The sequence below is a fragment of the Haematobia irritans genome, chromosome 3 (genome assembly GCF_050003625.1).
Source record: "Haematobia irritans isolate KBUSLIRL chromosome 3, ASM5000362v1, whole genome shotgun sequence".
Taxonomy (NCBI): Eukaryota; Metazoa; Arthropoda; class Insecta; order Diptera; family Muscidae; genus Haematobia; species Haematobia irritans.
The window spans coordinates 65,339,425-65,460,273 of record NC_134399.1 but is presented as its reverse complement, the minus strand read 5'-3'; the positions used below and the strand labels follow the sequence as shown (position 1 = coordinate 65,460,273).

Here is a 120,849-nt window from a genome sequence, read left to right as displayed (position 1 = left end):
CCACAGCATGATGATATTAAATATCTAGGAATCTATCTAGATAGGAAGCTGAAATGGAACAAGCATATTCAAACAAAACGGAAAGCTTTAAACATACAAACAAAATAAGCTGAGGTTCCTTATCCGCCGTCGTTCAAAACTCTCCCTTGAGAACAAACGTTTAATCTATAAATGTATCATAAGACCAGTATGGACATTAGAGGTGTGCATGTGACACGAAATTGTCGTGACTCACGAAAATTTTCGTGATTCGTGCGTGAGTCGTGAGTAACGCTCATGACAACAGCGTGAGTGTGCGTGAGCGTAATTAACAAATCAAAATGTCGTGCGTCAGCGTGAGTCACGAAAATAATATCTTCGTGAGTGTGCGTTAGTAACGAATTACACTCACGAAAATATTCCTCCTCACCAACATAAAACGCTTAAGAGTTAAATTCAATTACAATTTTAGTGACACCTGAGATGTTAAGAGTTTAATAACACTCTCGATTTTAATAATGCTCATGTTTTCAGACACTTCGATAAGGTAATCATAAAATTATTCGGAACGCCCCAACTTACATAACAAACAAACGTCTCCATGAGAAACTTAACATCAAGACGGTAAAGGAGGAGGTGATATTCCAAATAACAAGATATAAATCCAGAATTGATAGCCCTCCAAATCCATTAGCATCAAACCTTATGTCAAATCCCGAAACCTTCACAAGATTGAAGAGAAAAGCTCTACAAGATATGTTAATATAAGTTCAAAATTAACAAGTATATACGGCCGTAAGTTCGGCCAGGCCGAAGCTTATGTACCCTCCACCATGGATTGCGTAGAAACTTCTACTGAAGACTGTCATCCACAATCGAATTACTTGGGTTGCGGTAACACTTGCCGATGGCAAGGTATCTTAAAACTTCCTAACACCGTAATAAAGGGTGATTTGTTAAGAGCTTGATAACTTTTTTTTAAAAAAAAAAACGCATAAAATTTGCAAAATCTCATCGGTTCTTTATTTGAAACGTTAGATTGGTCCATGACATTTACTTTTTGAAGATAATTTCATTTAAATGTTGACCGCGGCTGCGTCTTAGGTGGTCCATTCGGAAAGTCCAATTTTGGGCAACTTTTTCGAGCATTTCGGCCGGAATAGCCCGAATTTCTTCGGAAATGTTGTCTTCCAAAGCTGGAATAGTTGCTGGCTTATTTCTGTAGACTTTAGACTTGACGTAGCCCCACAAAAAATAGTCTAAAGGCGTCAAATCGCATGATCTTGGTGGCCAACTTACCGGTCCATTTCTTGAGATGAATTGTTCTCCGAAGTTTTCCCTCAAAATGGCCATAGAATCGCGAGCTGTGTGGCATGTAGCGCCATCTTGTTGAAACCACATGTCAACCAAGTTCAGTTCTTCCATTTTTGGCAACAAAAAGTTTGTTAGCATCGAACGATAGCGATCGCCATTCACCGTAACGTTGCGTCCAACAGCATCTTTGAAAAAATACGGTCCAATGATTCCACCAGCGTACAAACCACACCAAACAGTGCATTTTTCGGGATGCATGGGCAGTTCTTGAACGGCTTCTGGTTGCTCTTCACTCCAAATGCGGCAATTTTGCTTATTTACGTAGCCATTCAACCAGAAATGAGCCTCATCGCTGAACAAAATTTGTCGATAAAAAAGCGGATTTTCTGCCACTGATTTTGGTAATAAAATTCAATGATTTGCAAGCGTTGCTCGTTAGTAGGTCTATTCATGATGAAATGTCAAAGCATACTGAGCATCTTTCTCTTTGACACCATGTCTGAAATCCCACGTGATCTGTCAAATACTAATGCATGAAAATCCTAACCTCAAAAGAATCACCCTTTATATACCACATAGTCCATACGTGGTATATATTAAACTGAAAAGGCCGATTAAATATATATATAATCAAGTTTCTATAGAAATAAAAAATAAAAAAAAATAAAAAAAAAGTTTCTATAGAAATAAAATTTTGACAAAACAAAATTTTGACAACATTTTCTATAGAAGTAAAATTTGGAAAAAATTTTCCATAGAAATAAAATTTGGAAAAAAAATTCTATAGAAATAAAATTCTGACAAAATTTTCTATAGAAATGAAATTTTGACAAAATTTTCTATAGAAATGAAATTTTGACAAAATTTTCTATAGAAATAAAATTCGTTTTGTTTGTTATTGTTGGCTTCTCTTCAATCGTTATTGTTGTTTTTTTGTTTTTTGATCTCAGCTTAAAGCCATGCATTGACTAAACTACAAGAGTAGCTTAACCAACAGAGGAAAAGTATGCTTGTCAAATTTATTTGGGCAAAGCCCTATAGACTGCAAGATGGTTGGATGTGGTTGGGCTTTGCCCAAATAAATTTGACAAGCATACTTTTCCTCTGTTGGTTAAGCTACTCTTGTAGTTTAGTCAATGCATGGCTTTAAGCTGAGATCAAAAAACAAAAAAACAACAATAACGATTGAAGAGAAGCCAACAATAACAAACAAAACGAATGAAGATAGAGGAAGCACGCTCAAAAACAAACCCAGCCAAATACATACAAATCGATGATTTGAGTTTGGCAAAGGAAAAGAGATATGCTGGCAAATTTGTTTAGGCAGTAGCCGACTATCAAACCCTTTTTCGGGAGGTTCAAGTGTAGTTCACGTTGGGTTGAGTGAATTACCCGAATTTATTCTGATAATTGGTTGATAGTTTTGCTGCAAGTAGAGGATGCTGATGAGGAATGTGGTAATTCCGAAACAGCTGTACATCCAACCATCTTGCAGTCTATAGGGCTTTGCCCAAATAAATTTGACAAGCATACTTTTCCTCTGTTGGTTAAGCTACTCTTGTAGTTTAGTCAATGCATGGCTTTAAGCTGAGATCAAAAAACAAAAAAACAACAATAACGAAATAAAATTTTGACAAAATTTTCTATAGAAATAAAATTTTGACAAAATTTTCTATAGAAATAAAATTTTGACAAAATTTCCTATAGAAATAATATATTGACAATGTTATCTATAAAAATAAAATTTTGACAAAATTTTCTATAGAAATAAAATTTTGACAATGTTTTCTATAAAAATAAACTTTTGGTAGATTATTTTTGGCTCGAGTGGCAACCATGATTATGAACCGATATGGACCAATTTTTGTGTGATTGGGGATCGCCTATATATAACTATAGACCGATATGGACCAATTTTGGCATGGTTATTAGCGGCCTTATACTAACACCACGTTGCAAATTTCAACCGGATCGGATGAATTTTGCTCCTCCAAGAGGATGAATTTTGCTCCTCCAAGAAGCTCCGGAGATCAAATCTGGGGAGCGGTTTATATGGGGGCTATATATAATTATGGACCGATATGGACCAATTCTTGCGTGTTTGTTGGAGACCACATTATAACACCACGCACCAAATTTCAACCGGATCGTATGAATTGTGCTCCTCTAAGAGGCTCCGGAGGTCAAATCTGAGGATCGGTTTATATGGGGGATATATATAGTTATGGACCAATTTTTGCACGGTTGTTAGAACCATATATTAACACCACATACCAAATTTCAACCAGATCGGATGAATTTTGCTCCTCTAAGAGACTCCGGAGGTCAAATCTGAGGATCGGTTTATATGGGGGCTATATGTAATTATGGACCAATATGGACCAATTTTTGCATGGTTATTAGAGACCATATACTTACACCATATACCAAATATCAGTCAGATCGGATGAAATATGCTACTCTTAGAGGCTGCCAAAACTGGGGGTCCGTTAATATGGGGGCTATACGTAAAAGTGAACCGACATGGCCCATTCGCAATACCATCCGACCATCAATAACAATTACTTGTTTCAACTCTATAGCTTGTTTCGTTCGGAAGTTAGCGTGATTTCAACAGAAGTAAAATCGGGAGATCGGTCTATAGCCCCCATATAGACCGATCTCCCAAAACCAAAAACATGGACCGATACAGACCATTTTCGACACACCTCTTTATGGTCCCAAAATACCTCCAGATTTCCAATTTCAGGCAAATCGAATTGTAAATAAAGTTTCTAGACGCCCAAGAAGCAAAATCGGGAGATCAATCTATATGGCGCTATACAAAAAAAAATGGACCGATACGGACCATTTTCGACACACCTCTTTATGGTCCTCTTTATGGTCGGAAGATCGGTCTATATGGGGGCTATACCAAAACATGGACCGATAGACACCATTTTAAGCACACCTTTTAATGGTCCTAAAATACCTCTAGATTTCCAATTTAAGGCAAATTGGATAAAAACTACGGTTTTTATAAGCTCAAGACGCCAAATTGGGAGGTCGGTTTATATGGGGACTATATCAAAGCTTGGACCGATATAGCCCATCTTCGAACTTGACCTGTCTGCAAACAAAAAACGAATCTGTGCCAAATTTCAGGGCGATAGCGCAATAATTGAAGGCTGTAGCGTGATTACAACAGACAGACGGACATGCTTATATCGTCTTAAAATTTCTCCCTGATCAAGAATATATATACTTTATATAGTCGATATTTCGATGTGTTACACACGGAATGACAAATGTATTATACCCCCATCACCATTCTATGGTGGTAGGTATAAAAAAGCGAATTGTAAAAAAATTGAATTAAAACGAACTTCCTGTGAAGTTAAAATGAAGAGCATCTTTGGGTGAACATTTTTCGAAGTGCTTTTAATGTTGTGCCTTTAGAAGAACTTCGACATTTTTTGCTGGGGCTCTACCAATATTTTCTAAAACCTGATGAAGTTGTGGAAAACCGAAACAGCTGTTTTGGCCAACATTTTTATCTTTCCGTAATACCTTAAATAAAATAAGTGATGATAGATTAGCCATTATATCATTATCAGGGTTAGCCTGTCGCAAACTGTGACTTTTGCGACATACGTTTACGACGGTATAAAACGTATGTCGCAAAAGTCGTAAACCTATTGTAGAAAACCTAATTTTGAATTAAAGATATTGTGAATATTTTTTAATTATTTTTTTAATTTAATTTAGTTAGGCTCCCCGATAAAAGGTATCCAAAAATGTTTTATATTGTATTTATTAAAAACTCTACAAGATATACATCTCTCATTCGCAACTTCAAACTATTCGTAGTTTTCGTGATCCATAATGTCCATCCAGCTTTAGTTGCACCAACGAATAACTAGCTATAATTTTGAAAAGAATTAGTATGGAAATTGACTCTACTAAGCCAAAAAGCGATTTTATAAAATTCTCTCTAAACAGCAATTCACTTATGCAAGACATAAGCAGTTTTCCTTCCTCCCAGTTTCTGCAGAAATTTGAGAAAGGTTAACTATGAGCAAGTACCGACCGTCACGTTCGAGTAGTTCATAATAATTTTGGCTTGGAGTTTCCAATTGAAATAACTCTATTCTCAAGTTTTTTAAACACGTTCATAATTTTATGAACATTCCTGAGAATTGAAACTTTTCGCATATACCATAATCTTGGATATCATTCGCTGACTAACTGAAGGGACTGAAGTATTTTGAGTTTGCGACGTTTGATACTTTTTCTACATTTACGACGTGTATGTGACGTTTACAACTTTGCGACAGTCGCAAACCTTAAAAAGTTTGATACAGATCATCTCTGATCATTATATGTTCCACACGTTAGGTAAGTTTTTTTCAGAGAACAGTAAATACTGTTGAGCTCCAACTTTAATTTTAATTAATGTTTCTAATAGTCACATACCAAGTTTCAAATATAAAAATGAGAAAATTCAGTCAGGCTGAATTTTATATACCCTTCATATGCATTGAAAAAAAGCACGCCTGGTTCCAAAGATTTTTTCCTTACACTAATAATTTTGGCATTGAAGAAGCGGAGAATTGAAGTATGAATACTTTTAACAACCCATTTTTGAGGTTTACTTGATTCTCGGAAACAAATTTTAATTTATTCGTTTTTCAACTTTTTCCTTCATGTGCTCCCATAGACCTTTAAAATCGTGTTAATGACAACTTAAAGTTGCAAATTCATGATCGACTTCAAATAGAATTTAAGCGGTGTGTCAAGTAAAAAACGATTTTGAAATAAAGTGTGTATATTTGAACGCTTCTTTTCTTTGTAGTGAAGATACAAACAGTCCAAACATTTAATGACGATTTCATAATTTTAAAGAATTTTTCTGAATTATTAAAACCATAATGACCTTAGTCAAACTAAATTTTCTTTCTTGTTAAGAAAGTCGAATCACTTAACTATACAGACAAAGAAAATTTCATTAAAATTGAGCCAACGAAAATTTTTCATTAATATGACGAAACATTTTCATTAATACAATGAAAATATTGGTAAATAGTACGAAACGTTACGTTGCTTAACAGAAAATTCGTCATAATAACGAAAAATTTCGTTTTATTAACCCTTTCACTACCGAAATAAATCTAATGTTAAAAATTTTTTATTTTTCTTCTGTTTTTACTTGTACTAACAACATGTACAACAAAAATTGTCATTTTGAAAACCTACCTCAATTACTTCAAGAGCTATATGAGCTTGTTCTGAAAACTTGATCATGAATTGTGACCAAATGGCCCTAGGAAAATAAGCGCTGTTTGGTCTATAATATCTTTCAAATGTGAGAAAAAATAGAAAAGAGGACCCGAAAAAGTATCAGCTATACACTGGTAGAAAAAGTTTCGTTATATTAATGAAATGTGTCATTAAAATTGAGCCAATGAAACAAATTCATTGATATAACGAAAATTTTCGTTATTATAACGAATCTTTTGTTAGTCAACGAAACGTTTCGTACTATTAACGAACATTTTCATTGTCTTAATGAAAATGTTTCGTTGTATCAATGAAAAATGTTCGTTGGCTCAATTTCAATGAAATTTTCTTTGTGTGTAGTTTTTGTATAAATGTCCATTTACTAGAAACATACAGTAGAAAAATTGTTTCAAATTTTCGTATTTTTCGTTTATTGTTAAAGACGTCTATAAAAATGTATTTTAGACCTCACCAATATGGACAATATTTATAGCTTATTTAGATTAAAGCCTCTACTTTAAAATAACATCGAGGAATAAATCGAAACTAAGTGGGAAAACAGAATTTGGTGTCTTTTTCGAATGTCCTTCTAAGTGGACATCGGTAGTGAAAGGGTTAACGAATTTGTTTCATTGGCTCACTTTTAATGACACATTTCGTTAATATGGCGAAACTTTTTCTATTAGTGTAAAATAAAATTTTGACAAAATTTTCTATAGAAATAAAATTTTGACAAAATTTTCTAAAGAAATAAGATTTTGACAAAATTTTCTCTAGAAATGAAATTTTAACAAAATTTTCTATAGAAATAAAATGTTGACAAAATTTTTATATAAATAAAATTTTGACAACATTTTCTATAGAAATATACTTTTGACAAAATTTTCTATAGAAATAAAATTTTGACAAAATTTTTATATAAATAAAATTTTGACATTTTCTATAGAAATATACTTTTGACAAAATTTTCTATAGAAATAAAATGTTGACAAAATTTTTATATAAATAAAATTTTGACAACATTTTCTATAGAAATATACTTTTGACAAAATTTTCTATAGAAATAAAATTTTGACAAAATTTTCTATAGAAATAAAATTTTATTGTTGTTTTTTTGATCTCAGCTTAAAGCCATGCATTGACTAAACTACAAGTGTAGCTTAACCAACAGAGGAAAAGTATGCTTGTCAAATTTATTTGGGCAAAGCCCTATCGACTGCAAGATGGTTGGATGTACAGCTGTTTCGGAATTACCACATTCCTCATCAGCATCCTCTACTTGCAGCAAAACTATCAACCAATTATCAGAATAAATTCGGGTAATTCACTCAACCCAAAGTGAACTACACTTGAAATTTTGACAAAAATTTCTATAGAAATAAAATTTTGACAAAATTTTCTATAGAAGTAAAATTTTGACAAAATTTTCTATAGTAATAAAATTTTGACAAAATTTCTATAGAAATAAAATTTTGACAAAATTTCAATAGAAATAAAATTTTGACAAAATTTTCTATAGAAATAAAATGTTTACAAAATTTTCTATAGAAATAAAATGTTGACAAACTTTTCTATAGAAATATACTTTTGACAAAAATTTCTATAGAAATATACTTTTGAAAAAATTTTCTATAGAAATAAAATTTTGACAAAATTTTCTATAAAAATAAAATTTTAACAAAATTTTCTATAGAAATAAAATTTAGACAAAATTTTCTATAGAAATAAAATTTCGACAAAAATTTCTATAGACATAAAATGTTGACAAAATTTTCTACAGAAACAAAATTTTGACAAAATTTTCTATAAAAATAAAATTTCGACAAAATTTTCTATAGAAATAAAATTTTGACAAAATTTTCTGTAGAAAAAAAATTTGACATTTTCTATAGAAATGAAATGTTAACAACATTTTCTGTAAAAATGAAATTTTAACAAAATTTTCTATAGAAAAAAAATTGACAAAATTTTCTATAGATATAAAATTTTGACAAAATTTTCTATAGAAATAAAATTTCGACAAAATTTTCTATAGAAATAAAATTTTGACAAAATTTTCTATAGAAATATACTTTTGACAAAATTTTCTATAGAAATATACTTTTGACAAAATTTTCTATAGAAATAAAATTTTGACAAAATTTTCTATAGAAATAAAATTTTGACAACATTTTCTATAGAAATAAAATTTTGACAAAATTTTCTATAGACATAAAATTTTGACAAAATTTTCTATAGAAATAAAATTTCGACAAAATTTTCTATAGAAATAAAATTTCGACAAAATTTTCTATAGAAATAAAAATTTGACAAAATTTTCTATAGAAATAAAATTTTGACAAAATTTTCTATAGAAATAAAATTTCGTAGTAGAGGATGCTGATGAGGAATGTGGTAATTCCGAAACGTGCGTCCATCCAACCATCTTGCAGTCTATAGGGCTTTGCCCAAATAAATTTGACAAACATTCTTTTCCTCTGTTGGTTAAGCTACACTTGTAGTTTAGTCAATGTATGGTTTTAAGCTGCAATAAAAAACAACAACAATGCTTAAAGAACAAAACCAACAATAACAAAACAAAACAAATGGAAAAAGAAGAGGAGGCACGCTCAAAATAAACCCAGCCATGTGAATTCAAATCGATGATTTGACAGTGGCATAGGAAAAGAGATATGTTTGTTTCAAATTTATTTCGGAATAATTTTCTATAGAAATGACAAAATTTTCTATAGAAATAAAATTTCGACAAAATTTTCTATAGAAATAAAATTTCGACAAAATTTTCTATAGAAATAAAATTGCGACAAAATTTTCTATAGATATAAAATTTCGACAAAATTTTCTATAGAAATAAAAATTTGACAAAATTTTCTATAGAAATAAAATTTTGACAAAATTTTCTATAGAAAAAAAATTTCGACAAAATTTTTTATAGAAATAAAATTTTGACAAAATTTTCTATAGAAATATACTTTTGACAAAATTTTCTATAGAAATATACTTTTGACAAAATTTTCTGTAGAAATAAAATTTTGTCAAAATTTTTATAGAAATAAAATTTTGACAAAATTTTCCATAGAAATATACTTTTGACAAAATTTTCTATAGAAATAAAATTTTGACAAAATTTTCTATAGAAATAAAAATTTGTCAAAATTTTGTATAGAAATAAAATGTTGCCAATATTTTCTATGGAAATAAAATTTTGTCAAAATTTTCTATAGAAAAAAAATTTACAAAATGTTCTATAGAAATAAAATTTTGGCAAAATCTTCTATAGAAATTAAATTTTGACAAAACTTTCTATAGAAATAAAATTTTGACAAGATTTTGCCAATATTTTCTATTGAAATAAAATTTTGCCAATATTTTCTATAGAAATAAAATTTTGACAAAATTTTCTATAGAAAAAAAATTTTGACAAAATTTTCTATAGAATAAAATTTTGACAAAATTTTCTAAAGAAAAAAAAGTTGACAAAATTTTCTATAGAAATAAAATTTTGACAAAATTTTCATTAGAAATAAAATTTCGACAAAATTTTCTATAGAAATAAAATTTTGACAAAATTTTCTATAGAAATATACTTTTGACAAAATTTTCATAGAAATAAAATGTTGACAAAATTGTCCATAGAAATAAAATTTTGAAAAAAATTTCTATAGAAATAAAATTTTGACAAAGTTTTCTATAGAAATAAAATTTTGACAAAATTTTCTATAGAAATAAAATTGCGACAAAATTTTCTATAGAAATAAAATTTTGAGAAAATTTTCTATAGAATTAACATTTTGACAAAATTTTCTATAGAAATAAAATTTTCATAAATTTTCTATAGAAATAAAATTTTGACAAAATTTTCTATAGAACTAAAATTTTGACAAAATTTTCTATAAAAATAAAATTTTGACAAAATTTCCTATAGAAATAAAATTTTGACAAAATTTCCTATAGAAATAAAATTTTGACAAAATTTTATATAGAAATAAAATTTTGACAAAATTTTCTATAGAATTAACATTTTGACAAAATTTTCTATAGAAATAAAATTTTGATAAAATTTTGAAAAATTCTCTAAAGATATATAATTTTGACAAAATTTTCTAGAGAAATAAAATTTTGACAAAATTTTCTATAGCAATAAAATTTTGACAAAATTTTTCTATAGAAATAAAATCTTGAATTTTTTTTTTAAACAAAATTTTGAGAAAATTTTCTATAGAAATAAAATTTTACCAAAATTTTCTATAGAAATAAAATTTTGACAAAATTTTCTATAGAAATAAAATTTTAACAAAATTTTGATAAAATTTCCTATAGAAAAAAAATTTGTGAAAATTTTCTATAGAAATAAATAAAATTTTGTTTCTATAGAAACAAAATTTTCTATAGAAATAAAATTTTGAAAAAATTTTCTATAGAAATAAAATCTTGAAAAAATTTTCTAAAAAACAAAATTTTGAGAAAATTTTCTATAGAAATAAAATTTTGAAAAAATTTTCTATAGAAATAAAATTTTAACAAAATTGTCTATAGAAATAAAATTTTCTACATAAATAAAATTTTGACAAAATTTTCTATAGAAATAAAATTTTGACAAAAATTTCTAGAGAAAATTTTATTTCTCTAGAAATTTGTGAACTTACCTACAAATTCTTTATGCAGCTTACTACAAATTTACAATACTATTTTCTCCACTGGAATTATACCTCAACAATGGAAAATCTCTACTATAATTCCAATTAATAAACCAAATAAAGATAAATCTGTTATTAATGGATATCGCCCTATTTCTTTAATTCCTTGTACGTCAAAACTTCTGGAGAAAATTGTCGCATCTCGTATCTCTTGGTTCCTCTTGAAGCATAAGTTTTTAAGTAGCCAGCAAGTGGCTTTCAAGCCAAAAAAAGGTACTCTTGACGCACTGACGTATATCGATCACCTAACTGCCTCTACGATCTCGCATAGGGGTCACCTATCGATCTTATCAATCGATTTTGAGAAAGCCTTCGACCGCATTGGAGTTCATACTATCATCGAACAACTACTCGAATGGAAACTGGGGAATAAAATTGTCAATTATGTCTTTGCCTTCTTAACCAACCGGAAAATTAGAGTAAGGGTAAACAACACATATTCCTCCATCATGCCACTTCACAACGGCATTCCACAAGGATCTCCGCTATCTGTCGTTCTTTTCCAAATTGCCACGGAAAGGTTAAATAGAATCATTTCTACACATAAGTATTTTAAGCACGTTATATACGCTGATGACCTTTATATTGTAATAAAACATAAAGTGAATGTGGACTTACAAGAAGAAATTGATGATTTGTTTACATCCATTGATGACTGGTGCCGCTCGACCGGAAGCAAAATATCTTTCTCGAAGACAAAATGCTTACACATATGCAGAAAACATATGTGTCTCCACACAAACTTCGTCATTCAAAATACAGAAATTGAGACAGTTAACTCACTAAAAATCCTTGGTGTTATATTCAACAAAAACTTCTCCTGGTCCTCCCACATTGATCATCTTAAACTATCTTTACAAACTAGAATAAATCTGATAAAATGTCTGGCATCCAGCAAAAGCAATGCTCATCAAAACGCTCTTCTAAATGCTGTACAAAGTTTAATTGTATCCAAGTTAGATTACGGTTTAACGATTTATGGCAAAGCTCCTAAATCGTTATTAAATAAAATTAATCCAATGTATCACTCAGCAGTTAGAATTGCTTTGGGAGCTTTAAGATCAACCCCAATAATAAACTTGCTTGCTGAATCTGGCATGTGCACTTTGAAAGAGCGTTTCAACAAACTTTTAGTTAACTTAATCACCCAAATCAAGTTTCCCTCAGAAGCACATCTTATTAAACGTATATCATCTATACAAACTTTAACTACCCTAAAACGACCATCCTCCTTATTTCTAGCCATGAAGCTAGCTACAAAATTGGGCATAGATCCTAAACCACATAAAGCTTATTTCCCCACTGAACCACCATGGAATTTAAACAAAAAGGTTTTCGTTGTAAACCTTATCGACTTGGGGAAAAAACACACACCTCTTGTGGAATTCTGCTCCTTATTCAAAGAAATTTCTTCTTCCTTTACAAATAAAAAATGGAACTTATTGTTCACAGATGGCTCAAAAACACAAACTACAACTGCTTGTGCAGTGATTAACCATAAACTTCAAACAGATTTTATGGCTATCCTGGATGAAAATACGTCAATCTTCACCGCCGAATCAGCCGCTATATATTGGACACTCAACAAATACAAAAACGTACGTGGAAAATTTATATTATGTTCAGATTCGCAATCAGCGATCAAGGCAATTCAAAACATTAACAATCGCAGTATCATAGTATCAAAAATAAGGGACATATTAATTAAATACCATACAAAATTTAAAATAATGTGGATCCCGGGCCACGCGGGTATCTTTGGAAATACATTAGCGGACGAAGCAGCAAAATTTGCCTCAAATGCACCTATCTTGCGATATATTGTACCCAACCGGAATGACTTGAAAAGACTTGCCTACGAATACCTAAAGCAACAAGAAAACTTAGAATGGGATGACTACGAACACTACTACAAACAATTTAACACACATAAAACTACACAAATTTTCCCTAATTCAGTATCTAGATTATGGATTAAAAAATTCATACGTCTTCGACTTGGCCACACCTCGCTAACCCACCAACATATCTTCAATAGTAAACCTGCGGAATTATGTCCTGCGTGCGGCTTGCAGCAAGTGGACATTAAACACATCGTTTTCAGTTGTACCAAGATAATCGAAGCTCAACTTACAATTTTTGGCTCACAATGCCTCCCTGATCTTCTAAAGACAACAACACCAGTTAATATCCAAAATGTTCACAAAATTTTAACACATTGTAATATATGGCATCTTATTTAATTACATATCAATATGTTAACATAAATTTAGGTCGAAAACCTTAGTTGTTAGTACCTTCATTTTTTTGTATTTATTTTCATAATTTATTATGATTTTAAATAAACTAATAATAATAATAATAATAATAAAATTTTCTATAGAAATAAAATTTCGACAAAATTTTCTATAGAAATAAAAATTTGACAAAATTTTCTATAGAAATAAAATTTTGACAAAATTTTCTATAGAAATAAAATTTCGACAAAATTTTCTATAGAAATAAAATTTTGACAAAATTTTCTATAGAAATATACTTTTGACAAAATTTTCTATAGAAATATACTTTTGACAAAATTTTCTGTAGAAATAAAATTTTGTCAAAATTTTTATAGAAATAAAATTTGGACAAGATTTTGCCAATATTTTCTATTGAAATAAAATTTTGCCAATATTTTCTATTGAAATAAAATTTTGCCAATATTTTCTATAGAAATAAAATTTTGACAAAATTTTCTATAGAAAAAAAAAAATTGACAACATTTTCTATAGAAAAAAAATTTTGACAAAATTTTCTATAGAATAAAATTTTGACAAAATTTTCTAAAGAAAAAAAAGTTGACAAAATTTTCTATAGAAATAAAATTTTGACAAAATTTTCTATAGAAATAAAATTTCGACAAAATTTTCTATAGAAATAAAATTTTGACAAAATTTTCTATAGAAATATACTTTTGACAAAATTTTCATAGAAATAAAATGTTGACAAAATTGTCCATAGAAATAAAATTTTTAAAAAAATTTCTATAGAAATAAAATTTTGACAAAATTTTCTATAGAAATAAAATTTTGACAAAATTTCTATAGAAATAAAATTTTCTATAGAAATAAAATTTTGACAAAATTTCTATAGAAATAAAATTTTCTATAGAAATAAAATTTTGACAAAATTTTCTATAGAAATAAAATGTTGACAAAATTTTCTATAGAAAAAAAAAATTGACAAAATTTTCTATAGGAATGAAATTTTAACAAAATTTTCTATAGAAATAAATTTTTGACAAAATTTTCTATAGAAATATACTTTTTCAAAATTTTCTGTAGAAATAAAATGTTGTCAAAATTTTTATAGAAATAAAATTATGACAAAATTTTCTATAGAAATATAGTTCTTCAAAATATTCTGTAGAAATAAAATGTTGACAAAATTTTTATAGAAATAAAATTTTGACAAAATTTTCTATAGAAATAAAATCAAAAATCATTTTCTTCTTGCAGTCTAATAGGGCTTTGCCCAAATAAATTTGACAAACATTCTTTTACTCTATTTTTGTTACACTTGTAGTTTATTCAATGCATGGTTTTAAGCTGAAATCAAAAACAACAATAATGATTGAAGAATAAACCAACAATAACAAAACAAAATGAAATAAAATAAAATTTTGACGAAACTTAAAAAATTTTCAAAATTATTAAAGTCCCTCACAAAAATTAATTCAAAAAGTAATAACCACCTATTAATTGGCATAGCTCGAAAGCGTCTTATTTTATCTCCAAAGTGAGACGCTTTCGACCCAAAAAATCCCCAATTTAAAATAAAATTCCTCACAATAATCCCCAATAAATGTTTTACAAGTTCTGCTGTAGAAAACCAGCACTAATTTAAAAATTGGAAAATAAAAATACAAAATGCTTGTTATACCAACTTGCAGGTTGCAATAAGATCAACATTTCGAAACACAAAACCATGAGGGTGGTGTCTTCTTCTTCCATATGCTCGAGAAATGAACATGAGATTCGGTCGTCACTCAAGTAATAAAATTTATGTTATTATATTGTCCAACTCAGTGATGAGTACTGATGAGGGTGCAACAATTAGGCCCGAGACCTCACGAAGTGATTTCATAATTTTAGAAAAATGTATTAACAGAGTAAAATTATAAATCAGCGCTTGGGCCCCCAAAATAAAATCCTGTGTCCGTTTTCAGTCCAAATGCTAATTTTGCACCCTATTGTATACCGTGGAATAAAGAGGAGCAATGTGTTCTTTTTTAATTTTGACGATTATCTGCGCTTCTTTTCTAATAATGCAGAAATAACATGTACCTATTTCGGGAAAATCCCCACAAAACTCCCCAAATTTAGGACGCTCCAAACCCCTAAGTCCCCAACTCTCCGTCTCCTCCGCGAAAAAATATCCCCAATTTGGGGGAAAATTCCCAATACTGGCAACTTTGCTCGACAATACCAACGTTTTGAACATGCGTGATATACATATCAAACCACAAGGGGACATTTAACGGCAAGCAACTGTTTGAACGACACAAAGACCCACATTGAATTCGTCATATGCCCTACATAGACAAATGCTCGTTGCCTTCAATGGGTCTCACAGATCACCATCTTACTCTCCTTCGGCAGTCCAAAGGTTTCGAGCTCGAAATCGTATATATTTTGTAGAAGTGTGCATTTTTCCCCAAGTCGTTTCGATCAAAATCTAGGTAAACAGGAATAGCCGGCCCGCAGGACTTTCCTTAGACTTTCCTTACTTGTTTATATATTTATCCACAAAGTAAAACAGAAGACCTAAGGCATATTCCTATTCGTAAAGATATTCATTATTACTGGCCTTCGGAACAAGTTATAGGTGATTTCATTCTATTATTTATACTCCAAAGGCAGCACTCTATCCTTCTTGTCTTTAATTTATTAGCCCATGCGTATCCATCCGGATATCCAACACAGTGCACCTCAATATTCTGATAATTGTTGGCGATTGTATCAAATAGTATCAAAAGGTGGAATTTTTTACTTTATCGAAATAATGAAAAAACGATTTTTGACGACTATATTGATGGTGCTACCCTGCACAAAAGGATCTATATGAAATGTCCATCCCATTTGAAAAGGTGGTCGATTTTGGCCATCAATTCTATTAGACCGTTTGACTAGATTCAACAACTCAGTTACTGACATTGTTACCAAACGTAGACTTCGATTCTTTTATCATTTATTTTTCATTTACTGTTTACAATTGCAATTATTAAAGAAAGCACTGCCAAAGTCATTTAACACTTTTGATACAATATCATGGAAGTGCGGCCTACCCAATTTTGACTTAATCGGAACTGGAAGCAGTGTGTGTTACATCTGCTTACCCCGTACACTCCGCTCGACTTACCGCTAAATTGCACTGGACATCTTCGAAACTAGTTGCAAAGTTCTAAAATGTGGAAACTAATAAAGAGATCCCTGGTCACCAACGGATAATAAACACGGTTGCAATAACTGTCCAAATATTCCAATCAGCTCCAACGAATTTTCGTTAAATAATGGTCAAAATGATTTCTACTAAATTGTAACAAATGTAGATGAGACCATTCCTACTCTAATTTAGATACAAAACAAATTTTAGTTGACTACTAATGGCCGACAAACACAATTTGGCGGTTCAGTTTTGTTAAGCAACAAATTCGAATGATGGACATGATATGCAATAAATCCTTTAATCTCTTACAATTTGATTTAATCATTGCTCTACTCTATCGCTTATACAGTGCCATCTGTTGGTTGCCCATATCATCGGCCGTTAAATAAAATAAAATCTAACTTCTCATAAATATGAAACGGACAATATTAAATACATGAAATTAGCAAATATGCAATACAATTTTTCCAAGTAGAATGATATAAACTTAAATTTGGAATAGATTAGTTCCAATTGGTTTATCGATACGTTAGCCAACACTAATTTTATACTATAGTTGTCTCGCTCTATTGTATAGAACCGTCTCTCTCAGCCTTAGTTGAATGTGCTCACACATTCATACACACTCTCACTGAGGTTGACAGCCAGCAAAAATACAAAAGAATAAAGGAAAAAATTTCGTGGTGCGTTCGTGAAAATAAAAACGTCCAGTTGTGAAGTGCAAGAAAAGTCCGAAATTATTTTAAGAAGTAGTTATTTATTTGCGGCAAAAGTTTATAACAAAAGCCACATTCATTAGTGGTAAGTGAAAGCATAAATTGAAGTTTTGACACAACTCAAAAATTCGAGAAAAACACGAACAATTTAAGTAACGATGGTTTGCACAGCCAAAAATGAAGAAACATGGTTTGTGAGTGAGTTGTTCGGTAAAATGTTTTGTGTGCCTTATTTTTGGCATAAAAATTTTGTAGAAACCCCAAAAAGTTTCTCTGGAAATGATTTCACAACCTAAATGTCTAATTTCATTATAGAATTAGCGGCAGGGCGGAAGAAATCAATAGAATATTGATTTTTTTATTTTATATTCATGTGCGAACACCACCCACCCCCTGCATGCCGCTACCGCTTTTTGGTTTTTTTTTTTTGTGTCGAATGTGGCCTTTTTTTACGACCGATGTGAGGTTTCAATGGACAATTTTCAGAATATTCTGTGTTATTGATTTTTTCACCAGAGTATAACAAAGGCGATTTAATTGTACCTTCTTATGAGCAATGACACAACAAAGGAGGCTTTACCATTTTCCCTTGTTATCAAAATTATTTTCATGGAGTTATTGACCGTTCGTTGTAGTCCATTGGATGAGGATATTAAACAATACAGCGCTAAAATCAGATGAACTACGTGATTCTATCGTGTGAGAAATGTGTGATGAAAAAAACTTATTGCAATTGCTATTCCAATTTATTTACATAATTTATCGATAGTTTTTAATTGCATTTACAGTTTTCTGGAATATTCGATGTTTGCTTGCAACCATCTTGTCAAACTGGATTTCTTGTTGTAAACTCTCGCACCCTCTGTCGTGTAAAATTGCTTATATGATCGATTAATATTTGTTAAAATTCTTGCAGACTTTTATTACATCTGAGCAAAGGGTTTCATATTTTTTGTAATTCCAAAATATTTTGTTTGGTGTTCATGACTTTTTAACAATTTCTGTTCTCTTCTTGTTCTTGTCTCGCTGTAGGGTTGCCAACTTAGTTGTATATATGGAACTTGCCAATTGTCAGGTAAACGATAGGGAATTTTGGAGAATTTGAGTTTTGCCGTGAATAAATGGCGATTTTAGCGGCTAAAGGTGGGTATTAAGTTCGAGTTTAGCCGCTAAAATCGTAATTTTTTCACGATTACTTTTCTTTAATAATCCATTTTATGGAATACAAACTTTGTGAAAATTTGCTTTGGGCTATTCCCCATCAAGTTATAATGAAATCTGCAACAAATATGTATAACTTTATGCCTTTTTATACTGATTTAGTTTTCACTTTAGTGAAAAAATGACGATTTTAGCGGCTAAACTTGAACTTAATACTAACCTTAATGCTTAGTACTAAGTTCGTTTCTGCCAAAAACGAATATCTTCATCTATCTCCGTAAATAGGGTCTCAACCCGATGGATGTTAACTTATTTATGCGAAATAATATACCTGCTTATTTTTTCGTGCGAAAAATCCAGGGTTGTCTAAAAATGTGTTTGAAAATGCTCAAACCAAAGATTTCATATTTATTCCGCGCTAAGGTTTTTTTATATATGGAGTATAACAGTTTTTCGTGCGAAAACGTGATCTTAGTACTACACACAAAAAAATTTCACGAAAATTTTTCCAATTAAAATTTTAATTGAGTTTTAAAAAATATTCAATTAAAAATTTAATTGATTCAACAAATTTTTTAAGTGAAACAAAACTCGAATCACAAAAATAATAGTATCAATTAATTTTTTAATTGGATCAATTAACTTTTTAATTGATACTATCATTTCTGTGATTGAAGACATTTCAATTAAAAATTAATTGGATCAATTAATTTCGTGATTGAATCAGAAAAAACATTTTTGTGTGTAGGCTTAAACTCGAACTTAAGCCTGATATTAAGATCACGTTTTCGCATGAAAACTGTTGCGAAATTTTAGTTTTGAGCATTTTCAAACATATATTTATACAACACTGGATTTCGCCCGAAAAAATAGGCAGGTGTATTATTTCGCATAAATACGTTAACATCCCTGGATTTGAGATCCTAATTACAAAGGTAGATGAAGATATTCGTTTTTCGTAGAAACGAACTTAGTACTAAGCATTAGTCGCTAAAATCGTCATTTTTTCACGATTACTTTTCTTTAATAATCCATTTTAAGGAATACAAACTGTGTGAAAATTTGCTTTGGGCTACTCCCCATCAAGTTATAGTAGAATTTGCAACAAAGATGTATAATTTGATGCCTTTCCTTACTGATTTAGTTTTCACTTTAAGGTGGGCATTAAGTTCGAGTTTAGCCGCTAAAATCGTCATTTTTTCACGATTACTTTTCTTTAATAATCCATTTTAAGGAATACAAACTTTTTGAAAATTTGCTTTGGGCTATCCCTCATCAAGTTATAATGAAATCTGCAACAAATATGTATAATTTTATGTCTTTTTATACCCTAAAACACATAGTAGTCAGGGTATAATAAGTTTGATCGGCCAAAAAATGTGCCTACCAGAAATATTGATTTTAGACACCATAAAATATATACCGATCGACTCAGAATCACCTCCTGAGTAGAGGTGTGCACGTGACACGAAATTTTCGTGACTCACGAAAATTTTCGTGACTCACGCGTGAGCCGTGAGTCACGATGGAGTCAATCTCGTGAGCGTGCGTGAGCGTGATCAAGCTGAAAATTTTCGTGCGTGAGCGTGAGTCACGAAAAAAAATTCTTCGTGAATGTGCGTGAGTAAAAATGTTTGATAATTACACTCACGAAAACAAAATCACGCTCACGATTTGAATCACGATAACTACTTTAATCACGCTCACGATTTTAATCACGCTCACGATTTGAATCACGCTCACGACTTGTATCACGCTCACGATTTGAATCACGCTCACGAGTTGAATCACGATCTCGATTTGAATCACGATCACGATGTCAATCGCACTCACGATATCAGTCACGACCACGATTTGAATGACGCTCACGACATTGGTCACACTCACGACTTTGGTCACACTAAACCTTCCAATGTATGGATTGTGTAATAGTTTTTTTTCATTTAAAATTAATTGATTAAAAAAGTAATGTTGAAGCGCACTCACGATATCAGTCACGACCACGATTTGAATGACGCTCACGACATTGGTCACACTCACGACTTTGGTCACACTAAACCTTCCAATGTATGGATTGTGTAATAGTTTTTTTTCATTTAAAATTAATTGATTAAAAAAGTAATGTTGAAGCGCTGGTTTTCGGTGCAAAAACCGAGTATAGTGCCGTTCCTTAAACAATAAAACCTTTTATAAAATATTGCTGTGTTTTTTTTTCTAACGAAAATGAGAAATATTTTCGAAAAAGTGTACCATAAAAAATTGGTAGATTAAATAAAATTCGAATTAACGAGTAAAGTAGAAAGTCGGGCCGGGCCGACTACATCATACCCCAAATCACCCCTACTGAATTAGTGAACATTGTAGGGTATCAATGATATAGGTTTGGGGAAAACCACATTTCCAGATTTAATAACATTACTGGGTACATGGGAGTTTTATCATAATCTGAACAGAAATGTCTGATATTAACATAGGAGTATAGTTGATTCTGAACCTACAGAGTTATTTAGTATGCTACTAATGTTGAGTCCTTTATTAAAAAAACTGGAAATCGCTCAATTAGTGTGGGTAATAAATTCAAATTTCTGAAAATAGGGTAATATATTTATGTAATAGCTACATACAAGTCTCAATACGATCGCCTAATACATGTTTATTTGAAATTTGAGCAACATAGGTTAATAAATAAGAATATTATGGTCAAATTTGGGAAAATCGATCGACGCATTTATATGGGAGCTATATCCATATATTGGTTGATACCACAGAGGGTTGCCTTGTGCTAAATTAGAGTAAGATCGGGTATTAGATAAGGCTACTATGGTTAGAAATAAATAGAAATAAAAATATATATAAGAGCTATATCTAAATATGACCCGATTTGGATTATATTTTGCAGGTTTTGTTGATATTACAGGACATTACCTTGTGCTAACTTTGAGTAAGATCGGTTAATAAATGAGGCCACAATGGTCAACAATAAGGTTATAAGGGGCAAATTTTGAAAATTGGGCGCTACATATATATGGCAGCTATATCCAAATCTGCACCGATTTGGATGATATTTTGCACATAGAGTCAGTGGATCACATTGTGACAAATTTGACGCCGATCGGTTAGTAAATGAGCGCAATCTGACCCCATTTATCGAAATCGGGCGATACATATACACAGTCTTACACAAGTTTACATACGGTTTAAGAAATTGTATTTTCTTTAATTATTAAAATATAATAAAATATGCATATATATATATGCTTTAGATTTTGTAAATTAATTTGAAAAACAAAGTATTTGTCCATTTTCAAGAAGATGTTTTTAGTCTGGATTATAAACAACAACAAGAAACATGTTTAGTTATAAGGTAAAAACCTCAAGGGTATGTAAACTTATGTGAGACTGTGTATATGGGAGCTATATCTAAATTCAAAAGCGTTCGTCCTTGTAATTCAACCTTAAGAAGTATTCAACCTTTCAATTAAGCCAACTGCCTAAACATTTGAGAATAACAATTCGAAAATTACCAAGAAGTATTTATTTTTGTCATTACAAATAAGTCATTATAACTCACCGCAATGTAATGCAACGTGTAATGACAGCTTTACTCCTGGTAATGCCAATTCTAATGAGATGTGGTTGCCTAGTTTTTGCTGGGTATATATATTATTTATCGTCAAATTAGCATTTCTACAGTCGTGAATGTGCATAAATTCTTCACAAAATTTTTCGTGCATTTGTAACAATTCTTTGTCGCGAGTGTGAGCTTCAAGAACAATTTTCGTGCGTGAGTTTTGGAAAATAAATTCCTTCGTGAGTGTGCGTGAGCGTCTTGAAATATTTTCGTGCGTGAGCAAAAAATTTCTTTCGTGAGTGTGCGTGAGCGTGATTTTTTAAAATAAATCCATTCGTGAGTGTGAGCGGCTCGAATATTTTTCGTGCGTGAGCGTGCGTGAGCAAAAATTTTCTTTCGTGAGTGTGCGTGAGCGTGAATGCCTCGAATTTTTTTCGTGCGTGAGTAGAATTTTTCTATCGTGAGAGTGCGTGAGCGTGATTTTTTAAAATAAATTCATTCGTGAGTGTTCGTGAGCGGTTCGAAAATTTTTCGTGCGTGAGTGTGCGTGAGTAAGATTTTTCCGTCGTGAGTGTGCGTGAGCGTGAGTAAAATATTACTCACGTGCACACCTCTACTCCTGAGTCGATCTAGTGCTTGGTGTCCGTCCGTCCGTCCGTCTGTCCATGTATTTGTTGTTCACAGGATTCCGGTCGCAATTATTAACCGATTTTGATGAAATTTGGTACAGGGAGTTTTTCGGGCACAAGGACGAACGCTATTGAATTTGGAAGAAATCAAATTTAGATATAGCTCCCATATATATGTATCGCCCGATTTCGACAAATGGGGTCACGTTGCGCGTTTTTTCAAACGGATCGTCACCAAATTTGGCAAAAGGTAATCTTTTCCATCGCCCTTCAAGTCTGCAAAATTTCATCCAAATCGGTTCAGATTTAGATATAGCTCTCATATATATGTATCGCCCGATTTTCCCAAATTTGGCCACAAAACCTTTATTTATCAACCGATCTTACTCAAAGATGGCTAAATATAATCCTCTATAGCACTAACTATATGTGCAAAAAATCGTCGAAATCGGTTCAGATTTAGCTATAGCTCCCATATATATGTACCGGCCAATTTTTCTAAATTTGGCCATAAAACCCTTATTTATCAACCGATCTTACCCAAATTTGGCTAAATGTAGTCTTCTATAGCACTAACTATATGTGCAAAAAATCATCTAAATCGGTTCAGATTTAGATATATCTCCCATATATATGTATAGCCAGATTTTCCCAAATTTGGCCATAGAACCCTTATTTATTAACCGATCTTCCTAAAAATTGGCTAGATCCAGTCCTCTATAGTAGTAACTATATGTGCAAAATTTCATCGAAATCGGTTCAGATGTAGATATAGCTCCCATATATGTATCACCCGATTTTGAAAAATTCGCCCCTAATAACCTTATGTTTGACCATACAGGCCTCATTTCTTAACTGATCTTACTCAAATCTTGCACAAGGTAACATTTTGTGGTATTAATCAAACCCGCAAAATATTATGCAAATTGGTTCAGATTTAGATATAGCTTCCATATATATGCATCGCTCGATTTTCCCAAATTTGGCCATAGTACTCTTATTTATTAACCAATGTTACTCAAATTTCAAATTTTGATGTACTAGCCGATCGTACTTATACGTACTTGTAGCTCTTACATAAGAATATTGCTCGATTTTTACAAATTTGTATTTATTACTCACACTAATTTAACGATTTTCTCTTTTTTAATAATGGACTCAATATTAGTGGCATACTAACTCCGTAGGCGCAATATCAACACAGCCAGTGTTGCTAGAAGTAGGGGAAATTCCCTATATGTAAACTTTATTCCTGTAGAGAATTTTGTCAACATTTTATTTCTATAGAACATTTTGTCAAAATTGTATTTCTATAGAAATTTTTTTCAAAATATTATTTCTATAAAAAATGTTCTCAAAATTTTATTTCTGTGGAATTTTTTCTCAAAAATTTATTTCTATAGAATCTATTGTCAAAATTTTATTTCTATGAAAAATTTCTCACAAAATATTGTTTATAGAAACTTTTTCCAAAATTTTATTTTTATAGAGATTTTACAAAAAAGATTTCTAATTTGGGTAGAATTCTGCCAATTGTGGCAACCGTGGTGGTAATACAAATTTATATTCTAAGTTATATACGTTGCATATTCATGTTTTAAGATAATAAAATACTTAGAACCATTTTTGTTTTGTAAAAATTTTTTTAAATTTAACGAAAAATATAGTAGGGAAAATTGTTTGGGAATGTATGTGAAAGTAGGGAACTTTTTTTGTCCTTGTAGGGTAAACCGAACATTTTCCCTGGCAACATTGACTATGAGCTATAGTCAGATTGACACAAAACACCCGTAGACATGTACCCCTTAATTTTCTTAAATATGCAACTGCGGTTTATCTCCCAGACCTATATGTTACCCCACAAATGCTTATGATTACTAATTCTGTAATGGTGGTTTAGGGTATGATACAGTCGGCCCCGCCCGACTTTTTACTTTACTTACTTGTTTTTTACTGATTTAGTTTTCACTCTAGTGAAAAAATGACGATTTTAGCGGCTAAACTCAAACTTAATACCCACCTTAAATGTGTGTATTAAGTTCGCGTTTTGCCTAAACGTTCGAATTTAGCTATTAAAATCGCCATTTTTATACCCTCCATCATAGGATGGGGGTATATTAACTTCGTCATTCCGTTTGTAACACATCGAAATATTGTTCTAAGACCCCATAAAGTATATATATTCTGGGTCGTGGTGAAATTCTGAGTCTATCTAAGCATGTCCGTCCGTCTGTTGAAATCACGCTAACTTCCGAACGAAACAAGCTATCGACTTGAAACTTGGCACAAGTAGTTGTTATCGATGTAGGTCGGATGGTATTGAAAATGGGCCATATCGGTCCACTTTTACGTATAGCCCCCATATAAAGGGACCCTCAGATTTGGCTTGTGGAGCCTCTAACGGAGGCATATTTCATCCGATCCGGCTGAAATTTGGTATATGGTCTCAAACAACCATGCAAAAATTGGTCCACATCGGTCCATAATTATATATAGCCCCCATATAAACCGATCCCCAGATTTGGCTTGCGGAGCCTAAAAGAGTAGCAAATTTCATCCGATCCGGCTGAAATTTGGTACATGATGTTGGTATATGGTCTCTAACAACCGTGCAAAAATTGGTTCACATCGGTCCATAATTATATATAGCCACCATATAAACCGATCCCCAGATTTGGCTTGCGGAGCCTCAAAGAGAAGAAAATTTCATCCGATCCGGCTGAAATTTGGTACATGATGTTGGTATATGGTCTCTAACAACCATGCAAAAATTGGTCCATATCGATCCTTAATTATATATAGCCTACATATAAACCGATCCCCAGATTTGGCTTGTGGAGCCTCTAAGAGAAGCATATTTCATCCGATCCGGCTGAAATTTGGTACATGGTGTTGGTATATGGTCTCTAACAATCATGCAAAAATTGGTCCACATCGGTCCATAATTATATATAGCCCCCATATAAACCGATCCCCAGATTTGACTTGCGGAGCCTCAAAGAGAAGCAAATTTCATCCGATTCGGCTGAAATTTGGTACATGATGTTGGTATATGGTCTCTAACAACCATGCAAAAATTGGTCCACATCGGTCCATAATTATATATAGCGCCCATATAAACCGATCCCCAGATTTGAGTTGCGGAGCCTCAAAGAGAAGCAAATTTCATCATTGTCAATATTTTATTTCTATAGAAAATTTTGTCAAAATTTTATTTCTATAGAAAATTTTGTTCAAAATTTATTCGGTTCATAACAATGGTTGCCACTCGAGCCAAAAATAATCTACCAAGATTTTATTTCTATAGAAAATTTTGTCAAAAGTTTATTTCTATTGAAAATTCTGTAGAAATTTTTGTCAAAATGTTCTTTCTATAGAAAATTTTGTCAACATTTGTATTTCTATAGCAAATTTTGTGAAAATTTTATTTCTATAGAAAATTTTGTTAAAATTTTATTTCTGTAGAAAATGTTGTCAAAATTTTATGTCTACTTTGTCAAACTGAATTATATACGTATTGGATCGATCTTTTTTGATTTAATATATACCACGTATGGACTTACATACAATTTAGAAGATGGTGTTAGGAGGTTTTAAGATACCTTGCCATCGGCAAGCGTTACCGCAACTTAAGTAATTCGATTGTGGATGGCAGTGTTTAGATGAAGTTTCTACGCAATCCATGATGGAGGGTACATAAGCTTCGGCCTGGCCGAACTTACGGCCGTATATACTTGTTTCACGATTACTTTTCTTTAATAATCCATTTTATGGAATACAAACTTTATGAAAATTTGCTTTGGGCTATTCCCCATCAAGTTGTAATAAAATTTGCATCAAAGATGTATAATTTGATGCCTTTCTTTACTGATTTAGTTTTCACTTTAGCGGCCAAACTCGACCTTGGTATTCACCATAAATTTGCCATTTTTCACGGTTACTTTTTTGTAATAATTCATTTTTAAGAAAATAAACTTTTTAAATTGTTGTTTTGGATGATTCCCCAGCAAGGTATAAAAAAAAATTTGGAAAAAAGGTATAATTTTATTCTTCTTTTACAGATTTTCGATTTTAGCGAAAATAAATCTTAGGTAGTAAGGTAGTTTTAGTATTACAAAAACAAAAATGTCAGTCGCAATATTGGAACTTTCATTGTCAGTCAAATTTAATCAAATTTCACACTTGTTGAACTATATGTTTAATTTAAAATAGGGGAAAGTTTCAGCACTGCCGATAAATGAGAATTGACTCATTAAATTTAATATAATATAATAATAAGAGAGTATAAACTCGTATAAATTTACAAGAAAGTTGCTTTATCTAGTGGTGAAATAATTATAAATAAATAAAATATTTATTGCATCAAATTAAAAATTGAGTTTTGCGACCAAAATAAATTAAAATTATAATTGGATAAATTAAAAATAATTAAAAAAAATAATAATTAAATAATAAAATAAATTCTGTGGTTGATGGTTGTTCAATTAATTGATATATCTCATCTAAATTGTACCTAGCACTAATAATAAGATTAAGTTCTTCTTGTGTTAGGTTCCCAAAAAGAAATAAATTAATAAATAAATACTATAAATTTCTTTATTGAAGCAATTTCGACTAAAAATTGATAGGATGAATAACATAATTTCGTGATTGAAATTCTTGAAATTCTGTTCTCTGTGTAGCATTCAAAATACGAGTACCGTTGGAAGATGCAGTTTACCAAAGTTTGAAATTTTCGAAATTCGAATTTTGGATTCCTGTTAAAATCCATGTCTTTTTATTTTTTGTTATATTTTAAACTTTTTTTTTCGTATGAAAATTAGTAAACATTTTCTATGACTTAAGGCAACGAATCCATCCCTATATAGCATGCCAGCAACCATTTTCACTTGTAAACCAAACCAAACCAACAGCAAGATATTTTTATTTATCATCGGTATCTACATAAAATCGTTTTGTATTTTCTTATCTCATTACAGCGTTTTTTACATAATTTTTAAGCAGTCACTGCTACAGTGCATCGGTTCAGGAGTGAAGAAAAGGCACGCAAAGGCTTAAAACTAACTTAGTAATTGCTTTAAATTATTCGTTAAGAAAAAAGAGGAGAAGAGAAAGCAAAACCAAACAGTAAACATGTCCAGCCTACCCCGTCGCATTATAAAGGAAACACAGCGTTTAATGCAAGAACCTGTACCAGGTATCAATGCCATTCCCGATGAAAATAATGCACGATATTTTCATGTCATTGTGACTGGTCCTACCGATTCGCCTTTTGAGGGCGGCATCTTCAAACTAGAACTATTTTTGCCCGAAGATTATCCTATGTCAGCACCAAAAGTTAGATTCATTACAAAAATCTATCATCCAAATATCGATCGCCTAGGTCGCATCTGTTTGGATGTGTTAAAGGATAAGTGGAGTCCTGCCTTACAAATTCGTACTATTTTGTTATCAATTCAGGCATTACTTAGTGCTCCCAATCCCGATGATCCTTTGGCCAATGATGTCGCTGAATTATGGAAAGTCAATGAGGCTGAGGCCATAAGAAATGCCCGTGAATGGACTCAGAAGTATGCCGTCGAAGACTGAAGAATTAATGCCGAAGATGTGTAGAAAAGTAAGAGAGATAAAGAGAGAAGATAATTTGCTGATCTGCTGGTCGGGGGTTAAGACTATGTTTACATGGGAGTAGATGAAGGCGGCGGCATTTGGTAATTGAAGCTTATTTAGTAATGAAATATGGGGGGTATTTTTGTAGATTCTTAATTTTTTTTTTTTTGGTTTATAACAGAAAGAGGGAGTCGCGGGGTGTTTGATATATGAAAAATAAATGCAAAACAGAAGATTTAAAGTAGAGAAACTTGATAACATGATTTTTGTTTTTGAAGAACTGTACTATGAGGAAGAAAAACAAAACACAATAACAAACCAACTTAAAAAAAAAACACACGAAAGAAATAAAACAAAAAATGACATAATTTATTTATTTCTTCCCTCACACCTGAAGATATTTTTCCAAATATATATTTTTTGCTTGCAACACAACAGCAGTCCTGTGAAACCAATTATTTATAACCACCAAACTCCTCTCCTGCTCTACTCTCCTAAAACAAACATTTCTCATTTTCTTTTATTTTTTCCATTAAAACAAACGAAATATAAAATCCATGAAATTTAGTATTTAGATTGTGTATCCAATTATATAATTTTTTGATTTTCATTACACATAAAAACATCAACAACAAAAACAATCTTAAAATTATAAATTAAAACAAAATATTTAAATAAAAACAATTAAACAAAACACACACACATTTATTAATGTTGTTATTTATTCACCGTGTTAATCGGTAACGATGGTAAGTATGGTGCCTTCAATTGCAGAATAGTGGATTTGAAAATCCAAAAGTCAATAAAAAGATAAAAAAAGAATATACGTCAGTAAGTTAGGCCAGGCCGAATGTTAAATACCCACCATCATCAATCAAATATTATGGTTTCGTTTGAAATTTCAGGGGGTTTGAGGACAAATCAAGCAGAGCAGTTCAACCAATACACTTCCCGGAGATAAATTTAAAGATTTTACCTATGAAGACAATATCAGATTCTGGATTTGTAAGAACCATTTTTGTTTTAGAGGAATCATTAACATCTCTTGTAAGTGTACAAGAAAATTATAAAATAACGTCTTGATTTGAAATCTTAAATCTGTAGATTTTCACCCGAGAAGTAAAATCTGGAAATTTTACATTGAGTTTCAAGCAATTTTCATGATCGGTGCGCCTTCTATACCCTCAAGAAGTGAAATTTCAGGCAAATCGGATAAAAACTACGGTTTCTAGAAACCCAAGGAGTTAAATCGGGAAATCGTTCTTATGGGGGCTGTACTAAAACACTGACCGATACTCACCATTTTCGGCGTATCTCTTTATGATCCAAAAATAATTCTAGATTTCGAATTTCATACAAATTTGATAAAAACTACGGTTTTTATAATCCCAAGAAATAAAATCCGGAAATCGGTCATTATTGGGGATATACCAAAACATGAACCAATACACGCCATTTTCGGCACACCCCTTTATTGTCATAAAATACTTCTAGATTTCCAATTTCAGGCAAATTGGAAAAAGAGTACAGTTTCTATAAGTCCAAGAAGTAAAATCGGGAGATTGGTCTATATGGGGGATATACCAAAACATGGACCGATACTCACCATTTTTGGCACACCTCTTTATGGCCATAAAATACCTCTAGATTTCAAATTTCAGGCAAATTGGATAAAAACTACTATTTCTATAAGCCCAAGACCCCAAATCGGGAGGTCAGTTTATATGGGGAACATACCAAAACATTGGCCGATGCTCACCATTTTTGGCACACCTCTTTATGGTTCTAAAATACCTCTAGATTTCCAATTTCTGGTAAATTGAATAAAAACTGTGGATTCTAGAAGTGCAAGAAATAAAATCGGGAATATCGGTCTATATGTGGCCTATACCAAAACATGGACCTATACTAACTATTTTCGGCACGCCTTTTTATGGTCCTAAAATACCTTTAGATTTCCAATTTCTGATAAATTGAATAAAAACTACGGTTTCTATAAGTCCAAGAAATAAAATCGGGAGATCGGTCTATATGGGGGCTATACCAAAACATGGACCGATACTCACCATTTTTGGCAAACCTCTTTATGGTCATAAAATACCTCTAGATTTCAAATTTCAGGCAAATTGGATAAAAACTACGATTTCTATAAGCCCAAGACCCCAAATCGGGAGGTCGGTTTATATGGGGACCATACCAAAACATTGACCGATGCTCACAATTTTTGGCACACCTCTTTATGGTTCTAAAATACCTCTAGATTTCCAATTTCTGGTAAATTGAATAAAAACTGTGGATTCTAGAAGTCCAAGAAATAAAATCGGGAGATCGGTCTATATGGGGGCTATACCAAAACATGGACCGATACTCACTATTTTCGGCACGCCTATTTATGGTCCTAAAATCCCTCTAGATTTCTAATTTCAGGTAAATTGGATGAAAACTACGATTTCTATAAGGCCAAGACCCCAAATCGGGAGGTCGGTTTATATGGGGACTACATCAAAACCTGGACCGATATAGCCCATGTTCGAAATTGACCTGCCTGCAGACAAAAGGCGAGCTTGTACAAAATTTCAGCACGATTGCTTCATTATTGAAGAAGCGCGATAATTATTTTTATACCCTCCACCATAGGATGGGGGTATATTAACTTTGTCATTCCGTTTGTAACACATCGAAATATTGCTCTAAGACCCCATAAAGTATATATATTCTGGGTCGTGGTGGAATTCTGAGTCGATCTGAGCATGTCCGTCCGTCCGTCCATCTGTTGAAATCACGCTAACTTCCGAACGAAACAAGCTATCGACTTGAAACTTGGCACAAGTAAAGGGTGATTTGTTAAGAGCTTGATAACTTTTTTTTACAAAAAAACGCATAAAATTTGCAAAATCTCATCGGTTCTTTATTTGAAACGTTAGATTGGTCCATGACATTTACTTTTTGAAGATAATTTCATTTAAATGTTGACCGCGGCTGCGTCTTAGGTGGTCCATTCGGAAAGTCCAATTTTGGGCAACTTTTTCGAGCATTTCGGCCGGAATAGCCCGAATTTCTTCGGAAATGTTGTCTTCCAAAGCTGGAATAGTTGCTGGCTTATTTCTGTAGACTTTAGACTTGACGTAGCCCCACAAAAAATAGTCTAAAGGCGTCAAATCGCATGATCTTGGTGGCCAACTTACCGGTCCATTTCTTGAGATGAATTGTTCTCCGAAGTTTTCCCTCAAAATGGCCATAGAATCGCGAGCTGTGTGGCATGTAGCGCCATCTTGTTGAAACCACATGTCAACCAAGTTCAGTTCTTCCATTTTTGGCAACAAAAAGTTTGTTAGCATCGAACGATAGCGATCGCCATTCACCGTAACGTTGCGTCCAACAGCATCTTTGAAAAAATACGGTCCAATGATTCCACCAGCGTACAAACCACACCAAACAGTGCATTTTTCGGGATGCATGGGCAGTTCTTGAACGGCTTCTGGTTGCTCTTCACTCCAAATGCGGCAATTTTGCTTATTTACGTAGCCATTCAACCAGAAATGAGCCTCATCGCTGAACAAAATTTGTCGATAAAAAAGCGGATTTTCTGCCAACTTTTCTAGGGCCCATTCACTGAAAATTCGACGTTGTGGCTCGTTAGTAAGTCTATTCATGATGAAATGTCAAAGCATACTGAGCATCTTTCTCTTTGACACCATGTCTGAAATCCCACGTGATCTGTCAAATACTAATGCATGAAAATCCTAACCTCAAAAGAATCACCCTTTAGTTGTAATGATGTAGGTCGGATGGTATTGCAATTGGTCCATATCGGTCCACTTTTACGTATAGCCCCCATATAAACGGACCCCCAAATTTGGCTTGCGATTGCTCTAAGAAAAGCAAATTTCATCCGATCCGGCTGAAATTTGGTACATGGTGTTAGTATATGGTCTCTAACAACCATGCAAAAATTGGTCCACATCGATCCATAATTATATATAGCCCCTATATAAACCGATCCCCCGATTTGGCTTGCGGAGCCTCTAAGAGAAGCAAATTTCATCCGATCCGGCTGAATTTTGGTACAACCATGCAAAAATTGGTCCATATCGGTCCATAATTATATGTAGCCCCCATATAAACCGATCCCCAGATTTGACCTCCGGAGCCTCTTAGAGGAGCAAAAGTCATCCGATCCAATTGAAATTTGGTACGTCGTGTTAGTATATTGTCTCTAACAACCATGCCCAAAATTGGTCCATATCGGTCCATAATAATATATAGCCCCCATATAAGCCGATCCCCGGATTTGACCTCCGGAGCCTCTTAGAGGAGCAAAATTCATCCGATCCGCTTGAAATTTGGTACGTGGTGTTAGTATATGGTCTCTAATAACCATGCTAGAATTGGTCCATATCGGTCCATATTTATATATAGCCCCCATATAAACCAATCCCCAGATTTGTCCTCCGGAGCCTCTTGGATGAGCAAAATTCATCCGATCCGGTTGAAATTTGGAACATGGTGTTAGAATGTGGTCTCTAACAAACACGCAAGAATTGGTCCATATCGGTCCATAATTATATATAGCGCCTATATAAACCGTTCCCAAGATTTGATCTCCGGAGCCTCTTGGAGGAGCATAATTCATCCGATCCGGTTGAAATTTGCAACGTGGTGTTAGTATAAGGCCGCTAATAACCATGCCAAAATTGGTCCATATCGGTCTATAGGTATATAAAGCCGATCCCCAATCACACAAAAATTGGTCCATATCGGTTCATAATCATGGTTGCCACTCGAGCCAAAAATAATCTACCAAAATTTTATTTTTATAGAAAACATTGTCAAAATTTTATTTCTATAGAAAATTTTGTCAAAATTTTATTTCTATAGAAAATTTTGTCAAAATTTTATTTCTATAGAAAATTTTGTCAAAATTTTATTTCTATAGGAAATTTTGTCAAAATTTTCTTTCTATAGAAAATTTTTTCCAAATTTTATTTCTATAGAAAATTTTGTCAAAATTTTATTTCTATAGAAAATTTTGTCAAAATTTTATTTCTATAGAAAATTTTTTCCAAATTTTATTTCTATAGAAATTTTTTTCCAAAGTTTACTTCTATAGAAAATGTTGTCAAAATTTTATTTCTACACCCAGAAAAAAGTGACCCCTTCTTTAAGTTAAAATGAACTCATTGTGAAGAAAGTTGAACTTCGTATAGCGCCAAAGAAATTTTTATTTGTTTGAACGATGTGATTTTCGTAGAAATTAGGAATAATGCATTCCATATATTAGTTAACATTTTCCTATATTTATATACCACTATACTACAGAATGAAAAAATTTAACTAATTTGAATTCATATATGGAATGATTTTATTGAAATTTTTTCATTCATTTGGACAAATCTTACACATTTGTGGTAAAACTTTTACTTCATAATTAGAACTGCTTACCTTCGTTTTTAAATACAATTTTATTTATTTCTATAAGCAATTTTATCTTCAATAAAAGACATGTTTTATTAATATATTGAATATATTTATTAAGAATCAACAGCATCGAATCTCTTTGAAATATTAGTTTATTATTCCACTATTTCCAATTTCCGTGTGATATTATCAACTGTAAAACGCACTTTTTCTTCTTCTTGTACTTTTCACTTTTAATAAGTTGCTGCCTAACGATTTTGTCCTCCTTTTACAATTGCAATACCTACAAAAAATCATAAAACATTTTTGTTGCAAAAGGTTAGCGTCACTGAATATTACCTGATAATTGAAGATTCCAAAATGAAGACAAATGAAAGGGTTGTTATTCTGCTGGTGTTTTCTTTCTTTATACACTATCACGAACATTAATAGATTTATTTAAAAAAAAACGAAAATTTTTTCTCACTAATTTAAAATAACAAATATTTTATATATTTTATTTGTTATTTATTATATTATTTTACCATATTATTTTTTAACAATCTCTCCGTATACCAAAACAACGCGATTCCAACTAAAAAAACAACCGACGCGCAAATATATCGATTACACCCACGCGCAAACACATCGATTACGATGACAGGTATCGATTACAGGTAGACAATAGAAATTTAGGAAAATTTCCTATATTCTAACAAGTGTGTTTCCTTAAGTTTTGAAAGGATTGCATACTTCTTAGTACGAATGAACTAAAATATTTTTCTATGCCAAGTGTTGTTCGTATGTATGAAAAACTTTCTATTATAAAGGAAGTCGCAATTATCATTTTATAAGAAATTTTACTAATTTTGAGGAAACTTGGTTTTAGTTCGGTTTTTGTTTATTTTTACGAATGCTTTGTTATCGGTGAATAAAATTTTCTTTTTCAGTAGTAAATTCTTATACCCAGCGAAGAAAATAGTATGAGTAAAATTTCATGCCTTATTCTAGTTAATGAACTATTCCTAACTGCTTACTGTTTAGGATTTTTTTACTGAAACGAGTAAATTTTATTATTTTTCACAAAAATTTACCTTAATGGAAATAAAATGGATAAACTATATTGATGAAAATTTTTTCCTTTAGTTTCGAAGGCACTTTTTTCTGGGTGTATAGAAACTTTAAACAAGTGTTACCGCAACCCAAGTAATTCGATTGTGGATGACAGTCTTCAGTAGAAGTTTCTACGCAAGCCATGGTGGAGGGTACATAAGCTTCGGCCTGGCCGAACTTACGGCCGTATATACTTGTTTATTTTTTATTTTTCTCTAAAACAAGTATATTCGACCGAATCTTATGTAGCCTTATAAGGGTAGTCGGTTTTTTTAAGGCCGCAGTCGAACTTTTTTTATTATTATTACATTACAATAAAGGCCAGCATTTATTTTGAGGATGTTGCATCTTTCATTTTACATTTATATTTTTTACCTTAAAGTCTTAAGTAATCGACTTCCAACACCAACAAGTTTATTTTCCAATACCAAGCGGTTGTGATGGGGCTTCTTTGGGTGTATAAAACCAATAATCATCAGCATTTTTCTTCAAATCTGGTCGTGAAAATTTAACACATTGTTGCGTCTTTCCAAATTCCTCCACGGCAGTGTGAACATTTTCCAACATTTGGCATAAACTTAAATTGCGAATATTTTTCGAAAGCTCCTTGCACAAAGACTGTATATAAATTTTTCCACCTTCGCCTTTTTGAAAACTGACTGTTCCTTCACCCGTACAGTATGAAATAAAATGGATATCTGGAAAATACATAGGTTTACCATCTTTGGGCAGAGGTTGATAATCACCCATATGTCCACGACAAGCCTGCACCACTAGCCACTTTAGTTTTCCGTCAAGTTCTTCGATTTTAAAAAAAGGACATAGCAATAATCGCCTGGCATCGGTAACTTCGTTTTCAGTTTTTAATACAACTTGGCCATCCGAGTGTCCATGACTAAGGCAAAATATTGCTAAAAATTTAATAGAGCGAAATTTGTCACGCCAACTTGCATCTGAAACTAAAATTAAAAAAAAATATATATAAAGGGTGATTTGTTAAGAGCTTGATAACTTTTTTTTAAAAAAAAACGCATAAAATTTGCAAAATCTCATCGGTTCTTTATTTGAAACGTTAGATTGGTCCATGACATTTACTTTTTGAAGATAATTTCATTTAAATGTTGACCGCGGCTGCGTCTTAGGTGGTCCATTCGGAAAGTCCAATTTTGGGCAACTTTTTCGAGCATTTCGGCCGGAATAGCCCGAATTTCTTCGGAAATGTTGTCTTCCAAAGCTGGAATAGTTGCTGGCTTATTTCTGTAGACTTTAGACTTGACGTAGCCCCACAAAAAATAGTCTAAAGGCGTCAAATCGCATGATCTTGGTGGCCAACTTACCGGTCCATTTCTTGAGATGAATTGTTCTCCGAAGTTTTCCCTCAAAATGGCCATAGAATCGCGAGCTGTGTGGCATGTAGCGCCATCTTGTTGAAACCACATGTCAACCAAGTTCAGTTCTTCCATTTTTGGCAACAAAAAGTTTGTTAGCATCGAACGATAGCGATCGCCATTCACCGTAACGTTGCGTCCAACAGCATCTTTGAAAAAATACGGTCCAATGATTCCACCAGCGTACAAACCACACCAAACAGTGCATTTTTCGGGATGCATGGGCAGTTCTTGAACGGCTTCTGGTTGCTCTTCACTCCAAATGCGGCAATTTTGCTTATTTACGTAGCCATTCAACCAGAAATGAGCCTCATCGCTGAACAAAATTTGTCGATAAAAAAGCGGATTTTCTGCCAACTTTTCTAGGGCCCATTCACTGAAAATTCGACGTTGTGGCAGATCGTTCGGCTATTCATGATGAAATGTCAAAGCATACTGAGCATCTTTCTCTTTGACACCATGTCTGAAATCCCACGTGATCTGTCAAATACTAATGCATGAAAATCCTAACCTCAAAAGAATCACCCTTTACATATATTTTGAATATTAAGTCCGGAAAAAAATTTTAAAAATTTATCATGTTCCACTAATATGCGGTTAATCGACTTTTCATGACGCCCATAATCGATTTAGGCCGAATTCTAAAAGTCAACTATGAGAAATAAAATTCGAGCATCGCATTTAAATTTCAAGGAATTCTATGGCGCGAGGGTAGCCATAGTGTACAAATATTCGTGCTAAAAGGCAAGTGGCAAAAAGTACATTGGTTGTATAGAATAGTAAATGCCAAAATATATATCCTTTATACTTACATCCATTAAATTTTTCGATTATGGCCTCTTTGTTCCAATTCAGCATTATATCCAATTCAGTATTGAACTCAGTTGAGAATGTTTTTTGTATTGCCTTAATATCAGCATCAACGCCATCTCTATCCTTGTCAAATGCCACTATAATTACGAGACATTTTTCCTTCATGTTAGAGGTCCTAAAAAGATTCAAGCATTAGAATTAGGCATCAATTGGGTTTAATTATACTGTGTTAGAAAAGACTTCGTAATATTAACGAAATGTGCAATTAAAATTGAACTATCCAAACAAATTGGTAAAAATAACGAAATTTTTCGTTATTGTAACGAGTTTTTGGATTAAAAATGAAAGATTTCATACAAGCTATTAATTTTGTTTTTTTCATTGCCTCAATGAAAATATATCATTGCTTTCATCGATGATATATTAAAATATTAAATATTAATTATAATTTGCGTGTTAATTATATACACGACTTTTATGGCGTAAAATCCATCTATGTATGTGACTGTTAAACATGTATATACGGCCGTAAGTTCGGTCAGTCCGAAGCTTAAGTAGCGTCCACCATGGATTGCGTAGAAACGTCTACTGAAGACGGTCATCCACAATCGAATTACTTGGGTTGCGGTAACTTTTGCTGATGACAAGGTATCTTAAAACTTCCTAATACCGTAATATATACCACGTAGTCCATACGTGGTATATATTAAACTTAAAATGGCTGATTAAATACGTATATAATTAAGTTTGACAAAATTTTCTATAGAAATAAAATTTTGACAAAATAAAATTTTGGCAACATTTTCTATAGAAGTAAAATTTGGACAACATTTTCTATAGAAATACGATTTTAACAAAATTTTCTATAGAAATAACATTTTTACAAAATTTTCAAAAGATTTAAAATTTTGACAACATTCTCTATAGAATTAAAATTTTTACAACATTTTCTATAGAAATAAAATTTTGCCAAAATTTTCTATAGGAATAAAATTTCGACAAAGTTTTCTATAGAAATAAAATTTTGCTAGATTATTTTTGCTCGAGTGGCAAGCATGATTATGAACCGATATGGACAAATTTTTGTGTGATTGGGGATGGACCGATATGGACCAATTTTGGCATGGTTATTAGCGGCCATATATTAACACCATGTTGCAAATTTCAACCGGATCGGATGAATTTTGCTCGTCCAAGTGGCTCCGGAGTTCAAATCTGGGGATCGGTTTATATAGGGGCTATATATAATTATGGACTGATATGGACCAATTTTTGAATGCTTCTTAGAGACTATATACTAATACCATGTACCAAATTTCAGACGGATCGGATGAAATTTGCTTCTCTTAGAGGATCCGCAAACCAAATCTGGGAATCGGTTTATATGGGGGCTATATATAATTATGGACCGAATTCGACCAATTTTTTCATCGTTGTTAGAGACCATATACTAACACCACGTACCAAATTTCAACCGGATTGGATGAATTTTGCTCCTCTAAGAGGCTCCGGAGTTCAAATCTGGGGATCGGTTTATATGGCGGCTATATATAATTATGGACCGATGTGGACCAATTTTTGCATGGTTGTTAGAGACCATATACTAACAGCATGTACCAAATTTCAGCCGGATCGAATGAAATTTGCTTCTCTTAGAGGGTCTGCAAGCAAAAATTAGGGGTCCGTTTGTATGGGGGCTATACGTAAAAGTGGACCGATATGGCCCATTTGCAATACCATCCGACCTACATCAATAACAACTACTTGTGCCAAGTTTCAAGTCGATAGCTTGTTTCGTTCGGAAGTTAGCGTGATTTCAACAGACGGACGGACGGACGGACATGCTCAGATCGACTCAGAATTCCACCACGACCCAGAATATATATACTTTATGGGGTTTTAGAGCAATATTTCGATGTGTTGCAAACGGAATGACAAAGTTAATATACCCCCATCCTATGGTGGAGGGTATAATTATAATTTGCGTGTTAATTATATACACTTTTATGGCGTAAAACCCATCTATGTGACTGTTAAAAAAGGATAGAAAATTCTGCAAAATAGAAACCCCGTGATGTGCAACATAATCATGGTGAACACTTTTATCTTCAATGCACCGTCGAATCAGCCTAAAACCTCGATGTACAGTAGAGGTGTGCACGTGAGTAATATTTTACTCACGCTCACGCACACTCACGACGGAAAAATCTTACTCACGCACGATATTGTTTGGAAGGACTCACGCTCACGCATACTCACGAAAAGAAAATTTGTACTCACGCACACTCACTCACGTAATTGTCGTGACTCACGAAAATTGTCGTGACTCACAAACAATTTTTTGAGTAATTTACCTTAGCGACGTGTCTAAACACATGAGCATTATTAAAGTCGAGACCGTTATTACACTCTTAACATCCCAGGTGTCACAAAAATTGTAAATGAATTTACACACTCACGCACACTCACGAAGATAATATCTTCGTGACTCACGCTCACGCACGACGTTTTGGTTTTTTAATCACGCTCACGCACACTCACGCCGTTGCCATGAGCGTGACTCACGACTCACGCGTGAGTCACGAAAATTTTCGTGAGTCACGACAATTTCGTGTCACGTGCACACCTCTAATGTACAGTACAGTCCTGTTGTTGTTTGAAATACCAATCCTAAAAAAGCTGCAAGGTTAACAAATTTAGATTATTTTTTCGGGATAACAAAAAATCACGGGATTCAAAAGAAAAAAATCCGGGATTCGAAGATTTAGAATTATATTGGTATCACATTGCCTACGACGTTGGCAACACTGGATGTATAACATATACCTACACAAACCAAGTAAGTAAAGTCTAAAGTCGGGCGGTGCCGACGATATTACTCGTATACCCTTCACCACTATGCAGACAAACATTTGTATTACCATCTCAACTACTTCCAATTTGCTGGGGTTTGCATTTCCAGATACAAATACTTTTAATGGAGACAATTTTTAGTACTTTTACAAAAACTCTAGAATTAAAATTTAAATCGGCTAACGTCCTGGGATGAAACACAATGTTAGTAAAAACAAGTATATAACAGCAGATTGGCTGATAAGTCCCCGGTCTGACACATAGATGGCGTCGCTAGTATTAAATGCATATTATTTTTATATAGTACCAACCTTCAAATGATTCGTGTCTAAATTTGACGTCTATAAGTCAATTAGTTTGTGAGATAGAGCGTCTTTTGTGAAGCAACTTTTGTTATTGTGAAAAAATGGAAAAAAGGAAAAAAGAATAAAATACGGTTTTCTGAAGGGTAAAAATACGGTGGAAGCAAAAACTTGGCTTGATAATGAGTTTCCGGACCCCAGGGAAATCAACAATAATTGATTGGTATGCAAAATTCAAGCGTGGTGAAATGAGCACGGAGGACGGTGAACGCAGTGGACGCCCGAAAGAGGTGGTTACCGACGAAAACATCAAAAAAATCCACAAAATGATTTTGAATGACCGTAAAATGAAAATGATCGAGATAGCAGAGGCCATAAAGATATCAAATGAACGTGTTGGTCATATCATTCATCAATATTTGGATATGCGGAAGCTCTGTGCAAAATGGGTGCCGCACTAGCTCACAGTTGACCAAAAACAACAACGTGTTGATGATTCTGAGCGGTGTTTGCAGCTGTTAACTCGTAATACACCCGAGTTTTTCCATCGATATGTGACAATGGATGAAATATGGCTCCATCACTACACTCCTGAGTCCAATCGACTGTCGGCTGAGTGGACAGCGACCAGTGAACCGTCTCCGAAGCATGGAAAGACTCAAAAGTCCGCTGGCAAAGTAATGGCTTCTGTTTTTTGGGATGCGCATGGAATAATTTTTATCGATTATCTTGAGAAGGGAAAAACCATCAACAGTGACTATTATATGGCGTTATTGGAGCGTTTGAAGGTCGAAATCGCGGCAAAACGGCCCCATATGAAGAAGAAACAAGTGTTGTTCCACCAAGACAACACACTTGTGGCACGTCATTGAGAACGATGGTAAAAATTCATGAATTGGGCTTCGAATTGCTTCCCCACCCACCGTATTCTCCAGATCTGGCCCCCAGAGACTTTTTCTTGTTCTCAGACCTCAAAAGGATGCTCGCAGGGAAACAATTTGGCTGCAATGAAGAGGTGATCGCCGAAACTGAGGCCTATTTTGAGGCAAAACCGAAGGAGTACTACCAAAATGGTATCAAAAAATTGGGAGGTCGTTATAATCGTTCACTTGAAGGGAACTATGTTGAATAATAAAAACGAATTTTGACAAAAAAAATGTGTTTTTCTTTATTAGACCGGGACTTATCAGCCAACATGTTAATCCACCATGGATTGCGTAGAAACTTCTTCTAAACACTGTCATCCACAATCGAATTACTTGAATTGCGGTAACGCTTGCCGATGGCAAGGTATATTAAAACCTCCTAACACCGTCTTTTAAATTGTAAGTAAGTCCATACGTGGTATATATTAAATCAAAAAATACCGATTAAATACGTATATAATTCAGTTTGACAAAGTTTTCTATCGAAAAAAAAAATTGTTAAAGAAAATTTTGTGGTTTGAAAGAAAAACTGGGAGTTCAAAATTGCAAGAATATCTTTAGTGACATAGGAAGTTCATGATGGACGCATTTTTGGTAAAATTTACAAATTTAAAGAAATTCTGAACTATTTTGTGGAAGACACGAATTTAGTTAATCTTTATGCTTCATTTGAGTATATTTTTCCTCGGGTTTAGTTAATTTAACTAACGTACACAAAAAATTATTAGAGTAAAGATAACTTTCTCCAAACATAATAATTCTATGAACTAAAATAAAGTTAAATTGGCTTTTTGTTTGAGTGCACACATACATCTGCACATTAGTTTGTAGAATTCAGAGAGAAAAAAGAAACTGGTATTTTATGGATGCGTAGAGAAATATATTTTTTTTATACCCTCCACCATAGGATGGGGGTATATTAACTTTGTCATTCCGTTTGTAACACATCGATATATTGCTCTAAGACCCCATAAAGTATATATATTCTGGGTCGTGGTGAAATTCTGAGTCGATCTAAGCATGTCCGTCCGTCCGTCCGTCTATCCGTCCGTCTGTGGAAATCACGCTAACTTCCGAACGAAACTAGCTATCGACTTGAAACTTGGCACAAGTAGTTGTTATTGATGTAGGTCGGATGGTATTGAAAATGGGCCATATCGGCCCACGTTTACGTATAGCCCCCATATAAATCGATCCCCAAATTTGGCTTGCGGAGCCTTCCGGAGCACAAACTTCATCCTACCCGATTGAAATTTGGTACGTGGTTTTAGTATATGGTCTCTAACAACCATGCAAAAACTGGTCCATATCGGTCCATAATTATATATAGCTCCCATATAAATCGATCCCCAGATTTGACCTCCGGAGCCTCTTGGAGGGGCAAAATTCATCCGATCCGTTCGAAATTGGGTACCTGATGTTAGTATACGGTCTCTAACAAGCATGCAAAAATTGGTCCATATCGGTCCATAATTATATATAGCTCCCATATAAACCGATCCCCAGATTTGACCTCCGGAGCCTCTTTGAGGAGCAAACTTCATCCTACCCGATTGAAATTTGGTACGTGGTTTTAGTATATGGTCTCTAACAACCATGCAAAAACTGGTCCATATCGGTCCATAATTATATATAGCTCCCATATAAATCGATCCCCAGATTTGACCTTCGGAGCCTCTTGGAGGGGCAAAATTCATCCGATCCGTTCGAAATTGGGTACCTGATGTTAGTATACGGTCTCTAACAAGCATGCAAAAATTGGTCCATATCGGTCCATAATTATATATAGCTCCCATATAAACCGATCCCCAGATTTGAACTCTGGAGCCTCTTGGATGGGCAAAATTCATCCGATCCAATTGAAATTTAGTACGTGGTGTTAGTATATGGTCTCTAACAACCATGCAAAAATTGGTCCATATCGGTCCATAATTATATATAGCTCCCATATAAACCGATCCCCAGATTTGACCTCCGGAGCCTCTTGGAGGAGCAAAAGTCATCCGATGCGGTTGAAATTTGGTACATTTCGTTAGTATATGGCCTCTAACAGCCATGTAAAAATTGTCAAATTTTATTACTATAGAAAGTTTTGTCAAAATTTCATTTCTATAGAAAGTTTTGTAAAAAGTTTATTTCTATAGCAATGTTTGTCAACATTTTATTTCCATAGAAAATTTTGTCAAAATTTTATTTCTATAGAAAATTTTGTAAAAAATTTATTTCTGTAGAAAATTTTGTCAACATTTTATTTCTATAGAAAATTTTGTCAAGTTTTTATTTCTATAGAAAATTTTGTCAAAATTTTATGTCTATAGAAAATTTTGTCAAACTGAATTTTTTTTGTTTAATATATACCCCTTATGGACTAACTTACAATTTAGAAGACAGTGTTAAAAAGTTTTACGATACCTTGCCATCGGCAAGTGTTATCGCAACCCAAGTAATTCGATTGTGGATGACAGCCTTTAGTAGAAGTTCCAACGCAATCCATGGTGGAGGGTACATAAGATTCGGCCTGGCCGAACTTACGGCCGTATATACTTGTTTTTTTTATTATTTTCATCTATGGATTAAACCCTTACAGACTAACAGTAATATATTACATTATATACATATCGTTTGTTAATATATCAAGTATTTAATAATAATGTTATCTTTTTCTTTACATTGTATTTCTCTTCTGACAAATCAAGATAATAATAAAATTTATTGAATTCTTTACAAAGACGGCGAAGTGGATCGTTGTTTTCAAAGTTCGTTCGAAAATATTCAATGTGGAGCAGTTCAAAGTTGCGGGTAGGTCTAAAGGGTACATTGTTATATTATAAACAAACAAAGTTTCCTTTTGAAACCAACAAATTTTCTTTAAAATAAATAAAAAAAGATTAGAGGCAATTGTTGCATCGTTTGTCATATATTCGAGTTTATTTGTTCTCACAAAAACTAATTTACATTAAAAAGGAATTTCGTTTGTCTAAAATTTCGTTCCGGAGGAAAGTATTTTTTCTTTGGGTGTATTTAAAAAAGGAAATTTTCATTGGGCTGTGGAAAATTTCGCAAATAATAAAATAAAAATAATAAAATTTAACTACAAACAAATAATTTTGTTTCAATAAAAATAACATTTGGTCGAACTTTCGGCCGTATATATCTATATTTATTTCATCGCACTGTGCGATGTCTTTGTGAATTAATATTATCTGATACGTGCTCATTAGTTCAAATTGAACTTCAAAAGCAAAAAAATCTATTCAAAGAAATCAAGCGGTTTGATGGTGGATTCTGTTGCATTTACGTGGGATACGTGAAAATCGAGTTAAATATTTCGTTTGTATGTACTGAAAGAAGAGTTTGGACAAACGAAGTTTCCACTTTAATAAAAATAATAAAGAAACGATTAGAGATACTCGATGCTTTGATTTTAAATCATAACAAAGGGAAATTTCGTTTGTCTAAAACTTCGTTTCGGAGGAAAGTAGTTTTTCTTTGGGTGTAACCTTAGATATTTATATGAGGAAACAGATTCGGCGCGTTTGAATGCGTTATTAGTATATTCATACCGGCTTCAACAGTTTGTTTATATTTATGGCAGCATTATCTTTGTTCGCACAATCTGATGACACACAATTGTATGGCAGCCAGATACATATGTACTAGCATGATTTTATTTTAAAACTTTCAAGTCTTATATTGAAATTATACATACATACATGGTTGTACTTGCACTTTTAATAAAATTGAAATAAATGCTACGAAATATAATGAACAAAATCTTACCAACAACCAACGCTCTTATGGAAATTTAGATGGGGACTAACTGCAGATACTTTTTAGCGAATGCCTAGTAGATGTATAGAGAAGAGAGAGAGAGAGAGGCGAGAATTTGCAAGTGTTGCCAATGGATTGAAATTTCATGTGGCAAAGATGGGTATTATAGCCGCTAAAATAAAACAAGTATATACGGCCGCAAGTTCGGCCAGGCCGAATCTTATGTACCCACCACCATGGATTGCGTAGAAAATTCTACGAAAGACTATCATCCACAATCAAATTACTTGGGTTGTGGTACCTTAAAACTTCTTAACATCGTTTTCTAAATTGTGATTTAGTCCATACATGGTATATATTAGACAAAAAAAGTTATGTATAGTTAAGTCTACAAATAATTACGAATCGATATGGACTTTTCGTACGTAGAGAGCCAGAATTGAAATATGGGGATCGCTTATATAGGGGCTATATACAATTATGAACTTGATATGGACCAATTTTTGTGTGATTGGGGATCGATTTATCTGAGGGCCATATATAACTATAGACCGATATGGACCTAGTTAGGCATGGTTGTTAACGACCATATACTAGCACAATGTACCAAATTTCAACTCACTCGGATGAAATTTGCTCCTCCAAGAGGTTCCAAAACCAAATCTCGGGATCGGTTTATATGGGGCTATGTACGATTATGGACTGATATGGACCACTTTTGGCATGGTTGATAAATATCATATACTACCACCACGTACCAAATTTCAAGCAGATCGGATGAATTTTGCTTCTCCAAAAGGCACCGGAGGTCATATCTGCACACAAAGAAAATTTCATTAAAATTGAGCCAACGAAAATTTTTCATTGATACAACGAAACATTTTCATTAAAACAATGAAAATATTCGTTAATAGTACGAAACGTTTCGTTGACTAACAGAAAATTCGTTATAATAAGGAAAAATTTCGTTATATCAATGAATTTGTTTCATTGGTTCAATTTTAATGACACATTTCATTAATATAACGAAACTTTTTCTACCAGTGTGGGGATCGGTTTATATGGGAGCTATATATAATTATGGACTGATAGGAACCAATTCCTGCGTGGTTGTTGGATACCATATACTAACATCACGTACCAAATTTCAACTGAATCAGATGAATTTTGGTTTTCCAAGAGGTTCCGGAGGCCAAATCTGGTGATCGGTTTATATGGGGGCTATATATAATTATGGACCGATGTGGACCAATTTTTGCATGGTTGTTAGAGACCATATACTAACACCATGTACCAAATTTCAGCCGGATCGGATGAAATTTGCTTCTCTTAGAGGCCTCGCAAGCCAAATCGGGGGATCGGTTTATATGGGGGCTATATATAATTATGAACCGATGTCGACCAATTTTTGCATGGTTGTTAGAGACCATATACTAACACCATGTACCAAATTTCAGCGAGATCGGATGAAATTTGCTTCTCTTAGAGGCCTCGCAAGCCAAATCGGGGGATCGGTTTATATGGGGGCTATATATAATTATGGACCGATGTGGACCAGTTTTTGCATGGTTGTTAGACACCATATACTGACACCATGTACCAAATTTCAGCCGGATCGGGTGAAATTTGCTTCTCTTAGGGGCCACGCATGCCAAATCGGGGGATCGGTTTATATGGGGGCTATATATAATTATGGACCGATGTAGACCAATTTTTGCATGGTTTTTAGAGACCATATACTAACACCATGTACCAAATTTCAGCCGGATCGGATGAAATTTGCTTCTCTTAGAGGCCTCGCAAGCCAAATTTTGGGGTCCGTTTATATGGGGGCTATACGTAAAAGTGGACCGATATGGCCCATTTGCAATACCATCCGACCTACATCAATAACAACTACTTGTGCCAAGTTTCAAGTCGATAGCTTGTTTCGTTCGGAAGTTAGCGTGATTTCAACAGACGGACGGACGGACGGACGGACGGACGGACATGCTCAGATCGACTCAGAATTTCACCACGACCCAGAATATATATACTTTATGGGGTCTTAGAGCAATATTTCGATGTGTTACAAACGGAATGACAAAGTTAATATACCCCCCATCCTATGGTGGTGGGTATAAAAAATGTAAATGCAGAAAAAAACAATTTTTGTTTGACAAATGGTATTAAAATTTGAAGCGGAATGATCCAATACAACTATAGTTTATTTTCTTTAAAATTAATTATTAAATAGACGTGAAAAAATGGCTTTTGTAGTGCCATAATTTGAACATAATGACGACCTTCGGCGATTAAATTTGAAAAAAAAAATTGAAATACATTAGGTACCCCCACAAAAAAAAAACAACGCAATTCTTTTTCTTTTAGTTCACAAAACTTTGTTGATTTCAGTTAAATTTTGCCAAATGTGAGAAAATTTTTCTTATTTTAATTATTTTTTTCTTTACTCTAATGACGTGAACTATAAATGAGTTATACAAGTTAAATACACAATTTTACTAAATATTAAAATAATACGATGGGTGAAGTTTGCTGAAACTGAGTTCATAAGATTCTCAAATCTTATGAACTCAGTAAATTTTACTTAACCCTTTGACTATCGATGTCTACTTCCGATTTTCGCATTCGCTAACAACAACAAACTCAATTTCCCCAAATAGTTTCGATTTATTTCTCGATGTTCTTATAAAGTAGAGACTTTAGTCTAAGTAAACTATACAGTGCATTCGCGGTAACGTGAACTAATTAAAACCAAGAGAGTTAGCGAAGATGTTCACGTTAGTGAACTTCAGCGAATTTCAGAACAAAACATTGCCATATTCGGGAGTTTTACACGTTCTAGCGTGATAGTCTTTTATTTTCGTTATTAGTAATATTAGAAACTTATGGCGATTTCGATTGGGAAAAAAGGTGCAACATTCTCGAATTTGATTGCCAAATATAAAGGACACAGTCATAGATTTTGGATCCTGTATCCCTCACAATATTATGAATTAACAATAACTTTGGAATGACACTATTATTTGAGCGAAAATACAATGAGGGAAAAAGTAGTGTAACACCAGGGCAACATATTTTTTGCGAAACGAAAACGCCCTTAATTTAATTTCATGAAAAAAAAAAATAATTAAAAACAAGTATATACGGCCGTAAGTTCGGCCAGGCCGAAGCTTATGTACCCTCCACCATAGATTGCGTAGAAACTTCTATTGAAGCCAATGGCACGGTATCTTAAAACTTCATAAAACAGTAATATATACCACGTAGTCCATACACGCTCACAAAAAATCGCTTCTGTAACATATACTCCCAAACATATTTTGCTTCAAGCATATATATTTTTGGGTATTGCCCAAACATTTATATGTTTGATCTCTTCCAATATATAATATGTTTGAAAGCATATTGGTCTAAACAATATATGTTTGGGTAGTCTAAGTTCCAAACATTTTGTATTTTTGCATCCAAATTCAATAATGTTGTCTTCCAAAAAACAATATGTTATTATGTGACCATATAATATGTTTGGAAGCATTTTGCACCCAAAAATATTATATGCTTAAAAAAATTCTCCCAAACAATATTGTGCTCAAAATTTTATTTATTTATTTATATATTTACAATCATAATGAATTATGAAAATAAACAGGTAATATAGGTGCTAACAACATAGGTTTTCGACCTGAATGCTCAAAATTTTGTTTCTGCCCAATTGTATATTCCCCCACATCTTTCTCACTTCCACGAGATTTTTTAGTTCTTAGCACCTTTTTCTGTAATACAAACATTGTAGAAGAAATTATTCAATTGTATGATTTTTTTTTTATTTTAATTTTACCTTTTGCCGGACGGGGATTCGAACAGCGGACCACACAGTTTGTAAGGATCAAAGAAGTAGCTGGTCAATTGCCCAAGGAAAAATAAAATGTTAATTTTGTAATAACAAGCAACAACCACCAACTTAATTCAATATCGCTCCCTGTTAAATAGCGCTCCAAGCTACTAAACACATATATGTTTATAGGCTATTTCTAAATTAATATATGTTTGCATTCAAGCATATTATATTTACAAACATTTTATGTCCCAAACATAATATGTTCTAACATATTAACATATACGTCCCAAACATGTTATGCTAGTTTATGAACATTATATGCTTGCACTCAAAAATATTGTGTTTAAAAATTTGTGTTCCAAACATATAATGTTTATAGCCAAACATATGAAAAACAGTCTTTTTCATCCGTGTACGTGGTATATATTAAACTTAAAATGGCCGATTAAATACGTATATAATTAAGTTTGACAAAATTTTCTATAGAAATAAAATTCTGACAAAATAAAATTTTGGCAACATTTTCTATAGAAGTACACTTTGGACAATATTTTCTGTACAAATGCGATTTTAACAAAATTTTCTATTTTGACAAAATTTTCTATAAAAATAAAATTTTTACAAAATTTTCAAAAGATTTAAAATTTCGACAACATTCTCTATAGAAATAAAATTTTGCCAAAATTTTCTATAGAAATCAAATGTGACAAAATTTTCTATAGGAATAAAATTTTGCTAGATTATTTTTGCTCGAGTGGCAAGCATGATTATGAACCGATATGGACCAATTTTTGTGTGATTGGGGATGGGCTATATATAACTATAGACCGATATGGACCAATTTTGGCATGGTTATTAGCGGCCATATATTAACACCACGTTGCAAATTTCAACCGGATCGGATGAATTTTGCTCGTCCAAGTGGCTCCGGAGTTCAAATCTGGGGATCGGTTTATATAGGGGCTATATATAATTATGGACTTATATGGACCAATTTTTGAATGGTTCTTAGAGACTATATACTAATACCATGTACCAAATTTCAGTCGGATCGGATGAAATTTGCTTCTCTTAGAGGATCCGCAAACCAAATCTGGGAATCGGTTTATATGGGGGCTATATATAATTATGGACCGATATGGACCAATTTTTGCATGGTTGTTAGAGACCATATACTAACACCACGTACCAAATTTCAACCGGATTGGATGCATTTTGCTCCTCTAAGAGGCTCCGGAGTTCAAATCTGGGGATCGGTTTATATGGGGGCTATATATAATTATGAACCGATATTGACTAATTTTTGCACGATTGTTAGAGACCATATACTAACACCATGTACTAAATTTCAGCCGGATCGGATGAAAGTTGCTTCTCTTAGAGCAATCGCATGCCAAATTTGGGTCCGTTTATAAGGGGCTATACGTAAAAGTGGACCGATTTGGCCCATTTGCAATACAATCCGACCTACATCAATAACAACTACTTGTGCCAAGTTTCAAGTCGATAGCTTGTTTCGTTCGGAAGTTAGCGTGATTTCAACAGACGGACGGACATGCTCAGATCAACTCAGAATTTCACCACGACCCAGAATATATATACTTTATGTGGTCTTAGAGCAATATTTCGATGTGTTACAAACGGAATGACAAAGTTAATATACCCCAATCCTATGGTGGAGGGTATAAAAAGCGATCGGAAAACTATTGTGGGTATGGAATTATAAAGCAATTTAAATTAATAATTAAAATTCACGAAAAAAGTCAAACTAGATCACTAAAAAATTCCGTAGGTGTATTTGAAATTGTATTTGGCATTGTGAATCTGCCTTTAACGTCAAATTTCATGTTTTTCAGCGTTACGGATTAGTTAGTGTCACAAAAAGTGTGTTCACGTTGGGCGGTGTTCACGTTACCGCGAGTGCACTGTATATATTTCCCATACTGGTGAGCACTATAATCCATTCTTATACACTTCTTTAACAATAAATGAAAAATACGAAATTTTGAAACTATGTTTCTTTTGTATGTCTCTGGTAAATGGACATACATACAAGACATATAGGCGACATTGTTCCGGATTTTTTTTTTGTATTTTTTCTCACACTTGGATAGATATAATAGACCAGCTAGCGCTTATTTTCGTAAGATCATTTGGTCACAATTCAAGAATCAAGTTGTCAGAACAAAAATTACAATTTTTTAATACATGTAAAAAAATAAAGTTTTTAACATTCATGTCTGTTCTGGGTCACACCGCATTGTGCACCACATTATACACTTTCTACACACCACACACAAAGTTAGTTGTTCTGAGTCACACGTGTGAAAACTTTTTTCGGACTTTTAATCGAAAAATGTGACAGCTGATTTTTTCTGCAAGCCATATTATTTGCAGACAGAAATTATAAACAAAACATATTTTGCCGGTATAAACATAAAAAATTAAAAGTAAGTGCGTAACTCAAAGCCATAAAATGCCTGCCGGATTTTATGTTAGCAGTGAATATTGTAAGGACAAGAGCAATTTATCAAGAAAAAGGAGACAATTGCGTGATGCTTCAAATCTGTTTTGATTTGTTTTTTTCTATCTCCTCAATGTTACTCATGAACAAACGATCGACGTTTCGTCTCGTTTTTGTTTTTGACGGCGGAGAAGTTTTTATTTTGGTTTTGGTCAAACAGTTTTTAACATCCATACATTAAAGGAAATTTAATTATAGTGGGCATAATTAACTATTCTGTTAAGGTTTTTCTCATTTGTATTGCTTAAATATTTACAATAATATTGCAAACAAATTTTCTATCGTGACGGCCTCCATGTGCAGAAAGATATTGGCGGCGTTAGTTTTTTTTTAATTTGCTCAGTGATTTGTGCACCAAGAACACTTTGCAGAATTGAAGATGCCATATTTTTCATGCAATAAATTTGGTAAAATTCACTATTCTTAGCCCATTGATTTTGTAAAAGTTATAATTTAATTACCTTATATTTTCAAAAAGACCTTTGATTTGTTTAGGAAAGCGGATAGTATTCACAAAAATCATAGATAATTTTGCTTAAAACTTTTTTGTGTTAACTTTTAAAAATTGTGGCAACATTATACTTTCGAACACACTGAAAATCAGCTGATTAAAACAACCCCAAAATTTATACACCAATCAGAGGAAATTTCGGTTCAAATTTTAGATGGATTTTTAAAATCGTGGTTTCTGACATATATAAGTGACTTTCCCAATAAAATTTGCAAATATTTATAAAAAAACATATTAAAGTTTCAGAATCTGTTATTTATTTGTTATAAAAACTTCTAACTTTGCATACGATGGCTGTACACTAAGCCTACACAAAAGAAATGTTCGTGTACATTTTTCAGGTCTATGACGGTGTATAGTGTTGGCCAGAACACCTTTTAAGTGTGACACTATACGTAACTTGTACATGTGTGTACCAGAACAGACACGATTATGTTTATTTCGGTAGTGAAAGGGTTAAATTGTGTCTGTCGAATGGAAATGAAATGAAATAAACATTTCAATAAAGTCGTTTTGTCATTATAATTAGGTGATTCGTCTTAAAAATTTCTATCTTTACACGAAAGAAAATTTTGTTTTACTGCTTGACTAATAATTCGATAGATTTGTTGACTTTATCTTTTATTTCTACTTGAAGTAGTGTCTGAATTTGGAAATTTAAGTTGTCATTAATGGCAATGAAAGCATTACCAGACATTACGTACACTGAAAAAATATTGTCGTAAGGCCAAAGATTTCATGTACTTAAAATACGAATGCGTGTTTTGCTTAGCATAGAAGACGCATTTCTCTGATATAAAGTTTATTTCCTTGCCCGAAAGACGACTAACTTTTCTATAAAGTCGTTTTTTCCTTATAATTAAGTGATTCAAATTAAACAAGTATATACGGCCGTAAGCTCGGCCAGGCCGAATCTTATGTACCCTCCACCATGGATTGCGTAGAAACTTCTACGAAAGACTGTCATCCACAATCGAAATACTTGGGTTGTAGTATCTTAAAACTTTTTAATATCGTTTTCTAAATTGTGAGTTAGTGCATACGTGGTATATATTAAACAAAAAAGTTATGTATAGTTAAGTCTACAAATAATTACGAATCGATATAGACTTTTTGCACGGTACGTAGAGAGCCAGAATTGAAATATGGGGGTCACTTATATGGGGGCTATATACAATTATGAACTTGATTTATCTGAGGGATATATATAATTATAGACCGATATGGACCTAGTTAGGCATGGTTGTTAACGACCATATACTAGCACAATGTACCAAATTGCAACTCACTCGGATGAAATTTGCTCCTCCAAGAGGCTCCAAAACCAAATCTCGGGATCGGTTTATATGGGGCTAAATATGATTATGGACTGATATGGACCACTTTTGGTATGGTTGTTAAATATCATATACGATCACCACGTACCAAATTGCAAGCAGATCGGATGCATTTTGCTTCTCCAAAAGGCACCGGAGGTCAAATATGGGGATCGGTTTATATGAGAGCTATATATAATTATGGGCTGAATGGAACTAATTCCTGCATGGTTGTTGGATACCATATACTAACATCACGTACCAAATTTCAACCGAATGGGAAGAATTTTGCTCTTCCAAGGGGCTCTGGAGGTCAAATCTGCGGATCGGTTTATATGGGGCCTATATATAATTATGGACCAATTTCGACCAATTTTTGCATGGGAGTTTGAGGCCATATATTAACACCACGTACCAAATTTAAACTGAATCAGATGAATTTTGGTCTTCCAAGAGGCTCCGGAGGTCGAATCTGGTAATCGGTTTATATGGGGGTTATATATAATTATGGACCCATGTGGACCAATTTTTGCACGGTTGTTAGGGACCATATACTAACACCATGTACCAAATTTCAGTCGGATCGGATGAAATTTGCTTCTCTTAGAGGCCTCGCAAGCTAAATCGGGGGATCGGTTTATATGGGACTATATATAATTATGGACCGATGTGGACCAATTTTTGCATGGTTGTTCGAGACCATATACTAACACCATGTACTAAATTTCAGCCGGATCGGATGAAATTTGCTTCTTTTAGAGGCCTCGCAAGCCAAATCGGGGGATCGGTTTATATGGGGGCTATATATAATTATCGACCGATGTGGACCAATTTTTGCATGGTTGTTAGAGACCATATACTAACACCATGTACCAAATTTCAGCCGGATCGGATGAAATTTGTTTCTCTTAGAGGCCTCGCAAGCCAAATCGGGGGATCGGTTTATATGGGGGCTATATATAATTATGGACCGATGTGGACCAATTTTTGCATGGTTGTTAGAGACCATATACCAACACCATGTACCAAATTTCAGCCGGATCGGATGAAATTTGCTTCTCTTAGAGGCCTCGCAAGCCAAATTTGGGGGTCCGTTTATATGGGGGCTATACGTAAAAGTGGACCGATATGGCCCATTTGCAATACCATCCGACCTACATCAATAACAACTACTTGTGTAAGTTTCAAGTCGATAGCTTGTTTCGTTCGGAAGTTAGCGTGATTTCAACAGACGGACGGACGGACGGACATGCTCAGATCGACTCAGAATTTCACCACGACCCAGAATATATATACTTTATGGGGTCTTAGAGCAATATTTCGATGTCTTACAAACAGAATGACAAAGTTAATATACCCCCCATCCTATGGTGGAGGGTATAAAAAGGGTATCTTAAAATGAAAGGAAACTTTGTTTGACTAAGGTAAACTTGTCTTTGATAATTGTGAAAAATTCTTCAAAATTAAAGAAATTGTCTTTAAATTTGTTGTCGTTTTGCTTCTTGACAACAAAGCAAAAAAAGCGTTTAAAAATAGAAGACGTTTTTCAACACTTTATTTTAAAGACGATTTTTACTTGAGACATAGCATAACTTCTACTTGAAGTCGATCCTGAAAAATGTATGTTGTCTTTAACACGTTTTTAAAGGACTTTCTTCATGTACAATTACATGAAGAAAACAAAAAAACGAATAAATTACAATTTGCTGCCTAGAACCAAGTACGCAAAACTTAAATTTAAACGACAATTCCGGAATCAATACAAAAATCATTACTGTAAAGACAAAATCTTTGGAATCCAAATCTTTGGAACCGGACATGCTTTTTTTCAGTGTAGAGATCACCAACGATTTTACGGAGACCGGCTAAAAATTCATTGATGATTTTCAGCTTAATTAATGAATATTTTGTTTTTTTTTTAGTTTTCTTCGATTGATTCGCAAGATCCGTTTACAAGTATAAGCTTAAGCTAGACCATATATATATATTTTTAATTTTCTTTTAAATTTCCATTCAACTGTTTCCTGCATTCATATGTGATGATTTGTATGCATCCTAAGCGCCGGCTAAGCAAAAATAAAGATTCCAAATGATTTATGACACTTTCAGGCTCCCCTAGGTAAAACACATTGTCTTGGCAATTGTGAGGTTATTGTTTCCATTATATTTAACACTTAAGTCGATTGAACGAGCCATATGTCCTTATATGGGTCTGCCATTTTGGTTATTGCTTCAATGAATGAATAGGAGGCGTGTTTTTGCTGAACGAATGCATTAAACGCATTTATGATTCCATTTTTTTCGCTCCTTTTTGTTTAGAGAGTAAATTTAATTGGCTTCTGGGGTTACCCGTATAGATAGTTAGGAGATAGGTATGGGGACTTAGAGTTTGCATCAAGCTACTCTCGTATCAATCCGTGCTGCTCAATGTCAAAGGCCGACCTTTTTACACGTTATGTGTGAGCCCACACACACACAAAGAAAATTTCATAAAAATTGAGCCAACGAAATGGTTTCATTGATATAACGAATAATCCGAAACATTTTGTTGGTTAACACAAAATTCGTGATAAAAATTAAAAATTTCATCATATTTCCAATTTTCGTTAATGTAACGACACTGAAAAAACAGTGAACCCTTTTCCATTGCAAAATGAACTAAACTGTAGTAATATTGACCATGATTTAGCCCTTAAGATTTTTTTCAACTTGTCTAGTTTATAATTTTCTTAAATTTTAGTTCATCTATAACATTGTAGTTTAGTTCATTTTTACAACGCCATAAGATTTATATACCCCTACCAAGTTAAAAAGTCAGTATTATTTTGGTTTACTTGCTTATTTTGTGAGAAACCCGATAATAAAAATTGGTTAACAGTCTCTTTAAAATGTCGACGACTAAACTATTTTTAAATCCATCATTCCACAGTACAGAGAAATTAAATAATTAAAGGAACCACAAACCGTTTTACTATTATGAAAATGTTCATACATTAAAATTAAACTTTCTTTAAGCAAAAGTACTTTATTATAAAAACTTATGATGAAAGTTCTTAATACAATGTTTTTTGTGAATAAAAATTATGACCACGTGGAACAGAGAGTAGTTCATTTGAACTCGCTGTTTGGACATTTTGACTTATCCTTTTTTTATTCATCGTAGGTAATTTTTTCACATATCTTGCTGGAAAAAAATGGAAACAATAATGGAAATTGTTAAAAATTAACACCATGTAATGAAATATAATTTTTAATTCTTCATTTTAGCTTGTAACTTACCATATTTGGGGGCATTTTATCAAATGGTGTAAGGAATTCAACTTTTCTTTGGAAAACGTATCTCATAAAATTTGTACCTGAAACAATTAGAGAAATAATGAAGTGTTATATATAAAGTCATAAAACTGTTTGTTATCGATGTGAAGGATATAATAAAATAAATATTCTAGTTAAAAGAAAGCCAACGTTCTAATATAAAACTTACCAATTCTCTATTAAATTGTACGCTGAGGGGAAATAAATAAAAATAAAAACTCTGAAGTTAAATATTTGTCTTTTACATTAAAAATATTACATTGCTTTCCAAAAAAATTGATTAAAGAAATACTAAAATAAGGCATTAAAAACCTGTAATTTTGATGATAAAAAGGTCACATAAACGTAAATATTCTAGTTGAAATAAAGCCAATTTTTAAAAGAAATCTTACCAATTCTCTATTTTGTAAATTTGTTCGAATCCATCTGGAGTTGCTCTGAAATTAAATATTGTTTTACAACAAAGAAAAACATTGAACTGGTTTCCAAAAAAATTAATTAACAAATAATAATATACATAAAAAATATTCTTTTTAAAAGAAAGTCATATTAAAAAGATACTTACCAATTTATGAATAAACTATACGCTGAGATATAACAAAAATTTTTCACATTCATCTGGAATTGAATATTAATTTTTTATATAGAATAATGAAAATTTCAATACAATTTCAATTTCAACATATTTTCCTAAATATTCATAATAACTTTTTTGTAAACTACCGATAAAATATTAATAACTTTCATTTAAAAGGTTTAGTACACAGACACCAATATATGTCTCAAAATTCCAAAATATTCCATGCCTTTATATTCCCTTGTTGCATACCTACTTAAAAAATGCAACAGCCCACGCCAACGCCAACTATACAACTGAAGCATGCCAAACAAAACCAAGCAAAGCCAAAACATTCCTACAACAACAAAAACACATGTGCCTTTATTGAAAACAGCAACTCATCCAGCCAAATAAACCATCCGCGAATAACAAACACACACACACAAACCACTAAATGGACAAAAATAAAAACAACCCCACGCTCATGTATACACAACAAAACTCAAGTAACATCATCTTTACATTTATCACATTCCACTATGCCGATAAAGATCTCTGTACTATGCATTAGTTCATAGCATCTGCTGACAATTTACTCTAAGAATAATATTCGTAAAGGCACACCAGTTTACGAACAATGAAACTTTTAACTTAAAATTTGCAAAATTTTCAAGAAATGTTATCTACCATTTTTGACGAAAATGTCTATAAATTTAATTACATGTGAACTAAAAATATTTCATTGGGTAATTTTTTACCAACAATTATTAACTATAGGAATTGTCAGTAAGAAATTCCTATCCACTTTCAAGTTCATTTTTCGTAAAAAAATATTTTCTCATACAAAAAAATCTTATAGTAAATTGCACTTATTATTTAGAAAATACTTTACATTTGACAAGTAGTTTTATAGCATGACAAACGAATTTTTAACTACCAGTTAAGAAATTTTTTAAGGAAATTTCCATCGTATTTTGTAGGCCATGAACTAAACGATTGCTACTTAGAATTTGTAAAATTTCCTTTCGAGTAGTTAATTTTCGTTGAAGATACGAAAAATGAACTAAAATTCTGGAAAATTCTTGTAATAAATTATTGTAAAAATCTTCTTAAATTTACGAGACACTTTTTTTTCTGTGGAAGCTTTTTCTATCAGTGCACTTGGAGAAGCTTTGAAAGATATCAGAAATAGTTCGAAACTTTTTGATGAAATGTACGATTTTATTTCATAGAAAGTCTGGAAATGGTGCAAAAGCTATGTGCGAAAGCTATGAATTTTCATCTTTTTAAGCATCCACTGCATTGATTTTGCATTTTTTTTCAGATGTGATGCTCTTTCAGTATTTCGGATTTCATTTAAAAAACTTAGGGAAACCATAAAAAATATATTATTTTCGACCTTTCTCTCTGCGTGAAAATTGTTTGAATAACACTAGCCAATATGTTATCGCAAATTCTAAGTCAGCCGATAAATGGATCGGTACGTTTTCCAAATACTTTTTGGAAATCTCTATTATTTTTTTTTTTTGTCCTAGCTGCGTCAGAATATTTTTAATTGGTAAAACTGCGTAAAACAAAAAAATTTTATAACACCTCAAAAGAACTTCTTATAAAGTGAAAAATAAGCCCATCTCTAGAAGAGCATTTTTGGATGTAAGAAACGTTTCCATAAAAGCTTCCAAAATTGAAAAGTACGAAAAAAGAAAAATTCGTATTTTTATAAAAACTTTCCGTAGTTTCTATGAAAAAATTTCGTCATAATACATTCCATAATTTTTATGAAAACTTTTAATATTTTTTTATGTTAATGTTGGTACGTTTTGCAAAAAAATAAATTTAGAAAATTCAATTTTATTTTCCACGTAACGATAACACAAAGTGTCATCACTGCATAATGGCCGATACTCAGATCGTGTGTAAAGGCCGGAACTATGTTCGGTTTTCGATCGCATTATTTTCGCGATTATTTTTTCAAAAATAATTATACATAGTTTTCAACATATTTCTGTTAAATCTTGACGAAATCTAAATAAAAACAAGTAAGGGAAGTCTAAAGTCGTGTGGGGCCGACTATATTATACCCTGCACCACTTTGTAGATCTAAATTTTCGATACCATATCACATCCGTCAAATGTGTTGGGGGCTATATATAAAGGTTTGTCCCAAATACATACATTTAAATATCAATCGGTCTGGACAGAATTTGATAGAATTCTACAAAATCTATAGACTCAAAATTTAAGTCGGCTAATGCACTAGGGTGGAACACAATGTTAGTAAAAAAATATGGGAAACGTTTAAATCTGAAGCAATTTTAAGGAAACTTCGCAAAAGTTTATTTATGATTTATCGCTCGATATATATGTAATAGAAGTTTAGTAAAATTAGTCATTTTTACAACTTTTCGACAAGGCAGTGGCGATTTTACAAGGAAAATGTTGGTGTTTTGACCATTTTTGTCGAAATCAGAAAAACATACATATGGGAGCTATATCTAAATCTGAACCGATTTCAACCAAATTTGGCACGCATAGTTGCAATGCTAATTCTACTCCCTGTGCCAAATTTCAACTAAACCGGAGCAAAAAATTGGCCTCTGTGGGCAAATGAGTGTAAATCGGGCGAAAGCTATATATGGGATCTATATCTAAATCTGAACCGATTTGGCTGATATTTTGCAAGTTTTTCGAGACTCATAAAATATTCAGATGTACGGAATTTGAGGAAGATCGGTTGATATACACGCCAATTATGACCAAGTCGGTGAAAATTATATACGGCAGCTATATCTAAATCTGAACCAATAGGGATCGTCTTTGAGCCGAAACAGTACCCCATACCAAATTTTAGGACAATCGGACTAAAACTGCGAGCTGTACTTTGCACACAAAAATACATCAACAGACAGACAGGCAGACGGACGGACAGACAGACAGACAGACGGACATTGCTAAATCGACTCAGAATTTAATTCTAAGCCGATCCGTATACTAAAAGGTTGGTCTATGATTACTCCTTCTTGGCGTTACATACAAATGCACAAACTTATTATACCCTGTACCACAGTAGTGGTGAAGGGTATAAAGAAAGTGTGCACAAATTGAGTTAAATTATTTGCTTTGAATCGAACTATTTGTAGAAAGTACCGCGAAAATGTCAACGCAAAAACCGTACATACTACCGGCCTTTATGAGAGAAAGACAATAGTGTTCACGGATAGTTTTCTATACTATATAGGTTTAAAGGACGAAAACTTATAAATCGAATAATCGATTAATCGTATTTTTTTTGCATGAAAAATTTCAAAAGTCGAAATCGATTACTGCCCTAAAAATAATCGTAAAATCGATTTTTGATTTTCAACTTTTGACTAGAGTGATTAACACCGGTGAATAAAAACAGGCCCCCTGTTTATCTTCTTACACCGATTGTCGGTTTTCGTGAAAATCCCATTTTCGGTAAACCGATGTTTATGGGGCCTCAACAAACGACTTTCGGTTTTTATATTTTCATTGTAAAATTGGGAATTTTTTTGCAAAATATAGGTAAATATATCTTGCAATGAAAAAACGCCCGAAAAGTGCAATGTACATAGGATTTAAAAAAAAAAAATTGTATCCAACAATTAATAATTAATTAGATTTTAATTTGACTATCAAAAATCGATTTTTATAGAAGGGTGATGAGAGTATAATAAGTTTGACGCAATCGTGCTGAAATTTGGCGAAGATTCGTTTTTTGTTGACAAGCAGGATTCGTTCGAATGTGGGCTATCTTAGCAAGCTAGAGGTAACAGGTTGGCTAATAAGTTCCCGGTCTAACAAAGAAAAACACATTTTTTTTTTGTCAAAATTCTCTCCCAAGTCCAAATCATAAAATAAAAATTTCCCCAAAATTTTTCATATTGACCTCATAAACGTTTACCATTGGTTAAGGTATGTTAGTCTCCCACTTTTCACCCACTTTACAATAGTTGACACCTTTTTGGTGGTGTTCCTCTTCACAGCAGATTCAAAAATTTATCGTCCACTTTTCCAATAACAATAGCACCATTGGAGCACATTGTATTCAAGAGAATAGGTGCGAGATGGTACCAATTGAAGTGGCGATAAGAAAACGAGGTTCTTTGTCGGTAACACTTATCTCCATCATTATGAGCTACCACAGTCGTATGTGTATGGTAAGGGAAACAATCCATTTATGTCAAAAATTTGGTAAAATAATGATTATTTATTACTTATATATTTTTTAATGGATTGCTCTTCGATGAACTGGGGACAAATTCGTCGCAATGTGAAATGCTTATTAGATTGAAAAGAAAGTAATATATGTTAGTCCAATGAAAAACAACAAAAACAAGTATATACGGCCGTAAGTTCGGCCAAGCCGAAGCTTATGTACCCTCCATCATGGATTGCGTAGAAACTTCTTCTAAACACTGCATTCCACAATCGAATTACTTAAGTTGTAGTAACGCTTGCCGATGGCAAGGTATCTTAAAACCTCCTAACACCATCTTCTAAATTGTATACAAGTCCATACGTGGTATATATTAAATCAAAAAAGATCGATCCAATATGTATATAATTCAGTTTGACAAAGTAGACATAAAATTTTGACAAAATTTTCTACAGAAATAAAATTTTAACAAAATTTTCTATAGAAATAAAATTTTCACAAAATTTTCTATGGAAAGAAAATGTTGACAAAAATTTCTACAGCAATAAAATTTTAACAAAATTTTCTATAGAAATAAACTTTTGCCAAAATTTTCTATAGAAATAACATCTTGGTAGATTATTTTTTGGCTCGAGTGGCAACCATGATTATGAACCGAATAAAATTTGAACAAAATTTTCTATAGAAATAAAATTTTGACAAAATTTTCTATAGAAATAAAATTTTAGCAATGATGAAAATTTTATTATGAACGGAATAAAATTTTAACAAAATTTTCTCTAGAAAAAAAAAATTTTGACAAAATTTTCTATAGAAATAAAATTTTGGTAGATTATTTTTGACTAGAGCCAAAAACCATGATTATGAACCGATATGGACCAATTTTTGTGTGATTGGACCAATTTTGGTATGGTCCTTAGCGACCATATACTAACACCACGTTCCTAATTTGAACCGGATCGGATGAATTTTGCTCCTTCAAGAGGCTCCGGAGGTCAAATATGGAGAACGTTTTATATGGGGCCTATATATAATTATGGACCGTTATGGACCAATTCTGGCAGGGTTGTTAAAGATCATATACTAACACCATGTTCCAAATTACAACCGGATTGGATGAAATTTGCTTCTGTTGGAGACTTCGCAAGCCAAATCTGGGGATTGGTTTATATGGGGGCTATATATAATTATGGACCGATGTGGACCAATTTTTGCATGGTTGTTAGAGACCATATACCAACCTCATGTACCAAATTTCAGCCGGATCGGATGAAATTTGCTTCTCTTTGAGGCTCCGCAAGCCAAATCTGGGGATCGGTTTATATGGGGGCTATATATAATTATGGACCGATGTGGACCAATTTTTGCATGATTGTTAGAGACCATATACCAACACCATGTACCAAATTTCAGCCGTATCGGATGAAATATGCTTCTCTTAGAGGCTCCACAAGCCAAATCTGGGGATCGGTTTATATGGGGGCTATATATAATTAAGGACCGATATGGACCAATTTTTGCATGGTTGTTAGAGACCATATACCAACATCATGTACAAATTTCAGCTGGATCGGATGAAATTTTCTTCCCTTTGTGGCTCCGCAAGCCAAATCTGGGGATCGGTTTATATGGGGGCTATATATAATTATGGACCGATGTGGACCAATTTTTGCATGGTTGTTAGAGACCATATACCAACATCATGTACCAAATTTCAGCCGGATCGGATGAAATTTGCTTCTCTTTTAGGCTCCGCAAGCCAAATCTGGGGATCGGTTTATATGGGGGCTATATACAATTATGGACCGATGTGGACCAATTTTTGCATGGTTGTTAGAGACCATATACCAACACCATATACCAAATTTCAGCCGAATCGGATGAAATATGCTTCTGTTAGAGGCTCCACAAGCCAAATCTGAGGGTCCCTTTATATGGGGGCTATACGTAAAAGTGGACCGATATGGCCCATTTTCAATACCATCCGACCTACATCGATAACAACTACTTGTGCCAAGTTTCAAGTCGATAGCTTGTTTCGTTCGGAAGTTAGCGTGATTTCAACAGACGGACGGACGGACGGACGGACGGACGGACATGCTTAGATCGACTCAGAATTTCACCACGACCCAGAATATATATACTTTATGGGGTCTTAGAGCAATATTTCGATGTGTTACAAACGGAATGACAAAGTTAATATACCCCCATCCTATGATGGAGGGTATAAAAATATACAGCATTCACCATATGCCCAATATCAAAGATTAATACTGGAAATTTATTTTTTTTAAACTAACGCCATCTTTTGTAATTTTGACTACGACATATTTCAATGGTGATCAAAAATGAGAATCTAAATTTACATTTTATTTTATTACACTTAATTATACCCTCCACCATAGCTTTGTCATTCCGTTTGTAACACATCGAAATATTGCTCTAAGACCCCATAAAGTATATATATTCTGGGTCGTGGTGAAATTCTGAGTCTATCTGAGCATGTCCGTCCGTCTGTTGAAATCACGCTAACTTCCGAACGAAACAAGCTATCGACTTGAAACTTGGCACAAGTAGTTGTTAATGATGTAGGTCGGATGGTATTGCAAATGGGCCATATCGGTCCACTTTTACGTATAGCCCCCATATAAACGGACCCCCCAAATTTGGCATGCAGACCCTCTAAGAGTAACAAATTTCATCCGATCCGGCTGAAATTTGGTACATGGTGTTTGTATATGGTCTCTAACAACCATGCAAAAATTGGTCCACATCGGTCAATAATTATATATAGCCCCCATATAAACCGATCCCCCGATTTGGCTTGCGGAGCCTCTAAGAGAAGCAAATTTTATCCGATCCGGCTGAAATTTGGTACATGGTGTTAGTATATGGTTTCTAATGACGATGCAAAAATTGGTCCACATCGGTCCATAATTATATATAGCCCCCCATATAAACCGATCACCAGATTTGACCTCCGGAGGCCTTTGGAAGAGCAAAACTCAACCGATTCGGTTGAAATTTGGTACGTGATGTTAGTATATGGTATCCAACAACCATGCAGGAATTGGTTCATATCAGTCCCCATATAAACCGATCCCCAGATTTGAACTCCGGTGCCTTTTGGAGAAGCAAAATTCATCCGATCTGGTTGAAATTTGGTACGTGGTGGTAGTATATGATATTTAACAACCATGCCAAAAGTGGTCCATATCAGTCCATATATAGCCCCCATATAAACCGATCCCGACATTTGGTTTTGGAGCCACTTGGAGGAGCAAATTTCATCCGAATCAGTTGAAATTTGGTACATTGTGCTATTATATGGCCGTTAACAACCATGCCTAACTAGGTCCATATCGGTCTATAGTTATATATAGCCCTCAGATAAATTGATCTCCAATCACACAAAAATTGAACCATATCAAGTTCATAATTGTATATAGCCAACATATAAGCGACCCCCATATTTCAATTCTGGCTCCCTACGTACTGTGCAAAAGTCCATATCGAATCGTAATTATTTGTAGACTTACCTATACATACCTTTTTTTGTTTAATATATACCACGTATGGACTAACTCACAATTCAGAAAACGATGTTAAGAAGTTTTAAGATACCACAACCCAAGTAATTCGATTGTGGATGACAGTCTTACGGCCGTATATACGAGGGCAGTTCGGAAACTTCTTAGCCTAGCACAAAAAGCGCGGTATAAGCAGAAAAAAGAAAAAAGTGTTTTGGAAACTTCGATCTCTGTTATGAACACATGTTAAATTTTGTTTCGATCTGGCAACTCCTTCATATAGAAGCAGGTGTTCAAAAAAGACTCCTCCGCAATTTTTTTACAATGGAAAAGTTAGAAATGCGTGCTGTCATTAAATATTTACATAAGAAAGGTTTATCGGGACAAGAAATTCATAATGATATGATGAATGTGTTAGGTGAAAGTACTCCTTCATATGCAACAGTAAAAAATTGGGTTGCTGAATTTAAACGTGGTCGTACAAGCATTGAAGATGAATCACGTAGTGGACGTCCAAAAACAGAAACAACAGAAATTGTAGCCAAAGTGATATGGTATTAAATGATCGATAAATGATCGTGATATGGTATTAAATGATCGACGAATAAAAGTGCGTGAAATTGCTAATATTATGGGCATCTCAAATGATCGAGTCCATTTATTTTGCATGAAGTGGAACTACAGATGAAAAAGCTTTCTGCAAGATGGGTGCCGCATTTGTTAACAGTCGATCAAAAACGCATAAGAATGAACATTTCTCAAGCTTGTTTGGATCGTTTTAAGCGAAATAAAATGGATTTTAAGCGTCGTTTCATAACTGTTGACGAGACATGGATCCACCACTATACTCCAGAGACAAAAGAATAATCCAAACAATGGACTGAAGCTGGAGGAAGTGCCCCAAAGTAGGCAAAAACAATTCAATCAACTGGTAAGGTTACGGCAACGGTTTTTTGGGACTTCAAAGGTATTTTATTGATTGACTATCTGCAAAAGGGTAAAACAATAAATTCAGAGTACTATTGCAACCTTTTGGATCAATTAAATGTACAAATTCGAGAAAAACGTCCTGGCTTACAACACAAAAAAAGAATTTTTCATCAAGACAACGCACCAGCGCACAAGAGGGTTTTAACAATGGCTAAAATCAACAAATTAAAATGCGAGTTGCTTGACCACCCACCTTATTCTCCTGATTTAGCTCCCAGTGACTTTTACTTGTTCCCAAATTCCTTGCTGGCAAGCGTTTTACCTCAAATGAAGATGAAATTACAGTTGTAAACCACTATTTTGAAGACCTTGAGGAAAACTATTTTAATCAAGGGTTATAATAGCTAGAAAAGCGTGGGACTAAGTGTATTGAAGTTTCAGGAGATTATATTGAAAAATAAAAATGTTTTCGTAAAACTAACTATTCTCTTTCTGAGAAATTTCCGAACCGCCCTCGTAATTGTGTGTTTTTGTTTTGTTTGTTTAGTTTAATATTTTGTACATTAATTTTAGATACCAAAGTGTAATGATCACTTGATTTATTTTTATACCCACTACCATAGAATGGTGACGGGGGTATAATAAGTTTGTCATTCTGTTTGTAACACATCGAAATATCGATTTTCGACTATATAAAGTATATATATTCTTGATCAGGGAGAAATTCTAAGACGATATAACGATGTCCGTCTGTCCTTCTGTCTGTCTGTCTGTTGTAATCACGCTACAGTCTTCAATAATGAAGCAATCGTGCTGAAATTTTGCACAAACTCGTCTTTTGTCTGCAGGCAGGTCAAGTTCGAAGATGGGCTATATCGGTCCAGGTTTTTATATAGTCCCCATATAAACCGACCTCCCGATTTGGGGTCTTGGGCTTATAGAAATCGTAGTTTTTATCCACTTTGCCTGAAATTTGAAATCTAGAGGTATTTTATGACCATAAAGAGGTGTGTCAAAAATGGTGAGTATTGGTCCATGTTTTGGTATAGCCCCCATAAAGACCGATCTCCCGATTTTACTTCTTGGGCTTATAGAAACCGCAGTTTTTATTCAATTTACCTGAAATTGGTAATCTAGAGGTATTGTAGGACCATAAAGAGGTGTGCTGAAAATGGTGAGTATCGGTCCATATTTTGGTATAGCCCCCATATAGACCGATTTCCCGATTTTACTTCTTGGTCTTCTAGAATCCGAAGTTTTTATCCTATTTGCCGGAAATTGGAAATCTAGAGGTATTTTCGGGTCATAAAGAGGTGTGCGGAAAACGGTGAGTATCGGTCCATATTTTACACACAAAGAAAATTTCATTAAAATTGAGCCAACGAAACTATTTCATTGATATAATGAAACATTTTCATTGCGACAATGAAAATATTTGTTAATAGTACGAAACGTTTCATTGATTAACAGAAAATTCATTATAATAACGAAAAATGTCGTTATATCAACGAATTTGTTTCATTGGCTCAATTTCAATGACACATTTCGTTAATATAACGAAGTTTTTTCTATCAGTGTAGTATAGCCCCCATAAGAACGATCACCCGATTTAACTCCTTTGGTTTCTAGAAACCGTAGTTTTTATCTGATTTGCCTGAAATTGTAAATATTCTGTTATTTTGGGCTCACAAAAACATGTATCGGATTAAGTTTTTATAGACCGACTTCACTTCTTGAGGGTGTAGAAGGCGCACTGATCATGAAAATTGCTTGAAACTCTATGTAAAATTTCCAGATTTTAATTCTACAGATTTAAGACTTCAAATCAAGACGTTATTTTTATAATTTTCTTGCACACTTACAAGAGATGTTAATGATTCCTCTAAGCATCAGATTCTGGATGCTTATACATCCAGAATCTGATATAGTCCTCATAGGTGAAATCTTTAAATTTATCTTCGGGAAGTGTCCTCAAGTCCTCTTGAAATTTCAAAGGAAACCCTAATAATTGGTTCATGGTGGTGGGTATTTAAGATTCGGCCCGGACGAATTTAGTGCTGTATATACTTGTTTTTTTTTCAATTTCTCTCTCTTTTTTTGTGAGAGAGACAACGTCTTTCCTATTGATTTCATACTCAACTGGTAATGCCCAATATAGTCTATTGGACATTTAATAGAGTACTTTATGGTGCTGAATTGGGTGAAATGAAATGATGCATTATATGCATTTAAAAAATGTGTCTTTAGTACTTTTTGAATTCATTATTCTATACCAAAATATCGGCCGACACATGTGGAGTGATTATATAAGCAGGGAAAAAGCGACAATAGTTATTTGCCGAACAAGCGAGGAATTTAGGAATTTCTCGAACTCAATCAAAATCAAACTAACTTTTTACTAACTAATTTGAGGCGACTTTTAGCTAACTCAATATTTATGCAGTCTTGAGTCAGTTCAATTTTTCCCAAACTCACTTTTTCTCGATCAGCAATGAGTTACATTTTCGCTCACTCTAAGCTGATGCATATTTAAGTGAAGTAAAGTCATGGAAACAATTGAAATAAACAAACAAAATATATGTAAAGGGTGATACGGTCAAAATTTGCTCGTCCTTAGCAGTTTTTTTGGTCTTCTTTAGGTTCCGCTTGACAATAGCCCAGTATTTCTCAATTGGGCGGAGCTCTGGCGTGTTGGGAGGGTTCTTGTCCTTTGGAACCACCTGCACGTTGTTGGCGGCGTACCACTCCATGGCCTCTTTACCGTAATGGCAAGATGCCAAATCCGGCCAAAACAACCGGAACAACCGTGTTTCTTCAGGAAAGGCAGCAGATGTTTATTCAAACACTCTTTCTCGTAAATTTCTTGGTTGACAGTCCCGGAAGCTGTGAAAATGCTGCTTTTGAAGCCACAGGTACAGATGGCTTGCCAAACCAGATATTTCTTTGCGAACTTTGACAGTTTTATGTGCTTGAAAATATCTGCTACCTTTCCCCTTCCTTTTGCCGTATAAAACACCTGTCCCGGAAGCTGCTTGTAGTCGGCTTTGACGTAGGTTTCGTCGTCCATTACCACGCAGTCAAACTTCGTCAGCATCGTCGTGTACAGCCTCCGGGATCGCGCTTTGGCCGTCGTATTTTGTTTATAATCGCGATTTGGAGTCACTACCTTCTTGTAAGTCGATAGTCCGGCTCGTTTTTTGGCTCGATGCACGGTTGTAGACGATACACCCAGCTTATTTGCGGCATATCGGAGAGAGAGGTTAGGGTTTCGCTTGAAACTACCGGCAACTCTCTTTGTCGTCTCAGCGGCTTCCGGTTTTCGATTTCGCCCCGATCCAGACTTCCTGGCTGTCGACAAACGTTCCCCAAACACTTTAATCACATTTGTAACGGTTGATTTGGCAACTTTTAGCGATTTTGCCAGCTTTGCGTGTGAGTAGCTCGGATTTTCGCGATGCGCGAGCAAAATTTTGATACGCTGCTCTTCTTGCATGGACGGCATTTTGACAACTGAAGAGTGAATTCCAAAATCAAAATAGGAGCAACATTCTACACACACACCTTCAAAATGAGGGGTGTTCAGGTTTTTTAAATGCAAAATTGAAAGAAATACGTCAAGTTTATATTGACCAAATTTTGACCGTATCACCCTTTATTGACTTCTATAACTGTCAATTTGGATTTGGCTTTTTATATTTGTTTCAATTTGGCTTATAATTTCAGAGAACTTTTGTAATTTTTTTTGTCACGGATAGCGGTAAGTAACATATAAATGCATAATTAAAATTCAATTTAATAATTAAACTTTGCTTATTTCCACTAGAACCAATCATTATCAGTGACGGAATAAGAGGAAACTTCCAAAAACGTATTAAATGGCTGTGTGAAGATATTGGGAAATACACTTAGCCATTTGGACTTCCCTGACGAATGACACTACCATTTAGTGTGCGTCATTACAAAAGTAGGTACAACTCCATCTGAGTTAAACGAGAAAATTAAGAATAATAATAAAATTTTTATTATTATAATAATATTATATTATAATTTTTATTTACTTTATATTTTATTTATTGTAAAATAATTTATAAAATCTAAATTGTTATTGTTAATTCAAAATAAAATAAATCAAAAATAATACAACAAAAACAAAATATTTTATTATCCACAAAGAGCTCATATATTATCAGCCTAACCTCCATTTTCATGAAGCTCCACAGATAAAAATAAGTTTGAGAACCAATAACTTTTGTTGGAAAACCAATAACAAAATTTGTTAATTTTCCTGCAACAAACTAATTTGTACTTTTAATAACCATTATTACAAAAAAGTTGTTAGCAATCGTTACCATCAGAAGGCAACAAATAATTTGTGTTCTCAATAACATAATTTGTAAGTAATTTGTTGAGCATCCAACAGTTCAAAATATTTGTTGTTGAACGTTACTTTTAATCCTCAACAAATATTTTTGAATTTGAACGAAAAAATTTGTATGTGGTTTGTTGCAGTCTATCAATGACCTGTAACAAATTTATTGGTGTATTGACAAAAAATTAAATTGAAATTGACAGAATTATTGCACCAAAATTGCAAAATTGCCGGAACAATTTTGGAGATATTTTGTTAAGTACACACAGAGAATGAATATGACAAAATGCTATTTTTGGACGGGGAACATGTAACATTTTTGTGTCGAAAATCCTATACTCAGTTTTGTAAATGTATGACGATTTTAAATTTGAGTAGTCCAGGGTCTAGCAAGCATTTTGACAACTTTTGGCCCAGTGATATATATTCTAGTTAATTAGAATTGTAATAACTCTAATCCCGATATTAATACGGTTTTATTAATTATCTCATACAACAAACACATTTAACTACCAAATTTAAAAAATATAAATTTTTTACAGGCATTTATAAATGCTTTTCTGTATTCTCTGACGAATGAGCTCTTTGCTTGCTATCATACACGTGCATGTGCTCATACTCATTTTGTTCTAACGGTATTCTTCGCATACTTTTTTTAGCTTTCGTACATGTTTTCAACGATGTGCGCGTCACCAGTCTTGTATTTTTGTTTTTGTTTTCATATCGATAGCAGTCAACTAATTTCGCAACAAAACAATTTGTTGAAAATTCAGAATATTTCTATTATTTCCTCTGTCAAGCATCTACAAACACATTTCAACAACAAATGTCTCATATTCAATAGACAAATTTGTTGAGCATCAGCAGATTTTACATACAAATAAAGTTGTTAATATTTATTTGCAGTTATTTTTTTGTGTGTCCGTTAGTGCTACTTTAGCTAACGAACTTTTAAACCATACTATGTACATATATGTCATCTTACGTATATATTCCATATGCCAGTTAGGAACATAACTGCCGATTTTTTTTCCGTTAAAGTTAACCTCAGAAAAGATATTTCCATTTTTTCTTTCTGTTAACTGGCAGAAGGTAGGTAAATGAAAATGACCGTAAAGCTAACTCACTTTGAGCTAACTTTTGGTTAGCTGAAGCTTATGCAGGGTTGAGTGAGGACTGACTCGTTCCAATGACAACACGTGTTAAAACTGAATAGTATTTTACATGGGAAATGAGTCAGGTTTTGAGTCACCTGTGACTCAGTTATGACTAACAATTTATTAACATAAAGTCACCTCAATTTCCTACAGGGATTTGACGGGAAGAATTACGCACACATACACACAAAAATATTTGTGTTTTATTGCTTTTACCGTATAAGTACACTCTGAACTTACTATCAAATTTGTCCCAAATTCTTTTGGACTATTATAACCAAAGTTCTAGAATTTAATAGTAAAAAGTTGGTCAACGCCAACAACACGCGGTGTTCCCAAGCGGTCCTCCATCTAAGTACTAACCGCGCCCGACGCTGCTTAATTTCGGTGATCGGACGAGAACCGATGTACTCAGCGTGGTATGGTCGTTGGCGACGGATGTTTGACTATTTAACATCCTATTCATTCAAGAGATAGATATAAATTTATGATAATGAAATACATAGAAGATTTTGAAGAAGACTTCCGACTGCAATATTGCTTTGCAAATACATAGTAAGCCATACCAAACTGGTGACTGAGTTAATAATATAAAAATTCTTTTAAAGCAAAAAGAAATGAAAACGATTTTTTATTTAGAAAAATATCGACCTTATTGTGCCTTCTTTTTTATGATTTCTAGAATTTCTAGTTAATTTATGCAAATAAAAGATTATTCATTTTATATTTTTATCCTACGTTTAGATGGGGATTCCCGTTTTTCTTAGGGATTTTCTTTATTGAAATATTTCTTTCTTTCGTCATGTTGTATAAATTATAATTCTAAGTGTAACGTCACAGCACAACATTAAATATTTATTGCAAAAATACTACGAAAGTTAACCTAAGTTGTCACAGAGTTGTTGTTTCTTATGGCTACGATCACAGTTGGAAGTAAACTATATTTTTCTGCAAATCATGAACTTGAGATATAAATTTGAAAAACCGTTGCGCGACAACTGGATCACACACAATAATTTCTAATTGGCTATAAATTATTTTGAAAACCAAAATATGGTAAACAAAATAGTTGACAAATGCCAACAACACGCGGTGTTCCCATCTAAGTACTAACCGCGCCCGACGCTGCTTAATTTCGGTGATCGGACGAGAACCGATGTACTCAGCGTGGTATGGTCGTTGGCGATGGATGATGGACTATTTAACATCATATTCATTCAAGAGATAGATATGAATTTATGATAATGAAATACATAGAAGATTTTGGAGAAGACTTCCGACTGGAATATTGCTTTGCAATTACATAGTAAGCCAGACCAAACTGGTGACTGAGTTAATAATATAAAAATTATTTTAAAGCCAAAGAAATGAAAACGATTTTTTATTTAGAAAAATATCGACCTTATATTTTTATGATTTCTAGAATTTCTAGTCAGAATTTCTGATTAATTTATGCAAATAAAAGATTATTCATTTTATATTTTTATCCTACGTTTCGATGGGGATTCCCGTTTTTCTTAGGGATTTTCTTTATTGAAATATTTCTTTCTTTCGTCATGTTGTATAAATTATTATTCTAAGTGTAACGTCACAGCACAACATTAAACACAAATTTTATATAATTGCAAAAATACTACGAAAGTAAACCCAAGTTGTCACAGAGTTGTTGTTTCTTATGGCTGCGATCACAGTTGGAAGTAAACTATATTTTTCTGCAAATCATGAACTTGAGATATAAATTTGAAAAACCGTTGCGCGACAACTGGATCACACACAATAATTTCTAATTGGCTATAAATTATTTTGAAAACCAAAATATGGTAAACAAAATAGTTGACAAATGCCAACAACACGCGGTGTTCCCAAGCGGTCCACCATCTAAGTACTAACCGCGCCCGACGCTGCTTAATTTCGGTGATCGGACGAGAACCGATGTACTCAGCGTGGTATGGTCGTTGGCGATGGATGATGGACTATTTAACATCATATTCATTCAAGAGATAGATATGAATTTATGATAATGAAATACATAGAAGATTTTGGAGAAGACTTCCGACTGGAATATTGCTTTGCAATTACATAGTAAGCCAGACCAAACTGGTGACTGAGTTAATAATATAAAAATTATTTTAAAGCCAAAGAAATGAAAACGATTTTTTATTTAGAAAAATATCGACCTTATTGTGCCTTTTTTTATGATTTCTAGAATTTCTAGTCAGGCTTTCAAGGTCATTAATTTATGCAAATAAAAGATTATTCATTTTATATTTTTATCCTACGTTTCGATGGGGATTCCCATTTTTCTTAGGGATTTTCTTTATTGAAATATTTAATCTTTCGTCATGTTGTATGAATTATAATTCTAAGTGTAACGTCACAGCACAACATTAAATATTTTATTGCAAAAATACTACGAAAGTTAACCTAAGTTGTCACAGTGTTGTTGTTTCTTATGGCTACGATCACAGTTGGAAGTAAACTATATTTTTCTGCAAATCATGAACTTGAGATATAAATTTGAAAAACCGTTGAGCGACAACTGGATCACACACAATAATTTCTAATTGGCTATAAATTATTTTGAAAACCAAAATATGGTAAACAAAATAGTTGACAAATGCCAACAACACGCGGTGTTCCCAAGCGGTCCCCCATCTAAGTACTAACCGCGCCCGACGCTGCTTAATTTCGGTGATCGGACGAGAACCGATGTACTCAGCGTGGTATGGTCGTTGGCGAAATAAGGATGACTATGTAGTCATAATATTCATCATTCATCTAAAAGGGAAATATGAATTGATTGTATTGCAATAGAATATTATGACCTTTTTCAATTTTTCCAGATAACGATAATAACAACCATCATGCAATTTGGTATTTAGTTGATCACATTAACTACTACATATGAACATATTAACGTAGTTGGTTTTGTTTTCTCTATCTGTGTTGCTCACAGATAGAAATTACAATGTATGCTCAAAATAAATATGTTAAAAATGCCTTTTTATTGTAATTTTTGTATTACTTTTTTACATTATTTTAAATTTGTAGTTTTGATTTAGAAAATCGTAGGGATTTTCTAACAAAACGTGTTGATTTTGTATAAAAAAGGATAGCGAAAGTATTTTCCTCTATCTACTTACGAACGCAGCCGGTAGGATTCGAACCTACGCTCCCAGAGGGAATCTGATTTCGAGTCAGACGCCTTAACCACTCGGCCACGACTGCTTGCTTCATTTGCTTGCAAAAAGACTTACAAGAACATAAAGGGTTGAATATACGTTTTATACACAGAGAGAGAGAGAGAGAAGAGATAAAAAAGCTTTATATAACATTTGTTCTCAGTTGCCATACGCTTTGTTTTACACTTCTCTTTTTCATTTCCTATAATCTTAATGGAATAAATTCCAAGTATTGATGTCTACTTCTCTAAAAATAGATTTGAATGCGTTGTGGAACAAAACACATAGTGGTGGTTTGTTGTTCCGTTGGGATATACGAGAAAATGTCTTATATTTAATAGACGAGTGCTTGTTGTTCTTGTGGTGATTAAATGTTTATTACCTTTGTTATTGAGGAGAAGAGTATTTTGTACTGCTGTTCTGCCGGCCCAATAGAAATAATAATGAGAAAATTCAATTTTAGGGTTGCCATTGAATCAGAAATATTGGACATTTGTTTTCTACTGCGAAGAAATTGTTCCATAGACAAACCTTTAAAGCAAAATAAAAAAAAATAAACAAAGTTTTTAATTCGGTCAAGTCAAAGTGGAACTCATATAAGCGTACCTACAGTAAAAATTCTTTCCTGGAAAGAAAATTAAAAGCTTGTATAAAAAGAAAATTAAATAATTTGCTTCTCATTAAATCATTTTTCTCATAATATAACAAAAAAAACATAAACAAAAATGAAAATAAATAACGCACGCAATATTTTTAACCAAAACACAGCAAAGTATTTGAGGTTGTTTTTTATGAGTTTTTTTTTTTTTGATAGAGGGTCTTTTCTAGGAGCTTGCTCATTTGAATTTATGTCACATGCCAAATTATGAAATGTTAAAAAAATTTAGTTGGTAGATAATTTCTTGTCATTTAACATTTAAAAATAATTTCGCAAATATTGCTACCACGACTATTTTGCACAAAGGTCATTCTGGAGATCCAATTTTCGACCACATTTTCAAGCAGTTGGAGGCTTATTTCAGCAATGACACGTTGACTATTGGCTTCCAAAGCGTCAGTCGTTGCTGGTTTATCCATGCAGTATGACATTTTGTTGAAACTAGAGATTCCAAAATCACAGTTCTTTTAAGTAGTGAACGTGATCACCGTTTACAAATCAACCAAAATCTAATAAATAGAAAACGTTTTGTTATTGTTTCAAATTGTAGTTTTAAATTTTATTCACAATTTTATAATTAGAATTCAAAAAACCAAAATTTTTTTTATTATCGGTTAAGCGCATTCGTCTTTCGCTGAGTACCAGTTCAGCCTTTGAAAATACCCTTTCACAGGGTACTGAAGATACTAAAGCGCAAAGTTTTTGTTGAACAATTATTGAAAGATTGGGGTATTTGTACTTATTCTGTCGCCACAATTCCAATAGGTTCAAGACTATAGGTACAATGTCGCCTTCCAAGTACCTTTGTACTTCAATTATCGATTTGGATGTATTTGTTCCTCTGGGCTTGCGTTTAGTTATATGTGAATCAAAATAATTCCATATTGACGGCTCGCCAGTTGTGCCGACATCGGCATTATCTACATTTTCGCACTATCACCATGAGAACTTTCCTACGAAATGATTGCATTCGCCTCATTATTCCCTCAATGTATGTGTTGGAGTAGGACAGCTACAGTGCCTCTGTAACTGTCTTTCTTAGTTTGAATTTGCTTAGTGATTTATTGTTGTGATCAGTAGAAACAGAATATATATACAAAGAGAAATTGAAAACAGTGATGATAACTTTGCAAATTTTGTACAACACAAGTTAATATTTTGTGATTGAACAAAGTAGCAGTCTCGAAAGTAACTGTTACTCTACATATGTACTTAGTCACTCTGGTTACTCGTTACTCACGAATCACAGTGACTAAGTAACAGGTGCAAAAATATCGCTCATCTCTAGTTGAAACCACCGTTTACATCAGTATTATGAAGTTTTGGCAACAAAAATTCATTGATCATGATTCGGTATCGATTTCCGTTAATGTGTCGTCCTTAAACCTCACAAAACAGAACATTTATCGGGATGGATTGGTAATTCTTGAATGGCGTGTGGATTATCTTTGCTCCAACTACGGAAATGCTGCTTGTTGTTCCATTCCATTCAACAAATAAATTCAACTCATCACTACGGAGAATTTCCCGGTAAAAAGCGGATCTTCGTCTAATTGCTAATGTGACCAAATACTGAATTCACGGCGCATCGAAAGTTGCGATTTGGAAGAATCGCCCCGACGGAATCTCTATGTTAATGCTGAAGCATAAGTTGTGTATTTGACCAAACTCCTCAATTTGTCCTTGGAATCACTCATTGTAGCCGATGTCTGGAAAATGGGTGGTATGATTCCAATACTGAAGCAAAGACTCGAGTAAAGGTGTGAATCGTACAGACCGATATCCCTTCTCTCCCCAGTAGCCAAGATACTTGAGGCACCACTCCTCCCCAGCCAGTGATTGACCTATCGAAAGCATTCGACACGGTCAACCATGACAGGCTTTACGAGGACATCGAGAATACGTTCCTACCGGCAGGAACCAATATAATTATGGACCGATATGGACCAATTTTTGCATGGCCATTAGAGAACATATACCAACACCATGTACCAAATTTCAGCCGGATCAGATGAAATTTGGTTCTCTTAGAGGCTCCGCAAGCCAAATCGGGGGATCGGTTTATATGGGGACTATATGTAATTATGGACCGATATGGACCACTTTTGGCATGGTTGTAAGAGACCATATACTAACACCATGTACCAAATTTCAGCCGTATCGGATGAAATTTGGTTCTCTTAGAGGATTCGCAAGCCAAATCGGGGGATCGGTTTATATGGGGGCTATATGTAATTATGGACCGATGTGGACCAATTTTTGCATGGTTGTTAGAGACCATATACTAACACCATGTACCAAATTTCAGCCGGATCGGATTGAATTTGCTTCTCTTAGAGCAATTGCAAGCCAAATTTGGGGGTCCGTTTATATGGGGGCTATACGTAAAAGTGGACCCATATGGCCCATTTGCAATACCATCCGACCCACATCAATAACAACGACTTGTGCCAAGTTTCAAGTCGATAGCTTGTTTCGTTCGGAAGTTAGCGTGATTTCAACAGACGGACGGACGGACGGACATGCTCAGATCGACTCAGAATTTCACCACGACCCAGAATATATATACTTTATGGCGTCTTAGAGCAATATTTCGATGTGGTGGAGGGTATAAAAAAAATGTGTGGTGTACAATAACCCATAGAGGAAATTCGTAAGGAATATAATTAAAAGTTCTTACTACTCAGCAAGAATTCCGTACATGTCATGGGTCATTAAATGACTCCAACATAACATAAGGATTAAAATCGCAAATTAACTAAAAAATCGGTGGAAAAGAAATTTGTCAACTGTGAAGCTAAGAAAATCATCATTATCATAGGAAGCATATTGAAATTCTGAGAAAATCTATCGGTTTGTAAGTTTGCCTGTATTTGAGTTAACGTAGTTTGCTACAAATTTTTGATAATAATTTTTCTTCCAAAAATATACCAGGAACAGTCACAAACTCTTCCAATATCAAAGGGTATAGTATAGGATCTTCCGCATATGAAATCTCTTTACCGTTTTTATGAATACACAATAAATGAATTTAAAAACTTAAAATAGTTTGAATGAGTTTTCATCTTGTCTCAATAATTCAACATATTATCAGCATAGACAACAGTTGATTGATCTAACCACATAATAAATCGAATTGGTTGTGATTGCCAATATATGGTTCATCTACTCATATATTAGTTATCCAAACAAATGTGTTTCCAATTCTGTCAGACAACATTTGGTTGTAGTAACCAAATGTGTAAGTTATTTCTTGATGGTAGCTGGGACCAAATATATTTATCTGTTGGCAAAAGAATTGGTTGTCGCAACATTTTTTTCTGTGTGTAGTTTAAGGCATTAATTATAAGCACGTTCCCCAGTTTACAATTCACAATAAAGTATTCAGTTGATCAAAAACTCTTCCTTATGATTTAAGACCTCTGTTTAATTGCTTAAACATTTCAATTATTTCAAAAACCCTTCGGATTTTCCGATAAATTTGTTTGAGATATACCTGCCTGTTTAATAAGTGTATATGCCATATTCCTTCTATGTGTGTTTGCGGTCCCTATTTTAATACTACAGTTCACTGAACTGTGCCAAAAAAAAAAATCTCATAAAAGGCAAAAACGGAAATGTCTAACCCATACCCGTGGTAATCTCATGAGGATAGAAGGAAAACGTATGCCTCTTTAGCTAAACCAAACTCTGCAATCCTTACCAAATATCCAAAATAAATAAATGGATATTATATGTATGAACCACCATTCCAAACCCCACTTATCCATTTAGGCTGGTCACAGGGACGAATGTATACGCACAAGCTAACTGTTTGCCAGGACATTTGTGGTGGGGTAATGTCTGGCGGTGAAGTGGGAGACGAGTTGGAAAAACTTACGCACATTTTTTTGTGCAAATAGAAATGTGTGGGAAAGCTCAGGCATATAACCAGAGGCAAATGACACGTTAGACGCACAGACCAGACAGGCCTCACAGACAGCCAGAAATGGAGTGAGAGAGATAGAGAGAGAGGCCAATAACCCAAACAACAGTTATTTTCATCAATTTTATAGAAAGGATAGTCGAACAACAAAAAGAGGACGAGAAATTATGGAAATTATAATAATCACTTTAATATACACATTAAATTATAAAAGATTCATACACTGCGGGGAAAATGTAGCTACACTCATGTTTACTTGGATCCAAAGATTTTGAATTTGATGTAAGGATTTTAGTATTGATTCCGAGTTAATCTAGCTTTGACTCTAGTTCCTATGAAATGAAACTTGGGATACAGATCTCATTTATCGAATTTCTCTTTTAGCGCATATTTGCAAACCTATTCAAACAGAAATATATATAACCAAAATATTTCAATTAAAAAGTTGATTGAATTTAAAAACGTAATCAATTTAGAAATTAACTGATACAATTAACTTTTTAATCAATCAGTTAAGAAAAATATTAATTATCCCAATTAACATTTCAACTAAATAAAAAAACAAGTATATAAAGCAGTAAGTTCGGGCCGAATCTTAGATACCCACCACCATGAATCAAATATTATAGTTTGCGTTGAAAATTTCAGGGATATTTGGTGACAAGCATATCAGTTCAACCAGTATACTTCCCGAAGATAAATTCAAAGATTTTACCTATGAAAACTAGATCAGATTCTGGATTTATAAGAACCATATTTGTTTGAGTTTTAGAGGAATCATAAACATCGTGTGCAAGAAAATGAAATGAAAATGAAATAACGCCTTGATTTAAAATCTAACATCTGTAGATTTTTACCCCCATTATTTAAATGATTACCAGAAGTAAAATCTCGAAAATATAATTCAGTTTCAAGCAATTTTCATTATCAGTGCACATGGACCGATATTCACCATTTTCGGCACACCTCTTTATGTTCCTAAAATACTTCTATATTTAAAATTTCATGCAAATTTTTATAAGAACTATGGTTTCTAAAAGCCCAAGAAGTAAAATCGGAAGATCGGTACATTTGGCTCTCATATTTAAGGTCATAAAATACCTGTAGATTTCTCATTTCAGGCAAATTGTATAAAAACTACAGATTCTGGAAGCCTAAAAATAAAGTCATTTCTTGCACACCTATTTGTATTCCTAAAAACCTCCAGATTTTCGATTTAAGGCAAATTGAACAACAATTACGGTTTCTAGAAGCCCATAAAGTAATATCGCTAGATCGTTCTATCTGATGGCTATATCAAAACATGGACCTATACTCACCATTTTCGGCATACCTTTTTATGGACCAAAAATGCCTCCAGTTTTCCAATTTGAGGCAAGTTGGATAAAAACTACGGTTTCTATAAGCCCAAGAATAAAATCTGGAGATCGGTCTATATGGGGGCTATATAAAAACATGGTCCGATACTCAAGTTGGATAAAAACTACGGTTTCTATAAGCCCAAGAATAAAATCTGGAGATCGGTCTATATGGGGGCTATATAAAAACATGGTCCGATACTCATCATTTTCAGCACACCCCTTTAGGGTTTTAAAATACCTCTAGATTTCAAATTTCAACCAAATTGGATAATAACTACGGATTCTAGAAGCCCAAGAAGTATAATAGGGAAATCGGTCTATATGGGGGCTATACCTAACCATCAACCGATAGTCACCCAAATCTGGAGGTCGGTTTATATGGGGACTATATCAGAACTTGGACCGACATAGCCCATCTTCGAACTTGACCTGCCTGCAGACAAAAGACGAGTTTGTGCGAAATTTCAGCACGATTGCTTTATTATTGAAGACTGTAGCGTGATTACAACAGACAGACAGACAGCCAGACAAACAGACAGACAGACGGACAGACGGACATGGCTATATTGTCTTAGAATTTCTCCCTGATCAAGAATATATATATATACTTTATATAGTCGGAAATCGATATTTCGATGTGTTACAAACGGAATGACAAACTTATTATACCCCCGTCACCATTCTATGGTGGTGGGTGGATCGGTGGATCGGTAAAACCGAGTTTTTCAAGGCCCCATGAACCGGTTTTCGGTTTTTATATTTTCTTTATAAAATTGGCAATTTAATGCCAAATTTAGGCAAATGGGTATTTCATTAAAATGCAATTAAAACGCTATCAAATTGTTAAACATACATTTGAATTTAAAAAATATGTATCCAATTTTTAAAAAAATTATTGTTTTTTGTTTTAATTTTTTGTGACAACAAAATTTGGCTTTCCTTTCTATGAAAACTGGTTATGCCGTTCACCGGTTTTGAGAACAACTCCGTTTTTTTAAACCATGAAAAACAGACTTAAAAAGCTCGGTTTTTTATCACTCTAATTATAAATAAAATATTGATTGCCTCAATTAAAAAAATTAATTGAGGTTTACGACCTAAATCAATCAAATTTTTAATCAAACCAATTAAAAGTGCCAATGAAATCAATTAATTTTTTTACCAAGTATATTTATATCCACCACCATGGTAATGGGGGTATAATAAGTTTGTCATTCCGTTTGTAAAACATAAAAATATCGATTTCCGACTATATAAAGTAGAAATATTTTTCATCAGTGAGAAATTCTAAGACGAAATAACCACGAAAATGATTTTACAATTATCGAAAAATGTCTAAGTCAATCTGAGTAAAAATTATAAATTTGCACTTGGCCCCCAAAATTAAATCTTGTGTCCATTCTAACCCAAATGCTCCATTTCCATCCTATTGTCAGTCGTGAAATAAAGATGGGATTTTTTTTAATTTTGACGATTCGCTGTGCTTTGTTTTCAATGATGTATATAAAAAAAAAAGAATTTCATTAAAACGTGATTTATATACTGAACCGATTTCGAAAAAAAAATCCCAAATTTGTGGAAATTCCCCATCAAATCCCAAGTCCCCAACTCTAAATATTTGTCCCCATTCACATAGAAATATCCCCGAATTTTGGGAAAAATTCCCAATGCTGGCAACACTGTTACCGATAGTCATTTGTGATTTTCCAGCAATCAAACTATCACGCTTGAATTCCTTGACGAAAAAAAATATTTTAGAATGCAGTAGATCAAAATGTTTTTGTAAGATTGTAAACAATAAAATGAACTGTCACAGGAATAAATCTCTTAGCTGTCAAACGAGTGGTATAGAAATTATATCATGCGGAAATTGGTTGCAATACATATCTATTACCCTGTATATATTCTAGGTTCCAACAGACTTTGAACCCTTACTCACATACCTGCTTTTGTAAATATTTCTCATATATTTTTCCGTTTTTATATGAAATCCCAAAAAATTTTTCTCGGTGTATTTGTTTTGTAAAAGCGTATATTGAACTTTAATGCTGTCCGTTGATTTAGACAAAAATCTCGGCTGCTCTCATAAAAGAAAATCTTTCTTAATTTTTGAATTTGAATTCACATATGGCAAAAATGAATTTTGGCCTTAGTAAATACACACACACATGGGTACATACACTGCCAATGGTGTATATATACGTTAGTATTGGTCTGAAGTTGGGGTTTTCTTTCAAGCATTTGATTGTTTCGTATAGACACGAATTTATCGATCGCCATAAAAGGATATTTTATGTGCGAGTGTGCGTTATGCCCTCTAACAGCCACCCATCAGCATTTCAAGCCCAAATTAGGATTTTGCTGGCCTCTCAGTTGTTTTGTTAGTGTGGCTCCCCATGCGAGTTCGTGGTAGTAGGTAGTATTGCTGAATTTTCAGTTTATTACATTAGATTTGGGGGTTATGCCGTACACAATATTTCCAAATGGGTTTTCTCTTTGTTTTCTATTTTTAGAAAAACACCTGCTATTCTCTATACATAAAAGTACATACACATATGTACATATTATGTATATGCCTGTACATATTTACATATATGTAAGTTTATATTCTATATTCTACAAATATTTAAAATCGTTTAAGGGCATGTATTTGAGTAAATACAAAAATGTTTGTTTCGTCTAATATTGAATTTGGAGCATATGATATTTCATGAAAAATTGTTCACTGATATAAATAAAGAACATATTTTGGGAGTCAAACAGGAATTTATTTCATTTAATTAATTTGTATACCAAAGGATGGGCGTTTCGAAATATTGGTCTCAGACCCTTTACACGCACAGAAAAACCATGTTTGGACATGGTTGCCGCATCCATTTAATGCTTATCTAGAGCATGTAATTGCCGCGAAAACCATGTATTTTGTCTTTGTAAAAATAGTTTTCGAGCGGAGAAAAATTTATTGTGGCAATAAGCATTTGAATGGTTCTCAAATACCGCAAACATGTTCTATCATTTAAATGATAGAATTTGAGACCATTAAATGGTCGGGAAAATCATGTACCTGACCATTCAATTTTTTTTACTTTTTTACAAGGAAAAAAGTATTTTTATAGGTTAAGTATAGACATGTCTAGAACCATTACATGGCCATAAAGACCATTTACATTTTTTTCGTGACCATTTAATTTTTTAACTTGTTTGCAGCGAAAAGAATTTTATAAAAAAATTGAGAAGGTACACACGATTTTCATTTTGCGCGTCAGTCGTGTGTTGTTTCTTGGAATGGACGGAGAATACGGATTTACTGTGTTTTCTGTTAATTTATTTATTCAGAAGTGGCACGTGGTTTTATGTGAACACAAAAAGGAAAGTGTAATTGTAAAAAAAATTACCTGTTTTTTGTTCTGCATTTTGCTATATGGTATCATTTATTATACCCACCACCATAGAATGGTGACGGGGGTATAATAAGTTTGTCATTCCGTTTGTAACGCATCGAAATATCGATTTCCGACTATATAAAGTATATATATTCTTGATCAGGGAGAAATTCTAAGACGATATAACGATGTCCGTCTGTCCGTCTGTCTGTCTGTCTGTCTGTCTGTCTGTTGTAATCACGCTACAGTCTTCAATAATGAAGCAATCGTGCTGAAATTTCGCACAAGCTCGTCTTTTGTCTGCAGGCAGGTCAAGTTCGAAGATGGGCTATATCGGTCCAGGTTTTGATATAGTCCCCATATAAACCGACCTCCCGATTTGGGGTCTTGGGCTTATAGAAATCGTAGTTTTTATCCAATTTGCCTGAAATTTGAAATCTGGAGGTATTTTATGACCATAAAGAGATGTGCCAAAAATGGTGAGTATCGGTCCACGTTTTGGTATAGCCCCCATATAGACCGATCTCCCGATTTTACTTCTAGGGCTTATAGAAACCGAAGTTTTTATGCAATTTACCTGAAATTTGAAATCTAGAGGTATTGTAGGACCACAAATACATGTGCCAAAAATTGTGAGTATCGGTCCATATTTTGGTATAGCCCCCATATAGACCGATCTCCCGATTTTACTTCTTGGGCTTATAGAAAACGCAGTTTTTATTCAATTTACCTGAAATTGGAAATCTAGAGGTATTGTAGGACCACAAATACGTGTGCCAAAAATTGTGAGTATCGGTCCATATTTTGGTATAGCCCCCATATAGACCGATCTCCCGATTTTACTTCTTGGGCTTATAGAAACCGCAGTTTTTATTTAATTTATCTGAAATTGGAAATCTAGAGGTATTGTAGGACCACAAATACGTGTGCCAAAAATTGTGAGTATCGGTCCATATTTTGGTATAGCCCCCATATAGACCGATCTCCCGATTTTACTTCTTGGGCTTATAGAAACCGCAGTTTTTATTTAATTTATCTGAAATTGGAAATCTAGAGGTATTGTAGGACCACAAATACGTGTGCCAAAAATTGTGAGTATCGGTCCATATTTTGGGATAGCCCCCATATAGACCGATCTCCCGATTTGGGGTCTTGGGCTTATAGAAACCGTATTTTTTATCCAATTTGTCTGAAATTGGAAATCTAGAGGTATTTTAGGACCATAAAGAGTTGTGCCGAAAATGGTGAGTATCGATCCATATTTTGGTATAGCCCCCATATAGACCGATTTCCCAATTTTACTTCTTGGGCTTCTAGAATCCGAAGTTTTTATCCTATTTGCCTGAAATTGGAAATCTAGAGGTATTTTCGGGTCACAAAGAGGTGTGCCGAAAATGGTGGGTATCGGTCCATATTTTAGTATAGCCCCCATAAGAACGATCTCCCGATTTAACTCCTTGGGTTTCTAGAAACCGTAGTTTTTATCTGATATGCCTGAAATTGTAAATATTCTGGTATTTTAGGCTCACAAAAACGTGTATCGGATTAAGTTTTTATCGGTCCATTTGGTAATGCCTCCATATAGACCGACTTCACTTCTTGAGGGTGTAGAAGGCGCACTGATCATGAAAATTGCTTGAAACTCAATGTAAAATTTCCAGATTTTACTTCTACAGATTTAAGATTTCAAATCAAGACGTTATTTTATAATTTTCTTGCACACTTACAAGAGATGTTAATGATTCCTCTAAACCTCAAACAAAAATGGTTCTTATAAATCCAGAATCTGATATAGTCCTCATAGGTGAAATCTTTAAATTTATCTTCGGGTTGTGTCCTCAAGTCCTCAAGCCCTCCTGAAATTTCAAAGGAAACCCTAATATATGGTTCATGGTGGTGGGTATTTAAGATTCGGCCCGGCCGAACTTATTGCTGTATATACTTGTTTTTATTTGCAGTTACATGATGTCTGCGTTTGTACATTTGGTGGGCACGAAGTAAATATGGAATGATTACTTATTGTTGAAATTGAACCAAACTAGAGTGTGTAAAAATATGTGATGTTTGCTTGCACGACGTCATAAATACAAATAAACAATGAATTAGTTTATAAATAAATAAAAACAAATAAATAAAGTTGATTTTGTGTTTTCTTTTCTCGAGTGGCGTCCTTTTTTCGACGACGAAAAAAGTGTTTTCATAAAAATCAAAACATTTTAGGTTGTGACCATGTTCTTTTAACTAAAAGAAAAACATTTTTGACGAATAACATAACATTTTAGATCGTGACCATTGTCTTTTAATGGAAACAAAATTCTTTTTATCAATATAATAACATTTTAGACGAAGACAATTGTATTTTTCTTAGAACCATGTTCATTGCGCCAACATGGTTGCAGGCTAAAATGTTACATGGTCGCCGCAAAAATAGCTGCTATCATATTATTTTGCTCTTCGAATATGATTGTGACAATCATGTTTCTTCTCTGCGTGTAGGTGTATATATGCCGTGGTGAAATTCTGAATCAATCTAGCGATGTTCGTCCGTCCGGGTGTTGAAATCACGCAACTTCCGAATGAAACAAGATATCGACTTAAATCTTTGAACAAGTACACCCAAAGAAAAGTAGATTTCTTAAATCAAGTTGTGGTGCTGAGAGCACAAAATAGAGTTTTTTTTTCTCCACAAAACTCTCACCCATAGACCTTATAATACATAGATGATCCACTATTCTCTTAAAAAAATGTGTCAGTTCCAAAAATTAATTTTCTGACATTTCGTTTTGATTTTTTCGTAAAGAGTCAGTCCCAAACATTAATTTTCGCGCATTTGCTTTTGTGTTGTTCGTAAAGAGCAATGCTGCTCAAAATTAAATTTCGTATTTTCGCGGTTTTGGTCACAATTTTTTTGTTCAAATATGAACTTTTAGTATATTAATTTATTTATAAATCCTCTGTTGCATCATAAACGTTCTAATTTTGTGTAAAATTGGCAAACTACAAAAAGGAAAACGAAAGAGATTGTAAGCGTGCTCTTATTTTTCTCGTTTATTCTTAATCTTCGGAACTGTCATACATAGTTTGACACCCATGGCTCATATATGTATTATAAGGTCTATGGTATAGATCTTAATGATGAATATTTTGAAACCACATAAGCCGGTTTTCGATGATTACTATTTGTTTTTGTTCTCTACACTGAAAAAATATTGTGATGAGGCCAAAGATTTCATATCTTTAAAATTTGTTGACTTTTTGTATCTTGACTATAAAGCAAAACGTTTAAAAATACAATATTGTTTTCAACACATTATTTTAATCAAAACAATAAACTCTAGGACAGGGTGTGGAGTCGAGCCAATTTTGCTCGACCCCGACTCCAGCATTTTTCATCAGCTCGACTCCGCCTCCGACTCCGGAGTCGACTCCGGGTAATATAACTAAATCTCATTTTAATACTACTAATTTGTAGTTCTATTGTGGGGGTACCGTAAGTAGATCGATATAAAGTATCGTATTTATTTATGTGTGCAAAAAATATGTCTTAATTTCACATTAGATGCCAATTAAACTCTATATTTAAAATTTAGGGCAATGTTTAATAAATAAAATAATGCTATAAATACCCATCATAATATGAGAAGATACCAACAGTATATGTATTTTGGACCAAAATTATTGATACTATCTCAAATCCTTTAAATTTGTTGCGAGCTATATAAAGGTGTATATTCCCATATGCATGAATTTGAATCTGAATCGATTTAAACAAAATTGTATAGACAATTTCGCAAAAATGCATTTATGATTCATTAATTGAAAAATTTGAAAATTTGAGTCATTTCTACAAGTTTTCGACTTAGCAAATAAATTTTTGAGTAAAATTTTTATAGAAATAAAATTTGGCAAAATTTTTTATAGAAATAAAAGTTTGAAAAAATTATCAATAGATATACAATTAAAAAAAAAAAATGTGTAGCAAACAAAATTTTGCAAAATAACATATTCTATAGAAATAAAATTTTGCAAAATAACATATTCTATAGAAACAAAATTTTGACTAAATTTTCTATAGAAATAAAATTTTGACTAAATTTTATATAGAAAAAAATATTTCTATAGTAATAAAATTTCGAATACATTTTTTATAGCAGTGAGCATCAGTAAGAAAAAAATTTTGAAAAAAAATTGTTATGGAAATAAAATTTGACAATTTTTTCTTATAGAAATAAAATTTTGAAAAAATTATCAATAAAAATACAATTTTAGAAAAATTTTTGTGTAGCAAATAAAATTCTGCAAAATACTCTACAGAAACAAAATTTTGGCTAAATTTTCTACAGAAATAAAATTTTGACCAAATTTTCTAATAAAAAATCTATTACTATACAATTTTGCCAAAATTTTCTATAGAAATAAAATTTTGACTTAAATTTTTATAGAAATAAAGTTATCAATAGAAATAAAATTAAAAAAAATTTATGTAACAAACAAACTTTTGCAAAATTTTCTATAGAAACAAAATTTTGACTCAATTTTCTATAGAAATAAAATTTTGATTAAATTTTCTATAGAAAACATATTTCTATAGTAATAAAATTTTGAATAATTTTTTTTTAGTTACAAAAATGTGAAGTGTTTTAAAAAATTTGGTTTAGCCGGAGTCGGAGTCGAGCAATATTTTCACGACTCCGACTCCAGCTAAATCTTCAGACTCCGACTCCGGCTCCACAGCCCTGCTCTAGAAAGATAGGAAATTGGCTACTGAGGAGATCAAACCATTTACCATGTTAGTTTCATACTTTTCGTTTATCGAACCAAACGCGTATACGACAAGTATTAACATAGCATTAAAATGCAAATAAAAAGAAATTAAGTGCACGAAACAAATTTCCATAAAGGGGAAAATGTATTTTTTTTTGTTGTTGCCTAAAATTTAACATTGTTTCATTAAGAAAATTAGGGTTTTCATTTAAAGAATAAAAACGAAAAACAAATAAAAAATTAGAAACATGTATGGAACTAACATGTTAAAGGCAACATTTGGTATGACGCAAGCCAATTTCCTGGAGTTTATTGTCTTTGATCTTAATGGCATTTTTGTTTAAGTTTCTATAAGTTATAAGTTATGTCCGACCGCATAATCGATACTGCTACTTGTTCATGTGATAACACATTTTTCGATTATTTAGCCATCGCCGATAATTCGTATCGATTGGCCACACTATAAGATTCTTTATAAATACAGACATTCCGTCCGGAATAAATTTTAGTATGGACGGCGCATTAAATGTGTCATTACCTCAATTCTCCGCTTCTTTGGCTCGGAATCAATACCAAAACCGTTAGTGGAAAGACAAAATCTTTGGAACCGGGCATAGGTTAGGTTAGGTAGGTAGCAGCCCGATGTATCAGGCTCACTTAGACTATTCAGTCCATTGTGATACCACTTTGGTGAACTTCTCTCTTATCACTGAGTGCTGCCCGATTCTATGTTAAGCTCAATGACAAGGGACCTCCTTTTTATAGCCGAGTCCGAACGTCGTTCCACATTGCAGTGAAACCACTTAGAGAAGCTTTGCAACCCTCAGAAATGTCACCACCATTACTGAGATAGGATAATCCACCGCTGAAAACCTTTTGGTGTTCGGTCGAAGCAGGAATCGAACCCACGACCTTGTGCATGCAAGGCGGGCATGCTAACCATTGCACCACGGTTGCTCCCTTGGAACTGGGCATGCTTTTTATTCACTGTGTGAACAATAAAATGAACTGTCATGGCAATAAATCTGTCAGCTGTTAGACGCGCGGTTTAGAAATGATAGCAACAGTTGATTGCAATACATATAAAACACCTTGTATGTATAGTTAACTATCTTCTAGTTCAAAAAAAAAAATCATCTCAGCCATAGTTTTAATTGACCCAATCCTTGCACCACATGCTCGTTTTACATGGGACTTTGTGATGTTGCGTACTTGGAAGTTTATTCTCAAGTTCATAATTAAACACTTTGAAATGTTCTTGAACTACCTCTCACCGATGTGCAAATATTCTCATGGCATCTCACCAATGTAACAACAATGGATAAAATACAACGGCAACAACCAAATAAACCACCCTATATCATTCAAGTGAGGTGAAATGCATGGCAATGCAAAATGAACAAATGTCTGTGGGTGTGTGTGTGAGTGGTAGGCTGAATGCATGCATGCATGCATCCATCCATAAATATTGCAACATGCCTGCCCGGACGGACAAATTACAAAGCGTAAAGATACTGGGGCCACCACCACCAAGACAAGCACCAACGTCAGCATGGCTTTTCAACGGCCAGAACGCCATGAAAGGTTTGCAAAATAACAATGGGTGAAAATGGGTGAAAAAACTAAGTAGTACAACAAAAACAAAGGAACAGATGGACAAACATTGGTTATCTTATATTGACAGTGGGTCCACCATGTGGGTGAATAAAAGTATTGGACTTCAAAGGATATTAGATCTAGTTCTCCTTTCTTTGTTAATTTTTTATGTTGAAAAAAACATTATGGACGAGTTTTTCCACATGATTTTGGGATGGATTTCGGGCGTTATGTTAGGTTAAAGTGGCAGCCCGATTAAGATTCAGGCTCACGTAGACTATTCAGTCCATTGTGATACCACATTAACTAAAAGTACCTATTACATATGGGCACTTCTAGTTTTAACCGCTGAACCTTCTTGATTATTTTTCTTTGTTGAACCAACCAGATTGTTCCAAAACCATTAGCAGACTGCTTAAGTTAACGTTTTCCAGATCCGCCAGTAATCTGAAGCTATATGCTCCTAAAAGTTGCTTGCGCTTTACACAAAATGCAGGACACTCACACAAGAGGTGTTTAATTGATTCCTTTTCCTCCGCATCATGACAGCTCATACAATAGTCACTATACTTCGCGCCTGTAGTTGTTGCAGAATCGCCTATCAGGCAGTGACCCGTTATAGCAGATATCAGGAGTGATATCTGACGTCTCGAGAACACTAGCATATCTAGTGTGCGGTTTAAGTTTAAATGGGGCCATATTTGCTTGGTGTCGTTACAGCCCTTGCTATTCTCCCATCGAACATTTGCCATCATAACAGCCTTCTCACGCAGCATGAGCTTGCAGGTAGCCAGGGGCATACCAACAGATTCTAGTTGCCCTGGAATATGTAAGGTAGTCCCTAACCTTGCCAACTCATCCGCTTCGCAGTTCCCCGGTATGTTCCTATGGCCAGGCACCCATATTAGGTCAATATTGTACTGCTCAGCCATCTCATTGAGAGATTTGCGGTAGTCGATGGCCGTTTTCGAGTTGAAGAACACAGAGTCCAAGGATTTTATTGTAGGTTGACTGTCTGAGTATATATTAATGCCCACATTTTGTGGAACATTACTTCTCAGCCAATTAGCCACCTCTCTTATTGCTAATATTTGAGCCTGAAACACACTATAGTGATTAGGTAAACTTTTCGCTATTCGAAGTTCCAGATCATTAGAATATACTCCGAAACCCAATTGTCCATCCAATTTGGAGCCATCAGTGTACACCCAGAAAAAAGTGCCTTCGAAACTAAAGGAAAAAATTTTCATCAATATAGTTTATCCATTTTATTTCCATCAAGGTAAATTTTTGTGAAAAATAATAAAATTTACTCGTTTCAGTAAAAAAATCCTAAACTGTAAGCAGTTAGGAATAGTTCATTAACTAGAATAAGGCATGGAATGTTACTCATACTATTTTCTTCGCTGGGTATAAGAATTTACTACTGAAAAAGAAAATTTTATTCACCGATAACAAAGCATTCGTAAAAATAAACAAAAACCGAACTAAAACCAAGTTTCCTCAAAATTAGTAAAATTTCTTATAAAATGATAATTGCGACTTCCTTTATAATAGAAAGTTTTTCATACATACGAACAACACTTGGCATAGAAAAATATTTTAGTTCATTCGTACTAAGAAGTATGCAATCCTTTCAAAACTTAAGGAAACACACTTGTTAGAATATAGGAAATTTTCCTAAATTTCTATTGTCTACCTGTAATCGATACCTGTCATCGTAATCGATGTGTTTGCGCGTGGGTGTAATCGATATGTTTGCGCGTCGGTTGTTTTTTCTAGTTGGAATCGCGTTGTTTTGGTATACGGAGAGATTGTTAAAAAATAATATGGTAAAATAATATAATAAATAACAAATAAAATATATAAAATATTTGTTATATTAAATTAGTGAGAAAAATTTTCGTTTTTAAAAATAAATCTATCAATGTTCGTGATAGTGTATAAAGGAAGAAAACACCAGCAGAATAACAACCCTTTCATTTGTCTTCATTTTGGAATCTTCAATTATCAGGTAATATTCAGTGACGCTAACCTTTTGGAACAAAAATGTTTTATGATTTTTTATATTTGTAGGTATTGAAATTGTAAAAGGAGGACAAAATCGTTAGGCAGCAACTTATTAAAAGTGAAAAGTACAAGAAGAAGAAAAAGTGCGTTTTACAGTTGATAATATCACACGGAAATTGGAAATAGTGGAATAATAAACTAATATTTCAAAGAGATTCGATGCTGTTGATTCTTAATAAATATATTCAATATATTAATAAAATATGTCTTTTATTGAAGATAAAGTTGCTTATAGAAATAAATAAAATTGTATTTAAAAACGAAGGTAAGCAGTTCTAATTATGAAGTAAAAGTTTTACCACAAATGTGTAAGATTTGTCCAAATGAATGAAAAAATTTCAATAAAATCATTCCATATATGAATTCAAATTAGTTAAATTTTTTTATTCTGTAGTATAGTGGTACATAAATATAGGAAAATGTTAACTAATATATGGAATACATTATTCCTAATTTCTACGAAAATCACATCGTTCAAACAAATAAAAATGGCTTTGGCGCTATACGAAGTTCAACTTTCTTCACAATGAGTTCATTTTAACTTAAAGAAGGGGTCACTTTTTTCTGGGTGTAGAAATCTAAATATTCTTTATTCCCCGGGGTCTGTATGCACCACGCCTCACTGTTGGTACATCCTTTATATATCGCCGACAACCAGGGGATAATTTTGTCAGTCACTGCTTGTAACTCCGCCGGAGTAATTCCATCAGGTCCGGGGGATTTGAATGGTCCAAAGCTATTTAACGCCCATCTTATTCTAGATTCCGATACAATTTCCTCGATAGGAAACGACCGCTGAGCCACTGTGGCACCGCCAGAACCTGGTTCAACCGTCTGATTTCCAGGAAAATGTGTGCCCAATAGTACCTCTAACATTTCCTCACTGGACGTTGTCCAATTGCCCTCCGATGTTTTAATGAAACCTCGAGTTGAGTGGGTGGATGCTAGAACCTTCCGTAGTCTGGAAGCCTCGGACGTATTCTCAATACTGCTGCAGTAATCATTCCAAGAGTTATGCTGAGCATTTCTCAGTTCTCGCTTGTATCCTCTCAGATTCTTCTTGTAAGCGTCCCAATCCTCAGGGGCTCTAGTGGACTTTGCCTTGTTAAAGAGCTTCCTGCAGGATTTCGTCATATTACTTAATTCCGTAGACCACCATGGTGGTCGATTTTTCCCCCTTGGCTTCCCTCTAGGGCATGCAGCTTTCAGTGAGATGTTGAAGGCCTTAGTAATCCGCTCCACTGCGTGTTCGATATCTTGCACATTTCTCATATTTGTATCTGTTATTTCCGGTATCATCATATTGAACGATTCCCTATACCTATTCCAGTTAGCTTTCCTAACATTTGGCGGAAATATGGTCTTGGTGGTATGAACATCAAATTTGAAACTGATGTAGCGATGATCTGAGAAGCTGTGTTCACTTAAAACCTGCCACTCAGATATCATTTCATTCAGTTCTTGCGAGGCCAAGGTGATGTCCAAAACCTCTTGCCTGTTTTTAGTGACAAAGGTTGGGGCATCTCCCTTGTTGCATACTATGAGATTAGTACGCAAAATAAACTCTATTAGCGACTCTCCCCTTGCATTAGTATCACTACTTCCCCATATACTATGATGCGCATTCGCATCGCATTCCATAATGAGTTTCGTCTTTGTTTTCAGTGACTCCTCAACTAAAAACTATGTCTATGTCCCCTTTCATCAGGAGAACTTTTAAGCCTTACAATGGTGAAGATTTATCTGGAGGATCCGTAGGACCATCGAGATTTTCAACAACCGTCACATCAGCCGCTTCAATCGAGTCATCAAGAATGTCCTCTTCAGAGATCTCGGTGACTCTCGCTCCTTTATTAATGATAGCCATCACAAGGCTGTATTTATCAGTAGAAACCTCCTCACGCATACGGCATCTATCCATGTCTTCAACTATGGTATCTCCCTCGACTTCGCAAGAGGATCCGCTTACTTCTGATTCAGACAGAGGCTTGCCCATTTCTGAATCCTTTAGCTGATCGTTTTTATACACATTCATTTGGATATAATGAAACCCATAACATACACAGCCCTGAGACTTTGCTAGATGTGGCAAAGACTGAGTGTTCAATATAAACACTGCATGCCGTTTTGGTCCATCCACTTCATCCAAACGGCCAACCTTCCAATCAGCTGTTGGAAGATCTGGATTGCATCGTTACAGCCTATTTAAAATAGATTCAGGGTCAGAAGGGTTTGCAGGTATCCACGCATGTGCTCTAGGTCTAGCCGGTATGTCTTTCTTCTCGACTAACTCTAGAGCAGCTCCTTCCCAAACTTCACCAATTAGTATCAGAGCAGCTTTAAAACATTCTATAGACCTCTGGTCCTCAAATGCGACTAGCTTAAATCGTCCTTGATACCAACCATCCTCTTGGTGTCGAGGATATGGGCTGGGAAACTTTTCCAGCACCTGTGAGTAGACGCCAGACAAAGCATTCTCAACTTCCCCCCATTTTTGCTTTGGAACCATACCGTCTAATGCTCCTTTATTTATGATAGCCATCACAAGGCTGTCTTTAGCAACTGAGGCAAACGATCTTTGATCCCTTTTGGAGGATGGCAGCTCATCCCTTTTTCCAGTCTCAAGAATTCTTTGAGCCCATTTTAAGGAATCGCTTTGTTTAGCCGACAACGTGCTTGGGTCGACTGATCCTAATTTCTTTAGGATAAACAAAGCATTTCTGCGTTCTTTGAATCTCTTTCGTGAGGGATTACCTCCTTTTGATGTCGTTACCTTAGAAAAAGTTCGACTTTTCAGAGTGTCTCCACCTGTCGGACGTTGGTTCTGTTCTGATTTTAAGAGATTCAGGTCGTAAATTTAATCAAGAAATGTTTAACTTTCTTTTACTTAAAATTTCTTCAATATAAAGAAGTTTGTCCTTAATATGGCGTAAATTACGGATCCTAAATTAGGGTGTCTCATAATGTGCTTTTTGTGGGTAAGGAAGTGAAAATGCTTTTGTCCCCGATAGTGCATCCACCCGCACTACATCAGAATTAACGATACCGGTTAAATACCCATCCCTCTTCCCATGGGACATGATTTCCAACTCAGAACAGCTTTCGCATTACTTCAAGGTGAACCCCGTGTGGCACGTGAACGTTTCCTTTTACGTCTCTGCGTCCAAATTCTCATGTCGTGGCATCGATGTCAACTTTTTCCTACGGAGGTCGTGCTCCGCAAATTGCCTTACAGCCTATCAGTTCCTCTTATATTGTAGCATATTGTGGATTATATTTCTCGGGGAGACATGCCCAATTTCATCTTTAAGCTTTCTCCGCCGGTTACATCTAAATAGTGTATGTTCGGCATCATCATTGATGATTCATCAGTGTCCTTTTCCTTTTCGTGTAGTATGTCATCGATTATAATTCGTTCCTGCCATCTCTCCATAGTCTCCATAAGTTTGTCGTGCCTTGTTGCTTGGTCTCGTATACCCTTTGCAGTGAAGGTTTATTGTATGGTATGTAAAGGGTGATTCTTTTGAGGTTAGGATTTTCATGCATTAGTATTTGACAGATCACGTGGGATTTCAGACATGGTGTCAAAGAGAAAGATGCTCAGTATGCTTTGACATTTCATCATGAATTGACTTACTAACGAGCCACAACGTCGAATTTTCAGTGAATGGGCCCTAGAAAAGTTGGCAGAAAATCCGCTTTTTTATCGACAAATTTTGTTCAGCGATGAGGCTCATTTCTGGTTGAATGGCTACGTAAATAAGCAAAATTGCCGCATTTGGAGTGAAGAGCAACCAGAAGCCGTTCAAGAACTGCCCATGCATCCCGAAAAATGCACTGTTTGGTGTGGTTTGTACGCTGGTGGAATCATTGGACCGTATTTTTTCAAAGATGCTGTTGGACGCAACGTTACGGTGAATGGCGATCGCTATCGTTCGATGCTAACAAACTTTTTGTTGCCAAAAATGGAAGAACTGAACTTGGTTGACATGTGGTTTCAACAAGATGGCGCTACATGCCACACAGCTCGCGATTCTATGGCCATTTTGAGGGAAAACTTCGGAGAACAATTCATCTCAAGAAATGGACCGGTAAGTTGGCCACCAAGATCATGCGATTTGACGCCTTTAGACTATTTTTTGTGGGGCTACGTCAAGTCTAAAGTCTACAGAAATAAGCCAGCAACTATTCCAGCTTTGGAAGACAACATTTCCGAAGAAATTCGGGCTATTCCGGCCGAAATGCTCGAAAAAGTTGCCCAAAATTGGACTTTCCGAATGGACCACCTAAGACGCAGCCGCGGTCAACATTTAAATGAAATTATCTTCAAAAAGTAAATGTCATGGACCAATCTAACGTTTCAAATAAAGAACCGATGAGATTTTGCAAATTTTATGCGTTTTTTTTTTTAAAAAAGTTATCAAGCTCTTAACAAATCACCCTTTAGAAGTGATTCTCAAAGCTGTTGTTTTCTGAACTGAAGTAGAGGTGTGCACGTGACACGAAATTGTCGTGACTCACGAAAATTTTCGTGACTCACGCTCATGGCAACGGCGTGAGTGTGCGTGAGCGTGATTAACCAACCAAAATGTCATCCGTGATCGTGAGTCACGAAAATAATATCTTCGTGAGTGTGCGTGAATAAGGAATTACGCTCACGAAAATATTCCCGCTCACCAACATAAAACGCTTAAGATTTAAATTCATTTACAATTTTAAGAATTTAATAACGGATGTTAAGAATAATAACGCTGTCGATTTTAATAATGCCCATGTTTTCAGACACGTCGCTAAGGTAAATTACCCGTAAAATAATTCACGACATTTTTCATTCGACATTATTCGTGAGTCACGGTATTTTTAGTAAGTTGCGACATTTTCGTGTGTGAATGTGCGTGAGTACAAATATTCCTACCACTTAATATCGTGCGTGAGTAAGTTTTCTTGTCGTGAGTGTGCTTGAGCGTGAGTAAACTATTGCTCACGTGCACACCTCTAAACTGAAGGCAGTTTATTCACGCTAGTTCGTCTCTGTGGGTCGACGTCCAGATCACAGATCTATAGAGGAGTTGCTGTTCCTCTTCTCCATGAGTTTCCTTCTTCTGTTTGGAAGAGGGATTCCAATGTTTGCCATTAGCCAACTCAGTCATGTCGTTATCGTAGCAGCTTTTTCGGTTGTGTATTCTATATGCTTAGAGTACGTTCGTTTTGAGTCAAAGTACGAGTATATCACCCCATACTCTTCGGTATGCTGAAGTGAATCCCAGAGCTGTTGTTCTCAACACAAAAAGGAGCTTTTTCGCTACAGTTTGCCTCTGTAGGGTCGACGCCCAGAACTGGACTTTCCTGTCATTTATTTTCGGTTTCTTTTTAGATTTCTGGTATCAATTTTTTCTTGCCTTATTATCTCCTGCCATTTATCCCTGGTCTCTTTTTAGATTTCTGGTATGAACTTTTTCTTGCCTTATTATATGGTTTTGAATAGTTTTTCCGCTCAATTTTCTGGAGGTCTACTGCGATCGTTCCTGCAATTACTAATGCGACTTCCCCTGATAATCTTCGATATACTGAAGTCACTCCCAGAGCTTTTGTTCTCTTAGGTTAGGTTAGGTTAGGTGGCAGACCGATGTATCAGGCTCACTTAGACTATTCAGTCCTTTGTGATACCACATTATCCCCTGGTTGTCGGTGATATATAAAGGATGTATCAACTTATCATATATCCCAGGAAAGTGGAGGGAAACAAAAACCTCTCACTCGAGGGCGAAGGATTTCCGACCAATCAGCTTATCCTCATTCCTACTTAAGACTCTGGAGAGGATGATAGATATTTATCTTAGAACTAGCATCGATTCAAGTTTGTTCTCGAAACGACAGCATGCATACTCGAAGGGCAGGTCTACTGAGACCGCACTACATGAACTAGTCAGCTTTATTGAAAGCTCACTATCTGTCAAAGAATACACAATCGTGCCGTTTCTAGACATCGAAGGGGCGTTCAATAATGTCCATCCGAACTCGATATTAAATGGACTGACAACTCTGAATGTTGATCCATGTATACTCAGGCTGTTAGACGAACTGCTAATGAAGAGACGTATTTCAGCCACACTAGGACAAGCAAACATACAAAGGTATGTGAACAGAGACACTCCCCAAGGAGGAGTTCTATCGCCTCTTCTTTGGAATGTTGCTATAAATAGCCTTCTGGTTACTCCAGAAAAAGAAAGGATAAAAGTGGTGGCATACGCAGATGATGTGGCTCTGGCGGTCAGGGGAAAATTCCCATCCACAATCAGAGATATTATTCAGAGGGCCCTCCGGATGACTGAGAAATGGGCGAAAGACAAGAATTAGTCATGTACTGCAAAGATCGCAAAACTCCCACGGTTAGGCCTATTTCCTTAGGGGGTATTGAAATTCCCTTTGGTGATTGTGCAAAATACCTTGGCGTTATTTTGGACAGGAACCTGAACTTTAAGCTTAATATTGAAGAAAGGGCGAGAAAGGCAACTGTAGCTTTGTACTCGTGCAAAAAGGCAATAGGAAAAAAGTGGGGACTGAAACCAAAAACTGTGCATTGGCTATACACGGCAGTGGTTAGACCTATAATGCCATATGGTGTTGTAGTCTGGTGGCCGGCACTTCACCAGCCAACAAGTTTAGACAAAGTTCAGCGTATGGCGTGTTTGTGTATCTCAGGCGCATTCAGCAAGACAGGAACAAATTCCCTTAATGTCATGCTGCATCTATTGCCTTTAGACATTTTGGCCAAACAGTCAGCTGCAACAACGGCTGTGCGGTTGCGCGAGCTATCGCTGTGGTCGGAAAAAAGTTACGGTCACAGTTCGGTCCTCAAAATAATGCCAGATGTGCCTAAAGTAGTGGATTACACTTTGGCGAGTCCACTTTTCGACAAAAAGTTTGAGACTCTAATCCCCAACAGTGAGGCGTGGTGCACACAGACCCCGGGGAATAAAGTATATAGATTTCTACACTGATGGCTCCAAATTGGATGGACAAGTGGGGTTCGGAGTATATTCTAATGATCTGGAACTTCGAATAGCGAAAAGATTATGTAATCACTGTAGTGTTTTTCAGGCTGAAATATTAGCAATACGAGAAGTGGCGAATTGGCTGAGAAGTAATGTTCCAAAAAATGTGAGCATTAATATATACTCAGACAGTCAACCTGCAATAAAATCCTTGGACTCTGTGTTCCTCAACTCGAAAACGGCCATCGACTGCCGCAAATCTCTCAATGAGATGGCTGAGCAGTACAATATTCACCTAATATGGGTGCCTGGCCATAGGAACATACCGGGGAACTGCGAAGCGGATGAGTTGGCAAGGCTAGGGACTACCTTACATATTCCAGGGGAACTAGAATTTGTTGGTATGCCCCTAGCTACCTGCAAGCTCATGTTGCGTGAGAAGGCTGTTATGATGGCAAATGTTCGATGGGAGAATTGCAAGGGTTGTAACGACGCCAAGCAAATATGGCCCCATTTCAACTTAAACCGCACACTAGATATGCTAATGTTCTCGAGACGTCAGATATCACTCCTGATATCTGCTATAACAGGTCGCAGCCTGATAGGCGATTTTGCAAAAACTGTTGGCGCGAAGTATAATGACTATTGTATGAGCTGTCATGATGCGGAGGAAAAGGAATCAGTTAAACACCTCTTGTGTGAGTGTTCTGCATTTTGTGTAAAGCGCAAGCAACTTTTAGGAGCATATAGCTTCAGATTATTGGTGGATCTGGAAAACGTTAACTTAAGCAGCCTGCTAATGTTTTTGGAACAATCTGGTTGGTTCAACAAAGAAAAATAATCAAGAAGGTTCAGCGGTTAAAACTAGAAGTGCCCATATGTAATAGGTACTTTTAGTTAATGTGGTATCACAATGGATTGAATAGTCTAAGTGAGCCTGAATCTTAATCGGGCTGCCACTTTAACCTAACCTAACCTACCCTTCTCCATGATTATCCTTCATCTGCACGAAACAAGACCTCCAATCTTTGCCGTTAGCCTGCTCAGTCGTGTCGTTATCATAGCGTTGCGTACTCTAACATATATTAGTTTTGAGTCCAGTCGTAGTCTTAGATTGACTACCTCGTCTATGTGCATTTCTATTTCTAGAGGCAGATAACGTTTGGTTAGTATTAGCCATTTATTATTGTTGTTTTTATACTTTTGTATAGCTAATTGTAACAAGTTGGCTGATAAGTCCCCGGTCTGACATATATATAGTACCAACCTTCTAATGATTCGTGTCCAAATTTGACGTCTGTAAGTCAATTAGTTTGTGTGATAGAGCGTCTTTTGTGAAGCGACTTTAGTTATTGTGAAAAAAATGGAAAAAAAGGAATTTCGTGATTTGATAAAATGCTGTTTTCTGAAGGGAAAAAAGACTCAAAAGTCGGCTGGCAAAGTAGTGGCCCCTGCTTTTTGGGATGCGCATGGAATAATTTTTATCGATTATCTTGAGAAGGGAAAAACCATCAACAGTGACTATTATATGGCGTTATTAGAGCGTTTGAAGGTCGAAATCGCGACCAAACGGCTCCATATGAAGAAGAAAAAAGTGTTGTTCCACCAAGACAACGCACCGTGCCACAAGTCATTGAGAACGATGCAAAAATTCATGAATTGGGCTTCGAATTGCTTCCCCACCCACCGTATTCTCCAGATCTGGCCAGCGCAGCGACTTTTTCTTGTTCTCAGACCTCAAAAGGATGCTCGCAGGGAAAAATTTTGCCTGCAATGAAGAGGTGATCGCCGAAACTGAGGCCTATTTTGAGGCAAAACCGAAGGAGTACTACCAAAATGGTATAAAAAAATTGGAAGATCGTTATAATCGTTGTATCGCTCTTGAAGGCAACTATGTTGAATAGTAAAAACGAATTTTGACAAAAAAATGTGTTTTTCTTTGTTAGACCGGGGACTTATCAGCCAACCTGTTAAGCCATGTGTGTCTGACTTTTGCATGGTTTGGCGCAGCTTGCGTTGAGCGTCTTCAGTGTTTCTCGCTTTTATCACAACGGCTATGTCATCAATTTAACCAAACAGGAAAGTATCGTCTGAAGTATCTTCAGTATTTCATCGTATTTTGCATTTCAGTGAGGAGCTTTTTTGACATCTGAGTATACTTCAATTATTCTTGGACCCTAAATAGTGTCATATATCAAAAGTAGGTCTTGAAGATAGTTTGCCCACCCTAGGCTGTTAAAAATGCTCTTAATATCCAGCGTCTTGCCTTGTTGTGCGGCATCTGATATTTTCTAGTGGTCTTCCAGTGGTGATTTTCCAAACTGAATTTGTACTGTCTCGCTGACAGACACCCAACAATCCCGATGACCATCAAGCCATGAAGCCTTGGTTTGATGGGCCTTTCCAGCAGTATCCTGCATGCACAATGGTCTGTACGACGATGGCGATATTTGATTGTCTTTGTAGGGTTTCTGGTTGTTTGGTTGCTATGTCTTGATTTACTCTGTGCGTATGCCGTCAGGTCGGGTCGGGTACCTTCTTTTCCTTGAGACTTTTTGCGGCATTTAACAGTTCTCATGTTAGGTTTTTTTTTTTGTTTGTAACCATGAAAAAAGTGATTAGAGTAACGAAATTTGTCATTAAAAATAATCCAACGAAATGTTCAATAAATACAACCAATTTTTTCGATATCTCAGTGATTTTTTATTTAACAATGAAAAATTTCATAATATTTAAGAACATTTCCTCTGTCTTAATGAATTCATTCCATTATTTCCATGGAAAACTTTTTTCGCTAATTTTTTAAAGACATTTTATTTGTGAGTAACCACTGTGAACTAAAGAAACCCATAAAGAAAGAGGAGAATTAAAAAAAAAAACAAACATATGGAAATAAGTTAAAATAACTCGACGTTGGCATTATTACAATGCATTGCATTGCAACCTGAAGTGGGAGCAGTAATAGCAACAACAACTATAGCAATGACATTGCCAACAACACCAACCAAAAGCTACCAAATGAAAAATAACAACAACCAAGAACAAACGGACAGACAGACAGCAAGGACCACCGACAAAACCAACCAACCAACCAACCACAGGAGTGAATTTTCATATAAAGTACCCTCAGTCAACCAGTGAGCTAGTCAGCTAGCAAGCCAGCCAACCGACCATCCCGCCAGCAAGAAGCTACCGACATCACCAGACAATACCAGGCGAAAAACCATCAACAATTGTTAAACATTAAGCGGCTTAACCATAATAAAAGTCAGAATTAATTGGATTTTAATTGTCTGTTAAGCGTCGAAATGTAAGTGAGCGTCGTCGAGTGTTTAGTCGGATGTTACGATAGTCGAGTCGATTCATTGTTGAATAGTGACTTTGGGCTATCGACAATTTTTTGTATGGATGGATCTTCTTATTGGTTTGAGTTGGTGGTCACTTGTGTTCCCGAGATGTGTGTTTATGCCTCAAATGTGATTACTTTATTCATGTACTGCGACATGTAACAACAACCTGCAACAAATTCACTAATATTACAAGGATCTCTCCTACCGCATCGAATTATTATCATTATCCTCCATGTCTTTTGAGCTAATCGTTCCCAAGGTTTGTTTCATTGTCACCCATTGATTTGTTTTGTAAAGGCAGCGTAATGATCATTAAACTATCATCACAAATGAATGAGACATGGATTTTAAGGACAAGCTCTTTGGACAGAGAGACAGACGGACAGACAGAGGGAGGGAGGAATCGATTGCATTGAAGTTTACGATTTGAATTAACAAGTACAAGGTAAAATATTTGATATTTCTAAAATACATAAAACACTGTGAGAAAAAGTTTGGAAAAACAAAGACCCCTCACTCAAAAAAAAGTGAACCCCCATGAAAAAAAAATTTAGCTTGATATAGAACTAAACCGATATTATAAAAAGAAGTATATACGGCCTTAAATTCGACGGGACAGGATCTTAAATATCCGCTACCATGAATCAAATGCAATGGTTATGTAAGGATAGTGGCAGCCACAATTGCAACTCGAGCCAATAATAAAACTAACAAAATTTTAAGAAAATCTTACCAAAAAAACAAAAAAAAAAAAAAATACCTAAAACAAAAATTAAAAATTTTAAAGTAATTCATAGAAAATTTATATACATATTTATAGAAAAATTTGCTAAAATGTCATTTCTTTAGAAAATTTGTCCAAATTTTATTTTTATAGAAAATTTGTCCAAACAAACAAATTGAAAGCAAAAAAAAAAACAGTTAAACGATTTTTGAGGTAAGGAAGAAGACAAAACCATCCTCACATCCAGAGTTAAAATTTGTTTATGTAATTTGGTCGAAATTATTATTTCTCTAGAACATTTTGTGAAAATTTTATTTCTTTAGAAAATTTGTCCAAATTTTATTTCTATAGAAAAATTTGTCATAATTTTATTTCTATAGAAAATTTTGTCAACATTTTATTTTTTTGAAAGATTTTTTCAAAATTTTATTTCTATAGAAAATTTTGTCATAACTTTTTTTCTATAGAAAATTTGGTCGAAATTTTTATTTCTATAGAAAATTTTGTGAAAATTTTATTTCGATAGAAGATTTTGTCAAAATTTTATTTCTATAGAAAATTTTGTCATAACTTTATTTCTTGTTGTTGTTTTTATTGCAGCTTAAAACCATACATTGACTAAACTACAAGTGTAGCTTAACCAACAGAGGAAAAGAATGTTTGTCAAATTTATTTGGGCAAAGCCCTATAGACTGCAAGATGGTTGGATGGACGCACGTTTCGGAATTAACTTTAATTAATCTAATTAACTTTATTTCTATAGAAAATTTGGTCGAAATTTTTATTTCTATAGAAAATTTTGTGAAAATTTTATTTCTATAGAAAATTTTGTCAAAATTTTATTTCTATAGAAAAATTTGTCATAATTTTATTTCTATAGAAAACTTTGTTAACATTTTATTTCTATAGAAATATTTTTTCAAAATTTTATTTCTATATAAAATTTTGTTAAAATTTTAGTTCTATAGAAATATTTTTTGAAAATGTTATTTCTATAGAAATATTTTGCCAAAATTTTATTTTGTCAAAATTTTATTTCCATAGAAAATTTTGTGAAAATTTTATTTGCATAGAAAATTTTGTGAAAATTTTATTTCTATAGAAAATTTTGTCAAAATTTTATTTCTATGGAAAAATTTGTCATAATTTTATTTCTATAGAAAATTTTGTTAAAATTTTAGTTCTATAGAAATATTTTATGAAAATGTTATTTCTATAGGAATATGTTGTCAAAATTTTATTTCTATAGAAAATTTTGTCAAAATTTTATTTCCATAGAAAATTTTGTCAAAATTTTATTTCCATAGAAAATTTTGTCAAAATTTTATTTCCATAGAAAATTTGGTCAAAATTATTATTTCTATAGAAAATTTGGTCGAAATTATTATTTCTATAGAACATTTTTCGAAAATTTTATTTCTATAGAAAATTTTTTGAAAATTTTATTTCTATAGAAAAATTTGTCAACATTTTATTTCTATAGAAATATTTTTTCAAAATTTTATTTCTATAGAAAATTTTGTTAAAATTTTAGTTCTATAGAAATATTTTGTAAAAATTTATTTCTATAGAAAATTTTGTAAAAATTTTATTTCTATAGAAAATTTTGTAAATATTTTATTTCTATAGATATATTTTTTCAAAATTTTATTTATTTTTTTTTATTGTTATACCATAGTTGTAGGTTGTCCACATAACCCGTTTTTGTACAGTTTTTGGTTTTACCCAAAACGTTAAAACCGAAAAATAACAAGTATATACGGCCGTAAGTTCGGCCAGGCCGAAGCTTATGTACCCTCCATCATGGATTGCGTAGAAACTTCTTCTAAACACTGCCATCCACAATCGAATTACTTAAGTTGCGGTAACGCTTGCCGATGGCAAGGTATCTTAAAACCTCTTAACACCATCTTCTAAATTGTATGTAAGTCCATACGTGGTATATATTAAATCAAAAATGATCGATCCAATACGTATATAATTCAGTTTGACAAATTAGACATAAAATTTTGACAAAATTTTCTACAGAAATAAAATTTTAACAAAATTTTCTATAGAAATAAAATTTTCACAAAATTTTCTATAGAAATAAAATTTTGACAAAATTTTCTATAGAAAGAAAATTTTGACAAAATTTTCTATAGAAATAAAATTTTGGTAGACTATTTTTGGCTCTAGTGGCAACCATGATTATGAACCGATATGGACCAATTTTTATGTGATTGGACCAATTTTGGTATGGTTGTTAGCGACCATATACTAACACCACGTTCCTAATTTGAACCGGATCGGATGAATTTTGCTCCTCCAAGAGGCTCCGGAGGTCAAATCTGGAGAACGTTTTATATGGGGGCTATATATAATTATGGACCGATATGAACCAATTTTTGCATGGTTGTTAGAGACCATATACCAATATCATGTACCAAATTTCAGGCGGATCGGATGAAATTTGCTCCTCTTTGAGGCTCCGGAACCCAAATCTGGGGATCGGTTTATATGGGGGCTATATATAATTATGAACCGATGTGGACCAATTTTTGCATGGTTGTTAGAGAGCATATACCAATATCATGTACCAAATTTCAGGCGGATCGGATGAAATTTGCTCCTCTTTGAGGCTCCGGAACCCAAATCTGGGGATCGGTTTATATGGGCGCTATATATAATTATGGACCGATGTGGACCAATTTTTGCATGGTTGTTAGAGACCATATACCAGCATCATGTACCGAATTTCAGGCGGATCGGATGAAATTTTCTTCTCTTTGAGGCTCCGCAAGCCAAATCTGGGGATCGGTTTATATGGGGGCTATATATAATTATGGACCGATGTGGAACAATTTTTGCATGATTGTTAGAGACCATATACCAACACCATGTACCACATTTCAGACGGATCGGATGAAATATGCTTCTCTTAGAGGCTCCACAAGCCAAATCTGGGGATCGGTTTATATGGGGGCTATATATAATTAAGGACCGATATGGACCAATTTTTGCATGGTTATTAGAGACCATATACCAACATCATGTACCAAATTTCAGCCGGATCGGATGAAATTTTCTTCTCTTTGAGGCTCCGCAAGCCAAATCTGGGGATCGGTTTATATGGGGGCTATATATAATTATGGACCGATGTGGACCAATTTTGGCATGGTTGTTAGAGACCATATACTAACACCATGTACCAAATTTCAGCCGGATCGGATGAAATTTGCTTCTCTTTTAGGCTCCGCAAGCCAAATCTGGGGATCGGTTTATATGGGGGCTATATATAATTATGGACTGATGTGGACCAATTTTTGCATGGTTGTTAGAGACCATATACCAACACCATGTACCAAATTTCAGCCGGATCGGATGAAATATGCTTCTGTTAGAGGCTCCACAAGCCAAATCTGAGGGTCCCTTTATATGGGGGCTATACGTAAAAGTGGACCGATATGGCCCATTTTCAATACCATCCGACCTACATCGATAACAACTACTTGTACCAAGTTTCAAGTCGATAGCTTGTTTCGTTCGGAAGTTAGCGTGATTTCAACAGACGGACGGACGGACGGACATGCTTAGATCGACTCAGAATTTCACCACGACCCAGAATATATATACTTTATGGGGTCTTAGAGCAATATTTCGATGTGTTACAAACGGAATGACAAAGTTAATATACCCCCATCCTATGATGGAGGGTATAAAAATGATAAAAAGCTTACGATATTTTTATCGCAAGCAGTAATTTTTTCTCCATTTGAGTTCAGGGATTATGATAACGAATCAAGTAGAGGAATTTTTTATCAACTTAATGTTGATAATCGCTTACGATATTAAACTTACAAATCTACTACTACATTTTTCTTGATAGTGGATTTCTTTATGGGCTTTATAAGTTATTAAATGCTTACGATAACAGGTTGGCTGATAAGTCCCCGGTCTAACAAAGAAAAACACATTTTTTTGGTCAAAATTCATTTTGATTATTCAACATAGTTCCCTTCAAGAGCGATACAACGATTATAAAGACCTTCCAATTTTTTGATACCATTTTGGTAGTACTCCTTCGGTTTTTCCTCAAAATAGGCCTCAGTTTCGGCGATCACCTCTTCATTGCAGCCAAACTTTTTCCCTGCGAGCATCCTTTTGAGGTCTGAGAACAAGAAAAAGTCACTGGGGGCCAGATCTGGAGAATACGGAGGGTGGCGAAGCAATTCGAAGCCCAATTCATGAATTTTTTACCATCGTTCTCAATGGCTTGTGGCACTGTGCATTGTCTTGGTGGAACAACACTTTTTTCTTCTTCATATGGGGACGTTTTGCCGCGATTTCGACCTTTAAAAGCTCCAATAACGCGATATAATAGTCACTGTTGATGGTTTTTCCCTTCTCAAGATAATCAATAAAAATTATTCCATGCGCATGCCAAAATCCAGAGGCCATTACTTTGCCAGCGGACATTTGAGTCTTTCCACGCTTCGGAGACCGAAGGTTCACCGGTCGCTGTCCACTCAGCCGACTGTCGATTGGACTCAGGAGTGTAGTGATCAGCGTTGCCAATTTAGCTTTTTTCCCGCTAGATTTGGCTTTTTTTGAAGACGTTTAGCGGGAAAAAAATGCATTTAGCTTTTAGCTTTTTTTCTGGCTTTTTTTCATGACCCTTTTAGCTATTTTTAGGTTTTTTTATTTTTGACATGTTTCTATTGAAATATGGATAAATCGGCGTTTTTATCTAAGCCTTGCTGCAAGTATAAGGGTTTCCACATATTTCAAAGCTCAGTTGAAACATTAATAATGAGTCCAGCCATTATGCGGGCATTTTTGTAGCAAATACACCTTGTTGTAAAGTTTTTTTCATTATATACATAAAATTTATGGTAAACTTTAAATCTACTATTACCATACAAATTTGTTAGATAAACTGTCAGTAAATTATTGGGAATATTATCATTTGACTCGTTTATCTTTTTTATGTTATTATAATATTCTAAAGTTATTACGATATTACTAAATTAAAATAGTAGATGTGAATAGCTTTGTGCACTGAAAAAATATTGTCGTCTCCTTAAAATACGAACGCGAATTTTGGTTATAATAGCATTTGTGAATTTCTTTTATATACACTGTTTTCCTTGTCCAAAAGACGATAAAGTCGTTTTGTCCTTATAATTAAGTGATTCAACTTAAAAATGGGTATGTTTTCATGAAAGAAGGAAGAATTAATGAAATAGTCTTTAAATGTGAGGAGTTTTTGCATCTTAACCACAAACCAAAATAGCGTTCAAAAATAGAAGATGTTTTTCAACACTTTATTTTAAAAACGTATATATACAATAATTTCTACTTGAAGTCGAGTCTGAATTTGGAAATTTAAGTTGGCGTTAGCACATTTTTAAAGCACTTTGATAGCTCATGAAGAAAAGGAAAATGTTTTTACTGGGAAATGTAAACTATAGGTATTTTCTACAATTTAAATAAAAGTAATGTATTTCGAATTTTTCACAATTTCAAATCCAAACTAAAATTTTATTTAAAAAATGACAAATCATTTTTTTACCAAATCCAAAGCATGCTTAGATCATTTAATATTTTAAAATAACAAGTAAATAAAATAGAGGTGTTGGGAAGGTAGCTCCCACAAAACGAAGGACTTCCAGTAAAAAATTTGTGATAGTAATCAAAATGTATCGAATACGCAAACAGAGCTAATATGCCTTAGATATTGTTACAGTCTCACAGAAGTGGAATTAAAATGAAAATAATATGCATTGTAAGTGAAATAAAGCCTTTAAGTTTGTTAAATTTCAATCAAAAATGTGACTTTTGATACAAAAAAATTTAGCTTTTTTTCTAGCTATTTTTTAGCATTTTTAGCTTTTTTTAGATATTTTTTGGGCAAATCTAGCGGTTTTTGGTGAAAAAATTCTGGCAACGCTGGTAGTGATGGAGCCATGTTTCACCCATTGTCACATATCGACGGACAAACTCGGGTGTGTTACGAGTTAACAGCTGCACGCACAGAAAAAACCTGTTTGGACATGGTTGCCGCATCCATTTAATGCTTATATAGAGCATGTAATTGTCGCGAAAACCATATATTTTTTCTTTGTAAAGATAGTTTTCGAACGGAGAAAAATATATGTTGGCAATAAGCAAATGCCGCAAACATGTTCTATTATTTAAATGATAGAATTTGAGACCATTATATGGTCGGGAAAATCATGAACCTGACCATTCAATTTTTTTTACTTTTTTGCAGAGAGAAAAGTATTTTTATAGGTTACGTATAGACATGTCTAGAACCATTCCATGGCCATAAAGACCATGTACATTGTTTTCGTGACCATTTACTTTTTAGTTTTTTTTTTGCAGCGAAAATCATTTTATAAAAACATTGAGCAGGTACACACGATTTTCATTTTGCGCGTCAGTTGTGTGTTGATTGTTTCTTGGAATGGACGGAGAATACGGAATTACTGTGTTTTGTGTTAATTTCTTTACTCAGAAGTGACACGTGGTTTTATGTGAACACAAAAAAGGAAAGTGTAGTTGAAAAAAATGTACCTGGTTTTTGTTCTGGATTTTGATATATGGTATAATTTATTTTTATTTGCAGTTACATGATGTCTGCATTGGTACATTTGATGGGCACGAAGTAAATATGGAATGATTAATTATTGTTGAAATTGAACCAAAATAGAGTGTGTAAAAATATGGGATGTTTGCTTGCACGACATAGTAAATACAAATAAACAATGAATTCCTTTTTTAAATAAATAATGTTAATTTTGTGTTTTCGTTTTCAAGTGGCGTCCTTTTTTCGACGACGAAAAAGGTTTTTTCATAAAGATCAAAACATTTTAGGTTGTGACCATGTTCTTTTAACTGGAAGAAAAACAGTTAAACGACGAATACCATAACATTTTAGATCGTGACCATTGTCTTTTAATGGAAACAAAATTGTTTTTATCAATATAATAACATTTTAGATGAGGACAATTTTATTTTTCTTAGAACCATGTTCACTGAGCCAACATGGTTGCCGCAAAAATAGCTCCTATCATATTATTTTGCTCTTTGAATATGATGGTGGCAATCATGTTTCTTCTCTGCGTGTGCAAACACCGCTCAGAATCATCAACACGTTTTTGTTTTTCGTCAAATGTGAGCTCGCGCGGCACCCAGAGAGCTTCCGCATATCCATTATCAAGCCAAGTTATTGCTTCCACCGTATTTTTCGCCTTCAGAAAACAGTATTTTATCAAAACACGAAATTCCTTTTTTTTCCATTTTTTCACAATAACAAAAGTTGCTTCACAAGAGACGCTCTATCTCACAAACTAATTGACTTACAGACGTCAAATTTTGACACGAATGATTTGAAGGTTGATACTATATAATATAATGCTAATAATAATACTAATTTATTTATTATTATTAATCAGCCAACCTGTTATAAACTAAACGTTTAAGATAAATCTCGTTAATATTTGACAGTGCATTTGGGATTCTTTCTATTTCCTCGAATTTCGTGGGGCATATTTCTTCCAGCATTCAGTTCAGTATTATAGTCTGCCTATAATGGACTCCTGTGGTACACCCCTACCTGTATATAGGGGTGTACCACAGGGGTCCATTATAGGTCCGTTATTATTCTCACTATATGCCAACGATCTCCCCCTACAATTAGAGCATTGCAAGACTGTCATGTATTCTGATGACGTCCAGGTTTTCCTGAGCGGCAATGTTAGCAGTATCAGGGACACTGTAGAGAGGCTTAACTATGATCTTAACCGTGTATTTAATTGGGCGAAGGCTAACGGATTATTGCTGAACCCTACTAAATCGAAATGCCTTATAATACACAGGAACAAGCATTTCCACCCACATGCGCCGGATATTATTATAAATGGTCAGAAGGTAGATGTTGTCACCAGAGCGAAGAATTTAGGAGTAATTTTCAATAGTTCACTTAGTTGGACAGATCATGTCAATTCTGCTGCGGGCCAGACTTATGCTAGGTTAAGAGCGCTGTGGTTTAGCCATTCCTATACGCCACTGAACATACGAATTCTCTTGGCGAAAACTTTACTAGTACCAGGACTGATTTATGGCTGTGAACTTTTTGCTAATTGTGACTCGGGGAGTCTACGGAGGTTAAATGTTGCCTTCAATAGCATCATCCGTTATGTGTATGGACTGAATAGGCGACAACGGGTCGCACATCTAGCGAATTCTCTGTATGGTTTCAGCTTTCAGACTCTCCTCAATTCAAAAGCTTTTTTGCAGAAACTTATAGTAAAACGGACACCGGATAACTTGTATTACAAATTGAGATTCGCAAGATCAACCAGAGGAAGAAAAATAATACCATTTAGGCGTCGATGTCTTGTTTCCGAATGGCATTTCTTTATCAGTACAATACGTCTTTGGAACACATTACCGAGCAACATACAAAGCATCAGCAACCCCTTTATTTTTAAAAAGCGAATACTACAATTGTATCGGAATTAATTTACATCTATCTTGTCCTTCATAAACTTCTATTTACATACTATCACGTCTTTGCATTTAAATGTTAAATTTTCTTCGATATTATTATAAATACTAATAACATATTACTTTTCAAAAATTATTTATTATATAAATTATTAATATTTAAAAGAAATGTTTTTCCTCAATTTTTTTTTATAAAATTTCCCATAATATGAATTATTGTAATCCTAATTAAGATGGATATTATTTCAACTATTGAAATCTGCACTATAATTATAAGACATTGTCTTGCTGTGTAGAAATATACAAATAAATAAATAAATAACTGGAGTAATCAGTCTATTAAAAATAAATTTGACATATTCAGATTACGCTTTAGAAACCTAAATTGAATCATAACCGTTCACGCATAATAAGAATTAATGAACTATAGCTGTTTATCGTTGGTGCAAAATATTCAATTTTCTTAATAACACATCTCTTTATGGTGTTAATTTCCCATGAAATTAAACTTTTGAAAAAGTGGCCCAAAATAGTAAAAAGTATTATATTTAATGGTACAATCAAAAAGTGGCACGCACCGGCCAAAAAGAAGTGGCAAATTTGCAACTAAAGTGGCATAACAGTAAAGGTGGAATTACATACCATGCGGTCATGCGTGCGTACGTTATATGCTATTGTCAAAAAAAGTTAAAATGTTGGAACTACAACTATTTGAGTTACACGACAAAAGTAACGTATGCATATGACGCATAAAGTTGACGAACTTTTAACTTTTCAATGCGTCGGGTGCGTTGACAACATGTAAACAAATCAAGAAACGAAAAACAATCTAAAATATGGACGAGAAATTATTTATTGAAGTTAAAATACATAAAGTCCTATACTCTTAAAAAGTGCGTGAAATACAAAAACATAACAAAAAACGCAGAGGCAAGGAATGTAATCAGCAAATTCATTGGTGCTCCGACGCACGCTGTGTAACTCAATTGAAGAATCGTATTCGTCAACGCATTCGAATACAACGTACGCACGCTTGACCGCATGGTATGTAATTCCACCTTAACTCTGATCAACACATCCTCGAATAACCACCGGATATGGATAATTTTACATTCAGTTTATTAGTCAAACTGTGTAAATTTGATTTTGATTTTTCGATATTTTTTACTAGTGTATTAAGGTAGTCGAGAAGTTCTGAACTTCGCCCATTTCTGGACTATGATGACTTTTAGGGAATTCTTTATTATGTGACACGATGTCCATAAATATGTACTCGTGTGGTTGATTGTCAGACTAATTCCAAATGATGGTTGGTACAACTCGAATAGAGACAACCCAGTCCATAACCAAACCAAAGAACTGATGGAACTTGCCCCACACACACACACACTCAACACACAAAACAAGGACCGTTTTTAGTAATCTCCTTGGAAGATGTGAAGTTGCCGCTTTAAGTCCGCTGTTTTGGCTTTTTGGGAAATGAATCATTTAGTTGTACACGACATTTGATGTCGCTACCGTTTGGAAAAAGAGAGAGAGAAGGAGAACAAAGAACAAAAAAATCAACCATATCCCATGGTACATGAAAGCAGATGCATTACAACAAACAAAACAGGAGGCACTTCACTACGCTTTCCACATGACCATGACCATGGTCATGTTGCATGCTCCACCACACATTAAGTCATTTAAGGCTTGAACATGATAAATGCCTCATTCCGAATGTTGATCGCTTTTTAATTGATTCTGCATGTTGCCATTCTCTATTGTGGATGATTTCCTTGGATTGTTATTTTTTTTTTGTATCCAAAATCCAGTTTTCTCAAAGATTCTTGGGTGATCAAGGGCTTACTACGTGTGAGTTGAGTATATGAAAATTTCTCGCGGGGCAAATATTGAATTGTGAGATTTTTTTGCAATAGGAAGTTAAAAGATGGACATTTTAATGGATTTTTAGGTGAAGTCAGGAAGGGAGAGATTTCCGGAATTGTTTGTTGTAATTATGAATTATGATTGAAATTTGTGATTAAAGGAGAGCAGAAGGGAAAGAGTATGTTGGAAATTTTTGAGAATACGTTTAAATGCCGGATATTATTGCAAAATAACCTAAAGACAGTATTAGGTTAGGTGGCAGCCCAATGTATCAGGCTCACTTAGACTATTCAGTCCATTGTGATACCACATTGGTGAACTTCTCTCTTATCACTGAGTGCTGTCCGATTCCATGTTAAGCTCAATGACAAGGGACCTCCTTTTTATAGCCGAGTCCGAACGGCGTTCCACATTGCAGTGAAACCACTTAGAGAAGCTTTGAAACCCTCAGAAATGTCACCAGCATTACTGAGTTGGGATAATCCACCGCTGAAAAAACTTTTTGGTGTGCGGTCGAAGCAGGAATCGAACCCACGACCTTGTGTATGCAAGGCGGGCATGCTAACCATTGCACCACGGTGGCTCCCAAAGACAGTATTGAAACCCTCATGGAAATTCCAACACAACTCAGCACTTTCGCATTCAGCATACATCAATCAAGAATGGTTAAAAAGGAAGTTCTTCGCTTCATTGCTACGGCACAATGGCCACCACTATATTCAAATATCGAGCTGTTGGAATTTTGCTCCTGGCGCATTTTGAGAGTCATCTCAAGACGACGCACAGTGGTTCCAAATCGCACTGGTTTGGAAATGATTCTGCAAACTTTTGAACGGATAAAGATATCAACAAAATTTGGATAAGGGCCCCACAATTTAATCCGTTTTTTTCAAAATTTGAACAAAGTGGAATCAGTATTTGGAACCTACAATGTACGTTTTTGGGTGAATCCTTGTTTACTTAACTACATTCCCTACAAAATTCTACGCCTTTTTGAAGAAAACAAGTATATACGGCCGTAAGTTCGGCCAGGCCGAATCTTATGTACCCTCCACCATGGATTGCGTAGAAACTTCTACAAAAGATTGTCATCCTCAATCGAATTAACAATCAAATCTGGGGATCGCTTTATATGGGAGCTATATATGATTATGGACCAATTCTGGCATGGTTATTAGCGGCCATATACTAACACCACGTTGCACATTTAAACCGGATCGGATGAATTTTGCTCCTCCAAGAGGCTACAGAATTCAAATCTGGGATTTGGTTTATATTGGGGCTATAAAAGGTGATACGGTCAAAATTTGGTCAAGGGAAAACGCGTGTAAATCGGTGAAATCGTTTATTTAAAAAATCAAACTGTATTTCTTTTTCAAGTTCAATTAGTATAAAATTCAGGAAAGATATTCAGTTAGGCTTTCGCTTTTCCAAATCCGAATTGCGGGGCCTCACGCTTGACACCTGCCATCAGATTTTGTACAGCCACCTTGTCCACCTTCTTCGCCGCAGAAAGCCAGTTTGCCTTGAACTGCTGCACGTCCTTAGCAGTTTTTTTGTCTTCTTTAGGTTCCGCTTGACAATAGCCCAGTATTTCTCAATTGGGCGGAGCTCTGGCGTGTTGGGAGGGTTCTTGTCCTTGGGAACCACCTGCACGTTGTTGTCGGCGTACCACTCCATGGCCTTTTTACCGTAATGGCAAGATGCCAAATCCGGCCAAAACAGTACAGAACAACCGTGTTTCTTCAGGAAAGGCAGCAGACGTTTATTCAAACACTCTTTCACGTAAATTTCTTGGTTGACAGTCCCGGAAGCTATGAAAATGCTGCTTTTCAAGCCACAGGTACAGATGGCTTGCCAAACCAGATATTTCTTTGCGAACTTTGACAGTTTTATGTGCTTGAAAATATCTGCTACCTTTCCCCTACCTTTTGCCGTATAAAACTACTGTCCCGGAAGCTGCTTGTAGTCGGCTTTGACGTAGGTTTCGTCGTCCATTACCACGCAGTCAAACTTCGTCAGCATCGTCGGGTACAGCCTCCGGGATCGCGCTTTGGCCGTCGTATTTTGTTTATCATCGCGATTTGGAGTCACTACCTTCTTATAAGTCGATAGTCGGGCTCGTTTTTTGGCTCGATGCACGGTTGTAGACGATACACCCAGCTTATTTGCGGCATCTCGAAGAGAGAGGTTAGGGTTTCGCTTGAAACTACCGGCAACTCTCTTTGTCGTCTCAGCGGCTTCCGGTTTTCGATTTCCCCCCGATCCAGACTTCCTGGCTGTCGACAAACGTTCCCCAAACACTTTAATTACATTTGTAACGGTTGATTTGGCAACTTTTAACGATTTTGCCAGCTTTGCGTGCGAGTAGCTCGGATTTTCGCGATGCGCGAGCAAAATGTTGATACTCTGCTCTTCTTGCTTGGACGGCATTTTGACAACTGAAGAGTGAATTCCAAAATCAAAATAGGAGCAACATTCTACACACACACCTTCAAAATGAGGGGTGTTCAGGTTTTTTAAATGCAAAATTGAAAGAAATACGTCAAGTTTATATTGACCAAATTTTGACCGTATCACCCTTTATATAATTATGAACCGATATGAACCAATTTTTGCATGGTTGTTAGAGACCATATACTAACACCACATACCATATTTCAACCAGAGTGGATAAAATTTTCTTCTCTAAGAGGCTCCGCAAGCCAAATCTGGGGGTTGGTTTATATGGGGACTATATATAATTATTGACCGATGTGGACCAATTTTTGCATGGTTATTAGAGACCATATACTAACACCACGTACCACATTTCAATCGCATCGGATGCATTTTGCTTCTCTAAGAGGCTACGGAGGTCAAATCTGGGGATCGGTTTATATGGGGGCTATATATAATTATGGACCGATATGGACCAATTTTTTCATGGTTGTTAGAGACCATATACTTACTACATGTACCAAATTTAGCCGGATCGGATGAAATATGCTACTCTTACAGGCTCCGCAAGCCACATCTGGGGGTCCGTCTATATGGGGGCTATACGTAAAAGTGGACGGATATGGCCCACATCCAATACCATCCGACCTACATCAATAACAACTACTTGTGCCATGTTTGAAGTCGATAGCTTGTTTCGTTCGGAATTTAGCGTGATTTCAACATACGGACGGACGGACCGATATGGACCAATTTTTTCATGGTTGTTAGAGACCATATACTTACTACATGTACCAAATTTAGCCGGATCGGATGAAATATGCTACTCTTACAGGCTCCGCAAGCCAAATCTGGGGTCCGTTTATATGGGGGCTATACGTAAAATTGGACGGATATGGCCCACATCCAATACCATCCGACCTACATCAATAACAACTACTTGTGCCATGTTTGAAGTCGATAGCTTGTTTCGTTCGGAAGTTAGCGTGATTTCAACAGACGGACGGACGGACGGACATGCTTAAATCGACTCAGAATTTCACCACGACCTAGAATATATATACTTTACGGGGTCTTACAGCAATATTTCGATGTGTTACAAACGGAATGACAAAGTTAATATACCTATGGTGGAGGGTATAAAAAGTATATACATATGGGCTTTAGATTAAAAGTTGTAGACTCCACAATTTGTAATTTCAAAAAAAGACCGAATTTGACCGACCTTTTGAAGGGGTTTACAAATTCTATCCAGCAGGGAAAACTCATCGAAATCGGTTCATAATTGCGGATTTGACAGCTATAAATAAATTCACACCCCGAGGTGACCAGCCTTCAACGCCTAAAGGTCAGCCCGTGGATCCACTAGGGACCCACCAACTTTCAAACTTAGAGGAAAACACCTCAGCTTATGTTATCTTTATCCATTCAAAAATTGCAGAATTATTTAAAAAAAAAAACGATCTGGAACCACTGTGACACACTTCACCGGGAATGATCCACTTAGGTACACTTTTGTGCAACATGTAATGGCTTTGTCGGCCGTTTGAAGTCCATACTTCGTGGCAAAAGTAACCAATTCGAACAAATCTAACCGGATTCTAAAATTTGATGTTAATTTCGATATTTCTTGCTTTTGAACATATGACGATCTTACAAAATCAATTGGCGCACAGCATCAATGATTTCCAAAACAAAAACTGAGTTTAGACGCTTGACCTTCACGAAATTAATCTTGGAATGAACTATGATCTCGGGTAAATTCACCATACCACCGATAAACACTTCTCCTTGACGGATCTTTGTTGCCAAAGATTGAATTAAATTCATCGATGCTCTGTTGTTGAGTTAATTCACGTCGAAAGTTGAGGCCTCAATCAGTATTGGTTCGGATGGAATTCTACAAATAATTTTGAAGTTTTATTCCGAATTTCTCTCTGCTCCACTGTCGATGCTATTTAATAGTTAATTAAGATTCTGTTATTTCCCTCTGAGCTGGACGGCTTATCGATTACTATGAACTCAGGGGAATTTACATCTCATGTTATTAATCAGTTTGTACTTTGGGAATCACGACCTTGTGTATGCAAGGCGGGCATGCTAACCATTGCACCGCGGTGGCTCCCTACTTTATATAAAAAGCGCAACTAAACTCTTACTGCTGAAGTATTTCTTGCTGGGATTTTGACAAAATTTTTTATAGAAATACAATTTTGACAAAATTTCCTATAGCAAAACAAGTATATAAAGCACACCCAGAGAAGGAATATGATCACCTCAACCATGTTTCAAGAGCAAAATGTTATTTTTGAATGGTGACCATGTAACATGGTTGTCGCAACCATGTTGTTTTCTCGGAGATTATGTCTGATTTCGGCAAGCATATTATTTTTGGCGAGAAAAGAACATTTTTGCCATAAACATGTTACATGGTCACCACCCAAAAATAACATTTTGCTCTTGAAACATGGTTGAGGCGATCATATTCCTTCTCTGCGTGCAGTAAGTTCGGCCGGGACGAATCTTAAATACCCACCACCATGAATCAACTATAATATAGTTACCTTTGAAATTTCAGGGGGGTTTGATGAGAGATATTCTCCCAAGCTGAGCAGTTCAACTAGTACACTTCCCGAAGATAAATTTAAAGATTTTAGCTATGAAGACTATACAAGATTCTGGATTTATAAGAACCATTTTTCTTTGAGTTTTAGAAAAATCATTAACATATCTTGTAAGTGTGCAAGATAATGATGAAATTATGCCTTGATGAGAAATCTAAAATCTGTAGATTTTCATCCCCATTATTTAAATGATTACGAGAAGTAAAATCTGGAAATTTTACATACAGTTTCAAGTAATTTTCATGATCAGTGCGCCTTCCAAATGGACTGAAATGGACCGATAAACGTTTTTTATACCCTCCACCATAGTATGGGGGTATATTAACTTTGTCATTCCGTTTGTAACACATCGAAATATTGCTCTAAGACCCCATAAAGTATATATATTCTGGGTCGTGGTGAAATTCTGAGTCGATCTGAGCATATCCGTCCGTCCGTCTGTTGAAATCACGCTAACTTCCTATCGACTTCAAACTTGGCACAAGTAGTTGTTATTGATGTAGGTCGGATGGTATTGCAAATGGGCCATATTGGTCCACTTTTACGTATAGCCTCCATATAAACGGACCCCCAAATTTGGCTTGCGATTGCTCTAAGAGAAGCAAATTGGTCCACATCGGTCCATAATTATATATAGCCCCCATATAAACCGATCCCACGATTTGGCTTGGGAGCCTCTAAGAGAAGCAAATTTCATCCGATCCGGCTGACATTTGGTACATGGTGTTGGTATATGTTCTCTAATGACCATGCAAATATTGGTCCACATCGGTCCATAATTATAAATAGCCCCCATATAAATCGATCCCCCGATTTGGCTTGCGGTGCCTCTAAGAAACGAAAATTTCATCCGATACGGCTGAAATTTGGTACATGGTATTAGTATATGGTCTCTAATAACCATGCAAAAATTGGTCCACATCGGTCCACTTTTACGTATAGCCCCCATATAAACGGACCCCCAAATTTGGCTTGCGATTGTTCTAAGAGAAGCAAATTTCATCCGATTCGGTTGAAATTTGGTACGTGATGTTAGTATATGGTATCCAGCAACAATGCAGGAATTGGCTCCTATTAGTCCATAATTATATACAGCCCCCATATAAACCGAGCCCCAGATTTGACCTCCGGTGCCTTTTGAAGAAGCAAAATTCTACCCATCTGGATGAAATTTGGTACGTGATAGTAGTATATGATATTTAACAGCCATGCCAAAAGTGATCCATATCAGTCCATAATCATATATAGCCCCTATATAAACTGATCCCGATATTTGGTTTTGGAGCCTCTTGGAGGAGCAAACTTCATCCGGCATAACTTTAAAAGCACTTCCAGAAGATGCGCTCCCAATAATGTTCTTTATTTTAACTACTCAGGAAGTTCATTAATTAAATTTTTATACCCTCCATCATAGGATGGGGGTATATTAACTTTGTCATTCCGTTTGTAACACATCGAAATATTGCTCTAAGACCCCATAAAGTATATATATTCTGGGTCGTGGTGAAGTTCTGAGTCGATCTAAGCATGTCCGTCCGTCCGTCTGTTGAAATCACGCTAACTTCCGAACGAAACAAGCTATCGACTTGAAACTTGGCACAAGTAGTTGTTATCGATGTAGGTCGGATGGTATTGCAAATGGGCCATATCGGTCCACTTTTACGTATAGCCCCCATATAAAGGGACCCTCAGATTTGGCTTGTGGGGCTTCTAACAGACGCATATTTCATCCGATCCGGCTGAAATTTGGTACATGATGCTGGTATATGGTCTCTAACAACCATGCAAAAATTGGTCCATATCGGTCCATAATTATATATAGCCCCCATATAAACCGATCCCCAGATTTGGCTTGTGGAGCCTCTAAGAGAATCATATTTCATTCGATCCGGCTGAAATTTGGTACATGGTGTTGGTATATGGTCTCTAACAATCATGCAAAAATTGGTCCACATCGGTTCATAATTATGTATAGCCCCCATATAAACCGATCCCCAGATTTGGCTTGCGAAGTCTCCAAGAGAAGCAAATTTCATCCAATCCGGTTGTAATTTGGAATATGGTGTTAGTATATGATCTTTAACAACCGTGCCAGAATTGGTCCATATCCGTCCATAATTATATATAGCCCCCATATAAAACGTTCTCCAGATTTGACCTCCGGAGCCTCTTGGAGGAGCAAAATTCATCCGATCCGGTTGAAATTTGGTACGTGGTGTTAGTATATGGTCTCTAACAATCATACCAAAATT

The 120,849-nt window shown here is 34.3% G+C and overlaps 3 protein-coding genes, 2 long non-coding RNA genes, 4 other non-coding genes and 1 pseudogene across 9 annotated transcripts; 2 read left to right on the top strand and 8 right to left on the bottom strand.

The window, feature by feature from the left end:
• Positions 1-580: 580 nt before the first annotated feature.
• LOC142230962 (uncharacterized) lies at positions 581-13,492 on the top strand. Its single transcript, XM_075301580.1, has 2 exons — positions 581-603; positions 11,218-13,492. The coding sequence occupies exons 1-2, from the start codon at positions 581-583 to the stop codon at positions 13,490-13,492; spliced, it is 2,298 nt and encodes a 765-aa protein (XP_075157695.1).
• A 3,817-nt stretch (positions 13,493-17,309) lies between these two features.
• ben (bendless) lies at positions 17,310-28,536 on the top strand. Its single transcript, XM_075298880.1, has 2 exons — positions 17,310-17,477; positions 27,733-28,536. The coding sequence occupies exon 2, from the start codon at positions 27,887-27,889 to the stop codon at positions 28,340-28,342; it is 456 nt and encodes a 151-aa protein (XP_075154995.1). The 5' UTR covers positions 17,310-17,477; positions 27,733-27,886; the 3' UTR covers positions 28,343-28,536.
• A 5,332-nt stretch (positions 28,537-33,868) lies between these two features.
• On the bottom strand, positions 33,869-34,230 carry LOC142230061 (uncharacterized). The gene is made up of 2 exons (XR_012720569.1): positions 34,121-34,230; positions 33,869-34,064 (listed from the first exon to the last, which is right to left on the bottom strand). It is a non-coding gene; the product is annotated as an uncharacterized LOC142230061 (long non-coding RNA).
• Positions 34,231-35,140: 910 nt separating this feature from the next.
• Positions 35,141-74,368, bottom strand: LOC142229990 (caspase-3-like). Its single transcript, XM_075300596.1, has 3 exons — positions 74,302-74,368; positions 37,074-37,249; positions 35,141-35,832 (listed from the first exon to the last, which is right to left on the bottom strand). The coding sequence occupies exons 2-3, from the start codon at positions 37,237-37,239 to the stop codon at positions 35,288-35,290; spliced, it is 711 nt and encodes a 236-aa protein (XP_075156711.1). The 5' UTR covers positions 37,240-37,249; positions 74,302-74,368; the 3' UTR covers positions 35,141-35,287.
• LOC142231980 (uncharacterized) lies at positions 56,112-56,872 on the bottom strand. The gene is made up of 2 exons (XR_012720981.1): positions 56,826-56,872; positions 56,112-56,474 (listed from the first exon to the last, which is right to left on the bottom strand). It is a non-coding gene; the product is annotated as an uncharacterized LOC142231980 (long non-coding RNA).
• On the bottom strand, positions 71,473-71,591 carry LOC142232466 (5S ribosomal RNA). The gene has a single exon (XR_012721146.1). It is a non-coding gene; the product is annotated as a 5S ribosomal RNA (ribosomal RNA).
• Positions 72,236-72,342, bottom strand: LOC142232470 (5S ribosomal RNA; annotated as a pseudogene).
• On the bottom strand, positions 73,000-73,118 carry LOC142232454 (5S ribosomal RNA). Its single transcript, XR_012721136.1, has one exon. It is a non-coding gene; the product is annotated as a 5S ribosomal RNA (ribosomal RNA).
• On the bottom strand, positions 73,777-73,895 carry LOC142232444 (5S ribosomal RNA). The gene has a single exon (XR_012721127.1). It is a non-coding gene; the product is annotated as a 5S ribosomal RNA (ribosomal RNA).
• On the bottom strand, positions 74,305-74,386 carry TRNAS-CGA (transfer RNA serine (anticodon CGA)). Its single transcript has one exon. It is a non-coding gene; the product is annotated as a tRNA-Ser (tRNA).
• Between the last annotated feature and the right edge of the window lie 46,463 nt (positions 74,387-120,849).

What these genes read in the sequence shown, in the direction of transcription:
- LOC142229990 (XM_075300596.1), bottom strand. Translation starts at nt 37,239, where the DNA reads ATGAAGGAAAAATGTCTCGTAATTATAGTGGCATTTGACAAGGATAGA. An exon ending in AATCGAAAAATTTAATGGAT is followed by an intron (nt 35,833 to 37,073) that starts GTAAGTATAAAG and finishes TTTTAATTTTAG; the next exon opens with TTTCAGATGCAAGTTGGCGT.
- ben (XM_075298880.1), top strand. Translation starts at nt 27,887, where the DNA reads ATGTCCAGCCTACCCCGTCGCATTATAAAGGAAACACAGCGTTTAATG.
- LOC142230962 (XM_075301580.1), top strand. Translation starts at nt 581, where the DNA reads ATGAGAAACTTAACATCAAGACG. An exon ending in AGAAACTTAACATCAAGACG is followed by an intron (nt 604 to 11,217) that starts GTAAAGGAGGAG and finishes TTCTTTATGCAG; the next exon opens with CTTACTACAAATTTACAATA.